The sequence below is a fragment of the Drosophila biarmipes genome, chromosome 2R (assembly GCF_025231255.1).
Source record: "Drosophila biarmipes strain raj3 chromosome 2R, RU_DBia_V1.1, whole genome shotgun sequence".
NCBI lineage: Eukaryota > Metazoa > Arthropoda > Insecta > Diptera > Drosophilidae > Drosophila > Drosophila biarmipes.
This window is the reverse complement of record NC_066615.1, coordinates 2,109,364-2,252,572: the sequence shown is the minus strand read 5'-3', so window position 1 is coordinate 2,252,572 and position 143,209 is coordinate 2,109,364. Positions and strand designations below refer to the sequence as shown.

Here is a 143,209-nt window from a genome sequence, read left to right as displayed (position 1 = left end):
GAGAGTAACGAGCCAGAAGAGAGAGAAATCCCGGATGGGCGTATGCCCACGAACCCAAGCCGCGCTACGCCCAGCCACCCAGTCAGGAGCAGTTCGCAGGACGCCGCCACCAGTAATCAGGTCACCACACCGCAACAGCCACGCAAGGAGAATCGGGCCGGAGGAACGGCACGGACAGTACGCGAAAGGGTGAGGCTAGGGTGGAACGTTCGTTTACACGAGGCGTAGAAGCGAAGTGAAAAGCGTGGCAGCTTCCTTGCATTTCGCCTTGACTGTCCGCACGATCTGAGCGCAAACCCCCGTGGGACCATCCAGGACAGAGCAAGGGACAGGCGGTCGTGTGTCGAGACGAGTGATCCTAGAGAACTCGTCAGTCTGTTCACCCTAGTCTGAGAACGGTGACAGTCACCGAGCCAAACGCGTCAGGAACAAGTAGCGGACAAGGATCTTCAGAAAGCTACAAAAGTGGAACACCGTGTCAACGAGGCGAGCGAACATCGAGACAACCCGTACCGTCGGAGGCAGCGAGACAAGCAAATTATAAAGCCGACTGCAGTTATACCCGCAATAAACCCACTACGAACCCGTGAATTCTGTGCTTTCTCACTGAACTACTGGGCGGTCACGTTTATATAAATTTGGTGGGACGAACACACACAATCTACTGAGCTAGCCACACGAATCACATAGCGAGCAGAAAGCAAAAAAATCAGTTCGTTACAATTCCTGTCCAATAATTGCCGATATCATCAATGAAAGTCTGAAAAGCGATACCATTATGCAGAGAATACACAAGTTCGTATCAACTGGTTGGCCAGAACAACGGGATGACTCCGAAATACAACCTTACTTCAGACGCATATTCGCCTTAACGATCAACAACAAACTGCTATGTCTCTATTCTGATGTCAACAGAATTATTATTTCTCGCAAGCTTCAAAGTTAAATTCTGATACTTCTTCACGACGGTCACTGGGAAACAGTTCGCGTGAAACAGACGAGATAGCACAACTTATTAAGGGTTGCAGCGATTGCAGGTTAAGCAACCCAGCCCCGGTAAAAGAGTTTCAAAGCTGGACAAAAGCTTCAAGTTATTCTCAGTTCCCGTTCATAAGCCAAATGTCGTCGACTATAACTGTAAATACTATATCACCGCTCACAGCTATATTGGCAAAACAATTGTCAATGATAATGGACCGCAAGTCACTGACGAAACCTTTAAGGAATTTTGCCTTTTTGGTTGATGCCCAAGCGCACAACTTATACGCGGACGTTACCATCGGCTCCTAGAAAGACGGAATCGATTCTACCTAATCGCCACTCATTCGAAGGAAAATTTTCGTCCTTAATGACGACCATGTCGTCGACGCAAAGATTTTCCGTGGAAAATTGCCACTTGTTGCGCTTGTGGAGCTCCTTAAGATACTCTTCCTTCCATCGAGTGCGGAATTGCTGATGTAGAGACTTTAAGTGCTGCCACCGGTTCACTGTGTACTTGGATTCTCCTTATGGATAGAAGAAGGCCGCCGACAAAGAAGTGGCCTGGTGTCAACGCTAACAAATCAGTTGGATTTGTGTGTGGAAAGCTGAAGAGCTTTGAAGAAACGTGTACATTTGTGTAGCGCTGGACTTATAAAACAAGGTCTTGAAGCTCGTGACACCAGCTTCCCAGAGGCCTCTCATATGGCGTGCCCCAGGAGGAATGAATTGCCAGTTGAGCTGCTGATAACTATACGAATCAGTCACAGACTCATTTACGGCTTGTAAAAAATTTCGGAAAAGCAGGGCGGCAGCGCCGACAAAGAGTATCCCATTGTCGGACTGAACTTGATGAGGACAACCTCTTCTGGAAACAAAACGAGCGAAAGCGGCAAGAAATTTCTCGGTCGGCAGATCGCATGTAAGCTCTAAGTGGATGGCCTTTGTAGAAAAACAGACGAAAACCAACATATATCCTTTTGCAATGAGACAAGCTCTTCCAGTGTAGTTCTGAATGTTAAAAGGGCCGGCGTAGTCCCTCCCTGTGTACGTGAATGGCCGCAAAAAATAAACTCGATCTTTCGGAAAATTTCCTATCATCGCCCTCATAAGTCCTTTCTGGTCTAGAAAGGAGTTGAAGGAGGGCATTGAACTTGACGCGGACATCGGACGCTTTTGAATCAAGCAGCGATATTCATTCGCAAAATATCTTCGCTGAGTGCCAAGGACCTAGAGCCGTTCAGCGGCGACAAGTTCTTGGGCCTCCAGACGCACTTCTGGAATCAGACTACATCGCTGGACAAAACGATGGACACACGCGAGGACCTAAAAGCTCTATCTAACTTGGAAAAGCAATCTAGGATGTCTTCTGTCGGAATGGACGCCACCTCTACGTCGGTCACCCGTAAGTCGATGCTTTGGGTAGGCCACTGATCTCGTGGCTGTTGCAACCTAGTTGGGCCATGCCACCAAAGAGTGTTATCTACCAGTTCAGATTGAACATGCGACTAATTGGCTGCCTCTGTAGACTGGGTAGTCTTTGTTACCCGATTTGCAGCGAACGTTGTCCACTGTCATGCTGGCTTAGCTAACCATGCAAGCACAATTGTAGAATCGGTCCAACAATGGAGTTTCGAGGACAGCATCGTCATATAGGAGAGAATGGATTCGGCCATCTCGGATAGCCAAAGAGCTCCCCACAGTTATAGCCTGATCGCAGCACCGTACGCCTTTTCAGAGGCGTCACAGAATCCATGATGTTCTACCTGGAATTCTGGGCGGAAGGAAACCCATCTGGGAATTCGGAATTGATCTAGGACCGAGTAACTTTGGAGAAAATCGCGCCTCTTTTCACTCAGCTCAGTGAAAGTTTATCGTCCCACCCTATCTTTAGAAGATGCTCGCTTTGGATATGAGCTAAGATTTCCTTGTGGTTGGAGTTTCATTTTCTTAATGGAAGCCCCGCGGAATCTAGGGCACTTTGTACACTCTCAAACAATGAGCTGAGCGGCCCCTGCGTAGACAGTTGCCGCCAGAACATCATCGACATACATGTAACTGCGAATGACATTGCTCGCTCTTGGATGGCTTAGCTCCACGTTTGTTGCCAGCTGTTGCAGAAATCTAATCGCCAGGAAGGGCGCACAGTTGACTCCAAACGTTATCGTCTTAAGCTCGAAATCTCGGATAACCCCTCGCAGTTGCGGAATAAAATGCGTTGGAACTGGCTTTGTTTTGGGTCTACTCAGATCTGTCGGTACATATTCTCGATATCGGCACTATAGACGTATCGGAAATAACGCCATTTTAGAATTAGATAGTTAAGTCCGACTGTAAGACTGGGCCAGCAAGAAGGATGTCATTTAGGCTGACCCCATTTTCTGAAGGGCTGGAAGCATTAAATACCACCCGAAGCTTGGTGGTTGTACATTCCGGCTTGAGCACGGCATAATGCCGCAGGTAATAGCTGGCAGCATCGTGGGTGGGATGCACCTCTCTCATATGCTTGAGATCGAGATATTCTTGTATCTCGGAGTCATACTTCGATTTCTTTTGACTATCGCTTCTTAGGCGTTGCTCATTTCTCAAAAATTGGGCTAACGCGAAGGATTTGAAATATCCAAAGGCGGACTTGACGTTTTCGGAATAACGGAACGGAACGAAGAAAATTCTCTTCACAGGTCACATCCGATGCTTTTGCCACTTTTACTGACAGATTCTCCACCTTCCAAAATTTGGTGAGATGTTTATCTAGGGAGGTGTCAGCCGCGTGGGGAAGGTGTAAATCGCCTTGACACAGGCACGGGTCCTGTTAAGATCCAGCCGAAAATGCTCTCTTGACCGAGAAGAGAAACAAAGATGTTCGGTCGGGTACCGCTTAGGAGAATGGATGGGAGTATATCGGCCCCCATCAGAAGATCTATTTGCGCGCGATCGTAAAACTTTGGATCCGCTAGTGGAAGTTCGAAAAGTTTCCGGAGAAAATTATACGGATTCGGACAGGATGGAAAATTTCGAGCTAGTTGCGGAAGAACGTAGGCAGTCGTACTTAACAGACTAGGACGATTTGGCGGACGAATGGTAAATTGACAGAGCTTTTGGATTCAGTGGATACTATCTGGTGTAAGCCTGATACCTGAGCTTAGATAACTTGATGAGGCAAGTTAATTAAGTTGAAGAGCGGCTCAGTGATAAAGGTTGCCTCAGAACCTAAAACTATCAGCGCACGAGCTTTGAAATTGGAACCTAGGTGACAAATATCGATTATGGCGGTGCCCAGTAAAACTGATCTATCGCAAAGTAATTTTGCACAATGGAGTTCGCAGCACCGGTAGCCACGGGAACATGTGTATTTAGTGTTGTTCTGGGTGACGGAGTCAGATTGGACGGCGCTGGGTGTGAGCTGCTTCGGTGCAGTTGCTTGTGATGGCGGCCGCGGCAGTTGTGAGTGCTTTCGTGGCTGATGTCCTCGTGCAAAACAGTTCAGACACAGCCTCTGTATGTAATCGGACCGCTCAACGACAGATATTTGAAGAAAATGGGGGTATGTACTCAAGTCGGGGGGTATGCTACTCTTGACTCGATGGAATTTACCCTCCGGGACACGGATTTGGAAGTCAATGCGCTGGGCTGGGACTAATTAGAGCCTGATGATCGCCAGTGACGATCAGTTAGGAACCCATTAAGCTTTTGCCAAGTAAGAATATTGGCCTTGTCGTGTAGCGACTGTTCCCATAAGCTTCGGGAGTTTAGCGGGGCACATGTAAACCAGAATACAATCTCAATTATAGATATTGATTCCGCACATTTCTAGCGCCTTGAGGCACCCTTGGATGGTGCTTTGCAATTCTCGTAAATTTGTCCCAGATTCCTGAGGACTTACTGCACATTAAACAATATTTTTAGTTGGTTGTTTACTAACAATCGTTTGTTTTCGTTTGTTTGCGCTATCATATCTGGTATCTGGGCGACGCAGCTTTCGTACGTGCTGTAACGGTAGCCGTACTTAGCCTTGAGAACTGGCAAGCTCAAAGCTGAACATTAACCGGCTGCTACAGTGCACGCGGTACATGCATCGTACTCTTTTTTGATAAGGACCCATACCTCTCGGATTTCGTTTCGGCGAATATTGAGGACGCGAAGCATAAGAGAGGCGAGCGAGCTTTCAAATTCGGACAGTCGATCAGAGACTTCAATAAATTGGCTTAGGGCGAGTCGCCGGCAGCCGTGGCAGTCATTTTGTTCTGGCTCGCGTTATTCTTTCGATGGAAGAAGGGGCCTTTTTGGGAGGCGGCGACTTTAACTTTTTAGGTGTGGGCGACCTTATCGTAATCTTCTGTATTTTTTGTGATGAAACAGGGGATAGTTTGTTAGAACTTTTCTTCGTTATACCAAACAATGTGGAACTGTTTTATTTTAGTTGAGAAAGCGCTTTGGCTTGCCAAAAAAAAAGATACCAAAAATACCGAAAAGATACCGAATCAGTTTGCTGGAGTCAAGGAGTATTTTTCTTCTCGTTGTTTGGTGTCTAGGAAAAAAAATATCACGGTATTTAATGTTCGGGCAATAAATAAAAAATGTGATGTTCACACTTAGATTAGTTAAACGAGCAAGGAGTATGGAAATGCCAATTAAATTTGGCGTTGTACGAGTATTTCCGGAATTATTGTTGACATTTAATTTTTTGGTCGAAAGGAATTTAATAGAAATCGCGGAACATGCGATATGGGACAAGAGGTTCTGTCATGCACAAAGCCCTTTTTCTATTCGGCTATGTGTATGTATGCTGGAACATACGGAAAGAAGTGCATGAGAGCTGGGATGTATGTATGTATGACTTTTGCAGTCAAAGAAAAACACTGGACACTTCGCCGTCGGTCTTGGAATCTTATTTATTATATTTTTGGGTTGACCGACGGAAAGCTTTTGGATGGGATATTTTCGCTGTTGAATTCAGAAAATATATGTACAAAATATATATATGTAGGAGAAAATATATGTATGTAATATATATGATATGTAGGAAAAATATGTTTGTAATATAAATGATATGTATGAGGCAATATATGTATGTGGCGCAGTGTGATTCTGGTAATTGGGAATCCGGGGAATTCCCTGCTTCTGCTTTACCCGTTGATACTGAGCGAAAGCACGGCAGCAGAGGCAGAGACGCTCTGCTGCTGAGTGAGGTTCGATGGTAAGATACCAAGAGTCTTGAGTAAGACAGAGATGGCTAAATACGCTCGACTTGAGTGAGTTTATGACGTGACCGCGTATGCAATAATTAATTGAGCTTGGGTATTGGAACCGATCGGAACTCGCTATGCCGCTGTGTCAAACATCAAAAGCATCAACATGGATAACATACCCTTGCCGCCGACCAACATACCCTTGGCTCCTACATCAGAAGTGGGATTGGCTCCGCCAAAAGAGGACAGCTCTAGCGTATATAGGGCAGCCTTGGAAGAGCAAAATCGCAATTTAATGGAAATAATAAAATCCATGCAGGCACCAAGAGCACCGGCAATAGACGGGAGAGCACTCCATGTCACTCTACCTAAGTTTTGCCCTGACACCGCTGGAGCAGATTCATCGGCTTGGTGTAATACAGTGGACTTAATTTTTGCGGATAATGCTCTCGAAGGCAGTGCGCTTGCATTAAGCAAAGAATTAGAAGGCAGTGCATCGCAATGGCTGTCCCAAATATGTTTCGCTGGCATCACATGGCCGCAGTTTCTTCATCCAACGTTTCGTGGGAATCGAGACAACTTCTGCCATACTGATGAACATTTTGAATGGACGTCCCAAAACTGGAGAGAGTTTTGCTGAGTACGGCAGTCGCATTGTCACCCTATTGCCCTATTAAATGGAAGGCAAAGAATTTGGAGGAGATTGCGGTATCAGTAGCGTTGGCTCACATGGCTCAAATTGATAATAATTTGTTGCGTTGGCTGTTTACAACGAATGTGACGACTCGTAATGAGCTGCAGCAGCAGCTACAGGCTTATGCTTTCAAGAAGCGCAACAACGAGGAGGACGGATATTCGACGGGTCCGGATAAGAAGAAAACAAGAATGCAGTCGCAGGTTAAGTGCCATTTTTGTGGAAAAGCTGGCCACAAATATGCAGAATGCCGCTCTCGAATGGAGAAAACATCAGCCCCAACAGAAAGGAGTTATAGCGTGAGCAGCACGGCCGGATTGAAGGATCGATCAAAAATTAAATGTTTTAAGTGCGGTGAAAACGGACATGTGGCTTCTGTATGCCCCAAAAATCGTACTGGTGGAAACAGCAAGAGCTACGAGAAGCGAGTTGACGTTTGTACAGTAGCTCCACCAAGTTCTGAGTAATATTAATATTGAACAATATTGTTTTGAAGTTTTATTACATGTAGTTATGGACAAATATTTGAAGCATGACGTGTTGATTGGCCGAGAAGTTTTAAGCCTGGGCTTTGGTGTATCAATTGATGCAGATAAATTTTGCTTTTATAAGACAAAAAGAGTAAATGTTCTGAGTCTAGTGAAGTATGAAGAAATCATAAATTCTGATACCAATTTAAACGATTCTGATAAGACGATATTAAACAATATGTTGAGATGTCACTCTGATAGGTTTATTGACGGAATTCCAATGACTCGCGTGACGACTCGCGTGACGAATTGCTTACATCAAAAATTATTCGTCCCAGCTGTTCACCATTCACTAGCCCCATGATGCTGGTTAAGAAGAAAAATGGCACAGATCGTCTTTGTGTAGATTACCGCGTTTTAAACGACAATACAATTGCCGATAAATATCCTTTGCCTCTTATTTCGGATCAAATAGCTCGTATTCGTGGTGCAAGGTACTTTTCGTGTATAGTATGGCAAGTGGATTTTACCAAATCCCTGTACACCCAGACTCAATTGAGCGAACGGCCTTCGTTACACCCGATGGACAGTACGAATTCTTAACCATGCACTTTGGTCTGAAAAACGCACCTTCTGTGTTTCAGCGTGCAATAATAAAAGCCTTGGGTCCGTTGGCATACACATTCGCATTTGTTTACATTGACGATGTTATGGTAGTAGCTAAAACAAAAGATAAAGCGTTAGAACGACTAGAGATAGTGTTGGACACCTTAAGCAAAGCCGGATTTTCATTTAATATAACGAAATGTTCGTTTCTTAAAACTAAAATCGAGTACCTTGGGTTTGAAATAACGAATGGAGAATTTCGGCCAAATGCACGAAAGATCCAGGCATTGATAGGGCTGCCACCTCCGGAAACTGTTACTCAATTACGACAGTTCATTGGTTTAGCTTCTTACTTCCAACAATTCATTCCAAAATTTTCCGAAACATTAAAACCATTGTATACGCTTACTTCATAGAACAATGCTAATTTTGTCTGGTTGTCAAAACATGAACAAATACGTTTGAAAATAATAGGTGTATTGACACAGGCCCCAGTATTAACTATATTTGATCCACAATATCCAATAGAATTGCATACAGATGCCAGCTCCATTGGTTACGGGGCGATATTGTTACATAAAATCGAAAAAAAATCCTATGTAGTGGAGTATTATAGCAAATTTACTTCTCCGGCAGAAGCAAAATACCACTCGTACGAACTAGAGACTTTAGCAGTTGTCAATGCTACGAAGTATTTTGGGCATTATTTACAAGGTCGTAAATTCGTCGATTACACTGATTGTAACTCTTTAAAGGCCAGTCGCACTAAAATGGAATTAACACCAAGAGTGCATAGATGGTGGGGGTTTTTACAGTCATTTGATTTCGATATTGAATATAGAAAAGGGGAGCGGATGGCGCATGTTGATTTCCTTTCCCGAAATCCACTTTCAGAAGGAAATAAGTGTGTGGATAAAATAATTGAGAAGCGTATTAATCTTACTGAAGTGACCGACAATTGGTTGGTGTCCGAACAGCAGCGCGATCCTGAAATAATCAATATTTCATCCAAGTTACGCAATAACGAGTTACCGGAAAATTTAAATAAAACGTTTGAATTAAGAAAGGGTATATTGCATAGGAAAATACAAAGGAATGGTAAAACAAGGTGCTTGCCAGTAATTCCAAGGGCGTTTAGGTGGGCAGTGATCAACCACGTACACGTATCTGTTATGCATTTGGGATGGGAAAAAACATTAGATAAAGCATATGGATATTACTGGTTCGAGAACATGACCAAGTATGTACGTAGATTTGTGGAAAATTGTATCACGTGTAAACTAGCAAAACCCCCAAATGGAAAGGTCCAGGCAGAATTGCATCCAATTCCTAAGATAGAGATACCATGGCGCACAGTGCACATCGATATAACGGGTAAAATGAGTGGCAAAAACGACTTGAAGGAATACGTTATTGTTCTAATAGACGCATTCACCAAGTTTGTTTATTTTTACCACACACTGAATATAGACACCGAAAGCTGTATTAAAACTGTGAAATCGGTTGTGGCGCTATTTGGATTGCCAACTAGAATAATAGCGGATCCAGGTCGTTGTTTTGCTAGCTCAGGCTTTCGCAATTTCTGTTCCGCTCAAAAGATTCAGCTGCATTTGATCGCTACCGGAGCTAGTAGGGCAAATGGACAGCTTGAACGCGTGATGAGCACCCTCAAGACAATGTTGACAGCAGTTGAAACGAGTCAAAGATCATGGCAGGAGGCATTGGCTGAAGTACAACTGGCCATGAATTGTACTGCAAATCGAGTCACCAAGTTTAGCGCTTAGAGCTATTAATAGGAAAAGAAGCTAGGCCTTTTGGTTTATTGTCAATAAACGAAGAAGACAATGATGTAGATAGAGAACAGATTAGAATTCAAGCCAAGGAAAACATGGAAAATAATGCAAGATATGACAAACAAAGATTTGACAAAAATAAGGCAAAGATTATGAAGCATAACGTCGCACCATAACAGCTGTCTCACAGGGATGAGAAGTGTTATGGCGGGGGTCAAGGTGATTGGGTGTAAGTGTGTACACCAAATTAAATTGAGAAATCAAGAGACAAATCTAAGTTTTGTAAAATCTGAATTATTGTAAAATTCTGATTAGAATTAAATGATATAAATAAGATCAAGAAGTCGAAAATGTATTATGTTAGTAAACAAATGGAAATTGTGTTTCCTAGATAAGAAAAATTGTCAGTTAATGTTTGTGGTAGCGGCTCTGTAAGTTTGTAAATTGTAAGAGAAAATAATGTTATTAAAACCAAGAGATACCATAATTAAAAAAGTCTGGTATGTGACTTGGACAAGGGTGGTGGATGTAGCACACGAGGACGTGTGATAGGTCAGGAAGGCCGTGTCGCAGTGTGATTCTGGTAATTGGGAATCCGGGGAATTCCCTGCTTCTGCTTTACCCGTTGATACTGAGCGAAAGCACGGCAGCAGAGGCAGAGACGCTCTGCTGCTGAGTGAGGTTCGATGGTAAGATACCAAGAGTCTTGAGTAAGACAGAGATGGCTGTATACGCTCGACTTGAGTGAGTTTATGACGTGAGCGCGTATGCAATAATTAATTGAGCTTGGGTATTGGAACCGATCGGAACTCGCTATGCCGCTGTGTCAAACATCAAAAGCATCAACATGGATAACATACCCTTGCCGCCGACCAACATACCCTTGGCTCCGACATATGTAATAAATTGTATGTAAAGGGTGGAACATTTATGTATAAATCTTGCCGGTAATATTTATATGTAAATGGCGCAAAATTTATGTAAAAATCTGGACGGCGGGAATGTGTTGTAATTTTCGATTTTTTATGGATTGTATTGGAAACGGAAAAGGTGTGGAAAAATATTTAAGCTAAGGAAACAGTGAAGGAATATCACTTTATGTATATCTGTAGAGGCGGATTTGGCGGATCACTTGAAACTTAAAATATGTTCAATGTGCGCTTAGAATATTTTGCACACTTTAAACTTTTCACGGAATTTTGCATTTTATTTATGCATGTTCACTTTGATAGATGTTTGTATGTCGGATGTATGAATGTAATTGGTTCTGATATACGGCCAAATGTACTGATAAAAATGTAGTGATAAAGATGGCCGCACGATCAAAGAAAATGGAAAAAATAGCCGAATTGTGTTTTAATTGCCGTTGTCGGATTAATCGTTGTAGGATTTTAGACAAATCAAACAGAAAGTCAAACGAAACGGAGTTTTCGATGGCTGACTGTTGACCGGAAATTAAAATAAATTGTTCAACAACTTCGTACTTATCTTAAGGTTGCAAATTTGTCGCTGGAAAATCCGACTCGAAGGAGCAAAATGTACGCCGGTGGGCGCTGGTAGTGATAGTGGTGGCGTCTGGTGGCGGCGGCTGGAAACGGGGGCGTCGTGGTCGGCTGTTCCGCTGTGGGAGAAACACTAATTTCGACAGTTGCCGGTGACCGACAGAAAAAACAAAACAGAAAGCTCGGGGAAGCGACCGCGGTTTTATTGGTATAAAGTACAATACCGAACTGCCTACAGCGGGAAAGCGGGAGAGCCAGGAAGCGCAAGCATCTAGAGCGGGAGAGCGAGCAATTGGAGAGAGGGGAGAACGGACCATAACGGGGGCTTCGCGGCCTAAACAAAAACTTTTTCATCACAAAGGTAATATGTGTCAAATATGTTTTCTGTTAAAATGGCTTTATTATTGGTTGTTTTATAATTTCGCCAGGAATATGGAAAATTATTAAAATTTTAGGGGTTTTTACCCAAGTGGACGTTTAATTTTCAACAATTTTTCAGATGTTATTTAAGCTGAATCATCGTGTTCGATTCTCAATACAAGGTATCTATTTTGGTTTTTTTTATCGGATTTTTCTTAACTCTTTCTACCATACCCATTTTATTGTATTTTATATTATAATTCGTGTTCCTTAATTTCCATTTGTCTCCTAATTCCAGGGTATTTATTTTTTTCTTTTTAAATTATTATTTGTAAAGTTGTTATCTCCAGCCTCTATTTGTTTCTCCAATATGTTTCTCATCTATTCTACTCAAAAACACCGAAGATATAATTTTTCAATATTATTTTGCCACTAATTTTTCGATTGTTCCTATGGGAGCTATATGATATAGTCGTCCGATTTTGATAAAATGTAATTCGAAATTCAGAACTAATTTAAAAAAATGATATCCAAGCCTAGAAAGGTATATGTTAAAAAAAGCACCAAAGATATAATTTTTTAAAATTTTTTCCCCGATAGTTCCTATGGGAGCTATAGATATAGTTGTCCGATCCGGCTGGTTTCGACTTATATACTACCTGCAATAGAAAAAAGAGTTTTGTAAAGTTTCAGCCTGATAGCTTTAAAATTAAGAGACTAGTTTGGATAGAAACGGACGGACAGACGGACATGGCTAGATCGACTCGTCTTGTGACGCTGATCAAGAATATATATACTTTATGGGGTTGGAAACGTCTCCTTCACTGCGTTGCAAACTTTTGACTGAAATTATTATGCAAGGGTATAAAAACAGGCAATCTTTATAAATTAAACAACGAATCTTTAAAAAGAAGCGGGAGCAGTTTTTGAGTCTGAGCGTAATTTGTGTATACTCGTAGAGGTAACTTTTTTATTTAAGAATTCAGTTTTAGCGACTAAAATGAGGATCCACTTGAATTTAATAACACCCTTTTGATAAATTACTTTTTGCGAATTACTGTCACTTTTTCAATTTATTAATATTTCGTATATTCTTGGTATCGTGAATTATTATTTTATAATTATCTCTTTATACATCAGTTGTCTATCAACATTCTAAATTCCATTTAGGAACCATTAAAACCATAAAAATGGATAAACAATAAGAAGTTATAGACTTTCGAATTACTCCCTCTTCCATCATTTCGTTAATTTGCTCTTCGACTTTCTCGTTGAATGTTAGATGGTTTCTTATGTATAAATTATTCCGTCATGTTTGACTTAAATAGAGTGTTTAATTGTACTTGTGAAGGTTACATTTTCATCATTTTTGTACTGAATAGCTTTATTTTCAAATTAAATTTTTTCAAAAATTGCTTTGCTGTTTCGTTTACATCCTTTAAAATATTCGCTTTCTATTAAATTAATTGTTTTCATTTACACATTATTGATTAATTCTAGTGATTTGTTTTTTGAACAGACTTTTAGTTTTTCGTCGTTAATTTTAATATCCCCACCATTTCTGTTCATTAAATTAATAAACTAACCGTTTCTACTATGGTCTTAATAAGTTTCACGTATAAAACTACTCAAACATAAGGTTAGCATATCGTTTGGAAAAATTTAAATTAAAAAGTACAATTTACACAAACGACGGCCAAGCAATGTCCACCGATTGCTATATGAGGTGTGTTCAAAAAGTAAGGTGACTTTGTATTTTCAAGAAGAACTATTAATTTATTTATCAATATTAATATTGTCCCCTTCAAAGTAATCCCCCTTAGATACCATACACTTGTGCCAACGGTTTTTCCAATCCTCAAAGCACTTCCCATAAACACTTTTCGGTATAGCCTTGAGCTCTTCCAGCGATGCAGTCTTTATCTCTTCAATCGTTGCAAATCTCCGTCCTTTCATAGGTCTCTTTAGTTTTGGGAACAAGAAAAAGTCACATGGGGACAAATCCAGTGAATATGGTGGCTGAGGCATTATAACAGTCTTATCTCTTCAATCGTTGCAAATCTCCGACCTTTCATAGGTCTCTTTAGTTTTGGGAACAAGAAAATGTCACATGGGGCCAAATCCGGTGAATATGGTGGCTGAGGCATTATTGTGGTGTTGTTTTTGGCCAAAAAATCTCTCACAAGCAATGATGAGTGAGCAGGGGCATTATCGTGATGTAAAAGCCATGAAATGTTTTTCCACAATTCTGGACGTTTCTTTCGTATTGCTTCACGCAAACGGTGCATAACTTCCAGATAATACTGTTTATTGACCGTACGACCATATGGTAAGAACTCCTGATGCACCACGCCATGGTAGTCGAAGAATACAGTGATCAAAACTTTGACATTTGATCGAACTTGGCGTGCTTTTTTCGCTGACACACGACTCATGCCAAAAACGTTTGAAAAAATTTAATGGCACGAGCCAAGCGATATACCGACATCTTCAGCAACTTCTCTGATATTGATTCGACGATTTTCCAAAACAATTTTCTTCACTGCTTGAACGTTTTCATCAGTTGTTGACGTGCTTGGGCGTCCAGAGCGAGGCTCTTCATTGGCATCTTCCCGCCATCTTGGAAGAGATTGTACCACTTGTAAACATTTTTTTTACTCAGAACAGTTTCACCGTATGCCACTGTCAACATTTCAAGTGTTTCGGAGCACTTAATTTTATTATTTACACAAAATTTGATGCAAATCCTTTGACCCATATTTTTCGATAGCATCGCTGAGCACGCAAAACAACTTGTTACCTTTACGCCTCCCACAACTAAACAAAAAAGGGGATTCAATTGAAACTTGGTACAGATGTTAGGGAAGAGTGTACCAACATAACAAAACAAAAAAATCGATAATCGAAAATATGTTGCCCGCGAAATTTGAAAAGTCACCTTACTTTTTGAACACACCTCGTATTCCCAATCCTCATCTTGTCGCGGGAGTGTCTGTACATTCGGCATTCGAGGTTATTAATATTGATATGGGATGTAGAGAAGTTAGAGGAATTATGTGAATCAGCATTGTTCTTATTAATGTCGAATTGCAATCGGTCGGAAGGAGAATTAAATAGTTCTACCACACATGAAACATCCGAAATTCGACGGCGATTACGCCGAGTTAAAAAATTGTATAAGTTTCTTTAATAGCTAATACTAAAAAATTAATTTATTTGTTATCCTGTTTAGAAAAGGAAGCGTTAGGAACAGTAAAGGCTTAAAAGATCAAAGAAACAAATTATGCGAAGGCTCATGCGGCCATGATTAGTGTAGATGATAATCAGTGCCTTATATGTATTTCTCGCTTGTATATTATATGCCTTATCAACACTTAGCAGCTGAGAAATCCACGACAGGCATAAGAGCTCCCAATCAGGGGCAGCCAAACAAGCCTAGTTCTAATCGAACAAAAACACATCTTAACGAGGTACGGGGTAGTGGTTCTGATATCGACTTTTGTGATGAGTAATGCTTGTTCTTTCGACTAAGTAAATACACTTTCTAAAATGTTCTCATTCTGCCCGCTTCGGCCTAATATTTCAAGTTCTCGCTTTTAAGAAATATTTTATTAAAGCGTGCCTTCCTAGTTTTCAAAATCTATTATAAAATGGGATTCCAATCGGTTTTGCTGTAATACTCATCTATGAAGTTGGATAGCATTACATAACATTTTTCGGTCTTTTAATAATATTATTTTTTAAAAGTTTTAGTCGAAAAGTTTATAATAAGAATTTTTTACCAAATTACTGTTGCATAGTTTTGGGCATGTAAGTGAACAATAAAATGTTTTTCATACTGAAGATAAGTGGGTTGCACTTTTTATCTTCAAAAAGTGTTATATACCAAAAGTTGAGAAATCTCAAGGGCTATAAATTTAAAATTTAAAAAGAAATCGTTCGTTTCAATTTTGATAAAATAGTCAAAGAGTGGGTTTAAAAATGAACTTTTTGTCATAACTCTAAATCTATTATATTCAGACAATTTCCATTGGAAGAGTATTTAGAAATTAAATCAGACATATGGCACGTCTTCGTACACTGATAAAAAAAATAGAATAGTAAATTTAAATATCCACCTATTGAAGCCAAAATTTCATATTTCATATTTAAATTGAATACAAAAAGCATTGTATTAAATACGAAACATATAAAATTGCTTAGTTTAATATTAAAAATATTTAAATCAACAAAGAGCATATTTATTTTAAATTTGGGTATATTTATTTTAAAAAATATTGTATTTATCGTTAATATTTTCAGAATTTAAGAAAAGAAAGTGTTTCATATTAATTTTAGGTATTCAAAATATTTTGATTTAAAGTTTTTTCATATTTAAAATAAATATTTTTGTAAATAATATGCAAAGTTAAATTGTCAGTGTTTTTCAATGTTTATATTAAATAAAAACACCTCAAAGAAAATATTTTTTATATTTATATACAAATTTATTAATTGAGATGAATTTTATTTTTATTATCACTTTTTTATATGTTTCATATTTAAATATAAGTTTCTGCCCTTTCCGTTTTTAAGTTGGGCATTATTTAAAATAAATATTTTAATTTTAAGCTGACTTTTTTCATAAAAATATTTATTTCATAAACTATATACTCATTATAAATTTTTAAAGTAAAATTGATATACATAAAAGTAATTTGACATACATAAAATAAGAATAAGAAGAATAAATAAGAAAAATGAAAATAATAATGTAAATGGGCAGAAAACAAACGAAGGCGCTTATATATTTTTTGGCGGTTTTCTTTTGTTCTATGCAACACACATTCATTCTTTCGTGTTTGCTTTGATCAATGACTCTTCTTCTTCTTTACCACTACACGACGCGTGCCACTGAAAAGTTGCAGTCGAAGAAGTTGGACGTGCCTTTAATAAAGCGAAGACGGCATACAAACATAATATTCAATGTGTGGGCAGCAACTATCAAAGCCAAAAAGCACAATTGATCGCGCTGTAAAAATCGATGTGAAGTTTCTTAAAATAAATAGCAACATTTAAATCCAAAAAGGACACATATCTCGCTGCTTTTTATTTTTCTTTGAACTGTACTCGCATGTATATACATATGTACAATTGATGCCACTTTTCAACACAGCTCGACGCTTGCGATTTCAAATTTGCAGAAAAAGTATAGTGAAAACAGCCTAAACATAAATATATACATACAAAGTTAAATTAAAATTATTAAACTAAAATTATTACGTAGATTTCGAAGAATCTAACAAATTAGTGCGCGTCGTCACACCCATACATATACATACATATGCACATAGTGGATAAAAGGAAATCTAACTAAAGTGAAGTTTGTATTAATTATTAAGTGACTTCAAGTTTTCGGTTCTTAGAAACATTGAAGAGCATCTACACACTTATACATACATATGTATATCACAGCGTGATATATACATATATATCACTACATTCCGATTTTTATTAATTTTATGTGCTCTTTTGATTTCTTTCAGATTCAAATAGATTTTAAACTTTTTTTCCCCGGTAGAGAGGACGCATTGTCCGGTAAATGGGAAAATTTTAAGGAAAAAATATCTCTTTACCATGAATCAAATATTCATAGCCCTAGCTGCAGGAAACTGCTAAAAACTTCAACCAAAGCGGAGAATATTGGTAATTTTATATTTTGCTTGAATCTTTGCTCATTAAAATGAAATCTTTAATTTTCTTTTTTATCTTATTATTTATTTCACAGATTCGTCAGATTTTATTTTCACTATTCTGTTACCGTCTGTGCTACCATCGAATACATGAGTTTCATCAAAAACATCAATGACCAGGACAAAAAATATTATCTATACAGAAATCTGTAAAATAAGTATAAGTGCAACTGTATTATATGTATCTTTCAGCAAACCATTATGAAAAATAATGTTTAAATAAAAGCAAAAAATTAAATAAAAATTTGTGTACTAATCTTTGTTAGTGTACCAAAAATATTTGAATACTTATCATATTTAATATTACAATTGACATATTAAAATTAAATATTAAATCTTAATATGACTTATATTGAATTTTAACATTTCGTTTATTCATTTCACTATTAAAATGTTAGAATTTAATATGGTTTCTGTTTATATTAATCACGTGTACTATTTATTTTAAATTTTTAAAATTTGAAATCAAATAGTCATTGTATTAAATAGAAATATGCATTGTATTTAATTTAATTATGTCTTATATTTAACTTAAATATTTAAAGTACTGAAATCTATTCCGAAAATATTTAAATTTAATATGAAAAACAAAGTTAATATGCGCATATTTAAAGTTAATAAAAACCGCAATGGATGAAAATCGAAGCGAAAAATATTTGGGTTGAATATGAAATATTTAGATTTACTACGTTTTTTTTTCAGTGTAGCATTAGTTGTTTAGAAATGAGCATTTTAAATCTACCTTTTTTCCGCTAAACAAGTTGGTTTTTTCCAAAGTCGTAGAACAAACGTTTTCTATCTCGAGCTATTTTATACACCCATAGGGTTTCCAAAACCCTAAAACTAAGATGGCACGCATACACACCCGCAAAAAAAACGGATAAACATTTTCATTTTGGGAAGGTGAAGAAAATCTTTTTTTTAATTACTTTTAAACGGAACGGAACGGAAAGTTATCTACGCACGCTCTCTTGCTCGCATAGCCACTACGTGTACTGCCGTCCACAGTGATAAAACGACATTAGCAGTATTACAACCTGCCAAGAAACCCAAATTGAAATGCCACTTTTGCAAGTCAGATTAACATTTTACTCAAAATTATACTTTCTTAGCGTATATCTCGGTAGAAGCTCGGTTCAAATTCGGAAAAACCTAGGTCTTTGTCATCTTTATCGTCTAGCAATTTATCGCCGTCGCCTTCTGACACTCAGGTAACCCAACAGTCACTTAGTGCATCACTTAGTCAACCATTACTTCAAACAATCAATCACTTCACACTCGCAATGGCTCTCGTCGATGCTCAGAGTCAGGCAGGAGATAAACTGTGCTCTGGAATTTTTTTTAGAAAAAATAAATTTTATTACGAAGGAGTTTGCAATTAAAACGATACCGCAAAGAGAATAAATTTTCTGGTATTGCAAATTCCGCGTGAACAGCTAACTTTACAGTCCAGTAGTAGAGGTAGTTTAATGCGTAGTTCTACCTTCAATATTAGGGTATAGCCCAGAAGCAGTTGCAATCGCTCCTAATTGGACTCCAAATGGTATTTTTTTCTTGTGTGAATTGTATTAGTCACTATAGTTCATTCCATTGATCCATTTGGCAGACGTCTTTAGTCAGTAGATATTCTAATTAAATTTTATACCGTTAGGTTAGGTTAACCCGGATGGTCCTCACGGGGCCCTAAGTTGTCCGCTTGATGTGAATGAACCTTGAGATTAGTTAAGAGGTTATTATGTCCACAAGATTTGATTTTCCTTGGTGTTATTATATCGTTCGGGGGGCGCTCATTGCCAGATGCTATGTCCTGAAGCGTGCTGACGTCTAAAGTGCGATTGCATAAGTGCTGTTAGGGCCTCTTTGCTGCCCTCAATCCAGTGTCCGTTGTCGCGTTTTAGCTGACTCTGTGGGTATGCTGCTTCGGAAGCAGCCTCCGGAGTCTAGCTGTTTCCGGGTAGTTCTCGATGCTGGAACATGCTTCAAAGCTTAGACACTAGATTTTCGAAGAAATACTTTAATTACTTTTTGGACCGAAATCATAACATCTTCTGCAAGGGTTTAAAAATTCGTCTGACCAGCGTTCGTGTCGACCAAACGTAATTCTTCGCTATGTCTTCTAATTCGTGCTCGAAGTACAAAACTGAAGACACAGCTTCGCGGCTTTGAGACGGTTCGTTGTGCCTCTCTTTGTCGCCGCAAGTTCCACAACACTTGCGTTGCTGTGACGGAAGATGCAACCAAATTTCTAACAACTATGTCCAATCTTATTTGGCAGTGCGACAGTTGTGTTATGAGCAATGACTCGCATTTACAACACATAAAATTGTGAAGGATCTTTGTGAACTCAAAATTCTTTATCCAACTATACACTTATAAAATTTCTGAAAGCCTTCCCGGAATACGGCAAGCTTTAAAATCAATCATTGAAAGGTGGCTAAACCACTTATTCCAGCGCCAGTTGCATCATCCTCCGATCAAGACTTATTCTAACCACGTTGTGTAAATAAGTTGCAAAGAAGTTGAACGTTTGGAAAATTTTTATTATTTGCAATTCTCTAACTAAAAAGAAGTTGCATATATATTAACAAGTTGACATTTAAAATTTCAAACTTGGAGTCCCGGAGCAGTATTACCAAATGGTTTTCAGTAATGAATTTTGGCACCAATCAGTAAAAGTAGGCCAGTTTATTCATAGGGAGAAATCTAAACCCGTTTGGACTCTACGGTTGTGCATTTCTTAGAAGAAGGACCGTTGCATATTTTGACTTTTTCTAAAGGTGAATCAAAAAACAGCCAATAGTCTATAGCCTTTTCTTGGATCCTTCTCCATGCCAATGGCTACTGATTGCCCTTCCAGCTGTTCCTTAGAGGGCAGCCTTATATATTCCTCCCTAAAGAAACTACCGCTTCCTTCAGCTCCACATTTAGTTTCAATGCGTAAACACGTATGTCCATGTAGGGACCGAAGTCCCACTGGACATGTCCCTTCTAATGGGTTTCTCGATTACCACAGTACGATTATCTCCACTATTCTGTAGATTCGGCGTGGTGCGTTATTGCTACTAGAGGTCAACTACCAAAAGAATGGGTAACATTAACTCGTCCTTTCATCTATACTGACCTCTTGAAGGCGTCTTAGACGGGGTTTTGGTGTTTTTTCATCAGTTTTAAAATTTTGGTTTCCGCACAGCTTCTGCACGAAAACATTCCTGGAGAGGTTCCACATTAAAAGTTTGCCTCAGAACCAGAAAACATGTAAAAACGATTTTTTATAAAAATTTGTTTTAATGTTTTGGGCAATTCCCCTTGCTTTAACCTATTAAATATAAAAAAAAAAACAATATAAAAATTTTTACACTTATATGAAAAACGTTAAGGGTAAGTTACCTTTTAAAACAAACGCCCTAGATTTAAGAAAATTCGCCATAGATTCAGGAAAAATCGCCCAAGAAAACGTTTCCCCTCTTTGGGTTCCCAATCGCCCTTTTAAGGCGATTAGAAATACCCTTAACAGCATAGTCCGTTCCGGGGTACGGGGTTCCTACTAAAAGACTGCAAAAATACAAAGTCCTTGGGAACAATATTCTAAAACACATAAACCAGCCAATGGTGACAGATACAGGCAGCAAACAGGTGAGTTTGAGTTTCTTGATAAAAATCTATATACCCAATAGATTTGTGAAGTTGAGCATAGCTTGAAGGCCAACCCTAAGGCGTTTTTGCGCTTTGTTAACTCTAAGAAATCACATTCGTCTATACCTTCAACAATGTCGTACGGTGATGTTGTTTGATGCACGTTTTTCCTCGAACGCTGAACCTTCCGATTATTGGTATGACCACGAAACTTTAAATTCAATTTTAGAAATTTGCACCATTGGATTCCCGGACATAACGTATGATAACATTTCTGAAGCAATTAGTTGTTTAGACGATTCCCCAAGGCTAGACTTCGGCGGAATTTCTTCATTCTTCCCTAAGATTTGTATTTACCTACCCCTCTTCTTCTTAGATTCCCAATTAGATGTAAAACTTCTAGAGTCATGTCGGTCCAAAAATTAGGAAGTCAATTTTATTTTTCTAATTATATCGTAAGGTTCAACATGCATTCATGCCTGGTCGATCTTCGAGGACCAACTTGGCTATTTTTACGAATCACTGCGTACATGCATTTGGGGATCATTCACAGATGGATACGATTTACACAGATTTTGACGAAGCTATTAACAAGGATTGTTAATCTGCTCCAAAGGCTAAACTTTCAAAACTGGGCTTTCACTTCTCCTTTCTTAAGTGGATAGCATTGTATTTGGATAACCGACGGTATCTTGTTGAAGTAGGTGGTGCACTTTCCCAATCTTATAAAGCTATATCTGGACTTTCTCAAGGTAGCTTCCATTCGCTAGTCGGGATATAGGTAACAGGCAGAAGTAAGCGTTTCCCCTAAAGTATATATATATTCTTGATCAGGATCACTAGCCCGTCTGTCCGTATGAGTGGCTTTCAGAATTGTACTTTTGAATAAGAGAGATCTTTGTTTAAGATATTTTTTTGCTAATTTAAATAATTAATTAAATAATTTTGTTTATGAATTATGAAATATTAAAAGAATGATATTTTCAAGAGTACAAGTTGATTTGTCAAAAAACACAAGAGTTCTAAAAGTTTTTAAATTAAAAAAAAAGTTGTAATTATTCCTATGCTTGGTGGTCGTCTCCTTCCCTGCGTTGCTAAACTAAAATCATCACCCTTTGCAAGAGTCACTTTAACCAGTTCAGTACAACTAGCTATATTTTTTTAAGGTAAGGGAATTTTTAATTTTTGTTAAATAGCTCTATAAAAAGCTATAAAAGTTGACGTTAGTGGGAAAAATTTTGTCCAACATTACTTCTGAATTTTGAATTAAATTTTATCAAAATCGGAAGACAATATCATATAGCTGTCATAGGAACGATCTGAAAATTGGTGGGAAAATATTTTGAAACAAATTATAGCTTTTTGACATATAACCTCCTACGCTTGGAAATAACATTTTTATATTGGTTTAGAAGTTCGAATGAAATTTTATCAAAGTCGGACGACTATATCATACAATTGCCATAGAAACGATCGGAAATTTAGTCGGAAAATATGAAAAAAATTATATCTTTCGTGTTTTTTCACATATAACCTTCTAAGCTTGGTAAAAACATTTTTTAATTATTTCTGAATTTCGAATTAATATCATATAGCTTTCATAAGAACGATCTGAAAATTGGTGGGAAAATAATATTTAACAAATTATAGCTTTGGTGCTTTTTGACATATAACCTTTTCAGCTTGGAAATAAAATTTTTAATTAGTTCTGAATTTCGAATTAAATTGCATCAAAATCGGACGACTATATCATATAGCTGTCATAGGAACAATCGGGAAATTAGTGGGAAAATAATAAAAAAAAATTATTTACTAAAGTTGATTATTTCTTATAACTGCAAGGGTATACAAACTTCGGCTTGCCGAAGTTAACTTCCTTTCTTGTTTTTTGGTTGTTATATATAGGTTTTATTTTGAACAGCTGAATCTGTAAGTGTGTAATGTTCTTTGTCAACATAGAAAAACGGTGGCATTTTTCTTTACTAAAGCATGTACATAATATTTTCCATAAGCAAAAGTTTAGCTAAATTACCAATAGCTCTGCAGTGCTTATCTGGAATTCATTCCCTATTAATTTTAGGCGAAACCGTCAAGACAAAAAATCAAAGCTTGAAAGATCATTTCCGATTAAAAGTTAATATCGTTCTATGCAAGTGTTTGATTGTGTGTGCGTGGTATACCTGGAGATACTTTCTGGGCAGGTTGAGCAACACATGTATGTAAAGGAAACCTGGCTATCAGCCACGTATACACCGAAGAGCAGATAACACATATGACGGTGTGTAATTAGCACATAAAAGAAGTCCGATAAAATAAGCTTAGAGTGGCAGGGGGCATCCGATGAATAAGCCTTCTTATCGCAGGTGCGCTCTTCAGGGGAATTTCTCTTGCCTTTCAGTTCCGCGATAACTTTTGTTTGGAGCACAACTGCGCCAAAAGCTACAGATGTACAGGGCCGGAAAGAAAAATTAAGGTAAAAAGACCAAGCACTCAAGAACCATGGGTTGGTGGAACAAAAAAAAAGAGACGGATCGTAACCAGCCCAGCCAAACACTGGTGCTGCAAGACCCACGGACCCGCGTAAGAACCACAAGTGCTAACACCAAGACGACCAACACGGCAGTGCAGAACTCTACCATCATGGACAGCAACAAACAGACTGTCACCTTCCTGTCCACCCGCCAAACGGTGACTCACACGCAGCGGGCGCTTGTCACGGAGACAACTACGCGGTGCACGCCCAGTCAGGCAGAGTTGGAAGCGCTCTTTTCCCAAATAAGATTAGGCGGCGAGGGATCCCGACCGCCCAGTCTGAACGGAGTGTCCCTTCGCTCCACTCAGCAATTCAAGGCCTCGGCCGGCAAGCGCTCCAGCACGTTGATAAAGACCGAGCAAACGACTGTCACTAAGAAGAACGGACACACTTTCAAACAACACCTGGAGACGAACTATGTGGACCTCAAGGTCAAGGGCAGTCAGACCCATAGGCCGCCGTTCACCCCCACGGCCAGCGGCGCGACCTCGCCATACGCCCAGAAGCCGAGCCTAGCCATAACATACACATCTCCACATGTTAAAACTCCAGCAATCAGTAGCAAGATTGCCAGCTCCATTACGAGCGTGTCCAGTACTCCCAAGCCAACGTCATCTAACTCCTCTTTTACAAGTTTCTTCAAGTCCGATCCGAAACCTAATAAACCGCTGACATTCACTGCAACGCCAAAACCCTACATTAGCACGGAACCATCAGCGACCAGTGCCAAGCCGAAGATTTCTGCCCAAGCATGCAGCCTCGACGCCCAAGGAACCAAGCCAATCAGCTTGACTTCCTCTAAGTTGAGCCTAAAAAAGAGCAAACTGAAACCCGCTAGGGTGTATATATTTAATCACGAGCGCTTTGATAACAAGAACGAATTCCGTACCGGCAGTGCACAGGATGTTAAGGTCTTGCGATCTACCTTCGAGCAGTTCAATTGCAAGGTGAAGATCATTAAGGACGCCACTCTGGCCACCATTAGGCTCGCCGTCCGAATGCGTATGTAGAACTAAAATCGATCCGTCAATCACTTTGTGTCGTAACAGAAATTTTTTCAGTGGAAACCAAGGATTTCGAGGACACGAGCGCTCTGGTCTTGGTGGTGTTAAGCCATGGAACGCGCCACGATAGACTTGCTGCAAAAGATGATGACTATTCCCTGGATTACGACGTCATCTTTCCCATCCTGCGCAACCGGACGCTTAAGGATAAGCCAAAGCTACTTTTCGTCCAAGCGTGTAAGGGCAACAACGAGATGGGTGGCTTTATGACGGATGCCGTTCAGCCCAATGGGTCTCCAAACGAGATTCTAAAGTGCTATAGTACCTACGAGGGATACGTCTCATATCGCACGGAGGACGGCACTCCATTTATTCAAACTTTGTGTGAGGCTCTCAATCGGACGGGCAAAATTTCAGATATCGACACAATAATGACGGATGTGAGGCGTGTGGTTAAAATGCAAACCAGGTGAGTGGATAAAGATCCTTTTCAAGGCAAATATAGCTGTTTTTTTTTTTAGAGACGGCCAAATCCCATCTGTTACCAGCACACTCACCTCTAAGTACGTTTTTGGAGATTACATCTGATAACAGTATTCAGAACAGAAGAAATGTTTGTCTGTTGAATAAACCAACTTTAACAGTATACTATATATATATATAATGAAAAACAAACAAGGAAAAACGGTATAGTAAATCGATCGACTCTTAGACCGCCATTACTCAGCTAAATTGATTGAGAGAGGGATGAAGATATGCTTGCAGCAAATAAGCACTCACACCTTGTCTTACGAGTAACGGGTATAATCACCAGATTCAGATTAGATTGTATGCATATTAAGTAATTTACCAGACAGTTTTCTTTTTATTATTATGGTAATTCATACCAGGGCTTACCCTGGTATCTCTTTCGTATTTTTTGCATAAACATGGATATTGATAACTAAAATAAAAGTGCGTTTCTTCAAAACCTTCAAGAATGATGGTTTTATGCAAGTATTAAAGTAATCGTGTGGGCGTAAAAGTGGGCGTGTCATCCTGCTGTCTCAGAACCTTAAGAATACCTTCCTTCTACCATAATACATACATAATTTCCGACGAATTCAGTAAGCCCATTTTTCTCTACCCTTGCAGGTCGTTCCCATTAAAGCTTTGTATATTCAGAGCTTTTTCGATTTAAAAATGTGTACAGAAATATTAAGATAATCCCTTCAGTTCCGTAAAATCAATGTTTGTCATCGCTTTTTTTTAAACATTTGTCCGGGTCCTCGAAATCCCTGCCAACGCTCCTGAAGAAAATATACGGGTATATGTTTAAAAAATGTATTTTACTTTTATATTTTTATACCCTTGCAGAGGGTATAATAATTTCAGTCAGAAATTTGCTACGCAGTGAAAAAGGCGTTTGCGACCCCATAAAGTATATATATTCTTGATCAGCGTCACAAAACGAATCGATCTAGCCATGTCCGTCTGTCCGTCCGCCTGTCCGTCCGTTTCTACGCAAACTAGTCTCTCAGTTTTAAAGCTATCGGGCTGAAACTTTCCCAAAAGTCTTTAAAGCTTTAAAACTGAGAAACTGGTTGCGTAGAAACGGGCGGACAGACGGACATGGCTAGATCGACTGATCTAGTGATGCTGATCCTTGCAAATGCTGACCGTTGAAAACTTCTGACTGAAGTCATAATACCCTTTGGAAGGGTATAAAAAGTTCTGAATAAACGAATATAGTTTCCCCGTCAACAACAAGCATATACACACAGACACGCAAATTAAACATTTTTAATTAAACAGTCTAGCCTTTTAAGGGAAATGTGTTAAAGTTGTTAAAGATAGGAAGTATAAAAATCCTGCTAGGCGAGTCCTTGCAAAAAAAGTAAGTGCTTATTAATTTGCTCACTAATGAATTTGGGAAAAAAATTAATTTTTTTTTATAATCACTCATTTAATATTACAAATTTATTCAGCTGCCCCATTCGGTACTAAAAAACGGACTGCTCTGCCTTGAGTTCAATGATCATTAATCAAACCTCGGTTTATGATATTTATCCCAAAAATTGATAAAGAGAATGGAAATCTTTTTGTTTATGTTAGCGGACTTCAGGGCTGGCTTTTTATTTATTTGGCTTATAGTTAACTATGGACAGATAACTCAACAACTTTACAGTTAATACACTTTTACATTTAGTGAATCGAGGTAACAGTAAATTTGAGAAGATATAGAATCAATAGAAAACTCAATAGATATACATTGATAGGCTAAATAATAATTAGAACATAAAACACGGAATTGTTCATGAAAAATTAGATCTCACAATTGGTAGACGGATAGGACGGAAGGCACGAGTGTATCTTGACGGGACTGCAATATTAATGTCTCTCAAAAGAGTAGGAGAATACACCGCACCGCAGTTTGTGTATAAATATTACGCCTTTACAAAATCTGCGGTGTTTTAAGGTGTTTAGGTCAATTACTTTTAGCCTGGACAAATAAGGTGGTAAGTGCCGATCAGGATCCAATTTAAGATTGCGCAAAGCAAATAATAAAAGTTATTTTTGAACCGATTCTATTAAGTTCTGTTGTTATACATATTGTGGATTCCATACCCCAGAACAGCATTCCATAATTGGGCGAACTAGGCTTACGTATAACGATATAGTTGTATACGGATCATTGAACTCTTTTGCCCAACGCTTAATAAAGGCTAAGACGCCGGTAGCTTTGGGGCTTCGGTGTTTACAATATCGGCTTGGTTGATTACAGCATCCGTTCGATGCGGACTGAGTGAAATTGATCTGGGTGGGAATAGTTTGGAGACGTAGTTGACAGAATAAGCTGACCACGGATTTATCTCGGGTCTGTCAGAGTTATTTGTAAAATAGCTCTCGGCTCATTGGGTAATAGCCCCCAAATAATGTGTCATATAACTTTTAAATATATAAAGAATCCGGAGCCCGACTGCAGATGGCACGGAGATGAAGGAAGTTATACAATGTGAAATATTTACGGACTTTTGCTAGCTTCAGTGATATTACAAAAAAAGTTAATTTTATTATTTCTCTGACCGTTTCTTTGACAGCTATATATTAGAGTTATCCGATTTTAACTAATTTTATTTCGAAATTCTTAAATATAAGTTTGTGTGAACATGACACTACACTTTAGATTCAATTTCTCAGATCAATTTGATCCTTGAAACTTGATGAAGAATCATGCTAAATGTAAGAACACTTTAGGATTGGGCTGATAAATAATAATAAATTATTGTACAATAAGAATTCCTTTTATTCATGTCGACTGCTCATGGTCAGTAGGAAGAGACAAAGAGAGAGCGATTAAATTCGAGAGCCAAGAATATCTCAGGTTCCTCAACATCCCGGCCCACCCTGAAACTAAGTTTCTAATGGCAATTTTAGAAATGGGCCAAACAAGCGGGTACCAGCTCCTCCTTGCCAATATAGTAAAGTGTAGTGAGGTACTCCCGATGCCGTCGTTTAACTACTTCGTGGGCAAGACCGCCCTCTGGGACTGCTGTATAAAGGCGTCCAATTACCAGGTGTGCGGGTGGCAAGTAGGAAACCTCCATGTCTGACGTAGCGAGGGTGGGCGTGAATTGACGTCGGATTTAATTTGAGCCTGAAGGGTGTGCATTTGCTCAAATGTGAGGATGGAATTCCCGATGAAACGACGCAGATGTAGCCATAAAAAACAAACGCAGCGTGTTAAAAACATGAACGTTTAGGTAAAATTATAAACGCGTCATATGCCATGACAAAGATGAGGAGAACACCGTTCTTAAACTATTGAAACCGTTGATGAAAAAATTTATGTAGGTCTGGTGCTACGATTGTCCATACTGGCAAAATTTGTTTGATGGTCGAGCTGCTGGAGTGTCCGCTTTCGACATATTAAAAATATCATATCATATTAAAATATCATTTCCACTGTTTATACATTTAAAAAAAATCACCCTAAATATTTGAAAATCGCCCTTGATTTTAAGACGCCATTGAATTAAGAAAAATTAAGAAATATTTTCTTAAATATAGAAAAAGTTTCTAAAATTTACGGAATTTCGACATAATTTTTTTTTGTAGAGAATAAGAGCTTACCCTCTTCTTCTTCTTCAAATTTTTCTTCAGCTAATGTCGATTTTTTATCGATTTTTTTCCAGAAATGGCAAACCATAAATTCAAGAAAATCGTTTACTTAAAATAAAGTCGCGTAGCCGTAGGATGAAAATCATAGGCAATTTTCTTAATTTATCGGCGAATTTCTTGAATTACTGAATTACTGAAGGCAAATATCAGTAAAATAACGAAAATTCTTTAAGTCCTAGCAATAACAGAACAAATATTAGCAAGTAAATATACGTATCTTTCAGGCGTCCAGAAAAACTAGCATGTAATTTAGTTTAAGCCCAGAGCTAATTTCCAAAGAAAAAATTTCTGTCAAGTACGCCTCCAAATTTTTCCCACCCAGATGAGCTCCGCGCAGTCCACATAAAGGATGCTGTAAGCAACCAAGCCGATATTGTAAACATCGGAGCCATGATGTCCGCTAACGTAAACAAAAACAGCCCCAGGCGAGTTCTGAAGTCCACTAATGTAAGCAAAATGATTTCTAAAGCGATCTCTAAATTTCGCTAATGTAAAGATTAAATACCGGCCGAATTTAGATTTCAAATTTAATTGGCCAATTGCATCATATTTACCAACTCGCTTGAATCATTATCTTTATCAATTTAGGTTTAGCCGAGGTTTGATTATTGATCATTGAACTTTAGGCAGGGCATTCCGTTTTCGAGAACCTAACCGAGCAGTTGAATAAATTAATTAGTTTGACCTAAGTTTGATAATAAGAAATAAAATACTTTAATTTAAAATAATACACTAGTGTTATTTTGTACACAAGCATTCCTTTTTTTATATTTTTATGTTCCCAAGTTAAGCCCGATATTTTCTTTAACTGACCCCATTTCTTCGGAAATCAACATTAAAGTTTCGGTCGAATTTTATGAATGAGCGTTTATGAATTGTTCACTAACGGGGATACGCCTTTTATACCCTGTTTGCGCTAAAGGTATTACAGAAACTAAAAGTTTTGCATACCACTTAAAATAAGCGTTGACTGACATCTCATTTGTCAAAATCGAATGCTTCTCAAAATGAAAATTTTATTTTGTATGTCAGCGCGCCTTAAAACGTTATTTCATTAAATATTACCCAAAATTACATCGTGAAAAATTTTTATTTTTCATGCTGAAGACATTTTGCTACGACATAAACGCACAGTTAAGGGAACTTGCCCGACGACAAAAAATACGAAGTCATTCAGAATTACCCTGTCCCACATGATGCGATGAGCGCTAAAAAAGGATGTCAAATTTAAATGGACAGCTGGCTGCCAAACTGCCTTCGAACATTTCAATAGGCACTAGTGAACAATACCCAAATTTTAGCAAAAAAATTTGCTAGAGGAGATGCTCAAAACAGTGGCATACGCATCAAGATCATTTGCGCATCATCAATGCAACAGAGCAAGAACTGTCAGCAATTCATTGGGAAATAAGACTTGCATTATAGGAGTATAATTTAACGGCAGACTATTTAATGGGTAAAGATAAATATGTAGCATATACGATATAATGAATAACAATCAAAGAACAAATACATAAAACCAGCAATTGGTAATCTTAAATAAATAGGTAACCAAAAATAAAACCATTGAGAGTAGCGGTTCTCACCAAATACAATATGAAAACAAGGAAGAACGCGATAGTCGAGTGCCTCGACCATCAGATACCTGTTACTCAACTTAAGGGGGCAAATGAGAAATGGAGATATAGAACCAGCAAAGCGATATTTTAGGGCGCCACCTATCGGGTAATTAAGCCCAGGAATCTGAATGCCTATTTTGGCTCTTATAGTTTCAGAGATCTCAGCGTTCATACGGACACACAGATGGACATGGTTAGATCGACTCGGCAAGAGATCCTGATCAAGAATATATATACTATATGGGGTCGGAAACGCTTTCTTCTACCTGTTACATACTTTCCAACAAATCTAGTATACCCTTTTACGCTACGAGTAACGGGTATAAATATATATGCTACATTGATTATATTTCTTAACGATCCCATACAAGGAGGTCGATAAGGCATTTACAAAAACCTTCGCATGGTCATGACCCATTACTACTGGAAGGGTATGACCCGGTTTATTACAGAGTACATGCAAAAAAATCAAACATGTCAAAAATTTGAAGTAAGAAAACAGACATCCCTATCAACGACAATGACTACAGAGTAAATGTAAACGATATTGGTTCACAACCAAAATCTGAAAATGGTAACGAATATGTCGACACTATTAAATCATTAGTTATTTTCCAATTAAAACAGCAAACACTGTCGCTATTTCTAAATCTTTTTTATTGAGGTACGGACCAATAAAGACGTTAATTTTTGACATGAAAGTGAATATAAACATTAAATTATAAACAACCTGTACTGAAAAATTAAAAAACTAAAAATATAAAATCTACAACATAGTTCATACACTCGTGTATATCGGTTTATAAACCTGATTGATGGGATAATTTTTCTGTTGTTTTAACATGACCATAGCTATAGGACACAACAATTGTCCATATGAAATAGTCTTTGGAAAAACCAACAATTTGCCAACCCTTTTTAATAACATAGATAACAAAGAAGCGTTATATAATATAGAGATTACACTAAAAAAGATATGTATAAACTAAAAGTAGCATATTTAGGAAAATAGGCAGTAAATTAACTTGGAATTGTCATTGTATTGTATGTCAAGAGCTTTGCGGTTTTTAGTAAATTAAAAATTAATTACAGAAACATTAAGATATCGTCCCATTTTAATTTATTATTTCAATGGAATCTTTCTTTTTGTCCATTTACTGAGCTTTTTTATAGAAGGGGGCAGTGTACTTGAATTCCTAGTTGGTCTTTCGTTATAAAAGTTATGGAGCTGGCATTCAACGAATTTTGGTCTGTATGGAATTGGAATTCTAACTGGAAGTCGGGGTATTGTAAAATTACTTCGTTGGAAGCAAGTTAACTTTTTAATTTTTTGAATGCGTCTATTGCTTTGGAATTAATGTTAATTAGTTTTAACCTTCTAACAATGAGGTAAATGGTTTGGTTAGCTTTGCTTATTCTTTGATAAACCGTCTATAATAACAATGCCCTCTACATTTACCGGATATGCTTCAATACCTTTATCGGAAAAAATAAACCCTAAAAATCGACTCTTTTTTTCCAATTCACATTTGTTAAGTTAGCTTTTTCTAGGGTATCGAATACTGTTGCCAGATTTTTTGCGTGGGTCTCACCATCCTAACCAAAAATAATTATATCATATATACAAATATAACAAATCTCTCCGATACAGGGTAGTAAAATGGTGGTCTTTGAAACATGGCTGGAGCTTTTTTTAGGCCAAATGGAAGACGTTTCAATTTATTTTTTTCAGTGCTAGCGGAAAACGCTGTTTTTTCTATGTGGCTTTTTTTTAGGAGGATTTAATGAAAGCCATTATTATTATATTATTATAAGCCATTATTATACATTAGAAAATTTTATTGTTTTCTAATTGGACTAAAACTTAGTTTATTAAGTTTTATTCTCTAGTACTAGGAATGTTTTTATTCAACAGCCATCCACAAGTCAAACGGGATAATTATACGGAGAACGAATTGGTAATAAGACCGTTCAATAATAATTTTACGATTTGTCTCTCAACTTCAGATTTTTCCCCTACTGGTAGAAGATAATATCGAGAGTAAACCTGAAATAAGGCGTTTTTCCGCTCAAACGTTAGTAGTGTAAGTTAGTTTTTTATCTGGGTCTGCAAAAAGGGTAGAATATTTTTTTAAATGCGTTTAAAGATAACATTTTTGTTTGTTCGTTGGATGATCATTTCTATTAAATATTGTATTTACTGGGTAAAAGATTGTTTCTCCTGTGGGTATAATTTTACCGTTTTCAATGAATATTTTTTGTTCTTTAGTGTTAATTACTGTTCCCATTTTTGTAAGGTAGTCGTTTTCTAAAATGGCGTCGAGTGCTTTTACAGTTGTTAATATAATAATTTTATGATAAGTGTTGGGAAGTTACAAAGGTTCGCCATTTTGTTATGAGTAATTTTTATGCTTTCTCCGACGGTAACAGCGTTAAAAGACTTTTCATTAAGCAAGGAACCTGAGTCTATTAAAATTTTTAAAATATGTCCCTTCCTCATTTTTATTTTTTTTTTACCCTTGCAGAAGGTATAATGATTTCAGTCAGAAATTTGCAACGCAGTGAAGGAAACGTTTCCGACCTCATATATTCTTGATCAGCGTCACTAGGCGGTTCGATCTAGCAATGTCCGTCTGTTCGCCTGTCTGTCCGATTCTACGCAAACTAGTCCCTCAGTTTTGAAAATAACGGGCTAAAACTTTCCCAAAAGCATTCTTTCTATTGCAGGTAGTATACCGGGACCAGCCGGATCGGATAACTACATCTTATAGCATAAGAACTATCGAAGAAAAGATTTAAAAAAATATATATCTTCGGTGTTTTTTAACATATAACCTTCTTAGCTTGGAAATAAATTTTTTTATTTAGTTCTGAATTTCGAATTAAATTTTATCAAAATCGGACGACTATATCGTATAGCTCTCATAGGAACAATCGGAAAATTAGTGGTAAAATAATATGAAAAAATTATATCTTCGGTGTTTTTTAACATATAACCTCCTACGCTTGGAAATAGACTTCCAGAAGTATCGCCGAAGTAACTCCTGGAAGTGTCGCCGAAGTGACTCCGAGAAGTGCCGCCGAAGTGGCACATTTCTTCCCGACGGGAGTGAGTTCCGCGATGCGAATGCGATATTGCCGAAGTGACTTCTGGAAGTTACTTAAACCGATGCTTGTAGAAGATACCAGAAGGGCCTTTCCCCATTGGAAATCTTGAATAAAAAACTTGCTTTTACATGTTCGGCAATATTTTGAATTAATTTTCTATAAGGACTTTGAGCGCTTGTAGACACGGTCCTTGGCATGTCGGAATTGCTGCTTAATAATTCTATTTATGTCCAGCTCCGTTCTCATAAGAAATTTAATAATAAACATTTCTAAAATAAACAGAAGCAACATTTTTTTTATATTTGAAAATAACAATTTTGGAGAAATTACCTTTTATAATTAGGTAGAGAATCTTTGAATGCTTATTTCACTGAAATCGACCCAGGTAATGTGAAAAAATCTTAAGGTAATCGTACAGCTTCACGAAAATTCGCACTCTTCGTTGAGTTGGACATTTTAATGTGTTATACAATTTAAAAAATTCCGAAGAATTGTATAACACATTTGACAAGTGTGGTTGAGACTGACAATACACCTAGGATTAATTTCATCCTAAAAGTATACTACATCGTATAAAAAATCGTATTTGATCCTAATTAGTCTTTTCGATTCGAATGAATGTCTTTCTATTTCCGAATTTTGAACTGCGCGTATCGTGCAAGCGTAGTTATCGATATATCATTGTGAGCTTAACATTGTATAATGAACACGAATGTCAATGTTCGATATTTCAGTATTAGTGTTCTTAAAATCAGATGAGTAGTAATATACTAATCTTATAGGAATTTATATATTTATGGTTTAATGCTATTCTAATAAGCATACATATTTTCGCAGGAATGTCTTTCATTGCTTGACATCGCTTGTAATTATACCCGTTACTTGTAGAGTAAAAGTAAAAAAAAAACAGATTTCCTACAAGAATGTGTTTAATGTATTACTTTCTGAAAGCTTTTGACTTAATGATGATTTGGTAATAAAATAATGTTTTCCCAATAAACCGAGAGCACTGTGCGAAAAAACTAAAAAGCTAGGGGCCTAAATTTGAAGCTACCCAAACTTTATGCTGATTCCGTTTTGCATTCACTGGAGATATTTTGGCTTTTACGGAAACTTGGCTGAAACCAGAGTATCTGATTGCCGTTACCTCTAGCCTAACATCCGAAAGAATTCACACTTATATTCCAAACGAAATTTCTTTGTTGAAAGTTTCCTTGCAATCCTTATCTATTTTTGTGACATGTTCTTATATTTCCCCGGGCTCTGATATAATCCTTTATGAGCACCATCTGCCTGCAATAAAATCTCTTCTTTCTAACAGAGACCTTTTTACTGTTTTGGGTGACTTTAAGTTACCTGATATTTCTTGGTCTCCTCCTACTGACTCACTTGTCGCTATCTTTTATCCGCCCATGATTCTGTAGTTTGGTGATTTTAATATATCAAACACTTATAAAAAGTATAAAAATACGGGTAAGCTTTTCGAAATATTTGGTGGATCGATCGGGTTTTGATGTTCTCAACCGACATTGCTATTCTATGTATCTAAATCAATGAAAAGTTGCTTTTTTAAATGAACCGAAACAATTTTAAAACTTTGTTAATGTTAATTTATATATATAAATCGGCATTGCCTTCATCGGTACGTCTAAGCACAATGGATGCATCGACGGATTCTGATATTGCCGATTTATTTGCTGAGTTTTTTCAAACTACTTATAGTTCGGCTGCTAGGTCAAATTCTAACTACCTGTAGTTACCGAAAGCTCCACTCAAGAGATCAAGCAGCAACAGCGGCAACTTATTCTCCCGGTCCGATGGACTTCCTGGGTATGTGCTTAAGTTTTGTTCGTCAACCATTTGTAAATTCTTAAACTTTTTGATTTGCCTATTTCTCATCAGTTTTTCCTTCTTTTATTATTCCACGTCACAAAGAAGGTGCAAAGGAGGATGCCCAGAATTATAGAGGTATTTTTAAATTGTCGACAATTTCTAATAATTTGAAATTTATTATCACTTCTCATTTGGTCCTCATTTATATCACCGTGTCAGCATGGTTTTGTTATGCTAAGATCGACTAACCTTAAATTGTCTTGAATTGTAATCTATTGTAAATAATGGATTTAAGAAAAAAATGCAGACTGGCATGCTTTGACTAAGTCAACCACTCTTTTTTTTATTCAAATTAGATCGGCATGGGTTTTCAGGTAATCTATTATCTTGGCTTTCATGTTACTTGAATGGTAGGACTCAGAGGGTTATATTTCAGAATGCTGTTTCAAAAAAGATCTACGTGACATCTGGAGTGCTTCAGGATAGTCATTTGGGCCCTTAGAATTTTACTTTGTTTATTAACAATCATACCTCTATCATAACACATTCTCATGTTGATGATGTTAAGCTTTGTTTATCATATAAAGCTATAGCGGTGGGTTTTAAATTACAGTCATATATCGATTGTTTTTATGGATCGTGTGAGTACAATTTTTGAGTGCAACGTTATTATTTTTTATAGGGGTACTCAAAATTTATCATTTAATTTGCACTTCAAATTCTATCCCGGTAATAAAAATGTATATTTTAACTCATTTGCTTCATTGTGCGTTTTATTTTCATTTGTGACCTGTGTCTTTTTGTTTTATGTATTTTACTATTATCTCATAACAGGCTCCGCGCGTAACAAGCACGAGCTTGGTGTCGGCCCACTTGTTTGTACTGCTCAAAGTGCATCAAGGGGCATCATATATATCTCCATCTCTCTCGCACTCCCCTTAGCTGTCTTTTAGTCGATGACTAATCAAAATGAGACTGATAAAATCAGAAGAATTTTAAATTCGGAAATTTCCGGGTGTCGATCCTATCTATGTATAATCTTTAGTCTGATAGTAAAGACCCTACACATATAGAGAAGAGAATCCATTCTGTTGTCTTGCTGACGGAAGCCACCAGCTCCGAGGAAATTCGTTTTTCCCAGGGAGTCCACGGACCATCCAACATCCCCGCTGTAATAAGTAAAGCAATTTACTTTGGGTGTTCGAATTTTTTATTTTTTTTTTATTTACAATTGTGCTGTTTGCGGTTAACTATTATTTTCAAACAAATCTAAATGATAGTTTGCGATTTCATTTTCAATAAAAATATTAAGATCACGAGAGTTATTCTTAATTTTATGCACGGAAGTATTAACATTGTGTTTTTTATACCGCAGTCCAACTCTAAAACGAAAAAGATAAATTCAACATTCTCTTAAAACAAGACATTAGCTTACATTCTTATAGAGGGTATATCAGGAGAGCTTCTCATTTTATCGGAAGTCTTTGCTCTTAAGTAGCGATGCTTGATATCAACACCACAATGTGCGTCCTAAAAAACAAAGGGTTTTAAGGGTTCGCAATTAATAACACTGCGAAACAATATTTTGAATTTAAAGTGAACCGCAGTTTGGACCTCAACATTTTAAAAGACTTATGAACATTTGTAAAATCATATTTGGTGTGAGCTCGCGATGGATATTATTGGATATGATAGTTACAACATTGATACTCACAGTTTATAATTGTGTGGGCTTACATTTAATACTAATGTGGACAAACAATATTGACCTTTTAAAGCAAGCTTGCCACCAAAATTAGTAAATCGCTATTGTACCTTTAGACTTTGATATCCAAACTGTAGTTTTTTCGTATTCCACTGTGTAATTGAATTTAATTACTTACATCTCTCATGTTATATGTAATAACCAAGTTGTTGACGAAGCTTTCTAAAAATTCTGGATAAGCATCGAGTACGTCCAGCAAATCGTCTCTGTGCAACTTATGGATATCGCAATATGTCAGTGCTCTTACTACTCCGTTTGATTTTCCGAGCGTTGGATATATACACGGATTTTCACCGAAAATGTCGTTTTTACCTAAAAAAAAAATAAAAAGTTAAAAAATATTTTTTGTTGGTATAAACTGAAAAAGTAACCAACCCAATACAACAATCATATTGCCAGCTTTTTGAATTTCTATGGAGCCTCTGGCTATAAAAAATAATGAGGTAAGGACATCTCCTCTATGAACTAAAATATCACCAGGCGGCGCATGGGTAGTTTTAAATTTAAGGGAGAAAGCTCTGAAAGTAAAATATAAGTTAACTTTAAGTTATAAAGTTTAACTTACTTTAAAAAATTTTAAAACTTACCTTAGGCAACCAGGACTTGCTTCCGAAAAAGCGGCACACGTTGTCAGTAATTTTCTGTTCAAATGCAGGCAAATGTCTGCTTGTAGGCACTCGGGAAAACCTTTAAGCAACGAGCTCATATCTATCCCATTTGTATCTTTAAATTAAAAAAAATGATCAATCAATAAAGAAATAAATTAAATTTATTACAGGTCCATGCGTGTTGGAAATATTCTTCTAATCTTTGCCTTAGAGGATTTGGTATCTGTAAAAAAAGAAAAGAATGAGCTAATATCTGCAATGCAATATTCCCTCTGTAAAATTAATACCTGGTGAAATCGAATAAACTCCCGAACACGTAACATTTGAGTATGATATCTTGCCGTTCCAGAATAAAGCCTGAGTATTAATAATAATAATAACAGTTTTTTATAACTAATTAATTTATCATATTAGGATAATACCTTTGAATTATTGCCGATACATTTCCAAAAATACTTGCATACATAAGAGCTTAACAAATAAATTAAAATATTATTAAATATCTAATTATTATTGCATTTAAGTTTTCACCTACATCCAACTAGCATTACACAAATAGTAAAAGCTTTTTCAGCATCAGTATTCGGTGCAACATTCCCGAACCCGACGGACGTCAGCGAGGTAAATGTAAAATATAAGGCTGTGATATACCTCGACTGCAAGAATATAATTTTTAAACCATCCTCTTTACATAATTGTAATAAAACATTACCTTTATAGAGGGTCCACCAGTTCGGTTATCAAAATAGGGTTCTTGAATATCATAGGCCAATGAATTTAGCCAACCGATGTTTTTCGCGGTTATAGATTTTTCGGCATTTCCAATTGCATACCTAATTTTATGTAAATAAATTTCATTAAGAAATAAAATTGTTATCATTTTTAATTACCATATGCATGCCAACCAATGGGCAATCAAAATAAAGGTAGCCATCAGTAAAATAAGAACTGCAGCTCCATATTCCGAATAACGATCTATTTTTCGGGCCACTCGAACTAGTCTTAAAAGACGCGCTGTTTTTAAGAGCCCTATTAATGTTGTTGTCTGGAATAACGAGCGGATCCCCAAAAAGAAAGAAAAATATACATTTAATGTCATAGGCAGAAAGGAAAAAAATGAAGTACTTATGACTTCCCAAGAAAATTACTTGCGTATGTTAAAAACAAATAACTGTGCTTCCGCTTTCAATGTTATTTGGCATGTACATGGATATTGCTAATAAAAAAAATCTAATTTAAATGGTTCCAAAAAGGTCTTATCGTTCATACGGACGAGAAGGACGTGGTATAATTCAACACCTAGACCACAAAAAGGACTCTATAATCTACTCTTTAAATTGTTCTAATTTTTCATGAAATTTAATTTTATTAATTCTGTTACTTAAAAATTATGTATATAAAATAATTTTCTTGTTTTGGAGCTACTTTAAAAAATTTCGAAATATTGAATCCGGTTTCCTAGAAGACATATGTTGAAAAGAAGTTGGTATTATATATTGCTTATTTTTAACCCAATTGCATGCTTTCGTAATTTTTTATTTAGTAGGGAAAAATAAAAAGGGGGTTTTATTTAAAAAAACAAGTAAGAGCGCTATAGTTGAGTGCGTCGTCTTTCAGATACTTGTTACTCAGCTTAAAGGAGAAAAAGGGGAAAGGAGATATACAAGCAGAAAAGCGATATTTTAGGGCTCCATCTACCGGCTATTTTAGAAGATGCTATGTGGGCGGCAGTGGGAATCGGATCCCTCCGAACTTATTTAACGTGGCGTGTTCTACACTAAAGGCATTACAACCACGGCACTCACATATGACCACTTTGGAAGAAACTATAGCTATATACATAGCAACCATCCCAGTGCGTGATTTATCTAAAATCTCTACTGTTCTTTGGGTCGCAGCACCCGAGTTGTATAAACCCAACATCCACGTCGATCCCGGAGACTCTACTCGCGATATAGGTGTCAAACACAGCCATCACGAAACTCCCACAAGGGGGCCGACCTCAATGAGCAGTCTTGGACAACTGCTCAACCCGTGGCACCGTAATTACAGGCTCGGTGGGCCTCACCCCTTCAGCTCCGATAAGCTCGGATGGGGCAACCATGTTATATTAGTCGCCTCCTACGACAAGCAATGACAGGCTGTGGCAGTATTCCTCGCCGCTACCACAAGGCAGAGATGAGGACTAAAAGTCCCTCCTCCGGTTGAAAGCCTCCTCGGCGAACGCTGTAAGCCGTCTGGTCTTCTCCTGATCCGCTAATAAGCCATCGAATCCGATCCATCTTTCGCCAACTTACTGCACACCAAGTCCATCGAGGTCTCGCAAATCTTCATAGAACATGTTGCCAGTCCTCATATGGGTCGCCACATGAGCATGAGGCAGTGCCCGACGCTCTGACACCAAACAGAAATGCGTTTAGCGATCCGTGTCCTGTAAGCAAAAATCCGGTACGCATCAAAGTTATGATCGCGATAGGCGAATTCGACATCCGGGATGAACTTGTAGGTCACCCGGCCGGACGACTCTACGCTATCCCATCTGTCTTGCCACGCGTGCAGTATGCACTGCTCAGTACGCACCTTCATCTGCCCTGGGCTAAGACTTGTAAGGTCCTCGCCATAACACAGATCGTACTCCTCCAACGGGTATCCACGCTTAAGCTTGTATTTACCTGCCACTTGCTTGGCGACCAAATCAAGCGGGGGAGCCAGCAAGAACCTGCAGTGCCACAGTAGACACTGTTCAGCAATCCGGGAGGCTTCCAAGCAGGATGAGCCTCTGGAAAGAAGTCGCTTCCTGGCCACTAATTCATGCGTCGTATCAACATACCATATCGGGGCACCAAATATCATACAGGGTACCATGAGTCCGGCATAGATGGTACGCTTGGCTCGAGGGTTGAATCCCCAGTCTGCTCGAGGCACACGCGCCAATGCTCCAACGACTCCGGTCATTCGCTGCTTGAGCGAGGTGAAGTGCTTGGAGAATTTCAAGCCTTCTTCGACCGTGATGCCCAGATACCGGCAGCTGCTTATATACGGCAAGCTTGCTCCAACAAGCTTGCTCCAGCAAGCGTCCTGCACACAACGTCCTTGGTGAAATCCGAATTGCCATCTACAGCCTTCCGGAAGAACTGCCCTCACTCTATCCACCATAATGGCCTCGAGCACCTTGCCAAAAACCGGCAGCAGGCAAATTCCGCGATATGACGACGGTTCGCACTTGTCCTTGTCGGGTCCCTTGAGCAGTGCCACAACACGTGGGCATTCCCACTCTGCGGGGAAGTACCCCGACCGGACGCAGTTTGAATACAGCGCCGTCAGATGCTGAGGTATGGCACGCCACACAGCCTTGCAAATCGTCCCGTTCATACCGTCCATGCCAGGCGAGCGCTTGCTCTTCAACCTGGCGACACAAGCATCAACTTCCGAGACATTCAAGGGCGGTGGGATTTCCTCCACGGGAGCAATCGGTGCGTCAGACTCCGCAGCTGCGAAAAAGTTGCGGAGGAGCACTCGCGCACAGTCACCCCGATTGGTGACCAGCTCGCCATTCACGCGGAGGCACCCAATCTCCGTCCGTCTCTTGCGACCTCGGCACATCTTGTACACGCGCCCCCAGGGATCGTGCGAGTTTTCTCCCACGATGCGTCTCCATTGGTCCTCACGATAAGCTTCCTGTAGTCGGCTGTGGCAAGCCTCAGCTCCACTACAGTCAGCTCGGCCACGTCATCATGCTGATGGCGTCTGGCATCCAGAAGACGGCGCCTGAGTGTCCTGACTTGGCGACGATTTGCGCAAGGTCAGCGGTCCACCAACTTACCCTCGTTCTCGGCTGTCCGGGCGTTCTCCTTCCCAACGCAAGGTCGCACACATCGTGCGGAAGTCGTCCGGAATCTCGGCCAACGTGCATTGGAGGAGTTCCAGGACGGTACCGGAGATAATCTTCCAACGGCATTCGCGGTTGAGGTGCTGGCCACAACAGAAATTACGTTGTGGTCACTCAACTACCACTCGTCCACTCTCCACTCATATGTGGCTAGCATATGTCCTGCTGAGTTGGCGAATGTCACGTCGATATCGCTGTGCGATCTTATGTTATCGAACTTGTAGCTTCGACTAGGTTGGTTCAAGATTACCGCTCCCTTCGTCAGCATCCACTCGGACAGCAGCTCACCCCGGGAGTAGTTAGTTAGTCCCTCCGGTCGAGGAGGGAGTTTACTAAGCCACATGGGGGACGCTGCGTTCGCGTCAACTCCGAAGATTGATGGAGTACTGCTGGCCAGCAGCAGGACAGAATCCAAGTACATTAGGTACGACTGGAGGTTATGGCTGTATTCATCCGGTTGCGGGTTCGGTCTACCATTTGGTCTGCTATCGAACTGACAGTATGCGGCGCAAAGGAAGATTGAGCCAAAACTTCCTTTAATGCACACACACAGGCCGTAGTTGTTGGTGAGCGGCTCCACTGGCATGCAGATGACATCATGGACGCTGACAAAGATGGCTGCCTTCCCTCGTCGATCGACGAAACGACCACTCTAGCGCCCACAGTGTTTATGATAGAAACAAAATTTTAACTGAAATGTGTTTGTCTCATCATTACCTATCGACTGACCTACAAAAAAGTGCCACGCCTACTCTAACGTCCACGAACGAATTAAACGCTCAAATCTGTCTGAGGCCCACATAACATCTACTCAAAAAAGCATGTAGGTGGCACCCTAAAATATCGCTTTGCTGCTTAGAAAAATGTGGCACCCTAGCAGAGGGTATAATGATTTCAGTCAGAATGTTGCAACGCAGTGAAGGAGACGTTTCCGATATATATTCTTGATCAGCGTCACTAGACGAGTCGATCTAGCCATGTCCGTCCGTCTGTCCGTCCGTCCGTCCGTTTCTAAGGCAAACTAGTCTCTCAGTTTTAAAGCTATCCGGCTGAAATTTTCCCAAAAGTCTTCTTTCTATTGCAAGTCGAACCGGACAACTATATCGGGGATATTATCGGGGATATTAGTGGTAAAATAATATGAAACAAGAAAGGAAGTTAGCTTCGGCAAGCCGAAGTTTGTATACCTTTGCAGCTATAAAAAATAATCAAAAATTTTATTAAATTGTATTCGAAATTCTTAAAAATATAAAAATTTATATTCCCAATATTATAAGATATGTCAACAAGCCACAAAGCTATAATTTGTTTCACATTATTTCCAACCAACTATCCGATCGTTCCTATGACAGCTATATGATATAGTTGTCCGTTCCTATGACAGCTATATGATGTAGTTTGCTGATTTTAATAAAATTTACTTCGAAATTCAGAACTAATTAAAAAATGTTATTTTTAAGCTTATAAGGTTATATGTTAAAAAGCACCAAAGCTATAATTTGTTATTTATTATAGTAGATCATCGAGTCACTCGTGTAAGACTTTTTAAATCTGTGAAATAAATTCGCTATATCACGGATTTTATCCAAATAAAACTTGTATTTCAAAGCTTTCCGAGTGGAAGCACACAATATACTCAATGAAGCCTATTCAAAAGTTAAGGGTGACATTATAGTTGTAAACTAAAACATATATCACCCTAATCGGTGGAGCGCAATCTTTCAAAAATAAAAACAAGGAACAACACTCGAGCGCCTCGACTATCAGATAGCCGTTACTCAGCTTAAAAAATCAAAAGAGAAATGGAGATATAAAAGCAGCAAAGCGATATTGTATAGCGCCACCTACCCGCTATTTCAATGTATAGTAATGTGGACGGCTGACAGATTTAAGCGCTTTTGCCATTTGTGAGCGTTAGAGTGGGCGTGGAAAACTCTTTTATGTGTCAATAGATAGATGTAGATAGGACTAATCTATTTCAGACATTTCAGTTTGTGGGAGTTAGAGTGGGCGTAGCAAAACGTTTTTGGGCTGATGGGTATTGATGAGACAAAAATATTTAAATTGAAATGTTGTTTCTAGCATTAAAGCTGTAGAGTAATATTGACACCCTGCTGAAAAGAAAAACTTGCTCTGCGCAGGAAGCCCATGAATCTACTTTTCGAGATCTCTCACGGACAGACGGACATGGCTAGATTGACTCGGCTAGTAATCCTGATTGTCGTACACGCTTCCTTCTGCCTGTTACATACTTCCCGACGAATCTAGTACACCCTTTTTAATCTAATAGTAATAGTATAAAATATTATAAAAATAAAGAAGGAAATGAACCCATTGACTATCAAATACTAGTAACTCAGTAAGGAGTGGGATGGAGTTGGCAATATGCCGCAAAGCGACATTTTCTATCTTCGTTTGGTCGAGTGCGTTGACTATCAGTACCCGTATGTCAGGTAAAGGAAGGAAAAGGGAGATGGAGTAAGCTTGTAAATCGCAAAGCGAGATTGTAAAGCGCCAACTTTAATATTAGGTTATGTGAGCGGCCGACAGATTTAGTCCTTATGAAATTTAGAATCGGGGTAAAACTTTGTTTAAGTTATTAGATCACTATGGACGTCAATACACGTAGTGACGAAGCGCACCAGGAGGGTGTGCGAAGGCGACTACTATATATACAGTTAGGAAGAATGAAAATCTTTAGTAATCGTCCGATGGTTACGAGTGATAAAATTATTTTAAATTGTCTGTTTGTTCAGTGTTAAGTGGATAGTCCACAAAAATGTTGTAAAAAGTTACTCTTTAAAATTATTAGAAAACAAAAATGGCAACATTTAATAGTTCTGAACATTTAACACTCCCTGAGCTTTGGATTATTTGCGTATTCATACTCTATTTTGGGGTCTTGAAATCATTTAAATTCTTATAAATTCCGCATAAGAAACTCGAATTCTACAAATTTCGGAAATCTATATGGATTATATGATTTATATTTTACTCCTTCTAGCGAGGTAAAAATATAGTGACTATCGCACCTTCAATGAACAAATGTTCGGATATCAACAAAAATGTATTATACAATCTACTTTCTGTGATATAATATCTTCTTTTTAACAGAAACTTTTTCACTGTTTTGGATCTCTTAAAACTACCTGATATTTCTTGATCTCCTCTTACTGACTCACTTGTCGCTATACCTTTTTCCGCCCATGACTTTGGGAATGGACTTTTAGAATTATCGTTACAGCAAGTAAGCTTTATACGAAATTCCTTAAATAGACAATTAGATATCGTGTTTGTTTCAGACCCGTTTGATGTCACGGTATGTATGAAAACTTCTGATATTAAACTAAAACAACTCTGAACTAAAACAACTCTAAAAATCTACAGTGCCGAATGTAACAAAATTAAGAAAATGTATTTATTAGGTATATCGTGTAGCAAGCAGACATATCCTTAAGCATCTGTCATACATACATTCTTCATAAAGTTAGGTCACACTTTTATTACACACAAGATATAAACATCCCTGTTACTCTTAAGAAACACTATGTTTGTCTTAATCCCTCATACTGTATACGCTGAACTCTTGTGAAATACGTTCTGTGCAATAAAGATCACTTTTGCTGCGACCGCCTAATAGGAAACATATAGAAAGTGCCATCTACAATTTCAGAAGTGGGATAACCGCAAAAAAAAAATTTTTTTCTTGCGCACTTAACTCTGTTTACGAGCAAAAGTTATTAAGTAAGTTATTTAAAATAGTTCGTAATGATGGACACCATAGCTGCGGACGGCTACACAGCATCAGAACTTCGATGTTGGCTGGAAAAACTTGGGTTGCCGAAAATCGGCACCAAGGCAACACTAGCAGCGCGGTTGAATGGTGTGCCTCCCGAGGCCCGAGGAGAATGTCCAGTACTGGACCCCAAGGAGATGACCGACATTGAAGCTGGGCTCGAGGAAAGGCCAAATACTGCTGCAAATGGCGGAGCCGATCAGGTCTATGTTGGGGCTACGTCGCTGGGTGCCCAAAACAACGACGAACCTGCATACAACAGCATGTGCGTTCCAGAAATTTCCATGCAATTGGAATTTTGAAGCGTCAATTAGAAGCGGTCCAATTGGAAAATGAGTTTCTCAAGTTGGAAGTTTCCCGGCGTCAGCCATTGAATAATGTGACCGCACCTCCTACGAGCAACAATGTGTCCACACCAAATCAAAACAATGTCACCCTATCGGATTTGGGACATCTTGTTACAGAGGCTGCCAGTCCTAGTAAAGCCATTTTTAACAACAACTCTTTGCTGACCACGGTTAAGGAAATGCTTCCACCTTTTGACGGTGCTGCTAACAGCAAACTTCCAGTAAACACTTGGTTCGCGCAGCTCAACGCGATCATAAAAATATACAAGCTAAGTGAAGATATAACTCGCATGCTGGTTATGTCAAAGTTGAAAGACCGTGTCCAAATTTGGTTGCACTCATCTGAGAACTTTCTGTCCTTGCCAGCCCAGGAACTCTTATCTCAACTCGCAGAGGCTTTTCAGTCAAAAGAGAGCAAGATAATGTCCAGACGCAAGTTCCAGGAGCGAAAGTGGCATCCAGATGAAGACTTTACTACATACTTTAATGACAAGACCCTGTTGGCTGCACACATCCGTATAGACGACGTGGAATTAATCGACAGTATCATTGAAGGAATACCGGATACACTTCAACGACAGCAGGCACACATGCACTGTTTTAATTCGTCTGCCCAGCTGTTGCAGGCATTCTCCAAAGTAACTTTGCGAAAACCAACTCTCGCAATTGGGCGCCACAAAGTTGTTTCCGGAAACCCGCCCGGATCCGCTGTAAGATGCTACAACTGTAACTCCGTGGGTCACTTCGCGGCCGACTGCCGCAAGTCCAAGCGCGCATACGGCGCTTGCTACGGCTGTGGAAGTTTGGAGCACATCGTATCCCATTGCAACGAGAAGAAGAACGCAACCAAAATCGAATATGTGAGACCGTTTAAAATTTACTTTAATTCACACCCTAATCAGTGCCTAATTGCAGAATGCCTAATCGATTCTGGGAGTCCAATTAGTTTTACGAAGTTATCCTGAGTTGAAAACATTCTAAGTAGTAATATCCAATATGGGGATATTAACGGAGGTCTTTAAACGACTGGTAGAGCGTAGGTTAGATAAGTGTGAGTTCCTTCAAAGAGTAATAAAGTATTTAGGATATGTTATATCGGGAGAGGGTATCAAACCTGATTCGAAAGGTATGCAAGCAGTAAAAGATTTTCTTGTACCGACAAAAACGCATGAGGTTCAAAGTTTTCTTGGACTGTGTTCTTATTTAACACGATTTGTCAAAGATTTTTCAACAAAAGCAAAGCCGTTGTATGATCTTGCAAGAAAGGACAGAAAATTCGAATTTGGTGCGAAAGAGTTAGAGTGTTCTGAAATATTAAAAGTAAATCTTTTGGAAGCCCCTATTCTGGCCTTCTACAATCCAAAAGATTCAACAGAGTTACATTGTGATGCTAGTGCCCTAGGTTTTGGTTCAATTTTAATGCAGAAGAAAAAAGACAGTAAATTTCACCCCGTATTCTATTTTTCGAAAGGCACGGCGGATGTGGAGGCGAAGTACCATAGTTTCAAATTAGAAACGGTCGCTGTAGTTTACTCGTTACAACGCTCTTCAAGGAATACAATTCAAAATAGTTACAGACTGTAGTGCTCTTACACTGGCGTTAAATAAAAAGGAATTATGCCCAAGAATTGCCAGGCACTTTTTCTTCAAGATTATGACTACACTCTAGAACATAGAGCCGGCAAGCGTATGCAGCATGTCGACGCACTTAGCAGGAACACACACATACTGACAATAGATTATAATTCGTTTGAAGAAAACTTATTTATATGTCAAAGTAGAGATGAGAAAATCAAAAGTATAGCTGAGAAACTGCAGCAAACAGAATTAAAGGATTATGAAATGCGAAATGGAATAATTAATAGAAAAAAGGATAAGGATGGTCTTTTATTTTATGTGCCAAGCGAAATGGAAATACACGTTCTTTTTAGTTACCACGATCAATTAGGACATGTTGGAATAGATAAGATGGTAGAAGTTATCTCAAAAAGTTACTGGTTTCCCAAAGTCCGTGAAAAATGCAAGCAGCACATTAATAATTGTTTGAAATGTATCGCCTATTCTGATAAGTCTGGTAAAGACGAAGGTTTCCTTCGCAGCATTCCCAAAGTAAGCATTCCATTTGATGTCATACACATAGATCATTATGGCCCGGTAGATAAGAGTAGAGCCAACAAACACGTACTGGTGATTATAGACGCATTTACAAAGTTTGTTTTTATCCGGCAAAAACTACAAAGTCTAGGAAAGTTATAGTAGCATTAAAGGACTATTTCAAGTCGTATAGAAGGCCGCGATGCGTGATCTCAGACCGTGGGACATGCTTTACATCTAAAGAATTTCATGACTTCTTAGAGGAAAACAAAGTAAAACACATTAAGATAGCCACTGGATCGCCGCAGGTCGAAAGAGTAAATAGAAGCATAGGACCCATGATGGCTAAATTGACTGATCCAGGTAAAGGATTGTTCTGGGATACAGTTTTAGAAACACTTAATAATACGATCTAAAGATCAGTTAGTCAGCACCCAAGCCAAGTTTTATTCGGAGTGTCTCAAAATGGAAAGGTTATAGATAGCTTAAATGAAAAATTAGAAGAGTTGAATAAAGATAGGGAATGTAGAAATTTAGAAGTAATTAGAGAAAAAGCCAGTAAGAGCATTGAGAAGTTACAAGAATATAATAAGTTACGCACAGATCTTAAGAGAAAGAATCCTAAAGAATACCAGACGGACGACTTAGTAATGATCAAAAACTTTGATTCTCATGCAGGCGTATCAAAAAACTAATTCCAAAATTCAAAGGCCCTTACAGAGTGACAAGGGTACTTCGTAATGATAGGTATGTCTTGGAGGATGTTGAAGGTTTTCAACAGTATAGGCTTCCTTATAAGGGAGTTTGGGCTATAGCAAACATACGACCTTGGATTAATAATGCAGATGGCTAAGAGATCAGGAGCTTTCTCGTCAGGATGGCCGAATTGTAGCAAGATCCCTAAGCATCTGTCATACATACATTCGACATTAAGTTAGGTCACACTTTTATTACACACAAGATATAATAATCCCTGTTACTCTTAAGAAACACTATGTTTGTCTTAATCCCTCATACTGTATATCCTGAACTCTTGTGAAATACGTTCTGTGCAATAAAGATCACTTTTGCTGCGACCGCCTAATAGGAAACATCTAGAAAGTGCCATTTACAATCGTATAATACGTTTTCGTCACAAAAGTTTACATCAGAACTTTTTTTGCTATAGGTGCGATCGTCACAAAATTTAACCTCGTTCAGAGTTGTTTTTTTTATATCAGAAGTTTTTATGATATAAATCATCTAATCAACTACTACAAAAAGTTTAACGCTCATGTAGCGTTATATCTTCTGAAATAGTATGCGTAGCCATTTTTGTTTAATAAAAATTTTAAAACATGACTTTATAAAAAAATGTATTTCATGTAAAACGTGAGGAATGTCAATGGGTATACACTTTAAGGCTTAGTCCAAAATCGTTAAAGCCGCTTTTGAAAAATTGGAAAAAATTAAAAAAAATATCACAACAAAAAAACTTTTGATCATAATTATTAAACGATAGTATTTCGACAAATCATGTTATGACAGCGAGCAAAGTATTTTAAAATAATTTCTAACTACGTATGTATAGCACAAGCCTCTAGCTTTACGGGTGCACAAAATTGAGCTATTTATAGCTGTTTTCTCGCCAAACTAGCTAGTTTTTCCCAAAGTGGTAGAAGAAAAATTTCTCTTATTAAGCCGTTTAACATCATCATCTTAAATTTCCAGGTCCTTTAAAAAGAGTTTGGGTACGCACAATAACAGCTGAAGATGCTCTGAATTGAGAATTTCGAGGGCTAGACACGTCAACGGCTATACACCTTAAAATTTTATTTTAAATCGTTAGAGCCGGTTTTGAGATATCAGAAAAAAGGGCACAAAAATCGTACTTAAACGGTGGTACTTATACAAATTTTGTTTAAAAGACGTACATAGTACTTCGAAATACCTTTCTATTGAAGTATATCAAACCTGTAGATTTAGTACTTCACAAGTTACGGGTGTAAAAAGTTTAGTTATTTATAGTTTTTTTCACGCCAAACTAGGTAGTTTTTCTATATGTCGTTTCTTATATTGAGCTGTCTAGAAATTTCAGAGCTCTAAAATAACGTTTCTAACATGAAAACTTTGTGCACCAACAGTTTGAGGGAGTAAGAGTGGGAACAATGAAATCCCAATTCGCTATCTTTGATAGTTTCGAGATATCGGGGTTTAAATTAAAGATTATTTGTGGGCGTTAGAAAGGGCATGGCAACATAAGATCTATCAACATGCTTTGACAAGAACAACGCAATTAATAAAACTGTAGAAGCCAAACTAAAGAATCTTATTCTGAATTTTAAACCTTATAGCTTCTCTAGTTTCCAATATAATAGCGTTCATACGAACTGATTGACTCTGTTAGATATTCTGATCAAAAATATATATATAATATACAAAGGAAACAACACGTGCTGCAAACTATTATAAAAAAATGTTTAGAAAGACCATCCGTAGGTCAAAATAGAACACCATAAATACCACTTTAAGACAAAATCGGATCGGTAACAAACCATCGACTTACATTCTCTTGTAGTAATAAGGTTAATTTAAGGTTAATAAGAGCTCACCTCATCAGTATCACTACCAACTAGTAGCAAGTCGAACGGAACCGCTGCCACCAGATCGATTAAAAACCAACCGCTCAAGTAGTGAACAGCTATGCGTCCAGGATGGGAAACCTATAATAAAATACGTGTATAGATTTGGTTTTTAATTGGGGGTTCTTAACAGTACCACTTCATCCTGTGCGTTGACAAAGGTGGTCCGAAAGTTAATCAAGATATCGATGATGAAAGTAACATCAACTACAAAATGGTATTAAGAACGTAATTCACCTAATATATCTATGCTTACCAATTAAATCAATTATAACAATTGGGTCAGAGTTAATGTATTTATTATTTCTTCTCTGGTAATCCTGCTCTCCAAGCAAAAATGCCGCCACATACGGGGTAAAAATTGCCGTGTACATCACCAGAATTAATATCACCCAATCCCACACAGCTTTAAAAGGCGAGTAGTGTAATAGTGTCCACTTATGATAGTAGTTGTTTTGTAATTTTTGGTCTAGAAGTATGTTTCCTCCCAGAGAAGCAATCTTTTGAAAATTTAAATTTAAATAAATTGACAACAAAATTGATTTTGTGCTTTAGATTTACCACTTCGTTTGGATCTTGCATTTTTGGTTCACTCCTCGATCCGAGCAGTGCTTCATTGTCCAGCATATCGTCATACGAACTACCTAATACTTTTGCGGCCGGCTTTTCAATTTCATTGTATTTTAAGTTCTTAAACATGCATTCGTAAGAATTTTCTTTATGCGTTTGGAAAATGCTATTATGTTTTCGTGATGGATCATACGAGCAAAGTAAATCGCAATCTTTCCTTAAAACTGTCTGATAGTTCTTAATGTATAGCTTTTTTTTATCACATTTAATGCATTTGTTTGACATTTTGCTACTATTATTCTTTTTGTGTTGGCTTGATTTGAACTCTTTTGAGATATTATTCGAATCGACTTGATTTTCCCCTTTTAAGACTCTACATTTCTTGGAACATTCTGTTGTATTTTTTATTTTTAGTGTTGGAGGTGAAAAAAAACAATCTCCAGAACTATAACTTTGTTTTTCTTTCGCCTTTAAATTAATTTTTAGTTGTGATATAACATTACTTTTTATAAGCCTAGTCTGAATGAATTTGTGATAGATAAGATTGCTGTGATCGGGTACACTTTTTGGAAATCTTATTAAACTCTCCTTTTTGTCGTCGAACATACTGGCGTTTATCAAAATATCTGAAACAAAAACCTGTTTCTTTTCTATCTTATTAAGGTTGCACATAAGTGAAAAGAGTTCCCTCTCCACAAATTGAGTGGGTTTAGCAATGCAGTTCCGTTTGAATTCTGTTAAAGATGGTTTCTTAGTTGTTTCATCTATATTATTATTGGACATGTACAGTTCGCATTGCTGCACAATTTTATCCAGTTTTCGAATTTCGCTTAGTTCCACGCAAGACTTATGCGACATTTTAAAATCTGCAAAATATAAACACAAAAATTTCGCGTAGGCATAAAATATGGAGTTGTATATGAGCATTTAACGTAGCATTTGTTTTCAAAACATACGTTTCACTTTATATGTAATGCACTTCTCAAATTAAATGTAAACAGGTATGGCTACCTAAAAAAACTAGTATTTTAGAATGTTATTTGACCTTAATATGCAATTAATTATATTTGTAATGTCCAAAAGCAAAGTTATCGATTGTATACTCAAGCCCTTTTCTGATTTTTTCAGACATGCGCATTGTTTAACTTTTTAAGCGGAATACGAAGCTAGAAAAACCGTTTCGTTGGTAAAAGTTTTATTCTTTTCATAGTTTACCCAAAATGGTCTTTCTGATTTAAAATCTGAAAAGTGGTCCACCCCTGCTCCGAAGGTCCGATTTTCATGGAACTGTTTGCTTTTCCGGTTCACAAATTTTGAGTTTTACCGAAAAAGTGGCACTTAGTCATTATTCTATTCGGAATGGTTAAATATATCTTCATGCTGTTTTCCTTAATCTAACAAGAAATTTTATGGTTTTTCATAAAAAATGTTTAATTTTTTTAATGTTCTTAATCAGCTATATAGTTTTTAGTTTAAAGCTTTTTTGCAATATCGCAAAAATGAAAACCGATTTATTACCGAATATGTTTGCTGCAACAGAAATATAACGGAAATTGTATTCCAAATTTTGAACTATTAAAATAACAATATTCTCAAGAAAAAAGTTAATATATTACTCTCTCGGTTTTAATAATATTTTATTGTTTTGATTTTATTAGAATTGAAAATAAATAAGGTTTGAAAATAGGTTAAGGTTTAGTTTAGGAATTCGCATTTGTTTTCTGTCTCCTCTTTTATTTAATTTAGTTGTTCAAAATAATTCACAAAACAAAAAAGGAAGTTAACTTTGGCAAGTTTGTATACACTTGCAGTTATAAGAAATAATCAACGTTAGTAACATCATGTGAAATTTTAAAGGATTGTTGCTAGCTTCAATATTATTAAAAAAAAAGGTATTTCATTATTTCTCTGACCGTTTCTTTGATTTTAATTCGAAATTCTTAAAAATATAAAAAATGATATTGCCAATAGTATAGGACAATATGTCAAAGACCACGAAACTAAAATTTGTTTCATATTATTTTCCCACCCACTTTCAGATCGTTCCTATGATAGCTATATGATATAGTCGTCCGATTTTGATAAAATTAAATTTGAAATTTTGAACTAATTATAAAATGTTATTTCCAAGCGTAGGAGGATATATTTTAAAAACACCAAAAATATAATTTTTATATCATTGTAGAGGGTATACAAATTTCAGTGAAGGAGACGTTTCCAACCCCATAAAGTATATATATTCTTGATCGGCATCGCTAGACGAGTCGATTTCGTCTGTCCGTCAGTTTCTTGGCAAACTAGTCCCTCGGTTTTTAAGCTATCGTGCTGAAACTTTCCCAAAAGTCTTCTTTCTATTGCAGGTAGTATATAAGTCGGAACCAGTCGGATCGTGAAACTATATCTTATAGCTACCATAGGAACTATCGTGGAAAAAATTAAAAAAATATATATTTTTGGTGTTTTTTAACATATAACCTCCTACGCTTGGAAATAACATTTTTTAATTCATTTTGAATTTAGAATTAAGTTTTATCAAAATCTGACGACTATATCATATTGCTGCTATATGAACGATCGGAAAATTAGTGGTAAAATTATATGAACAAATTATATCTTCGGTGTTTTTTAACATAAATAACATTTTTTATTTGGTTTTGAATTTCGAATTAAATTTGATCAAAATAGACATATAGCTGCTAAGAAGCGATCGGAAAATTAGTCGGAATATATGAAAAAATATATCTTTGGTGTTTTTTAACATGCAACCTTCTAAACTTGGGAAATAACATTTCTTAATTATTTCTGAATTTCGAATTAAAGTTTATCGAAATCGGAAGACTGTATCATATAGCTGTCATAGGAACGATCGAAAAAATAGGTCAAACAGAATGCATCAGGTCTTCTTCTTTTGGTTTCTTTCTGAACATAATGGAGAAATGCAAAAAAAAAAGGACCGGCCGAAGGTTGTCTCTCTGAGAGCCGCGGGCAGGCAGATTATAAGACACAGAAAGATAGGGTAATATACGAAGATCTGACTAAGATTTCCTTACCCTAAATGTATGCAATTGAATTTAAGTCTTAAAACGTTATTTTCTAATATTTTCGTGCTTTATTTCGGTCAAATAGTTTAGGTTCTTGCATTACAGGAATATTTCATTGAAGCGTGCCGAATAAGAACATTTTAGAAAGTGAATTTATTTAGTCAAATAAACAAGCATTATTCGTCACAAAAGTCGATATCACAACTGATTCTACGCAAACTAGTCTCTCAGTTTTCAAGCTTTCAGGATGAAAACTTCCCAAAAGTCGTATTTAAAAAACAGGTAGTAACTTCTACTCTTGTGAACTTTTGTTTTTATTCCTTAAGAACTTTAAATAAAAATTTTAAAAAAGTAGACGACTATATCCTACAGCTGCAATAGGAACGATCGGATAATTATTGTCAAAATAATACAAATACCGTTAAGTTTAGTTTTCGTCAAACAAATACGTGAATAAATTAAAAGGAGACGGAATCTTACTATTTATGTATTTAGTTTTCCAAAAACCTAAAACATTCGACCTACAATACTTCCATGGGCAAGAACTGCAAGGGTATGGAAACGTAGGCTGGATGAAGATAATTTCCTTCCTTGATCCCATTCGCTTTTGCTTTAATACTCATATATGAGGTTTGGTAATAGCATTACATAACATTTTTCGGGCTTTTAATAATTTATTTTGAAAAAGTCGATTAAAAGTTTATAAATGCTTCCCTTTTAATTACAAAATGTCTAACAAGAATTTTTTCTATCAAATTACCTTTGCATAGTTTTGAACATGCTTAATATTTTCCAAACAGTAATTTTTATGACAAAAATGATTATATATCAAAAGTTGAGTGATCTCAAGGGACATAAGATTTGAAATTTAAAAAGAAATAGTTCGGTTCAATTTTCGGTAAATAGTTAAAAAGTAGTTTATTTAAAAACTTTTTGTCATACCTCTAAATCTATTATATCTATCTAAATCTATTATATTCAGACAATTTCACCATAGGAAGAGTATATTAAATAGTACGTCTCCGTAGCTTTTTTTTTTATTTTCCGCAAAACGAGCGGGTTTTTACAAAAATTGTAGAACAAACGTTTTCTGTCTCGAGCTTCCTTAAAGACCCTTAGGGTTTCCAAAACTAAAACTAAAGATGTGATGCATACAAACCCACAAACAAATGGATAAACATTTTAAATTTGGGAAGAAGAAGAAAATCTTGTTTTTGGAAATACTTTTGAACGGGACATCGGATTTGAACAAATGAAGTGTCATTCGACGCATATCCTTAGTACAAATAAAACTAGGTTAAAAGCCGGGAGCATTTACCCCCACCGTATTTAGCAGATTCAATTTTCTAAATCTTCACTTTCACACTTTCACCGCCTTTTCTGCCAAACAAACTGATATTTCTAAGGTATTGGTATTCAACCTTTTTAGTTTTTGTGATATCTCTCGATTGTTGTATCACTCGTTACGATTTGACCATAATAGATGATTTTAATTCTGCAGATGTATTCTTCAATTATATATAGTAGTTGTCTTCGCCCGCTCTCTTGCGCTCTTCGCCACTACGTGTAATGCCGTCCACAGTGGTCAAACAGTGTGAGTACCATGCTTCTGCAAGCATATATCTGGAAATAAACACCTTTTGGGTGAACTCTATTTAAATGCACCTGGAAGCAACTACCTAAAAACCATCTGGGTGCACTCTTTTTAATACAATCATAATCCAGGAATGCAAAGCATTCATGAATTGGAAGCTTTCCCGACGAATGCATAAAACTAGATTTCAATTTCATAATTTTTTTTTATTTTTATTTAAACATTTATTTTGTTGCGGTGGTTTGCTGCTTCATGCTTTGGTGTTTGGTTTTTCAATAAACTGTAAATCATTTACTTCTTGTCCTTTTATCCTTAACGCAGTCCAGTCCTTTGTGTGCCCACCCATTTTTTGCGATTATGAAAGATATAAAGCAAAGTGAATATTACGTATTAAATACATGTATTGATGAAGAACATGCAATTATTTTTTTTGGCACAATAACAATAAACATTTTTTATTTAATTTTATTAATTTGTTTACGTTTGTGAGTTCAGTTTACATAAGTACAATCATACTATACTATCATACTGCGCACTTATGTACATTTTCCTTAGTGGTTTTATTATTTTCACTATATTGCTCATATTTCACTATATTAACTACGCTTAACTTACCTTTAAAAATGTGGATCTAAAATTGGTGACAGAGAAGAACAAAATTTTTGAAACATGATGCATGAACTTCACTTTCTTCGCTTCCTTGCATCTTCCCTTTTGTCTTTTTCGTTTGCTTGCGTACACCTGGATGCACTATATTGAAATACACCCTGATGGCAGCCAAAAGATTGCACCCAACAGGCATATATGCTAGTTAAATTTTGCATGCAAGCTGTTTTGCGTAAAAAAGGTATGATCCAGAATTTTTTTTACGTTCCCGAAATCCGGTTTGGGCATGCTTCTGTATGCACTATGTTAAAATACACCCAGATGGCATCCAAAAGACTGCCCCCAGCACGCACATTTGCCTTTGTAAAATTACATGCGTGCTGTTTTGCGTAAAGAACATACGATCCAGAATTATTTGTTTTGGAAAACATTTCCGAATTCCCTTTTTGTCATACTTCTGGATGCACTATTCTGTAGCATATCTAAAAGGCTCTGCAATAGAATGCACCTAGCACGCACACTTGGCCTTGGTAAATTTGCATGGGTGCGTAAAAAATATAAGACCCAGAACTATGCTTTTTTAAAACACGCACCCGAACTTACTTATATATTTGTAAGTATGTGACGGATGATTCGTTTCAATACAACAAAATTATAATTTCCCCTTCAGCCAATGCGAATAATATGCAAATAAACTGCGATAAGTTATTTGTTAAGTTTAAAATTAATAAATATCGATTAAATGTGGAAACCAAAAAAATAACCACGCACTTCCACAGTTCAGCAAAGAGAATGCACAAAAATACATTTTTTGGCTCTTTCTCTCTCGGTTGGTTCCGACTTATATACTACCTGCAATAGAAAGAAGACTTTTGGGAAAGTTTCAGCCTGATAGCTTTAGAACTGAGAGACTAGTTTGCTTAGAAAAGGACAGACAGACGGACATGGCTAGATCGACTCGTCTAGTGACGCTGATCAAGAATATATATACTTTATGGGGTCGGAAACGTCTCCTTCACTGCGTTGCAAACTTCTGACTGAAATCATTATACACTCTGCAATGGTATAATAAGAAAGAACGCAATAGTCGAGTGGCACGGCTATCAGATACCCGTTTCTCAGCTTAAGAGAGAAAAATATAAATGGAGTTATATAAGCAGCAAAGAAATATTCTAAAGCGCCACCTTCCGACTTTTTTTGGTATATGTTATGTGGGCGGCAGGCAGTTTTAGCGTTTTAGCCATTTGGGGGAGTTAGAGTGGGCGTGCAAACATTTTTTTAGGTCAATCGGTAGGTATTGTTGTGACAAATACATTTTAGCAAAAAAAATGTCTAGCATGACAATTGTGGCTACCACAGTTTTGGACAGTTTGTAAGCGTTAGAGTGGGCGTGGCACATTTTTTTGGGTTAATGGATAGGTATTGATGAGACAAATAATTTTCAGTAAAAAATGTTTTTCTATCACAAAAATAAAAAAAAAATAAAAATAATAAATAAGTTTAATTTAAATAAAGTTTATTTCTCGGAGTCACTTCGGCGACAATTTCAGAAGTATCGCCGAAGTCAATCCTGGAAGTGTCGCCGAAGAAACTTCAATAAGAGTCGCCGAAGTGACTTCCCGAAGTGTCGTCGAAGTGACTCCGAGAAGTGCCGTCGAAGTGGCACATTTCTTCCCGACGGGAGTGACTTCCGCGATCCGAATGCGATATCGCGGACGATAGTTTTCATCTTCTAGAAGTCACTTAGAAGTGTCTTCCGCGATAGAAAATGCTTGCAGGGCTATCACATATACATACATACAACAGTGCAGCCCTCTGCTGAAAGTGCACAAGTGGGCAGGCCCGCGCCAGTAACCTACGCTTTGTAATCATTTCTAGTTAAAGAAACACAATTTAAATTTAAAATCATTAGATGCCTATAAACTTAAAATTAAATTAAACAATTAAATTAAAAGTAAATTCCTATATCAGTAAAATAAGGTAAATTATACCAAATACTAGCGTAATCAACTAATTCGTTATGGAGTAGGCAATCTCACAATGAGAGAGCATGTATTTAAGCCTCTGGAAGTGTTTTCCCAACTTTATTATTAACTACAGTCAATTGAAACAAAATTACAGCCAGGTGGGTAAATGATAGCCTCCGGTCGTCATGCTACACATTTTGATTGACTGTTTAGAATAATATTCCAATGTTCTATTATAAAAAAAATAAAATAAAATATAATAAAAGAAATTCACCTACGACTAAATACTTGCAAAGTCAGTTCGCACGCAAATTTAAATAGGATATTGTGCATACATATGCGAGCAAGTAGCACTGTGAATCAAATTGGAAACTCACTTCTTTTACCGACGAAAAAAGAGCCGGAACCAAGTGGGGAACCCCCACTTGAAGCTACACCCACCATCTTTCGCTGCTGCTAGAATCATTCGTGATATTTTACATTGTTCTGCAATATTTTGCATTTATTTTTCCTAAAACGTCTTTGATAGTTTTCTAGACACGGTCCTTGGCATGTCGGAAATGCTATTTAATAATTTTATTTAGTTAACTAGAAGACATTACGATTTATAATTATGTGGGGAATCGCACTCTTTTAAAAATATTACTAAAAACAAAACCATAGAATTAAGAGAATTTTGCTTGCAGGGGAATGCTTGGGAATACTTGTGCACGTACATTGCATTGGGAAATGTTACCACTTTTTTTGCCCTAAACCAATTTTTCAAAAATGGTTTGAAATCGATTTTGACTATTACAATGGATAAAGATAACATCAATCTCCAATGTTACTAACATAAAAGTTTAACAGACTGCATCACTGTTAAGTTATCAGCTGTTAAGGTCTGTTTTTATTTCAACGAGGTTGCATCTCTAGTATATCACCAATTATTCTTAAAAGTTAAAATGGCTAATAAGTGGAAAACTAAGCAGGGGACTGCCATTTTTGAAATGCCATTTAATCAGAGGGGTTTGTAATTTGTGTATTTGACCTTGATATTGTATTTATCGATTTTGGTGCTCGTATAATCGTGTGTAAGTTCTAACCTAAAAAAAACGAAGTCCTTAAGTTAATTTTTATTTTTCAAAAAGAGCTACAAAGTGAGTTCAGCTCGCTCCACCTCTAAACCCTTTTTTATCTGGTGGAGCATTTAATTCTCATTAAGATCATTTAGTAGCACTTTCTCTAAAATTTGGCTTTTAAGACTCCTACCTAATACTGTATATTTCCCGCATTTTTGTCTGGTAAGTTTCACGTTAGCTTAAAAAAAAACAGTACACAACCTTCTTAGTTATTAAATATTAATTATTTTAAAAATATTTTACAACTTAACGTAGATATAAAGGATTTTAGTATTTTTTTAAAGAATTATAATGGTAATAAAAATAAAATTGCGATTTCTCTTAAAAAATTGGGCGAAAATACCGATATATTTTTATACCCTTGCAGAGAGTATAATGATTCCAGTCAAAAAATTGCAATGCAGTGAAGGAAACGTTTCCGACCCCATGAAGTATATATATTCTTGATCAGCGTCACTAGACGAGTCGATCTAACCATGTCCGTCTGGCCGTCTGTCCGTCCGTTTTTACGCAAACTAGTCTCCCAGTTTTAAAGCTATCGGGCTGAAACTTTCCAAGAGTCTTCTTTCTATTGCAGGTAGTATATAAGTCGGAACCAGCTGGATCGGACAACTATTCCTTATAGCTCCCATAGGAACTATCGGGGAAAAAATTAAAAAAAATTATATCTTTGGTATTTTTTAACCTTGAAAAAGCTTGAATTAAATTTTATCAAAATCGGACGACTATATCATATAGCTGTCATAGGAACGATCCGAAAATATTATTATCTTATAATATTGGGAATATACATTATTATATTTTTAAGAATTTCGAATTCAATTCAATAAAATTATTGATTTTTTTTATAACTGCAAGGGTATACAAACTTCGGCTTGCCAAAGTTAACTTTCTTGTTTTTATTTGAGGTTCGGTCTTTTAAAAAATAATGAAGAAACATTTTTTTTTATTTTAGTTACAGGAAATACTTTTTCTTTAAAAAAAGCGTGACCACAGACATATTTATTTTTTTATTTCCTTTAAATTGTACATACTTAATTAAATAAACAAAACTTTTAAATATTGCTTTGTTTTGCAGTTATTAATTAATGCCACACAGAGTGGTCAAATTTTCCGTAGTGCATTGGCTGCGTTACGCCTCTTATTATTCTAATGTCTTTGGTCATTATGACGCTTCCAACCGTGCTGATACATCAGCGAAGAATCTACAACGTTCTAAGAGGGGTCAACGTGCAACCAGCGCATCTGCGCCTCGGAGTATGCCTCCGACCACACGTAATCAAAATGGGATCACAATGTGAAGCAGTGCGTACTTACCGGGACGGCCCTTTCGCGAGATTAGGAGCAGGGAAATGACATTATTTCGGTAGAATTTTCTTCCGGGCCGCAGCAGGCATTGATTTCCACCCGAACATCACCCTCGCGTTGGATAAGGCGCAGCATGCTCTCCTTACTACCGCACACTCGGTACGGTATATTTTCAACCCATTGGAAGAATACCGCTCCAAATTCTCTATTTCAGGGAGGTGTAAGAAGGAGGAAGTCCTGTTAATCGAAGCCATAACTTATATTAAGCAAACTACAAAAAAATTTTCAGTAAGGGAAAATAGCGATTACCTTAAGTCTACCAGAAAGTAAACAAATTTGTGATAAAGAGCGTCTAAATAAATACACCTTTAAAATATGAGCATATTTTATTTTATTTTCTTGCAGAATTTTGAAACATGCTAAAAGGCATTTATTTAGTCGGATGTTTAATTATTTTTCATCAAACATCATTAATTTTTTACACATACATCATAGGGCCGGCAACTCTTCTTTCATCTTTTATATGAAGAACAAAAATAAAAAAGAATATTTTATAGAATCGTTACATATTTTATTTTACAAACTTGTGCTTACTTCAATTTTATGTTTAGGACATGGGGCTTGAAGTAGCATTACATTGCCATAATCTTACGTTTATCATTAATTATCCATTACTTTGTATTCTTCACAATTTCATCCAGACTAGGAATCGTACTTGCTTATTTACAATCATACTGTGATTTTGGAATAGTTTTTCAGTAGACTTCAGTGTAGTTCTACCTCCAATTCGAAGGGGTAGTTTCGGGAATTTAGACTCTGCCTGAAGAGTTGGGTATGCTGCCACGCCACATCGCCCTTACCACCAGTAAGCTTTGCCACAATTTGGAACCCATTTCCATTTTCTACCGAACTGCTTCCATCAATAGGTTCAACGGTTACTTCGATTTTACCGTCTCCAAATGTTTTTGTCTCAAAAACCAAGTTGTAGAACTTAACTTTTAGATTGGTCTTGCTGAAGTCGAACTTCCAAACAATTTCCCCATCTTCAGTATTCTCAAGTCTTGCCAGATAGGCCATTTTCCAATCGTGTTCAACTTTGCGAAAAATGTTTTTTGAAGAAAATTGCGCCTTTTGCCAACTTTTATAAGTGCTTAGAATTGTGACGCCTCTTTCATCTGCGGGCATGTAAGTTTACTATTCTGCCATTACGATTAGATAAAATTACCTACCTTTGACATACCGTTCGTATGTGTCTGTCGCGCAGCTGTAACGCAAATTAAGTTGACGTTTTTGCAGCTCAGTTTTATTCAGGTTAAAAACAAAAATCTGTAAAAACACATACAAGTCGTCACAAACGACCAACAGGTAATCACTTACGGGTAGGTTACTTACGTTGGTGAAAGTGTGCTCTCCCCGTGACTGTCGCCAAGATAGACTACCGGAACTCCTGCCCTTTAGCTCGTTCTCTGTTGGTTTGCTAAAAAAAAAACATTTATTAACTTGGAGCGGTGCTCTTTGGAAAGGGGATTAAAAGGTTACCGATCTACAGTCATGCCGATGACTTCGCACATGTCGCGGTAGCCGAGGAAAATTTTCCTTTCTGCGGTGCAATTGCTTCGCCGCTTGGTGCGAATTTCCTGTAGCGCTTGCACTATTTCCTTTTCAGTGCAAAGTTTTCGCCACTGTAGGATCTTTTGGTGGTCGTTCGTGTAGCGCCAAGTTACATCTTGGATGTCGTCTCGCGAATAGGCGAACACATAGTCGATGTGACGTTTCCAGCCGTGCTGATACATCAGCGGAGAATCAACAACGTTCTCGGAGGGATCAACGTGCATCCAGCGCATCTGCGCCTCGGAGTACACCTCCGACCACACGTGATCAAAATGTGAGTGCACAATGCGCACGTCGTAGTCCAGGGCTCGACAAAGGAATGTGAAGCAGTTAGCATACTCGCCGCAACGGCCCTTTCGCGAGACCAGGAGCTGGGAAATGTCATTATATCGGTAGAACTTATTCTCCTGGCCGCAGCAGAAATTGATTTCCACCCGAACATCACCCTCGCGTTGGGTGCGGCGCAGCTTGCTCTCCTCACTACCACACACTCGGCACGGTATATTGTTAACCCACTGGAAGAATTGAGTTTTAAACCAGTTGACCAGCTCCACGAGCAGCAGGTCGCGAACACATGGCTCCTTTTCCTGGCACTCGCCTAGGGCAATCCGCTCCTGCATTTCTATCAGTTTCTCGCTTGCTTTTTCAGTCAGCTCGTCAACGGGGATCAGTGAGCGGCCAGTGGCCAGCAGCAGCCTATCCTCGTATTGCATAACCGCATCGGAGAATAGTTCCAGCGACTGCAGGAAGTGGTTGGAAGTACGCTGAAACCAAGCTATCTGGTCAGAATTCAGACTAAATCAATGATATTAGATGCTCGATTACCAGCACACGGGGAAAGGCTATTCGCTGACGATACTCCACCGAGGGCTTAATGAACAACGGTGAGAGCGTGTTGCTGACGAAGCTTTGCTGGGGCGGACCTACCAAAGATCCAAATCTTAAGTTTAAGATGCCGTCACATCTTGCCCCCATAAAAAAAGCTTACTCTTCGCCACATTCCGTTTGAGCCAGGCAGAGCGCCGTTCGCTTAACGCATCCCGGTACTTCCGCACCTGCTGCAGAGACACTCCGGTGGGTAGGGTAAAGGAGTTTGAGTCTGGTGCGCGGACGAAGCCAATGGCGTCCAGCAGCCTCTCGCACCCGGGAAGCGTGAGCAGCTTCTCCTTGATCGCTTTGTTCTCCAACCGTATGGTGCGAAATTTTGAGTTATCCGGTTGCGCCAACACGTTCTCCAACAACACAATGAGAATGCGGGCAGCTTCCAAGTATGCTTCCCGCTGCTGCTTTCCCGTGGAATGGGTCTGCGGCTCTATCTGGTGCACACACTCCAAATTGATGTCCACCATGTTGATGACTAGCTACCGCTATCAAGTTGGATAATAGAGGTACAGAAACATCGATGGAAACATCGATTTTTTTCCCAATTTGTTCAAAACATTGTCTTGTTTAGACTATCGATGTTTCTCAGGTTATCACTGTTCAAAGAAGAAAAAGATCGAAAGCCTGTTAAAGGATTGCCATTTGTAATCATTTCACTTTTGCGCTTTCCAAAAAATTTTCATTTTCGTTTCAATGTGCTCTCGTTTCTGGAAAGTAATGTTTAATTTTCTCACCGTTTCTTTCTACTTACACAGTAAGAATGTATTTGGTCGGAAAATATTTAAATCCAAAATATACCAGCAATGGATACTGTGATAGTGACAAATTACTGTTAATAAACAAAATAATCTCCAATATTTTTATCAACTTAAAACGATTTAAAGTTAAAAGCCTTTTAGTTTTCATAACGCATAAAAAATGAAATCAAGAAAAGTAACTTATCTTCGGCTTGCCGATAGCTTTAAAACTAGTGATCATCTAGTGATACTGATCAAGAATAAATATACTTTATGGGGTCGGAAACGTATCCTTCATTGCGTTGCAAACATCTGACTAAGATCATAATGTGTTTTTGCGTAAACCAAAACACAAATTTTGGCGTTTTAAAAAGTAAAACCAAATAAAATGTAAAAAATAATAAAAACCGGAAGCAGGTAAACGAAATGGTATTGGTGATGTTGATAAATGTTTACACCGTAAGTAATTTATGTATTTGTATATTTTTTCTTTCCTTCTTAAATGAAAACATATTTAGTTTTATTATACAAATTTTCCTCCGTTTTTTTAATTTAAAACATAGATGTCTGCAGAAGCGGGACAGAGTGAGAAACAAGTCAGGCTAAAACAAAGAGTACACGATTTCTTTAACTGATGAAAGGCGATCATAAAGAACCAACAAGTAGTACTTTAAAACCGTTTTCTACTAGTTAAACATTTTTAATATGTTCATTGTGAAGAAGTTCTTGAGTTTTCGGTCAATCAGTTTTTTGCTGACTCACTTTGTGCGAGCTCTTCTCGTTCCGCTCTTCACGCACTGCTCATTAAGCGACCGAAATAAAAAGGTCTCAACGAAAAGCGCTCAACAGAAAACAGATTTGAAGACAGCAAAAGTCTCTTGCTCAGAGCGAGAGAGTATGAACTTTTTCGGTTGTGCTCGCAATGAGAGCGCAAGAAAAAAAAAGGTCGACAGTTATTTACAAACTCTGTGAAGAACTGATTTTGTAATATGGAAACACACAGCTTAGTTTTGTTTTCAAAAGCATTCTAACTTAAATTTGTGATGATAATATTATAATAATTATATATATTTTTTTTTTAAGTTAATTTCGACATATATGTAGCCAAATGGCCCAACTTTTCGAGTTAACTCTTAATTTGCAGCAATGCATTTTCATAAATTTCAAGGTTGTTAAGTTGATAAAAATTAATTCTGTCAGCTTTTTTATTTAAGTGCCATAACAACATCACAAAAAGTCAGAGGTATTACACTAAAGTTATATTTATGTTCACAGCACAGTACACACATTGACAAAAACCGCGAGCTAGCCAAGGGAGTCAGGTCTCTTTTTTTCAGCTTGGTACTCAAATGAGCTAAGGAACTACCGGAAAAAATACCAGATTTAGCAAGTAAATTTCGATGACAGACGTAAGCCACGGCTCGAAAAATAAGAAATGTTATTTTTGGCTGTGTTCGTGCTGAAACGTTCTGGAAATCAAAAATTAAACATGGGCGGAAAAACACAAAAAACCCTCGAAAAACAACTTCAAAAAATCACTGCAGGTGAAAGAAGGCGGCGTATCCAATGTTTTCCTTTATAGTGGGACTTTACCACCGGAAAAAGTACCGCTACCTTAAGGCCCATGTTGACATATTGAGGTGAAGCAACCGCGGCACTAGCGGGAACCCTTAAATTCCATTTATGTTGATTTGTCGTCAAATTTAAAATGCTCCAATTTTTGGAGGCTTGTATTGTGGGTGAACTTTCAAATATTTAGTCACACTTTAAAAATTAAATTTTTTCTGATAGTAAAACTCTTAGCGGATCTGAGAACCTGGCTTTCACAAGGAAGTCATAACCTTTTCCGATAGAGTCCATCCGTTAAAAACGCTTAGTACTTTGTGAATATAAAAAAAAAGTGAAACTTCGATTCCCTCTCATCCACCATCTAATATCCTTTACCAGCTGATCTGAAGATCTGTTTGCTTTTGCGCCTCCCGTTTTTTTATGTGAAATTCCTATTTCCTCAGAGCACACCTATCATCCATCTTCTGATAACAGCTGAATTGTCTAATCTAACCAAACATTGTTTCCTTTCATTATTACGTTTTTGTTGTTAATGTTTCACTTTTCAACCGAAAAAAGTGCGATTTCAGATAAGCTAAGAAAAGACCAGAGAAAAATTCAGATTTTGTGAATGAATTCTAATGAAGTCCGTAGCCGCCCAGCAAGAAATAAGAAAAAATAATTTTAGCTTTCGGTATGTTCTTGGTAAAGAAATAGAATGAAAACCACAAAAACCCCTGCAGGAGGTCACTGCAAAAGAAAAAGGTCGCCTAATCCAATTGTGAAGGTGCTTTACATGGAATTAGGTTGATACAAATGTATAAAATACTTCAATGAGCGTTCATTAGGGAATCACTGCACTCCAGCATTACCACCCACTTGGCAGCTAATTCGGAGCTGAAGTTCACGCTGTCTGCTATAGGGAGAAGGAAAAAAAGACCCGAGGTAAGAAAAACTCTAAATCTTATCTTAAAATTAATAGATTTCACTTTGTTTTTCATTCATTGCAGGTTTCTTAAATGTTAAATTTTTAAATATTATATTTAATAATTATAATAATTTAATTAAAAGTATATATTAATATTATCAAATCTAGTATTTTTGACTCGATTTAAAGTCATAATAATTAATAAAATTATTATAATAACTATTATAATAATTTTACGAAAAGTTACGTTATTGTGCTTAATTTTTGTACTTATTTTATTTTAAATTTACAATATATTTTTTCAGTGTAGGTTTTAAGCCACAGATGTGGTAGCCACAGCGTGCTGACCGGCCAACATTTTTTTTTTAATCAGCAGGCACCACTTATTTTTTGAATTTTTAACACTCAACCTGTTTAGAGAATACCGCTTTCGTTCCTTCCGTAATGGAATTACAGTATTTTCTAAAATTAATTAAATACCACACATATCCCGACGCTGATGGTCCCACTACCTTTTAACCACCAAAAAAGTAGGCGTCGGTCAATTCTATCTTTGTGCGTCTGTCATTGTGCAAAGTGTGCGGAGCGGATAACTAAAACCAGCTCGTCTTACATATTTCCATAAAAGGTAAGCTTCCTGCCCGACTGCGCTATGCTATTTTCGTTTGCATGTGTTTTGGGTAGAAGAATGGAGTGGAGTTGATGTTGGTCCTTTGGTTTTGTGGCCCTAGTGGAATTCTTTTGCGGCAGAAACCGCTGTCCAGTCTTCTTGTTTCGAGTGTACATGTCCGGCGTTGTTTTCTATTTCAGATAATAATCTATCTACAGCAAAATGTGTGACGAAGAGGTTGCAGCTTTGGTGGTCGACAACGGATCTGGAATGTGCAAAGCCGGCTTTGCCGGTGATGACGCGCCTCGTGCTGTCTTCCCCTCGATTGTGGGCCGTCCACGTCATCAGGGCGTGATGGTTGGGATGGGCCAAAAGGACTCTTATGTGGGCGATGAGGCGCAGAGCAAGCGTGGTATCCTCACTCTGAAGTACCCTATCGAGCACGGAATCGTGACCAACTGGGACGACATGGAGAAGATCTGGCATCACACTTTCTACAACGAGTTGCGTGTCGCTCCAGAAGAACACCCAGTCCTGCTGACTGAGGCTCCTTTGAACCCAAAAGCCAACCGTGAGAAGATGACCCAGATCATGTTCGAGACCTTCAACACCCCTGCCATGTATGTGGCCATCCAGGCGGTGCTGTCTCTCTACGCCTCCGGACGTACTACCGGCATTGTGCTAGACTCTGGTGACGGTGTCTCCCACACGGTGCCCATTTATGAGGGTTATGCCCTTCCTCACGCCATTCTACGTCTGGATCTGGCCGGCCGTGATTTGACCGACTATCTGATGAAAATCCTTACCGAGCGCGGTTACAGCTTCACCACCACCGCCGAACGCGAAATCGTGCGCGACATCAAGGAAAAGCTCTGCTACGTGGCCCTGGATTTCGAGCAGGAGATGGCAACAGCTGCATCCAGCTCTTCCCTAGAGAAATCGTACGAGTTGCCTGACGGTCAGGTCATCACCATTGGAAACGAGCGCTTCCGCTGCCCCGAGTCGCTCTTCCAGCCCTCTTTCCTAGGCATGGAGGCCTGTGGAATACACGAGACCACCTACAACTCGATCATGAAGTGCGATGTGGACATTCGCAAGGATCTTTACGCCAACACCGTACTGTCCGGTGGCACTACCATGTATCCGGGAATTGCTGACCGCATGCAGAAGGAGATTACTGCGCTGGCTCCTTCCACCATGAAGATTAAGATTGTCGCCCCGCCGGAACGCAAGTACTCCGTCTGGATAGGAGGCTCTATCCTGGCCTCGCTGTCTACTTTCCAGCAAATGTGGATTTCAAAGCAGGAATACGATGAGTCCGGCCCCTCAATCGTCCATCGCAAATGCTTCTAAGTTAGAACCGGGACGGGCGTGGCCGAAAAAAACATTAATACTGAGAGAGCGCACAACATTGTCTTCTTCCGCAAGAATGCATTCCATCTTCTTTTATACAACATTTCGCACGTACGCATCAGCTATCCATACTGTGTTTTATTCCAAATTTAAGTTTATAACAATTCATAAATGTTATTTTCCTTACTTCATGCATTCCTACATGTATTAAAATAAAACATACCATACCACTAAATAAAAAAATACTAATAAAGCGAGAGAAACAACTGAGAACTTCTTGGTAGCAATATTTTTGGATTTCACCCCGCTAGCATTTTTCTAATACATGACTAGAGGGTCTATGCCAGTGTTATTCCATTGGCATGTATTGGCGAGGACGTCGGATGCAATAAAATGCTTACTTATAAACACAAATTATAAGCCAACATCGGTTTGCAGGAAGTATCTTGATAACAATCAGTTCCGGCCGCGATTTCGTCAGAAACGCATTTTTGTGCATGAGTGTGATTCAGCTTAGGCTCGTTCCACTTATCGCACGACCCCGCCCAGAAATACTTTTATTTTACGCGGATTGATTGCCAGTTAAACTTCAAAAACAGCTGCAGCAGCGTTACCTTATAAGGAAATAGTGAATTGAAATCGAACGCGCACTCGCTACTCCAAGCGAAAACATAGCCCCATTATTGACTCACTCGTACATTTTTGTAGTAGTTTTGCTGTTTGCCTGGGTACGTTTATGGGCGGAGTCAAACCCCTGTCCTGTAATGAAACGTAGAGAAACGGAACTCTGACCAATTTGCTGGAAATCTGTCCGAATTATGTCAACATAATTTGCTGTATGTCAGAAGAACATACACTCTATCTCATAAAACACTTTTAAAAAAATATTTGTTTTATTTATAGAAAAGTGTAGTTAAGCCGAAAAACGCCTCAAATATTGCATTTGAAGTCATGTAAAAAGTTTACAATAGCTGTAGACGATTTCTGTTATTATGCCCACAATGTATTTAAAAGGTTGATAAAAAAAATAAAAGACCTATTTAACTTATGTGTATTTCAGCACCGCTAGAGGAAAGAATTATGGAAAAACAAGTCAGTTCTTGGTACTTTGTGTCTTTTCTTTTTGCGCCTTCTGAAAGTTTCCATAATTCGCACATCTACTTGTTAGGGTATTGTGACGAAAATTTGTAGGGTATGAAGATTTAATTTTTATTCGGTACATGTGTACATTTTTCGTTTTAATTTTAGTTCAGTTCGTCTGCTAACCCTAAAACTTTTAAAAGTGAAAAATATTGGTTTTTACCATAAGCTGCGGTATTTAATACGCTGGAATCTAACCATCGAGCTTTTACAGGAATATGCACAGAAGATGTCGGCCACTTTCTGACTACAAGCTTTTTAAAATAATTATTTTTGGAATATGACATTCAAAAATCGAAGTGTTTGTCGCTACACTCTAGACTTTCTTGCATATCTTCTCAATCAGGGTTAGCAAATTTTCTAAGTTTGTAGACTACTTTAATTGGAGATTTCAGCACGCAGTTACCGGCTTTGTTAAATATATGTTTAAATCAATCGTTATATGTATGAGGTTAATGTAAAGTGTTATATTGAATAACCATGTCTACACTATTCATGCAATCTCTAAACTTTAAATTACCTTGCCAATGATACCAAAAGTTAAACGAAGTAAGTTCAAGTTCGAGTACATTTCACTTTTATTTTGTCAAAATACCATCCTTGTTTTTACGTTATGAAGGCTCTCCAAGTGCACTCTTTCTTCCGATAACAATATCCCGGAAATTCACTTTAAAGAATCGGATTCGATTTTATTATTATAAGTTATGAAGAAATGTATTTTCTTTTTTTAAATGTAATATTTAAATTTGATAATTACAAATTAAAATTAAATTCTAAAAAATTAATCGTAAGGATTTAGCTTTGCGCAGGGCAAAGAAACGTAAAGCTAGCACTTATTAATTGGCGTTTGTGTTGCTTTTTACTTTTCCTATTTGTGATAAAACATATAATGTTGTTGATAATGATGAGTGAGAGTTTCTAATTGTATGATGTCAATATCGTACTCAGATGAATCTATAAACTAGCGAAAAAATAGGGTATTTGAATATAAAGAGGACATACATTTGACTATATATAAGTGTGTATGCGGGTATGTATATACTATATGCGTTAAACAAATAATAATACGTTTGATATATAAGTCAAAAATACCACAAGGATGCCAAAAGATATTAATTCGACCAAGTATACGTATATTGGTCATAATAAACAACATAAAGAATGTCCCGATGGAAAGTCCTTTGAAATTGCATTCAACGTTTGCAACTATTTTTTTTAGCTTAAACGCTAATAACATGAATCATATCGCATGGAGTTACCTAAAGAAGCACACCAACGTCTAGGGCGTACTGCAGTAGAAAATCTATAAAAAACTGAAGTAAATAACTTAGTAAAAATTGTCCGTTTTGGGATGCCCGTCAATTATTTTCAGATGTCTTGCTTATCGTCACGGCTGCTGGCCGCTTCCGAAAGCATTTATCAGTAAGCCTGCGCCTCCTTATAGTCGCTCTGATCGGATGTATAAAAGTCTTCCAGCTTCCACTGCAGCGTCTCAAACGTGGGTCTGCGCATTGGGTCCTTGTGCCAACACTCCAGCATAATCTCGTAAAGTCGCGGTTCGCAATTAGGAGGTTGCGGCATACGGTAGCCGTGCTCCACTTGCGTTAGAACCTCGGCGTTGGTCATGCCTGACAAAACGAAATTTGGTTGATTAAATTGTTCTGTTATTGTATATTTCGGAGGCAGTCTTGTGACTCACCTGGATACGGTATACGTCCGTATGTGACCAACTCTGTTAGAAGAATACCAAAGCTCCAAACATCAGATTTGATTGAGAATTTGCTGTAGTTTGCAGCCTCGGGAGCCGTCCATTTTATTGGGAAGCGGGCGCCCACTCGGGCCTCGTACTCGTCCTCTTTGATTAGCCTAAACAATGAATATGTAAATTATTATGAAATTATTTTTTACGCCCTAAGTGCTGCCTTTACCTGGCTAAGCCAAAGTCTGCAATCTTGACGATGTTGCCATCACCAACAAGCACATTGCGTGCCGCCAAATCTCGATGGATATAATTTTGGGACTCCAGGTAGGCCATTCCAGCAGCTATTTGCGCTGCCATATCAATCAGTGTTTGCATTTTGAGGCTTCGTCCCTTGCCTGCAATGGCTAAAAGATATTAAAAACAAAAATAAGCAATTGACTTGTCATGATAAGCGATCGGTATGTAGGTTGCGTAGCATAAAAGAATGAGAAGAAGTTTGGCAAGTTTTGGTTAATGCAAACAGCCAAAATATTGGGATAAACTCAACCCTTAAGTTTTAAGATTGGGATACCTTGAAGATATTCCAGCAGGGAACCGTGCTTCATCAGCTCTGTGATTATGTAAATGGGCTCCTCCACAGTGCATACCGCATACAACTGAATGAGCTTAGTATGGCGCAATTTCTTCATGATCTGAGCCTCCGCTAGGAAGTCCTTGGGATCCATTGTGCCTAGAAGGAGCGTAAAAATGAACACACCGTACTGCAGGCTATTGTTCGGCAGCAGATTTACCAGATTTCAGAGTTTTAATAGCAACAGGTGTCGTGTTGTTCCATAGTCCCTCCCAGACATCGCCAAACTGCCCCGAGCCCAGCTTCCTCACAAATTTCAGGGATGTTCTGTCAATCTCCCACTGATCACGAGTGCGATGCGAAAGTCCTTCTGTAACAGGCTTCTCGATCTGCGATGTGTGGAAAGAAAGATAAATTAGTAAATTTATTTTTTGCACATTTATAGACACAGCAGTGTTAAGCTTGAATAAATGAGTGCCAATTTAGAAGTGAATCTTTGGCGAACATGTTGGCCTTATTTACAAATAACAAGTTCCCATTACATGGCTCGGATATGAGTAGAGTGGAGGGTATTAGTTCGGGGTAAAGACAAGCAGTCAGAGTGCAAAATATTAGTTTTAACCTGTATATATCGCTGTTAAGTGCACAAAAATCGGTTGAAATTTGATCACTGACTTCTTGCTTTGCAACTAAGTTGATTGTGGAATACGATCGGGTTATGTAATTTAATGTGAGGGTGTTGATTGGCGGTGACAGAATGGACTTTGGTTTTAGGTTCTTTTGTGTTAATGGGAAATAAACACAGACACAGCATAAAGTCTTAGGTAGATATCCTACCTCAAGAACACCCGAAAAAGAAATTGTCTTTTAAAATTATTAAATTCGAGTTGGTTTTGTCGTTTTGTGTTGAATTATTTTACAGACATAATTTGGTGTTAGTTAAAGAAACGTGAAAAAATACAAGGAAAATATAAAAAGTTCTTTAGTATACACATGTTAAACATTTTTAAATGGACAAACAAAGGTATCACAATGTCAAATGTTATCCCACCCATCCATACATCAAACGGCAAGTCGGATATATGTATAATGCAAACAATGTCTACAGCGACCATATTCGCTTCTGGGCTTACCTGTACACACGGTTTGCAGAGATTGACGCAGAGGCCATCCGAGTCCTTGGAATAGTGCTCCACCAACTCCTGGAGGGTTCTGTTTGGAACCAATGTGTTAGTGCTGCTTTTCACTGAGGCTCAGATTCCGCATACCATCAGCTGATGGGAACTCACCTAAATGTTGTGCGCCTGGCAATGAAAAACCCGCCTTCGTCCAACTGTCTGATGCGATAATGCTTAACCGTATCGCCATCGCGCACTGCAAAAAGCATTCGTACGCGGTCAGATTAATACACCTTAAATAAAGCACAATAACGCTAATTAAATGCGTAGTTCAGCACGCACCTGATAGTGAATAGTCGTTATGACGGCTCTCGGAATCTCGAATTAAAAATGCACCGTGTTCGTTTTCCGGCAATAGAAGTTTTTTCTCAGCCTCAATACGTTTGATTTTGCGGAAATACCAGCTGCAATTAAATCGAAATACGGCGAAAAGAAATATTAGTATAGCAGATAAATGGATTTAAAAGGAAAAAGCAAATAAGTTGACTTCATTAGGGTAGCCGCGTGGCTCTATCAAGATTACACAGTTTTAAAGAGAAGCGGTGAAAGAGAAGCCTATAGATACACCTAAAAACATATTGCAGTCTCAATTTTATAGGTGAAGCTTAAAATGACACTACAATTACAATCACATGTTTTGATCAATTTGATCCAAAAACGTATCATAAGTAAACAAAAGTGGGGTAAGGATAGAGGCATAAAGGGGGACACTACAAATTAAAGCTTAAAACGCTATCAGCTAAAGTTCTGAAGTAATTTCTGTCAATTTGATAATATTTTTATTCTGTTCCTGACTTTTTTGGACAATAGTCGCTTACGAATTTTTGTATTGTTTATACCCTTGCAGAGGGTATAATGATTTCAGTTTGAAGTTTGCAATGCAGTAAAGGAGACGTTTTCGACCTCATAAAGTATATATATTTTTGATCAGCGTCACTAGACGAGTCGATCCAGCCTTTTTATCTGTCCGTTTCTACGTTCCTATGACAGCTATATGATATAGTCCTCCGAATTTGATAAAATTTAATTTAAAATTAAGAACTAATTAAAAAATGTTATTTCCAAGCTTAGAAGTTTATATTTTAAAAAAGACCGAAAATATATTGTTTTTTACATTTTTTTCCCCGACAGTTTCTATGGGAGCTATAAGATATAGTTGTCCGCTCCGGCTGTTTCCGATTTATATACTACCTGCAATAGAAAGAAGTTTTGGGAAAGATTCAGCACGATAGCTTTAAAACTGAGAGACTAGTTTGCGTAGAAACGGACAGACAGACGGACGGACAGAAGGACATGGCTAGATCGACCATAAAGGGACTGTCAGGTGTTTGGCCTTTAAAGAGGCTGTCATTTGAACCTTTTCATATATACTCTTCTGGCCTGGTCAAGTTAGCCCGGTGTGCTCCAACCATTTATGTGCATGCATGACTTTCATAAATATGCAACACGATTTAATTACAAACAAGACAAGTCGACGACTGTAATGAGCATCCCGTCGAAGCCCGTTCGAGCCGGATGAGAGGCGTAAAAACATGATACCTCCTCTTGGTGCATCATCGTCCACAACGAATACCGACTGCTCTTTTCAAATACAATAAGCAACCAAAAATCGGAAATGCCTGGAGTCAATTTACTATAAGAACAATTTCAACATTAAATTTAATAATTTACATTACTAGTTATAATTTAAAGTTAATTGAACAACACTTTTTTATATTTACAAACTGACTACGACATACCAAAGATCTAACCAAGCACACCATGCCAATACCAAAACTATGAGACTAACCCAAGCGCATGTGCAGCTTCCATAAAATAGAGCTCTTGTCGTTGTTTTGTTGCTTCCATTTGTTGGCTTGTTTTGCAGCAATTGGAAGCTATTTTTAAACTTGGCATGCCCATGTTTATCGATTTTGTCTAAAAATATGCGAAACAACATTTGAGACGTGTTTAATCATTTTAACATGGCTTTGGGCTTTTTTGACCATGGTTAAGAGAACGGCGATGGAAAGATGCATTCAAGATCTTAGTCGAAACATATTTGTCTCGTTGTAGCAGGTAACTTAGTCGAACTGAGCCTGGGCAAAGTTTAACTGCCGAATCGATCGGCCAACTGTGTTGGTCCGTCTTCAGAGCGTGCTCCAATTAATTATATATTAAGTTGGCCAATAGACGATGGACACATCTTTGCCTTAGAGCCTTTGTCTGGGCCAAAAACTCGAGGCTGTTGGGCAAGACAGTGAACGTTGGCAGTTCGAATTGATTCAAGAACCGTTTTGGCCCCGTCAACTGCTGTCGTAATCGCTCTTCTTGCCGATTCTAGTAATGGCATTAAAAAAAAATCCATTGAAGCAGGTCATAGCGGTATCTGCCAACATTGTTTGAGCATTCTGTTAGCAGACACCTACGAAACGGGTTGGTGCGGTTCGGTTTAGTTCTCAACGCGACACAAGTATGAGTGTGCGTTGGTGTGTACTATAATCTTCACTTTCATCAGCTTTAATAGGGCTAGTCGAATACATCGATTCTGCTTAAGAATATATGTATACTTTATAGGGCCGAAAACGCTTTCTCCAAGTCATACTAAAATTTCCCCGTATGAACGCTGAGATCGTGGAAAATATAAAAGCTATCCCGATCCGTAGAAAATTTGTTTGGCAAATGCAGCTTTTAGAGTCTTGCGCCGCGGAGGCTTATTTCACGTTCTCTTGGTACCCATTACATAGCGAACCATCTTAAAAATAAATACAATACTGTTAAAATTTCTTTTACTTTACAACCACTATGATCAGGCTGTAAGCAGGCTTTAAACCGTTACCTAAGAACTAATGTTCCAAATCTAACCATTTTCCTGGTGCATGTATGTATTGACAAGCGGAATAAAATAAAATGTATTTAAATTTTAAAATGTGGGCGCTAAGCTATGTGACCGTTACAGTGGGCGTGGCACCCTGCTGAAATATACCTGCGATGCGCAAGAATATCTAAAATCTGCATGCTTGATCCTATTTTTATAGCTTTTATAGTTTTTTGGGTCAATTAATTGGTATTGACAAGAATACTACATTTTAATACAATTTATTGTATCATTATAACTATAGGAGCCACAAATCATTTTTAATGATAACGATATAAATAAAATTGTGTTTTATTCCGCTAAATACCGAAAACTGTTGAAATCGGAGAATTACGTAATAAGTAATCTCTCACGAGTACGTGGGCGTGGCACTTTGCTAAAAGAAATATGTGCTGCGCAGGAATGTCAGCTTCGGAATTTGCGATTTCTCTGCGTTCATACGAACAGACGAACATGACTAGATCGACTCGTCTAGTGGTTCTAATCAAGAATATCACTGTGGATGGCAGTCCACGTAGTGACGAAGCGCAGCAGGAAAAAGGAATTGCAAAAACTAAAAGGATAGCAGACTTTAAAAAATGAATTGGTTTGAGAGAGAATGGAGTATAGAAGAGAAAGTTTGATCTGTTGAGGTCGGTGATTGTATTCTCACTTAACATTCGCGTTGAATGATTTTTTAAGATCCTAAGAAAATGTTCTAAAAAGTCCCGTTTGAAAGTTATTAAAAACAAGAAAGAAAGTTAACTTTGGCAAGCCGAAATTTGTGTACCCTTGCAGTTATAAGAAATAATCAACTTTAGTAAATATGATATAGTCGTCCGATCTGACTAAAACTTAATTCGAAATTCAAAACTAATGTTATTTCCAAAGCTATAATTTGTTAAAAAATCTTATTTCCAAGCGTAGGAGGTTATATGTTAGAGAACACCGAAGATAAAAATTTTTCATATTATTTTACCACTAATTTTCCTCTCGTTCATATGGCAGCTTATATAGTCGTCCGATTTTGATAAAATTTAATTCGAAATTCAGAACTAATTAAAAAATATTATTTCCTAGCTTAGAAGGTAATATGTTAAAAAACTCCGATTATATAATATTGTTTTAATTTTTTCCCCGTTAATTCCGGTGGGATCTTTAAGATACAGTTGTCCGATGCGGCTGGTTCCGACTTATATACTACCTGCAATAGAAAGAAGACTTTTGGGAAAGTTTCAGCCCATTAGCTTTAAAACTGAGAGACTAGTTTGCGTAGAAACGGACGGACGGACATGGCTAGATCGACTCGTCTAGTGACGCTGATCAAGAATATAAAAATCATTATTCCCTCTGCAAGGGTATACAAATTGTTTTAAATTTACCACTAAACTCCGTCGAATGGGTCCTGCAAATTTCACATGATGTTAAACAGCCCAATATTTGAAACAATAGTTCTAAAATTTTTGGATAAAAAACAGCTATAAATAGCTTTAATTTGTACACCCATAACTTGTGAACTACAGGATTCTGCTATATATCGTTTGAAAGTTATTCCAAAATATCATTTACCTCTTTCAAACTTGATTTGTCTAAAGCCGTTTAAAAATTATAAGCAACAGCTTTTAGTTATTCCGATTTGTTTAAGCTTATTTTCTGATTGCTCAAAAACGGCTCTATAGTTCTCAATTCTTTAACTTTTGACTTACGAAACATTGTTGTAAAAAGTCCCGTTTAAACGTTAATAAACAAAAAGTGGCCACTTTTAGTTTAAAACACTCGCTTAAGGGAAAAAATGTACACCAAAGGTATAATTTTTAAACATTTTTGGAAAAAAAAGTTACAGCCCGATAGTTTTTAAACTGAGAAACTAGTTTACGTAGAAACGGACGGACAGACGGACATGCCTAGATCGCCTCGTCTTGTGATGGCGATCAAAAATATGTATACTTTATGGGTTTGGAAACGTCTCCTTCACTGCGTTTTTGATGCCACACTCGACAAATAACTGTTATGAACCACAACTGACTGACTGAGCAACTGTCTATTACTAAAATCAAACCAAGCCAAGCCAATTAAACTTAAAGCGTTTGGAGTGACTTCAAATTGTTGGATGGTGCCAATTTCACTGGGACATGATGATCAAAAAAGCACACATCGTCATGAATTGAAGAATGATTGATAAATAACAATGTTGCAGTTTTCTTCTTGGACGTGAGACTGTGGCCTGGGAAGGGTGCCTACACAGCATACATTACAGAAACACTTGTTGCACAATTTCCGAATTCCTGCAGACAACGAATAGCTAGCAACGCAACCAGTTCGATGCATCTAAATATAAATATAGCCATGCTGCCTTGGCTTGGCGTTGTCAGGTCCGGATGGGGTTTTCATGAATAAATAATTGTTTAATACTAGGTTTGGAATCGTGGTAAACTGCCTTCGCTGATAATTTATCTGGAATCGTTTATACCGGACCACCATTTCTTAAGGCGATACGATTAAATACAGGAAAGTTATCAAGTTCCGAATACGTGTTATCAAAGAAAAAAACGTCTTAACGAGGTAAAAATAGAGTGACGAGCCCATCTTCAACAAACAAAAGTTTTGATATCAACTCTTTTGAGGAAGATGTATTCTATACAGCTGCGGTCAAAATAATAGTAGTGCCCACACAGGCTTTTTAGTAACCCCAAAAAATAAGTCTATAAATGATTATCCATTTTTTTTTTTTAATTTTCACTGAAATACATCAAATAAGCATAGTAAATAAGATTTTTCAAAAAAAAAAAAAATTAAAAATGTTTTTTTTTTTACCAAAAAATGGTCGGTCAAAATAATAGTAGTGAAATGTTTCAAAATTTTTTAAAGCAAAGAGAAAATGTTTTTAGGTTGTATTATTAATGTATTAAATTGATCTATATTTCAGTTTCATTTTAGTAGTTTGTTCCATATCCTTTGTTTGCTTTCACAGATTCACAGTCCTTATGCATGGAATAAGCCAAGAATTGGCATCTCTATACAGGAAAAGAGCTTAAAGTCTTTTGTAAAGCTTCCAAAAGTTGATAGTTATAGCTTGGTTTTATTTCTGAGATTGATATATTGAGATCACACCACAAATTCTCAACAGGATTGAGATTGGGTTAATGTGGCGGCCTTTCCATTACATTTACTTGGTTGGACGAAAACAAATCCTTAGCATTCATACTTGAATGTTTTGGATCGTTATCCTGCTGGAACGTCCAAGAAAGAGGCATTTCCTCGGGGGCATATGGGAGAATAACGTCGGTTAAAGTATTGACGTATTCGTAAAGGTCCATGATGGTTTTGACCCAATAAGTTTGCCTTACTTCATAGTACGAAAAACTCGCCGAAATGATAATTGATGAACCACCATGCCTTACCATTTTTAACGTATATTTTGGGGTAAAAGCACATGGGATGGTCGTCTAACAAACTGCCGAGAGCCTTGGTCTCCAAACAAAACAATTTTGTTACAAAATGTCCCTTCACTTATCTAAAGGCCAATGCAAGTGCTGTCTTGCGAATTTAAACATTAAAAAATAAACATTTGGCGGCATATTTTTTTGGGGTAGGGGAATTTTTCTTGGACTTCTTAAAATTAGGTTAATATCTCTAAGCCATCTTTTTACCGTTTCCAAACTTACATCTGAGTCACATTATTTTTGTTGAACTTTTGTTATTCGGCAATATTCATTTAAATCAAACAACTATGAAAAGGCATATTGAATTGCAGCATGCCGAATGTATAAAATGTAGAAAGTAGTTCACAAACAAAACAAGAAATGAAGTTAACTTCGGCAAGCCGAAGATAATCAACTTTAGTAACACCCTGGTAAATTTTTAAGAATTGTTCCTGTCTTTAGTGAAATAAAAAAAATTATTTCATTTTTTTATCGGACCATTTTTTTTTACATCTATATGTTAGAGTAATCCGATTTTTATTTAATTGAATTCTTAAAAATATAAAAAATTATATTCCCAATATTATAATATAATATGTCAAAAAGCCCCAAAGCTATAATTTGTTTCATATTATTTTTCCACCAATTTTCCGATCGTTCCTATGACAGCTATTCGATATAGTCGTCCGATTTCGAAAAAATAGAATTTGAAATTCAAAACTAATTAAAAAATGTTATTTCCAAGCTTAGAAAATAATAGTTAAAAAACCCCGAAGATATAATTTTTTATATTTTCCGACTAATTTTCCAATCGTTTATATGGCAGCTATGATATAGTCGTCCGATTTTGATAAAAAGTAATTTAATTAAAAACCAAATAAAAAAATATTATTTCCAAGCGTAAGAGGTTATGTGTTAAAAAACACCGAAGATATAATGTTTACCACTAATTTTCCGATTGTTCGTATGAATTTTTTTTTTTAATTCAAAACCAATTAAAAATGTTATTTCCAAGCGTAGGAGCTTGTATGTTAAAAAACCCCAAAGATATAATTTTTTTTTAATATTTGTTCCCGATTGTTCCTATGGGAGCTATAAAATATAGTTTTCCGATCCGGCTGGTTCCGACTTATTACTACCTACAATAGAAAGAAGACTTTTGGGAAAGTTTCAGTCCGATAGCTTCAAAACTGAAAAAATAGTTTGCGTAGAAACGGACAGACAGATGGAAATGGCTAGATCGACTCGTCTAGTGATGCTGATCAAGAATATGTATATATGGTTGCAAACTTCTGACTGAAATCATTATACCCTCTACAAGGGTATAAAAATGGAGATATATAAGCAGGAAAGATATATTCTAAAGCGCCACCTACCGGCTATTTTGGTATATGTTATGTGGGTGGCAGTCAGTTTAAGGCGTTTTAGCCGTTTGGGGGCGTTAGAGTGGGCGTGGCAAATATTTTATTTAGGTCAATCGAAAGGTTTTAATGAGACAAATACATTTTGGCAAAAAAAAATTTCTAACTGTAGTCGCTACAGATTTTCGCGGATTGTGGGCGTTAAAGTGGGCGTGGAAACAAACTTGCGATGCGAAGAAACCCCAGGAATCTGATTTCCAATTCTGACAGTTCTACCATTTATGGGGTCGGAAACGTTTCCTTCTACCTGATACATACTTTCCGACGAATCTAGTATACCCATTTACTCTATGACTAACGGGTATAAAAATGGCTTTAAAAGTAGCTAAAATTGAAAATAAAGTTAATTTTCCAATTTTTATGGAAATTTATATGAGGAATTTATATAAAGGTATAAAGTTTGTGTTTTTTGACATGCTATTTTATACTCTTGGGAGTATTATTTTATTTTTAATTTTGAAAACTTGGAATACAATTTTGAAAATTCGGAAGGCATTCAAAATAACACAAAGACCGTTATATTTCGTTTTCGGCAAGCAGCTAAATGCTTGGTGGTAGATTTAAATGTATCATATTTCTACAAATCTACTACTACAATGCTCAACGGGAACGATATGCAAAAATATAGAAACTTCGGATTCATATAGCTTCCTTTCTTGTTTCTTATTTTTTTTTTAACTTATGAGTTTGAGTATATGAAAAGTACATTGTACATAAACTTAAATAAGGCCAATAAAGTAAAAAAAACGAGTCAAAGCGGAGAATATGTTTTTAATTGGACCCACTGAAAAACAATTTTATTATTCGTTGTTTTAAAAAACCCCAAAAAATGAGTCAAAGTGGAGAATATGTTATCCTGTTTATTATCCTACTTTGGACAACCTTCAAATTCAAATTTTACACACTCACCGCTTTAACCAACCGCTTTAAATTTGGAAAGTATGCAATATGCATTGAGTAATTTTTTGCACCTTTCGATTAATATATCGCCAGTAATGATCGGACTATCACAGTTGAGTTTTAATTATATGGCTACATTTTCGCACCTTTTTTTGAAAAAGTTAACTAACAATACATTTCAGTCATACAAAGATATGATGATAAAGATGTTAAATGTTGAAGTAATAAAAAAATATTTTATTTACTTCAATGTAATGAATCCATTTTTTTTTTGCGGCAAATGTATGTATGCTAAATTATATTATTATTATTTATAAATTAAAAATAATTCTTTATTTTTTAAATCAACTTAATACCCTTTAAAGTTATACTCTTCCGATTAAATACACTTATGTCAAGGTTTTCCCAACCCTCGAAACATGGAAAAAGTTTCTTTTCGTTATAGCCATCAGCTCAATATTCGATTTCTATTGATGAAATGTAAAAATAGCTATTAATTTGGTCAATTTGACCAAGTTGTTTTTTTGTGTATAGTCGCTAGATATGCAGATTCCAATTCCTGTTTTAGGTTTTTTAAAATGAATGTCAAATGTTATTTTATTTTTTTTAGTACCTATAAACAAACATGTTTAATTGGTAAAATTAATCAATGCAGATATTTTAGCATTTAAAAGAATTGTATTTACTATTACAAACTTTTATTATTTAAAAGTTAAAATAGTTAACTGTATATTTTGTTATTAAAATAATAAAAAAAAATATGAATTATGAATAATAGTTTTCCTAACGTAAAATTTTTCGCACACAAGTGTGCAACAATAACATTACAAATTATTTCCAATGTGTTCATAATTCTCAACTGGGTATCCAAGGCAAACTATGAAAAGTGAAGTCTCCACTTAGGGTATATTCCGGATAATTTTGTCGAAAAAATCTAATATTTTTGAGTGTGACCCTAAAATTTTAAAAGCAAATTCAAAATACTCAATCCTCCAACTAGTTTACAAGTATCCGAAAAACTCTGCCGTGCGACATCTTGGTTTATCGATTTTGAGATTTTAACTATTTGGCGCCAGCCTGCCGAATCAAACTTCCGCTGTGCAGGATGCCTGCATACCATATATATATATATATATATATATATATATATATATATATATATATATATATATATATATATATATATATATATATATATATGTGCTTCAGGATTTAGAGGCTAAAAAATACTTATTTTTTGCATAAATGTGTACCCAAACTATCCAGGAATGTGGATATCCGGAAATATATATATGATTTACCTGTTCAAAATTGTTTAATCCTATAGTACATTACTTTTATATTCAGGAATTTAGCAACTGCTTCAAGTCATTAGCTTTGTCTGGCAGTCTTTCTCAAACTAAACTGCTAGTATGCTGGGTTGTCCCCAGTTTCCCAATACCTGATACCACAGATTTTTTCTACGAAAAATAAATTAACAACGAAGGTGACTAATGCTAAAGCTACTGACAATAATAATAATAATAATAAGGTAATCGTAAAATCGATGAGATGAGAGAGAACTTCCAAACATTTTTTCAGTCATTAAACTATAAACGAGCATTGTCAATAACATTACTGAATGTTTGGTGGGCGGATTCAATGATGGACAGGGAAAGGGCGTCGAACGTTTGTATGTCGTGGCTTTTGCTTTTGGCCCCTGCGGGTGCTTCACTTAACACGTGTAGAGGAGTTTGCTCAGACATTTTTTTGTGCTCGCATTGATATGCAAATTCCAAACGATGAACCAACCTGAATTGTTATGGCCTTGAAGTGGCGTTTGTTTCACGAATTAGTGTTGCAGTGGAAAATTTTGGTTTGAGAAATATACAAGTTTTTTAAACTTAAATTGGAACTTTTAAGCAAAACGAAAAATATTTAAGGAAATCGTGGTTAATGTAAAACATATATTTTTAAGGTTTTTTGCGATCACCAGTCCGGACTCCCACCATTTACTTTTTAAATCCCTCTCCTTGCCTTTTATATCTATATCAACAGCTGACTCATCCATTACTTTATTTAAATGGAAGCACGAAAATATAATGAAATAATTTCCGATAATTTACAGTTTTTGTAGATGGTCTAAACTTACGATTTTTCATTTAAAAATTCGCCGTGCGTGAATTCTGAAAGTCGACGCGATTTGCCTTTCTTGGCTAATGTCGTCGATGTTTTTTCGAAGGACTTTGTTGTGGTCGTGCTCTGATCGATTACACTTGAGTTTGCAATCGTATGAAAGGGGTGACAGGAGCAGGCGGTGGACAGCGAGAGGTATTTCTCATTGGCGGGTATCAAATGTTCCTCGGCAGCGTGCTGACAGGTACACTTCAAGGGAGTTGGGTTTGAGCAACGACGAATAGGGCAGTTATCCAGCGAGTGTTTTTTGGCCAAAGCTATTTGCTGACGCTGGTGTAAGCAGCGGTGCTGCTTAAGGCTGCGACGGGGAAGCGGCGGAGAACACGCAGGCCCATGCAAAATGGGCACCGACAGGGAAATGGCGTCCAGCGAGCTGGATTTGGTCAATGCGTGGCGGGGCCACAGATTTGCCTCGCTGCTACTATCCGCCTGTAGGTCCTGGACACGGTCTTTTTCAAGCATTCGTTGTTGGGCGATAATGCGTGTATACAGTTCCTTAGAATCCAGTGGTAGCAGGAGGTTGGTGACCCCGATCCGCCTCTTGGTCTGGAAGGGTTTCTGTTTGGCCTCCTGCCTGGCGGCCGCATTCTGCGGACCTTCCCCAGCATTTCGACTGTTGCAAAGGATGTCAGACAGCCGCCGTATTTTGTGTGGCTTGCTGGGCTTTGCAACACACCGATTCAGGGCACTAGACTCCAGCTGTTCCATCGGTGGCGTTTGGACCGTCTCCTCTACCTGGCTAACCACGAAGCGAGTTGGTTTGCCCAATACTGGCTTGGGATCCGCCTTACTATTGCCATGACACGCATCAAGTTTTCCGCTCTGTAGGATGTCGTAGATCGTTCCATACTTGTAGGTACTGGACTTGGATACCGCGGTCGACTCTAGGCATTCCAAAGTCCGCTGTTTCTGGACGATGTCGTAGATAATGCCCCCAGGGGATCGACGGCCTTCTAATGGGGAGCTGAGGCTCTTGCGCTGCCACCGTTCGCCGTATTGTGAGGACTTCCGGTGCAGGATCTCATAGATGGTGCCGTAGGTCATATACCTATCGTAGTTTTGGTAAATATCATTCTTGCGCTGGATAATATCATATATAGTGCCGTACACCAACTTATCGTAGATTTTAAAATTGCGCCTATAATGGGTCCCCGAACCTTCAATGTTGTTGCCCCTTTGAGGCGGCAGTTTGCTGCTGACCACCAACTGTTTATCGTGCGGCGACACATTTAAATCCCGGGAAAGGTTATCATTGTCTGTCGTTTGTTCCTTTATCGAGTGTCGGCGCGGCAGAAAGTAGCTGGCGAAGCTTTTACGTTGCCGCGGGTTCTGGCGCTTTCTGAATGCGGCCATAGCCTCTATGGCAAGTGGTGGTGCGTCTTGGCATTCCAGCGGGTCGATTTCGTTAACCAGACGTTTAAATTCCTCGTACGAAGTGCGACGCTTTTGTGCCTTTGCTCGTTCCTTAGCCGCAAATTGGTGATCGAGAATTTGCGATAGAAAATCGGAATTTTTTCTCATCGCCTCTGTCGTGGTGTTTCTGACTAAAGGTTTTGATGTTGCGGTTTTTTTTGCTGTTAGATGACCATCATCAGAAGAACCTTTTTCTCCATCGCAGTCACCGTCGCCGGTATCCATTTCATCTGCACTGCCGTGAAACTCGTTTACGCAATCCGGTTTGCCTCTCACACCCCGACTGCTTGAGGTTTCTTGTTCTGAAATAGAAGAAAGTGGCATCACAACGTTGGTGGCAGTTGTTGCGCCTTCCGCTTCTGCCCCCAGCGGGGGCATAGATGCCGAAATAGTTGCTTCAGCGGGATCAACAAACATGGCTTTGAACTCCTCGTACGATTTTCGGCGGTTTCGCGACTGCGTAAGACACTCCTTATAGTTGCGTCTCTCCATTTTCTCTCCGCATGACGACAATGTTGTTGCTTCTTCTGAGGGCACTGGTGCCGCCGCTGCTGCTGCCAAAGCATCAAATTTGTTCTGCATCTCCATGAATCCAGAGTCCATAGAGCTGAGGGTGCTCGTCGAATCAAAGCTTGTCTTGCGGCTCGAGTTGTTGCTTTCAGGGAAACTGGGCTTTAGCGTAGTGGCTGGTGGGGTATTCAGCAGGGCCAACAAAGTGTCCTCCTCATTCGGGGCGCACAGCAGGTCTATAGCAGTTTCATCCTGTCCTACAGCCCCCACCTCAGCATCCACCTGCGTTTGGTTATCGTCAAAGCTGATCAGATCGTACCCGACTGCGGTATGTGACGGCGGCTCCTCGGGCACTACGGATAGCATGGTCGGTGCGGATTTCTCAGTCTTGTCATCACTCGGAAATTCACGATTTTTGTTTACCACAGCGTATAGGGGCAGATTTGTTAGTGGCAGTTCTGCCAATGTTTTTGTCACCGATGTAGATCGCGCCGCTGTCTGTAGCAAACTAAATGCTTCACGACCAACACTTGATATAATCGCTTTGGTGAGGTTGGAATTCGATCTCGGACTCGGATTCAAACTCGGAATTATTGACTCCGCGCTGCTCACAAGGCACTCAGCCGGCCCAGCGATTGCTGATTGTGTAGTATTTGGCATATAAGTGCTACGATAATGAAAGATTTTAACACTGTGCATTGGTAATTTCTGATGACGATGGGTGCGATTACGTGCAATGCCCATAGAGACGGTACCATGTTGCCTGTGTCGCTGCTGTCGACGGGCGTACTTGCTGGCAATGCTGCTGACAGGATCCACTTGTAGCTGCCTTATAGCTGGGACGTTGACCATCTCGTAGTCGTTGCTTATGCTACTGGCACTGCCACTGCTGCAGGTCCTCAAAAAACGCTGCAAGCGCCGCCCAGTGCAAGTGGGTCCGGTTCGCTGCGCGTGCAAGCACTTCGCGCAGCATAGAAACTCGTAGAGAACTGACGCTCCAGCTTTAGCTACTGCTGCATTGCCTTCCGCATCGCCGTTAATTTCGAGCGTTGGCATATATTTGGGCTCCAGAAGGAACTCTAATTGGGCGGCAGCAGCTGCAATCGCCTGTCCTGATCCTCCTCCGTCTCCAGTCAATGTACCTTCTCCTTGTCTGCATCCTTCCGCCCTGCTCACAGGCATAAGGATATATGTGTTTTTAGAACTCGTAGGCTGAGTCAGTAAATTAAGGTTGCTGGGACTAATCGAGCTGCAGGACTTTTGCTCCACGATTGAGCTTTCGATGCTAAGACCGCTGTCTAAAAGAGTGAAGGTGCCGTCCGAGGGCAGGATGAGACGGCCTTCGGCAGCTGCGTTTACCAGCTGACGGAGAGCGTGGACCTGCTTCTCAGTTACATTCCCCTGTAGCTGAATTCCGTGCAAGGCGAAGGCCGTGGGCTTGTTGCTCACAGAATTAGGATCAGAGCACCAAACTACGGGCATGGCCGTCATAATGTCACTTCGTATTGGTCAGCGTATTTAGCAGCTGTGGGAAGAGAAAACGTTTCAGTACTGGAAAAATGGGAAAGATTTGGTTGCCTTTGAGATTTCTCTACTGTTTGTATGCTCCGCTGATTCCCTAATCGGAGAGACCATTGGCCGATCTCGTTTACAAACAAGCCTAAGTTCCTATAGCCTAGCAGATGGTTCCTGCATTGAGGCCAAGAGCTCTGCGATTTTAACAAAAGCCAAAATGAAGTTCAGAAATATTAAGACAACGTCCCATTTTAATCTACTATTGTTTCATTTTATCATTTAATTTTATATTATTTTGTCAATGTCGATCGTTCCTATGTCAGGATTTAAAGAATGGATAAATGCTTCCAGGAAATCCATTTTTCCCTATAACGCCACCTACCGCATTCTTGTTTCGCTTATCGACACTTAGTCTATAACACAAGCTTGTGTTGCCTCTAGCCGCATGATGGCGTATGAGTGAAAGTAGCTGATTTGCTGCATATGGATGCAATCTCAATTGACAAGGATACAAAAAAATAGAAAGAGAAAAATAGAAAGAGAAGTAGAAAATAGAAAAATGTATGATATGATATTAATGATATCAGAAGTTTTTATACCCTTGCAGAGGGTATAATGGTTTTAGTCAGAAGTTTGGAACGCAGAGAAGGAGACGTTTCCGACCCCATAAAGTATATATATTCTTGATCAGCGTCACTAGATGAGTCGACGAGTCTGTCTGTCCGTTTCTACTGTCGGGCTGAAACTTTTCAAAAAGTCTTCGTTCTATTGCACGTAGTATATAAGTCGGAACCAGCCGGATCGGTCAACTATATTTTATAGCTCCCATAGGACCTGTCGGGGAAAAATTTAAAAAAAAAATTATATCTTTCGTGTTTTTTAACATATACCATTCTAAGCTTGGACATAACATTTTTAAATTAGTTCTGAATTTCGAATTATATTTTATCAAAATCGGACGACTATATCATATAGCTCCCATAGGAACAATCGGAAAATTAGTGGTAAAATAATATTGAACAAAAAATGAAATTAACTTCGGCAACCCGAAATTTGTATACCCTTGCAGTTATAAAAAATAATCAATAATTTTATTTAATTGAATTCGAAATTTTTAAATGTAAAAATTTATAATCCCAATATTATAAGATAATATGTCAAAAAGCGCCATAGCTATAATTTGTTTCATATTATTTCCCACCAATTATCCGATCGTTCCTATGACAGCTATATGATATAGTTTTTATATTTTTAAGAATTTAAAATTTAATTTAATAATAATCGGACTACTCTAACATATAGATGTCAATAAAAATGGTCTGAAAAAAGAATGAAATTATTTTTTTTAATATCACTGAAGACAGCAACAATCCTTAAACATTTCACTACTACTACTACTAAAGTTAAGTTTTTCTTATAACTGCAAGGGTATACAAACTTCGACTTGATTAAGTTAACTTCCTTTTTTCGCACTACCTCCTGGTAGACTGCAGTAATATGAAATCCTATTAATATCCTTGAAAAGTAGTTTTTTGGTTTTTAAACCACTCTTCGGTTGTTATTTTATTCAATATAAACGTTAATAGTGTCAAATTTATTTGCTCAATGCCGCATTAACATATTATACTATTATATTAAAACCATCAATTTGTGTCTAAGATCAAAGAAGACCACTTACCAAATCGGTAAGAAAAATTGTCCCGACATATTCCTAGTGAAAGAGTTTAAAACTATATATAAAAAACTATTAACATTTTAACAATAAATAAGTAGCAAGGTCTAAATAGACGTTTGAAAATCCGACCTCCCTTTTTGTCCTCAGCAGCGAATGCGGGTCCTTTCATGATAACCCTAAAACCAACAAAAAATAGCTAGCTTCGGCAAGCCTAAATTTCTATACCGTATCAATTGTTAGAAAACTAAAAACTCATTACAGAAATATTAAGACAAGGTTTTTTTTATTTATTACCGTAATTTTTTGCCGAAAACGAAATATAAACATTAGTTGGCCGATCGTTTATATGGCAGCTGAATCGTGTATCCTTCCGATTATTTAAAAATTGTTTACGAAGTTCTTAAAATATAAAAAGGAGTATTAATAGTATTACAAAGCTAACTTCGGCAGGCCGAAGTGGCAATTTTTTTATAACTTTCAAACAGGACTTTTTGCAACATTGTTTCGTACGTCAACAGTTGAGGAAGCTAAAGAACTATACAGCTTTAAAAGTAATTTGAAATCGTTAGAACCTTTTTAAGCAATTTTTAAGCAAAAAAAAACAACACAAAATCGGAACAAAAAAAAAAGCTGACTATCATTTTAAAAAACATGTTCAATGATGCCAAAGATTACAAATTATTAGGTTTAAATTATAAGTATATTTAACTTTGTTTCTTCAAAATACTTATGCCGACAAGTGTATTATTATTGCAACAAAAAGTGGAAAAATTTCGACTTTTAGTTGGCCCTTAGGCCCCTATGAAATTGAGTAATCATTACATCATTAAACCCTTGCAGAGAGTATTATAATTTTGATCTTTCCGATTCCGTAAAGTATATATATTCTTGACCAGCATCACTAGACTAGTCGATCGACGAGTCCGTCCGTCCGTTTGTACGCAAACTAGTCTCTCATTTTTAAAGCTGACGGGCTGAACCTTTCCCAAAAGTTTTCTTTCTTTTGCAGGCCGGAATCAACTTTAAAAAAATCAATAAATCGTAGATTTTCAAAACAGTTCATCAATGAACTTCAATTTTTGTATGGTCATGAAGCACCATCCTATTGCAGAAACAGGCTGAATAAATTTAATTGCTGACTCTCGCTCAGAGACAAAGGTCGTCCTAAAAGAGTTGTACTGCCAGAGAACATTAATGCCGTGGGCAAAAATTTATAACGCAAGATCGACATGTGACATACCGTAAGATAGAGGCATCCTTAAACATTTCTTCTTCAGAACTAATAAAAAATTTTATTTTCAAGCTTATAAGGTTATATGTTAAAAAACACCAAAGATATAATTTTCATTTCATGTTTTCCTACTTATTGTCCTATCGTTCCTATGGCAGCTATATGATATAGTCGTCCGATTTTGATAAAATTTATTTCGAATTTCAAAACCAAATAAAAAATGTTATTTCCAAGCGTAGGAGGTTATAAGTTAAAAAACACCGAAGATATAATTTTTTTTAATATTATTTTACCACTAATTTTCCGATTGTTCCTATGGGGGCTATATGATATAGTCGTCCGATTTTGATAAAATTTAATTCGAAATTCAGAACTAATTTAAAAATGTTATATCCAAGCTTAGAAATGTATATGTTAAAAAACACCAAAGATATATTTTTTTTTTAAATTTTGTCCCCGATAGTTCCTATGGGAGCTATAAGATATAGTTGTCCGATCCGGCTGGTTCCGACTTATACACTTCCTTTAATAGAAAGAAGAATAGCTTTAAAACTGAGAGACTAGTTTCCGTAGAAACGGACGGACAGACGGACATACCTAGATCGACTCGTCTTGTGACGCTGATCAAGAATATATATACTTTATGGGGTCGGAAACGTCTTCTTAACTGCGTTGCAAACTTCTGACTGAAATCATTATAGCCTTTGCAAGGGTATAAATCTAAAAGGCAAGATATTCTAAAATAGTTACAATCGGGTTATTATATGAACGAAAATGGATCCAAAAAAATTTGTTAGTTTTTAGTAAATTTTGAAAATGTTCAGTTTGCTTCTACAATTGGCTTCTAGAAACGTATTGTACGAATATAACAATAAAACAGAATGTAAAGTTGGAGTATTGAACAGTACTGCTTTTCAGTTTTTATTCCTTGGTTTATTTTGTGTGATACCAATTGAATAACGCAGCTTAAAAGGCTTTAGAGGTAAATCGAAAAACCCCAATTTGTTCAGAAGAGACGGCTTCAAGGCAATAGTCTTGCCAAAAGTAATGCACTTTTTTTCATTGAAAGTATTTCATAAAAATTATTTGTGTTTCTTATAGCATTACTTTTTGAAGTTTTTTTTTTATTATATTTCTTTATTATTCCGTTTTTCAAGGTAATGAATTGATTTTTCATTGGCATTACATTTTCAAAAACAAATAAATCTATTTTTTATTCTCAAAAATTTTCCAAATTATTTTCAAAGTAAAGATAATGCTGCCGAGCACACAAAAAATACATTTAAATCGGTGTGATATTACAGACAAGGCCACTTTTAATATTGCCATCTCATAAATTCTCTTGCACTTGCCCTAAATACGGTCAGCATTAACTAATGTCACTGTCAACAGAAAACTCCAAATTAATTAACAAAAACTAGAATTTTTAATGTTGATAAAATATACATATTTTATGACTGTTTGTCCGTCATTACGAACGCTGAGATCTCGGAAACTAAAAAAGCTTGAAGAGTCACCCCTGGCGTGCAGATTTCTGGGCTTCCTGCGCAGTTCAAGTTTGTTTTAGCAGGGTGCCATGCCCACTTTAACGCACACAATTTGCGAAAGACAGTATCACCTAGAGCTTTTATGCTAGAAACAAAAATTTTAACTGAAACCTCTCGATACCAATCGTTTGAGCCCAAAAACATCTTGCCACGCCCACTTTTACTCCCACAAGCCGCCTAAAACTGCGAAACTTGAAATGGATTAATATCAATACCTATCGATTGACTTACCATATATTGAAATAGCTGGTGGGTGGCGTTTTAGAATATCGATTTGCTGCTTGAATTTCTCCATTTTCCTTTTGCTCTCTTATGCCAAGTAACGGATATCTGATAGTCGAGGCACTCGACTATAATGTTCTTATTTCTTTTTGTATATAAAAACTAAAACAAATTATTATACCCTTGCAGAGGGTATAATGATTTCAGTCAGAAGTTTGCAACGCAGTGAAGGAGACGTTTCCGACTCCATAAAGTATATATATTCTTGATCAGCGTCACAAGACGAGTCGATCTAGGCATGTCCGTCTGTCCGTCCGTTTCTACGCAAACTAGTCTCTCAATTTTATTCTTCTTTCTATTGCAAAAGTATATAAGTCGGAACCAGCCGAATCGGACAACTATATCTTATAGCTCCCATAGGAACTATCGGAAAAAATTTAAAAAAAAAAAATAACATCTTCGGTGTTTTTTAACATATAACCTTCTAAGCTTGGAAATAAAAATTTTTATATAGTTCTGAATTTCGAATTAAACTTTGTCAAAATCGGACGACTATACAATATAGCTGCCATATGAACGATAGAAAAATTAGTGGTAAAATAATATTTAAAAATTATATCTTCGGTGTTTTTGAACTTACAACCTCCTACGCTTGGAAATAACATTTTCTATTTGCTTTTGAATTTCGAATTAAATTTTATCAAAATCGGACGACTACATCATATAACTGCCATAGGAACGATCGGAAAATTAGTCGGAAAACAGGCTATAAAAATTATATCTTTGGTGTTTTTTAACATATAACCTTATAAGCTTAAAAATAACATTTTTTTATTGGTTTTTTAATTTCGAATTAAATTTTATTCAAATCGGACGACTTTATCATATAGCTGTCATAGGAACGATCGGATAATTGGTGGAAAATAATGTGAAACAAATTATAGTTTTGAGGCTTTTTGACATATTATCTTATAATATTGGGAATATACATTTATATATAAGAATTTCGAATTCAATAAAATTAATTAAGCAGTAAAAACAAGTATTTTTTGATTTGCAAAAATCAAATCTCGAGGTTGCCGACCCGAAATGACTCTACAGTTCTTGCAATATATCAAGCAGGATTCAGCTAAGATTAGGGGTCAACACTATGTACTTTAGTTATACCCGTTACCCGTATAGTAAATGGGTATACTAGATTCTTTGAAAAGCGTTTCCGACCCCATTAAGTAAATATATTCTTGATCAAAATCACTAGCCGAGTCGCTCTAGCCATGTCCGTTTGTCCGTCGTGTATGAACGCTGAGATCTCGAAATCGATAAAAGCTAGAAGATTTGGACTTGGCATTCAGATTCCTGGGCTTCCTGTTTCAGCGGGGTGCCACGCCTACTCTAACGCCTCCAATCCGCAAAAATCTACAGCGCCTTTATTTTTTATGATAGAAAATTTCAATTTTAACCCCTATAGAAGACCTAAACTGAAAAAACGCTTAAATCTGTCTGCAAATATTGAAAGAGCGGTTAGGTGGAGCTTTGCAAAATGGCATTGCTGATTTCCATTTCCCTTTGTCGAGGCACTCGATTCCAGCGTTCTTCCTTGTTCTAAAATGTTAAATCATTCCTGTGCAATCCAGATAATTTGTTTTTAATGTCATTAGAATTTTCGTAAACCATAATTCATTTCATATTTTTGCCATAATCACCCCGAACTTCTTTACTTTGCTTGCAAAAGATGTTTTTGAATCTAAAACTACTACAGAACCAAAAATATATTTTTTTAAGATATAGATTGTTTTTAATTACTAAGAGTTCAATAAAACATGTGCTTTAATTATTAACACCAACCATAATAAGAACAACTTCGGACGAAACCCGTTGACCATGTAATGATGCTTCTAGAATTTTTGTAAAGATATTATAAGGGTGATATTGTAATAAGCTGTTTTTTCATCCTCCGAATGCCAATTACTAGCGCTCTCATGTTCAAATAACCCTTTTGACACACTGTTATGTTGCTAAACAAAGTGTTCCAGATCTAAGCCGATAAACATACGCTTCATATCCGCAGAAGTAGAGATCGCTTAAGTGAAATAAATACGATCAGGAACAAAAAACCAACCAAAAAACAACCTTTTATTTTGCAAATAGAAAATAGTTATTTTAGACCCGACCTGACTGACTTATGTTATACGATTCAAAACATAGTCATTACAAAATAGCGCTCGGATTGTTTTCTTTTATAGGTGAAGGAGTTGGTTTTTTCGATGGCAGCGCGTGCCAAGAAAACTGAATCAACATAGCAACGGAAAAATGAGCAGCAGAGCGAGTGGAATCGAGTGCGATTGCCTATACTGGTACTTTTGTTGTTACTACAAAGGTAACAAAAGCACTCAGTAGTACTACGACCCAATTTTAACCGGTTTTTCTTACATTATTTTTATACCCTTGAAGAGGGTATTATGATTTCGTTCAAGAGTTTGCAAAGCAGTGAAGGAGTCGTTTTCGACCCCATAAAGTATATGTATTCTTGATCAGAATCACTATACGAGTCGGTGTAATCATGTCCGTCCGTTTCTCCTCAAACCTTCTTTGCTAAAACTTTCCAAAAAATCGGAACTAGTCGGATTCGACAACTATATCTTATAGCTTCAACAATCCTTAATAATTTAACGCGGTGCTACTAACATTAATTACTTCTTATAACTGCAAGGGTATACAAACATCAGCTTGCTGAAGTTTACTTCCATTCTTGTTTTACTTGTAGTTCTTACTTGTAGTCTAACAATCAAACAAATTTAAAAGTAAAAAAAATATAGCTGAAAATGGTGTATTTTTTTTTCGCTGAATCAAATGTTGCTAATACCTCTGAGTTACGTCTAATACGGCTGCTCTGAAAGTTATAAACTTAGGCAGATAAAGATGTCGTTTACCGACCACCTATTGGAGCGCTCACAAAAATATGTACTTAATTTGTAGAGTTGAAGAGAGGAGGTTATTGATGTCCACAAATTTATAGGTTTAGACTGTACATTTCCTGAGAATGCAAAAAGTGAATCCCAAAGCCAGCCTAATGCTGTCCGTTAAAGTGAAAAAGAAACTGATGTCTAAGAAAGGTAGTTAACTTCGGCAAGCCGAAGTTTGTATACCCTTGCAGTTATAAAAAATAATCAATAATTTTATTAAATTGAATTCGAAATTCTTAAAAATATAAAAATTTATATTCCCAATATTATAGGATAATATGTCAAAAAGCCACAAAACTATAATTTGTTTATCCTATTAGTTCCCACCAATTATCCGATCGTTCCTATGACAGCTATATGATATAGTCGTTCGATTTTGACAAAATTTAATTCGAAATTCAGAACTAATTAAAAAATGTTATTTCCTAGCTTAGAAGGTGATATGTTAAAAAACACCGATTATATAATATTGTTTTAATTTTTTCCCCGTTAATTCCGGTGGGAGCTTTAAGATACAGTTGTCCGATCCGGCTGGTTCCGACTTATATACTACCTGGAAAAGAAAGACGACTTTTGGGAAAGTTTCAGCCCGATAGCTTTTAAACTGAGAGACTAGTTGGCGTAGAAACGGACGGACAGACGGACATGGCTAGATCGACTCGTCTTGTGACGCTGATATATATACTTTATGGGGTCGGAAACGTTTCCTTCACTGCGTTGCAAAATTCTGACTGAAATCATTATACCCTCTGCAAGGGTATAAAAATTACAAGACCATTTGGTCATTACGCAATTCAACCACTACCATTCAATAAATTAAGTATCTGACCTTCCATTTTACTGAAATCTAAATCCACTTCCACAATATCCATGTCTGTCTAAAGTGGATCTAAAATGTCATAGATAAATGAATTTAGTCTGTTAAAAATTGTATAGGACACTCTGTAAAATCATTTGACCCCAAAAGTCTTTGTCCTTCTGACTTTCCCACTATGTAATAGATAATATATATATATATACATATATATGGCACTGGTAGAGAAACAATGTGACTGTAAATGCTTCAGCACTTATGGTAGAATGTCAGCGACGACAATATGGAACGTCAGCAAAGGCTCCTGCTCGCATTGCAAACAAAAATGAGCGGAGCATAAGCCAGCCATTATAAACAATGAGCTTTTTCGCCTCTCATTTATTCTTCTGGCGCCATACACTCAATACCGTCACAAGCCATTTTCAGGTGCTTTCATCTGAATAATTTTTATCTGTATTTTTTCGTTTTTTCTTTTGCCAATGCTGTTGTTAACCGACTCCGACTGGCTGGCATGAGTCATGGCTCAGGAAATTTACGACCACGATATTCTACCCCAGAAGAGAAGGAAAAAACGGAAGCGAAAAAGCTTGAACCCACATTTAAGGCTTAGCTCGAAGGCAGAAAATAAGTTCGAAATTGTTCAGTTTGTCCAAGTCACGTAAGTCCAAATTGATATGGTTGCTGCGGCCTGGCATGGTAGCTGGAAAAATCGCCGACGTAGTGAACCGCAGTCGGTGCATGTGCATGTGCATGTGCACGGAACTCTGTGCACCCGTATTCACACAAATGTATCACCTGTTTGGTAAGTCAGTTGTGCATTTCAGCACATAGCGAACGATAAAGTTTGCAAAAAGTTGGGGACAACTTTGTTGGCAGGTAGGCATTGCATAACCCCACCGATCCAACAATAGTGTTCCGACTCCCAGGAATCCACTTACTAATTGCGATCGACTTTTTATTTCGCACGGAAGGCGCTACACTAATTCCAGGGCGACCAGCAAAGCACACTTGAAACAGTAAAGAAAAAAGAAAGTTCTGCTCCCGTCTTTTTCGGTTTCAGCATCCACATTTGGGATGTTCCCCACATTGCAGCTCGCTCTGGGTTTTTACCTTTTCCGTTTTGCTGCCACTGTTGTTGTCGTTAACACTTTTCCACATCAAAGTAGAGCCTTTCTTGAGGCACTTTTCAACAAAGGAAAAACTGGGTGTTACAAAAATGCCACCAGCACAAACACGTCTCGGAAGCGACGCAAAGTTCAGCGGGTTAAAGGATATTCAGTCGACGCGTGAACCAAAAAACTTGTAAGCGCGGTCAGCGAGCTTTGGTAGAGTTTGATTTAGGCTTTAGATTTGAATTCGATTTCCCATTACCTGCGTGTACAGGCGATACTATAAAATCCGAACCGTGGGACGTCTTCCGTTTACACGTCTGTTTTGCACATCGCTTCGCAAACAACTGATACGTTTATGAAATTTTTATAGAAAGGTTTTAACCGCTTGCCAACGCACTCGCGTTCGGGGTCTTCGCTTTATGTGTATGGCATTTGAGCCCAGCTCACTGTCCAGGTGAGACGCTTTTGCTTCCGCTCTTTGGCTCTCTGACCCGCCTTTTTGTGTTTAGTCTCTTTTAACTTGACAGAGATCTCCAACAGCTGATTAAAGAGAAGCCTCTTTCTCTCACTTTGGCCTCAAGTATTTTACTCTTACATTTAACGCTCTTAGATTGAATGCAAAGTTTAGCAATTGAGAAAACAAAGTGCGTTGATTGCAATGATTAATTCGAGTTAAAAGCAATTTTCTCCTCATTGTTACTAACAAATGTGATGCTAAATTAATTTGTTCACGTAATCAAAATAACATTGCGGTGCGTCACTGGAAATCAAATTATGCGTTTCTAAATGTCTCCGCTTAAGTTCTTCTGAACGCCATTGAACTCGCTTTTAACAAAGAATGATAGTTAACACCGCTGAAATGTGAGTAGAAACACTAAATTGATGAACCCGATTAAGAAGGAACTCAACTAGTACTGGCCTCTTGTCAAAAATTAATATTCACTTACGAATGCCTGGGGCATTTTGGGAAAATTCTCAAGAGCCCGTTTCTACAAACATACTGTTTATAGTTGATTAGCTCCAGCACTTGACAAAATGTACTTCTTGAGACGACTTGTGTAAATAGGAATCAGTATTCACACATAAACACAGGTGTTTGCCTTGATAGCTCAAATTACCTGTTCCAAGGTGAGCATTTAAACAATTTTTCACTGTCCAAAATTGTCTGTACAATAAGATATCGGGACTTACCTAAAAATAAGAAAAAGAAAACAAACATAGAAAGAGTTAATGCAGGAAAACGTTATTTTATCGAGGACCATGCTGTAAAGTTATTAAAATAAATGTTTTTGAAACATATCATATCGTATCAAACAGACAAGATCGTCTAACTACCAATCCGAAAGATCCTTTCATTTCCCTAACCTGACTGAAATTGCGCATTACCTGTAAATATTTTAACTAATTAATTGTCAATTAATGCACGTCTAATAAATTAACTGTTAAATTCCTGTGCCATTCTTGGCACACCAAAAATTATTTTAAATGAAGAAACTCACTGTTAATTGCAAAGTTTTCATCGCATGTGACAGTTAAACATTGCACAAATCATTTCTACTTTTCCTTTATAATTGGTTTCGCCTGTAAAAGTAAAAGGCTTTTGCTACCTAAAATCTTTTTTAGTTTAGTGGAAAAGGTGTAGAAACATTGATGCCAACATCGTTGACATTACCGGCGCAACAACTATGATTTTCCATCTCTAAGACACAAACACACAGAAAAAAATGCGTCTAGATAAATTTGATATGCGCAAGGTAAGTTAGTGTTTTTTCGAAAAATATCATTTTTACTATGAAATAATTTCGTTAATAACGAGAGTGAAAGCGAAATAGACCTATTCGAAATTCGACTTGGTTTACTTCAAACATGTTTTCTCGCTTGCACTAACATGGTTTTCATGGCTTTTGAACTTTACGCCTGCGGAAAACGATGTGCGATAGACCAGCTGGTAAGGTGTCTGTCTCTGACGCTGAAGGTCCCAAGTTCAAGTACGCCCCAAAGGCAGAGTATGCTTTAAGTATTTAAGAATAATATCTAAAATGTCCTTATAATTGTTATAACAAAGATGAATTTAAATGAATTCAGATTTAAATAAAAAAAATTTGTTACCGAAGGTCTCGAACCACTAACCCTCAGGCCTGTATATCAAAAACGAAGCGCTAGCCCTCTGAGCCCTCTGAGCTTGATTCTGACAAAAAAGCTTTGTCAAAAACATGGCTAGATCGACTCGGCTAGTGATCCTGATCAAGACCTGATCTAGCTGTTACATACTTTTCGACGAACCTAATATACCCTTTTACCCTACGAGTAATGGGTATAATAAGCTATTAGAAGTTTGTCATCAACTAAAACGTCTTGTAATAAACAATTTTCAAACGTCCACAATGCCTCCTGAATGACTTTTAGAGTATTACAACAATAAATTCTGATATCGTAGCGATCTTGCACCGTCAACACATATGTTTTGTTTACAACAGTTTTGATATCGACTTTGGTGACAAATAATGCTTGTAAATTCCACTAAATATATACAATAAAAATGTTTTCATCTGCCTCAATTAGCAAAATATTTAAGTTTCTCGCATCAAAGGTATATTTTAATGCAGTGTCAAATGAAAACAAATTAAGAAGTGTATTCATTTATTTTATAATTGCCACACGAACGATCGGATAATTACGATTTTGAAAAACGGTAGTAAATTGAAATGGCACGTTACCTTAAAAAAAAGGATCTGCAAGCTATAGAAACTTCGGTTCGCCGACACTAGATTTCTTGTTTTCTATTATTTTTTTGATCATTCATATGTGAGTTATAGGGTATACCAAAAATTCAATTGAGTTGACATCTTCTGACTTTAATGTAGCGTATAAAGACCGTCTTAGTGTATAAAGACCGTCGAACTATAGTACAGGCAGCTTTAAAATAATTGAGTAACTATCACCAAAATCAATGAAACATTTAAAACCTGCAAGTGGCTTAGCTTTGCATTTTAATTGCTACGCCTGATGATTGCTTAATGCTACAAACAAAAACAAAACAAGGAAGAACGCTATAGTCGAGTGCCTCGACTATAAAATACCCGTTACTTAGTTTAGGGAAGCACAAGGATAATGGGGATACATAGCAGCAAAGTGATATTTTATGGCGCCATCTAAAGATTTATGGCGCAGACAGATTTAAGCGTTTTGTGGGCGTTAGAGTAGTCGTGGCACCTTTTTTTGGTGAGTTGATAGGTATTGATACGACAAATACATTCCCGTTAAAATTTTGTTTCTATCATAAAAACTGTAGGCGCGGTTTGTGGGCGTGGCACCCCGCTGAAACAAACTTGCACTGCGTAGGAAGTCCAGAAATCTGCATGCCAACTATGAATATTCTACCTCTTACAGTTTCCGAGATCTCAGCGTTCATACGGACGAACGGACAGACTTCCGTCTATATATATATACTTTATGCGGTCGGAAACGATTCCTTCTACTTGTTACATACTTTCCGACGTGTTTAGTATATCCTTTTACTCTACGAGTACCGGGTATAAATATATTATTATTTCCGGATTCGGTTCGTTTTTTTTTGTGTAATTTACGATATGTAACGATAAATATTTTTGAACTTTTTTATTGATTTAGGTATGTTTGACTGTGATCTAGACATTCAAATTTTTTGTATTGAGCTGGAAAATATAAAATGTGCACAGATTCGCACTGTAAAAATTCCACGTTCCGGGTCAACGAGCTAGAAGAAGCTTCCAACTGGACTTAATTGCTCCTGGTATAAACAAGTTATATATTTTGAGTCTATTGGCTCATTGGCAGTCAATTTATATCGCTTGGCAATGACCAATAGGGAATTTGCAGCTTAAACTTTTAGCACTTTGACAAATAATTTGTTTCATTCGTGTTTTTGCCATTAACGGAAGTAAAGTCAAGAAAGACGAGCATAAATACTAGAACATCTGTCGCAGTGCAGGAATTTTTCCAAGAAATTTAATAAAAACAAGAAAGGAAGTTGAAGTTTGTATACCCTTGTAGTTATAAAAAATAATCAATAATTTTATTAAATTGAATTCGAAATTCTTAAAAATATAAAAATGAATATTCCCAATATTATAAGATAATATGTCAAAAAGCCCCAAAGCTATAATTTGTTTCATATTATTTTCCACCAATTATCCGACCGTTCCTTTGACTGCTATATAATAAAGTCGTCCGATTTTAATAAAATTTAATTCGAAATTCAGAACTAATTAAAAAATGTTATTTCCAAGCTTATAAAGTTAAATGTTAAAAAACACAAAAGATATAATTTTTATTTTGGTTTTTCTACTAATTTTCCGATTATTCCAATGGCAACTATATGATAAGTCAATTCAAAAACCATTAAAAATTGTAGGAGGGTATATGTTAAAAAACACCGAAGATATAATTTTTTCATATTATTTTACCACTAATTTTCCGAACTTTCATGTGACAGCTATATGATATAGTCGTTCGATTTTGATAAAATTTAATTCGAAATTCAAAACCAATAATTAAATGTTACTTCCAAGCCTAGAAGGTTATATGTCAAAAAACACCGACGATATAATTTTTTTTTAATTTTTCTTCCCATAGTTCCTATGGAAGCTGGAAGATCCGGCGGGTTCCGACTTTTATACTACCTGCAATAGAAAGACGACTTTTAGAAAAGTTTCAGCCCGATAGCTTTAAAACTGAGAGACGGACAAACGGACATGGCTACATCGACTCGTCTAGTGACGCTGATCAAGAATATATATACTTTATGGGGTCGGAGGAGTCTCCTTCACTGCGTTGCAAACTTCAAGGGTATAAAAATTAAGTCAAGACGCCGTCTCGTCTTTAGCTATTGTGCGAATCCGCTTAGCAATCATCAATGTTCGTTGGCGTCACTGAACTTCTACCACATTAATATCACAATTTTAAACATCTTATCTCTCTTTGACCTAGATTCCGAGTTTCAGAGAAATTGACTGGAGCAGGTTGCTTAGTGCTACCCGACTGAAAATCTGTGAGGCACTAAGAACGTGATGCAATAGGTGAGATTTCATTAAAACAAAAACATATAAATATTAATTATGCTTAAGAAAGTTTTTTTTTGTGAAGGAGATGAAAACAATATTGTCAGTGCCTCGACTACCAGATACCCGTTACTCAGCTTAAGGGAACAAAAGGGAGCTGGAGATATAAAAGCAGCAAAGCGAGATTCTAAAACGCCACCTACCAGCTATTTCAAAATATGGTAATCTGGGCGGCAGATTTAAGCATTTAACCGTTTGTGGGCGTTAAGTGGGCGGGGCAAAACTATTTTTCGGTCAAATGATAGGTTTTAACAACACTTTTACATTTCAGTTAACAATTTTTTCTGGCATAAAAACTTTAGGCTGTTTGTGGTATTGGGACCCTGCTGAACAAAACTCGCCCTGCGCATGAAGTATGAAGGAATCTTCATGCCAAGTCCCAAATGTCTAGCTTTTGTAGTTTCCGAGATGTTAACGATTATAAAGACGGTCATGGCTAGATCGACTGGCTAGTGATCGAGATTATAAGAATTTTTTCCTCGTTTACAGTGATCTTGTCATGGTGTGGGGTCTGAGTTCGCATTTTTTTTACCTTGCGGAGGGTATAGTCAGTCAGAAGTTTGCAACGTCTCAAGGAGACGTTTCCGTCTCCATAAAACTTATATATTCTTGATCAGCATCACAAGGCGAGTCGATCCAGCCCTTAGCATCAATGGACTTTTCTTAACCCATTCAGTACTTATTGAAAATTCCGAATTTGTGTGAAAATTTACTTTTTAAACTTATTTCCTTTTTTAATTCAAAAAGTTTGTCCAAACAAAAGAAAATGGTGGCTGCAAAAACAAATTTTTAAAAAACAATTTTTTGTTTCAAAAAGTTTTTCCAAACAAAAAAAAAGTAGTAACTGAAAACAAAAATTTTTTAAAATCATTTTCATAGTATTTTTTATGTTAAAAAAAAATCATTTTTGGTGACTTTGCAGTTGTATTGTGGTAGTTAATAGGTATCGGGTTTTTTTTTTTAGAGGTATAGAACTTTAAGTTGGCATCACTGTTCAAGATGGCGACCGATTTAACGGCTGTCAAGTGATTTATTCTCAGTTTGGTTTGGCAGTTCATCATGAATAGACTCACGCCTGAACAACGCTTGCAAATAGTGCAATTTTATTTCGAAAGTAATGGTTCAGTGCGGAATACGTATCGCGCACTACGTCCATTTTATCGTCGACAAAATCGTCCATCAGAGCAGTTAATTCGATTAACCATAGAACGTTTTCGCACCACGTTTACTCTTATTGATAACTCGCATCCCCAGAGACGCCGTACGGTGCGTACAGAAGAAGCTATTGCTATTGTAGAGCGTAGCATTGAGAAAGACCCGAATGAGTCCATCCGCCATCGAGGATCTGTGTCCATCCACCATATGGAAGATTTTGTGAAAGGATCTTGGCTTGCGTGCTTCCAAAATCCAAAAATGGGCCCAAAACGAGATTGTCGTTGTTTAGCGATTAAGCGCACTTCTGGTTGAATGGCTACGTCAACAAACAAAAATGCCGCATTTGGAGTGAAGCTTATCCTGAAGTGTATGTCGAAACACCGTTACATCATCCGTACTTCTTCAAAAACGATGATGGCCAGAACGTTACAGCCAATGGTGATCGGTATAGAGCCATGATTACTAACTTTTTCATTCCTGAATTGAACAGCCATGATGTCCAGGAGCTCTGGTTCCAACAAGACGGCGCAACATGTCACACAGCTCGTGCCACAATCGATTTATTGAAAGACACGTTTGCTGACCGCCTAATTTCACGTTTTGGACCTGTAAATTGGCCTCCAAGATCTTGTGATTTAACACCGCTAAACTACTTTCTGTGGGGTTATGTAAAGTCATTGGTCTATGCGGATAAGCCACAAACGCTTGACCATTTGGAAGACAACATTCGCCGTGTTATTGCCGATATACGACCGCAAATGTTGGGGAAAGTCATCGAAAATTGGACGTCCAGATTGGACTACACCGAGCCAGCCGTGGCGATCATATGCCAGAAATCATATATAAAATGTAATGCCACAAGATTATCTTTCGAATAAAAAAAAATTCATATCAATCGAATAATCCATCGTTGTTTTATTGCAACTTCAAGTTCTATACCTCTAAAAAAAAAAAACCCGTTATATGGTAGTTTCAGAGAAAATAATGTTTTCCGAATGCCCAAGAGCAGCTTCTCGGTTTTATTAAAGCAACGCCATATTGGCTAATTTAATTTAATATACTTCAGTTGACACAAATTCTTTCCTCACAATTTGAACCTTAGTAAGTTGTAATAATTTATCACAGTAGTAGAACAGAATAAGTTTCATCGTCAGGAACATCGGTTAAGTAAAAGAGCTGGTAGTCCCATTCCCGCTTTACACCAGAAAGCTAAAAAAACTTAAAATGATTCCAAAGGTTTCCTGCGGCAAGTATATTATAGGTATTGGTCGCATTTTCAAAGAATACTTACCCATCTCCAAAAACTATTATTGATTTTTACAAAACCAAAAGTCATTCTGAGTTCTGAAAATTTTACTTAGTATTTGATAAAATATTCAAGAATATTCTCATCTATAAATAATTGGAGACCTTTTAACTTCCAACACATAGTATTTAAAGTGAAATTAATAAAAGGCGTTTAAGGTCAAAATGTTTAATTTACGGAAAGGGAGGAAAAAGCATGAAGCGTAAGTCCTCCAATCCGAAAAGCAGCTATTTCTCAAAACTGAAAGGTTATAGAACTTCGGTTTGCCGAAGTGCACTTCTTTTTTTTTTGTTTTCAGGGTGTCGTCCCGTGTTGAAGCCGTTTTTCTAAGTGTTTTTTTGGGGGATTTTTTTAAAGATACAACTTAACATTTTTACCGTTTATTTCGGTTATGTAAATTCATAAATTCTTTTTTTAATAAAAAAAAATTATTCGCGGTCTATAAGGGTTCCGGCTGAACGTGTAATCTGTATTAAAAAATTAAAAAGGATTTTAATCTGTGCGTCCGTGGCTATGACCAGTATTAAAAAGTTTAAAAAAAATTAAAAAAAAATTTTAAACACGACTTTAAATTTAAAATTAAAAAAAAATAGTTTTTTGGTCTATTTATTTGTGTATAAAAAAACGTCGTGGCTTTTACAATTTATTAAGTAACGTGTCCTGAACTTACCCATTATTCCAATTGTCAATAACATAAGTCCAGAACCTACCATTGTAGTTATTCGAAATAATCCGACATAAACATTTAATCCCTCAGACACAAATCTTTCCCAAGCCTTCGATCGACTGCACCAGACGACGGCAGACATAATCAATATTTGAACATTTAAGCAAAGGGTCCAGCCTGAGAACCCAGCTTTGGCCAATCCGAATTAATTAGATAAAAGATGCAGCTTAGAAACCGTTTCATCGGGCCACAGATTTACCAATAAAGAATTCTTAATCAAAGTCCATTTTCGATGCTAGCGTCGCTGTCACCGTTAAGAGCCATAGTTATAAGAATAATTCATTTTGTAAAGTCACTTAAACATTGGAAATCTAACTGGAAAGAACTTAACCAATAAAAACTCCGCTATATATTAAAAACAAATCGCTTTATTTAAAAATACATCCTGAAACAAAAAATAATTCGCATGGTAAATTTGTGTTTTTGCGACACATCTTTTTTACATGTCAAATTGGTACCAAACAAGAAAGGAAGTTAACTTTGGCAAGCCAAAATTTTGTATACCCTTGCAGTTAAAGAAATAATCAACTTTAGTAACATAATGCCAAATTTTCAAGGATTGTTGCTGACTTGAGAGATATAAAAAAAAATTATTTTATTTTTTTTTAGACCAATTTTATACCAGTTACTCTAGAGTAAAAGGGTATACTAGATTCGTCGGAAAGTATGTAACAGGTAGAAGGAGGCGTTTCCGACCACATAAAGTATATATATTCCTGCACAGGATCACTAGCAGAGTCGTTTTCTATTATTAATTTATTATTTTTATAATTATTATTATTTTTAATTTTTTTTTTATTATTTTTATTGTTATTATTATTATTATTATTTTTATTATTTTTTTATTATTATTTTTATTATTATTTTTATTATTATTTTTTTTATTATTATTATTATTTCTATTATTTTTACTATTATTATTTTTATTATTATTATTATTTTTATTATTATTATTATTATTTTTATTATTATTATAATTATTTTTATTATTATTATAATTTTTTTATTATTATTATAATTATAATTATTTTTATTATTATTATTATTTTTATTATTATTTTTATTATTATTTTTATTATTATTTTTATTATTATTAATCTAACCTTGCAGAGAGTATACTGATTTCAGTCACACATAAAGTATATATGTATATTCTTGATCAGCGTCACAAGAAGAGTCGATCTAGCCATGTCCGTCTGTCCGTCCGTCTGTCTGTCCGTTTCGACGCAAACTAGTCTCTCAGTTTTAAAGCTATTCTTCTTTCTATTGCAGGTAGTACATAAGTCGGAACCAGCCGAATCGGAGAACTATATCTTATAGCTCCCATAGGAACTATCGGGGAAAAAATTTAAAAAAATTATATTTTCGGTGTTTTTTTTAAATATAACCTTCTAAGCTTGGAAATAACATTTTTTAATTAGTTTAGAATTTTGAATTAAATTTTATCAAAATCGGACGACTATATCATATAGATGCCATATGAACAATCGGAAAAGTAGTGGTAAAATAATACGAAAAAACTATATCTTTGGTGTTTTTTAACACATAGCTTTCAGAGCTTGGATTTAACATTTTTAAATTAGTACTGAATTTCGAATTAAATTTAAATTTAAATTTAAATATTATTACTTTAAAAAAATTTTAGTTTTTACTTAATTTTATTTTATTTATTCATATTTTTATTTTAATTGTAGTTCTTACTTTCTCTCTAAATTTAAATTCCAATACTCTAAATTGTGTAGTTTATAGTCAGTTAGTGCCCTTAAATAGTCTTCCAGTGCGTTTTTAAATTGAGTTTCGTTACTGATTGCCTTGCAATGTTTGATTAAACGTAAAACATAGATTATTTGCGGTTTTTACATACTCAATAGGAGCCTTTTTTTATGGTTAATTTTTGAAATACATCGGTAGCTGTCCCTTTTTTACTACAACAAGACATTTACACTTTTTTGGGTTTAAGCCAAGCCCATTGACTTTCGTCCAGTGGCTAACAATTTGCAGTTCAGTTTGACAAACAATAGACGAATAGGACGACTTACATACATTTGAACATCATTAGCATACATGTGTATTTTAAAGTTCGACATATTACTAGGTAAATCATTTAATTACACTGACAACAGTAATGTGCATATGATTCAGCTGTCTGATTCTGATAAAATGAAATTCGAAATTCAGAGTTAATTAAAAAATGTTATTTGCAAGCGGTTGATGGTATATGTTTAAACAAACCAAAGATATAATTTAAAAACATTTTTTTCCGTATTTCCACTTTTTCGTATATACTACCTCTAAAAGAAAGAGACTTTTGGGAAAGTTTCAGCATGATGTCTTTAAAACTGAGAGACTAGTTTGCTTAGAAACTGACTGACAGACGGACATGACTAGATCGATTTGTCTAGTGGATATAAGCGTTTTGGCGATTTGTGGACGTGGCTGCTTTTTTTTTGGGGAGTCGATAGGTATTGATGAGACAATTACATTTCAGTTAACATTTTGTTTGGATTGTGGACGTTAGAGTGGGAGTGGCACCCGCTGAAACGAACTTGCGCTGCATAGGAAGCCCAGGAATCTGCATGCCAAGTATGAATATACTAGCTCTTATAGTTTCCGAGATCTCAGCGTTTAAACGGACGGACGGACAGACGGGCTAGAATGCCGCGGCTGTGATCCTTATCAAGAATATATATACGTTTTGGGGTCGGAAACGCTTTCTTTAACCGGTTGCATACTTTCTGAGCTATATGATATAGTAGTCCGATTTTGATCAAATTTAATTTGAAATTCAAAACCAATTAAAAAAAGCTATTTCCCAGTGTATGAGTTTTTATGTTAAAAAACACCGAACAAGAATTTTCCAATCGTTTCTGTGGCAGCTATATAATCACATATAATATAATAGGAACGATCGGAAAGTTGGTGGGAAAATAATATGAAACAAATTATAGCTTTGGGTCTTTTTGACATAATATCTTACCATATTGGGAATATATTTTTATTTTTTTAAGAATTTCGAATTCAATTTAATAAAAATGGGACTACTCTAACATAAAGATGTAAAAAAAATGATATTAAAAAAAGCATGAAATAATTTTTTTTTTAATATCACTGAAGCCAGCAACAATCCTTAAAAATATCACATGCTGTTTACTAAATCAGCTTGCTCAGTTATCCACTGGCTTCTTAGTTCGCTTACTCGTTCCTTCTACTTATTGCCCACTAGTCATGTGAAAATTATTTTATGATAGACCCTGATTAAACAACTAAGATACTTACTTGACTTACGAAGAGAAAAAAAAGTGTGCAGCATTTAACAACCGAACGATTTAACAAGTGAGTGAGTTCATTCGATTTCTTAAGAGTGAAAAACGTATCTTGTTCATAACTTAAACAGTGTTTAACAACACTAGTCGTTAGAAGATTTGGCCTATCTAGGATTTTATAATGCATACGTTTTTAACACTTTTTGATGTTTTACATCAAATTATTTACGTGCGATGCTGAACCTTTAAAGTTGTCCGAAACAAACCAGTGTTTTAGTTCTATTGCTTTCCGCAATCGAATTTCCACTTCATTAATGCAATTATACAATTATCGTACTTACGGTTCTGCTTCGATTGATTTCAATTTAGCCACATAATTAGAAGGAATATAGCCCTCCGAACGCGTCTTCTTGCTGCGTGCTAGCCACCAGTCGCCCTGTTGGTATAGTTAAAAATTAATGCGATGAGGGTGACGTAAATATGAATGTTTTTTTATAATAATTTAACCGGTTTACATTTTTGTCATTCGAAACGTTTCATCAAAATCCTTTATCTTTTTTTTTAAGAAAAATATTTTTTTGGTGAAAATAAATGCCTCTAATAGTTTCTTTTTATTTTTGTTAAAACCCAATGCTATTCAAAACCCAAATGGTTAGTGTATTAAAATAAAATAAAATAGATTTAATACTGATACTAACAATCGGCCGATTACATAATAGATGCCTTCGCATACCCACTTTGTACGGTTCGTGACTACATGTATATTTTTAAGACTCCCAGAATAAGACATTGGATTGACATTGAATGAGTGACGGAATGAAAACGTTGGCACAACTGAAAAAATTCGTTATCCTAGTAATCTGAATTTTAACATTCCTTTTTTCTTTTTGTTGTTTTCTTGTTAGAAGTGAATGGACGGAATAGAAGCGAAGGATTTTGTATGTACAATGCCGGTCTTGACTGTTGGCAAACATAGCACCTTGAACTTCAAGTTTGGATAGGAAGAATTTTTACAAGGATATTAACCCAATAGCTTTCAGAAAAGTCCTGCAAAGGGCAAAGTAAAAGATTTGGGCAGCTAAAAAAAGCTATTGATTTGTAAGATAAACTTACCGAATCCTTAAACTAGTGAAAATGATTATTCTATTTCTTAATAACATAAGATTAATTTTCCGAATCCTTTAGTCAATAAAAGGGACGTAACACCCCGCTGAAATAAACTTGCGCTGCACAGGGAGCTCAAGAATCTGCATACCACGTCCGAATCTTCTAGCTTTTATAGATTCCGAGATCTTAGCATTCATACGAACGGACAGACTGACGGACAGACGGAAATGGCTAGAGCGACTCGGCTGGTGATCCTGATCAAGAATATATATACACTTTATGGAGTCGGAAACGTTCCATCTTTTCAGGATAAAATATATCTTTTATTTTCAAATCTAAGTTCACTTTGTGAGGCGTTTGTTAAATTAAAATTGGTTATTTTTCTATTCGCTGCATCGACTTAACTAAATGAGAACACAAGTTCGCGCCTTGAATTTTCTATTAAGGACGGACATTGTACAGCTCCAAAAAAAAAGCACCACCTACTCCAGCAGTGTTTGAATAGTCACCGTATCTATATTTTTAGCCATATCAATAAATGCAATACAATTTTGGAATCGAATTGCAATAAACAGAATGTAAAAGTTTTTTGTGTTTAAATTATTAAAAAACTATATCGAAACTTATAAAACAAAACGAAAACAAGAAAGAACGCTACGGCCGAGTGCCACGACTATCAGATACCCTTTACTCAGCGTAAGGGAGCAAAAGGTAAATGGGGATACATAAGCAACAAAGCTATATTTTAAGGCGCCACCTAACGGATATTTCAGTAGATGTTATGTGGACGGCAGACACACAATGCTTTTATAGTTTCCGAGACCTCAGCGCTTATACGGACAGATGGTCAGACGGACAGACAAACATGGCTAGATCGACTCGGCAAGTCATCCTGATCAAGAATATATACGAGTATACTTTATGGGGTTGGAAACGCTTCCTTCTACATATTACATACGTTCCGACTGATCTAATATACCATTTTACTCTACGAGTAATGGGTATAATAAGCTATTAAAAGTTTGTCATTAACTAAAACGTCTTGTAATAAACAATTTTCAAACGTCCACAATGCCTTGTGAATGACTATTAGAGTATTACAACAATAACTTCTGATATCGTGGCGATCTTGCATCATCAACATATAAGTTTTGTTTACGATAGTTTTGATATCGACTTTGGAGACAAATAATGCTTGTAAATTCGACTAAATATACACACTTAAAATGTTTTTATCTGCCCCCCAAAATATTTAAGTTTCTCGCATCAAAGGTATATTTTATTACAAGTGTCGAATGAAAACATATTAAAAAAAGAAAGGAAGTTAACTTCGGCAAGACGAAGTTTTTATACCCTTGCAGTTATAAAAAATTATCAATAATTTTATTAAATTGAATTCGAAACTTTTAAAAATATAAAAATTTATAATCCCAATATTATAAGATAATATGTCAAAAAGCCCCAAAGCTATAATTTGTTTCATATTATTTCCCACCAATTATCCGATCGTTCCTATGACAGCTATATGATATAGTCTTCCGATTTTAATAAAATTTAATTCGAAATTCAACACCAAATAAAAAATGTTATTTCCAAGCGTAGGAGGTTATAAGTTAAAAACACCGAACATATAAATTTTCAATATTAATTTACCACTAGTTTTCCGATTGTTCCTATGGGGGCTATATGATATAGTCGTCCGATTTTGGTAAAATTTAATTCGAAATTCAGTACTAATTTAAAAATGTTAAATCAAAGCTAAGAAAGGTATATGTTAAAAAACACCACAGATATAGTTTTTTTAAATTTTTTCCCAGATAGTGCCTATGGGAGCTATAAGATATAGTTGTCCGATCCGGCTGGTTCCGACTTATATACTACCTACCCGAAATCATCATACCCTCGGATAATTAATGTAATAATACAATACCGTTTTATTTCGTTTTTGATATACTCGTTTATATTATAGTATACGTTTATAATTGAAATGGCACGTTATCTTAATCCTAATGCTCTGTACGCACAATGCTTAAACTAAACGATCTGCAAGGCTATAGAAACTTCGGTTTGCCGAAACTAGATTTCTTGGTTTCTTCTGACTTTAATGCAATCTTCTGACTTTAATGCAATCTTCTGACTTTAATGTAGCAAGTGTATAAAGACCGTCGACCTATAGTACAGGCAGCTTTAAAATAATTGAGTAACTATCACCAAAATCAATGAAACATTTAAAACCTGCAAGTGGATTAGCTTTGCATTTCAATTGCTACGCCTGATGATTGCTTAATGATATAAACGAAAACAAAACAAGGAATAACGCTATAGTCGAGTGCCTCGACTATAAGATACCCGTTACTCACTTTAGGGGAGCAAAAGGATAATGAGAATATATAGCAGCAAAGCGATATTTTAGGGCGCCATCTAATGGCTTTATCAGTAGATTTGTGGGCGTTAAAGAAGGCGTGGCACCTTTTTTTTGGTGTGTTGATGGGTATTGATGAGACAAATACATTCCAGTTTGTGGGCGTTAGAGTGGGCGTGGAAACCCGCTGAAACAAACTGGCGCTGCGTATGAAGCCCAGGAATCTGCATGTTAACTATGAATATTCTACCTCTTACAGTTTCCGAGATCTCAGCGTTCATACGGACGGACGGACAGACTTGCGTCTATATATATACTTTATGCGGTCGGAAACGATTCCTTCTACTTGTTACATATTTTCCGACGTGTTTAGTATACCCTTTTACTCTACGAGTAACGGGTATATATATATTATTTTTTCCGAATTCGGTTCGTTTCTTTTTTATATATTTTACGATATGTAATGATTAATATTTTTGAAATTTTTTATGGAATTAGGTATGTTTGACTGTGATCTTGACATTCATATTTTTTGTATTGAGCTGGAAAATATAAAAAATGCACAGATTCGCACTTTAAAAGTTCCGGAACCAGCCGGATCGGACAACTATATCTTAAAGCTCCCATAAGAATATTCAGAAAAAAAATTTCAAATCTTTGGTGTTTTTTATGGAAATAACATTTTTAACAAGTTCGAATTTATTTTTATTAATTTGGTAAGAAAATAATATGAAACAAGGAAGAACGCTTTATTCGAATGCCTCGACTATCAGATACCCGTTACTCAGCTAAAGGGGGAAAAATATTTTAAGGCGCATTGATGCGACAAACACATTTCAGAAAAAATGAAAATATGAAAAATTAGCACCTACAGTTTTGGGCGGATGGTTTGGTTTGGGCAGTCGATAAGTATTGATGAGACAAATACATTTAGTTACAATTTTTTTTCTATAATAAAAAGGCGATTTTCGTATTGTGGGCTTTTGAGTAAGCGTGAAAAGTCTGTTTGTATGTAAGTATGTTTGATAGTCTCCGATATCATTCAGAATTCTTATGGAAAGACAAACAGACGGATAGACGGACATGGACTCGACTCAGTGGCGTAACTACCGGTGTTCCATGTGTTCCAAAAACACAGGACCTGCAAGGCTGGGGCCTGGGAAATTTAGAAAGCTGAAAAAAAATGCGTCAAGATCAATTTGATATGCGCATGGTAAGTTTGACAAATATCAATTTTACCATGAAATAGTGTCAAAATATGTAATTTTGTCGAATTCTCTCTTTTCGAATATTTCTTGACATCGAAAAAGGGAGGATAGAGCAATATGGAGGCGTTTATTACGTGAGTGAAAGCGAAATAGACCTATTCGAAATTCGACTTGGTTTACTTCAAACATGTTTTCTCGCTTGCACTAACATGGTTTTCATGGCTTTTGAACTTTACGCCTGCGGAAAACGATGTGCGATAGACCAGCTGGTAAGGTGTCTGTCTCTGATGCTAAAGGTCCCAGGTTCAAATACGCCCCAAGGCAGAGTATGCTTTAAGTGTTTAAGAATAATATCTAAAATGTTCTTATAATTTTTGTAACAAAGTTGCATTTAAATAATTTCAGATTTCAATAAAAAAAATAAAAATAAATTTGTCACGGGGAGGACTCGAACCACTAACCCTCTGAGCCAAGGCTGGATTGTGACAAAAAAGCGTTGTCAAAGCTCTTTTCTAGAAAAAAGTGATACCGCTAATGTAAAAATTATATTACCGAAATATCGTTTCTCACATATTAGGGCCAAATTGATGATTTCATCAAATTAATCATCATATCATAACAATTTTTTTTTCTGTGTACCAATTACATACTTTCTGACGAATCTAGTATACTCTTTTTCTCTACGAGTATAGCTATCCTTTTATTGCTATTAAACGGTAGTGAAAAACCTTATTGCAGTAGGGAAAAACACGTATAATTTCTGCCTGTTTTTAACAGCCAAAAAATATTCTTACATATTCATTTACCCTATTTTGCTTTGTGTGTCCCTCGTGTATTTCTCAAGCAGAAGTGTAAAAATGTTAGGATTTAAGGTGTTTTTTTAAAGAAAGGATGACATTTTCTTACTGTTATTTTCGCAGCGAATGAAAGGTTTACCACTACAACTAGCACAAATAAGAAAATAGCAACACTTGTGATTAAGGCGTGAGCGTGAACGTAGTAACACTCACCTGTGTGTCATTCAGGATCTCCAGATGCTCCCCCTTTCGAAAGCTTAAATCCTCGTCGGTACGCGCGTCGTAGTCGTAGAGGGCGACAAATATTTTGGCATTGGTGCCCGCAGTGTCGCTCTCGGGGATCTGGGGTACGGGACGGATTTGCTCTGCTGGCTGTCCAGCGTGTGAAGGCATAGGAATCTGGGGTACGCCCACTCCCACGCCGATGGTGGGTGGGTCGTCCAGCTTAATGCGATCGGCTGGTTTATCCGGCTCGCCCTTTTGGGTGGTGAGGCAATTGCCCATTGTTTGATAAGTAGTAGAAGTCTGCTCGAAGTCCGATAGCTAAATACAATCAATAGAAGCCAAGTTGCAGCGAACGCGTTTCACTGCTTGGTAATTGTTTATCGCTGCAAGATCAGCGCTTGGGTGTTGGCACTAATTGAAGCTCTCACTGTATCCACTTAACCTTAACGCTTACAATTTGTGCAAGTTTTTGTGGCGGTTTCGCTTAAATCTCTGATTTACAGAGCAAAAACTAAATTAAATGCTTGTCCACGACCAAGCCTGTGCTATTGTGTGCGTGTGTGAGTGTTTTCTCACATTTATCTACATTCGCTAGTGTGTGTGAGTGCGCTGTTTGAGAGTGTGGGATGTATTGCTGGCAACAAAATAATCGAAATAAATTCGACGTGAGGACACAGATTTAAATTTCAGACGAAATGGGTAACTGTCGCGTGCACTATTTTACATCATTTCTTTCAATCGCGTTTACATACATATTTTACTTAGCTATCGCCCTCTTTTTCTGTCGTGTTACACGGAGACTGTGTGACCGTGCCCAAGACAAGAAAAAATACCTATTTATTTAAAAAGATATTAGAGTACTGTCATTTAGGATTGTGAATCTGCATTAAGCCTAATACTCACATAAACGTTCAGAGCGCGATTACCAAAGGAAATAAGGCGGTTTACGCTTTTTGTCGGAGCCCTTTTTCACCGTGGTACTTAAATGACCTAGAAAGCTATCCAATTTGACAACTGTATTCCGATGGACGCCGTGAGCCGAGGCGCAAAGAATAAAAAGTTTGATCATGGGCTGTGTTTGTGTTTTCGATATGGCCACGAACATTTAAGAAATTAAGAAACAGTTCCAAAACCCACAAAAATCGCCTGCAGGTGTTCCATTTAGAAGTATGGTGGGGCACGACCCACATGTAGCATTTCCTTAGTACTCAGATCCAAAAACAAAAATCTCGTTCTTTGAGGTGTGACCGAAATTTTTTTAGAGTTCACCATCAATGCGTTTATTATATAACGTACAGTTAGGCAGCTGGCATGGGTAACAAACAAAAAACAACTCCAGATCTTCTGTCCTCCAGATCTTCTGTAGGTGCAGCCCAGCGATTCACAAATGGAGGGCTCATCGGGGAACGCATTACTAGTGGTTCTGATTTGTATGTTTTTAGGAAAACAATATTTACAAAACTACCTTTTTGGAATCAGTTGGTTTATGTTGATCAGCTGTTTTTGCTGCAGCGATTTTCTATGAATACAAAAAAACTGGTCGAAACAGCAAAAGCCATGAACAATTCAATTGACATTATTTTTAAGGTATTTGTTGTTGGTGCATGACCAAGGAGCCTTCCAATGGATCGGAACTTGGCAATTCATCTCATCTCGAAAAGATTTATTGCTATGCCATTTCGTTTAGGAAATGACTAACCTTTAGCGGATTTCTTACTTGGCACGTCCTAAGAATTGTCTAGGTATTAAGTATTAAGCTAAAGGCTTTTTATGCGCCATCCACCTTTAAAATGGTTGCTTAAAAAGATATGTTAAAAACCCGTATGCAAGGAAGGTGTTATCAATTTTTTAAATAGCGTCTTCCTACAGAGATCCATCTACGTTCAAAATTTCCAGTTAGTTCCTCATTCAGATTTGTGCAGTAGTTACGCGATGTTTACCGGTGCAACACCGTAAAAATTTAAACATTCACTACAAAAACGTAAACAATGATGACAGTGAACAGGTTTGTTTAGATTAGCCAGATCAGCTCTTATCTTATGCTTGACGGTGGATGTCTGCTCTGTAGGAATCGGAGTTCCCCATTTGAAAAGGCTGGTATAGAAGTGGCAGGTTTGGTTTCAAAAGACACAGATCTTCAGGTTAGCTGCTGTCGGATGGTAGATGGCAGATGTGCCCTGTGGAAATCAAAGTTTCACATATCGAAAAGTGGTATTTTAATTGACTAGCTCCTATAGGATTATCTCCAATTTTTGTCATATTGCGTATACCTTCATACACTTTAAATATGCATTACGTTGCCTTTTCCACACATATGAAAATAAATTCGACGAGTTGCCGCTCAATTTGCATAAACTGCAATTTGGCGTCATTTTTATTTTTTTCATATAAAAATCTGGCTCCTCGCTCATCTTGCTTTTGCAACATCGGCTCAGTTGGACCAACTGGGAAAAATCAAAAAAGTATTTTTAAAAATTTCGATACTCGATATATTAAGTAAAAAATATATTACGATATAAATATTCATTTATATTCATAAAACATCGATATATTTATATTTGAATGAATTTTTCACATACCTAGTGCGGTCACGCTTTTTGGTGTGTTCATTCTAAGTTGATACGGCAATTCAATATATTTAAGAATATGGATATTAAGTCATTTCTTTATGAATTTTGCGCGAAGTCGCGTATTGAACCCAAGTTTGACGTTCGTCAAACGGGTGAGTGAATAGAATCTTTCCATTGATTGGAATTTTTTCAATTATATATTTATGTGTATATGCATGCTTTTCACTTTTTTGCAGGTCCCAAAAACCGTCAGCGTTTTCTGTGTGAGGTACGGGTGGACCAGAACAACTACATTGGTGTGGGAAATTCCACTAATAAGAAGGATGCTGAGAAAAATGCGTGCCGCGACTTTGTTAACTATTTGGTGCGGGTCGGCAAGTTGAATGCCCATGATGTGCCGGCGGATGTAGGTACTTCGGCGGGAACTGGGCCCAGATCAGGTCCTCAGGGCAAGGGCGCATCTATGGGGGGACAGCAGAAGCGCGTGTTTGGTGGCCAGTCCGGCCCGCACGATCTGGGTGAGGCCTATCGCCCTCTGAATCACGAGAGCGGTGGCGAAGGGAGCCGGTTTAACATTATCGATCATGTCCAAGAGCAAAAAGACATGAACGAAGCTGAGTCCATCGATGTTAACGCCGCTATCCATGGCAACTGGACCATAGAGAATGCCAAAGAACGTTTGAACATGTACAAACAGGCAAACAACATCCGCGACGATTACAAGTATACCCCTGTGGGCCCGGACCATGCTAGGTATGTGCTTTCTATATTTTTTTTGCATTCCGGATTTGGCCAAATTTGTTCTACGGCCAACTCTGGAATGCAGTCTGAAATCCTTGGGAAGACTGTGAACGATCCGTGGAGTCCTTGAGGTAGCAGAGTGACGTAGTACGACACACTAAACTACAAAAACCACGTACCACTACCTTGTATGGGATCTGTAAGCAAAACGGATGCCCGTGCACGGCAGTGTAGATGGCAATCACACAAGGGCTGGCTTACCAGCTGCGTCTTTAACAATAGTACCACATCGCTCTGCCAGCTTGACCCCTCTCCACGGTCGCACACAATAGCCTGCACATATGGTAAGTTCCGAACCTAGACTGCATGCTTCTCCGAAACTTTCTCTAAAATCTTTGTCATTCTAGGAGTTTTATGGCGGAGTTGTCTATTTACGTGCCGGCGCTTAAGCGCAAAGTGACGGCCCGCGAGACGGGTTCAAACAAGAAGTCGGCCAGCAAGTCATGCGCACTGTCCCTGGTGCGCCAACTGTTCCACTTAAAGGTGATCGAACCCTTTAGCGGTACCCTAAAAAAGAAAAAGGACGAAGAACTAAAACCATATCCAGTGAAGTTGGCGCCCGAGCTAGTCAATAATATAGACGAGGTGATCCATTTACTAGACCTTCCTGTCGTAAACCCACGTAATATAAAAATAGAGTCGGACGGAACTCCTATTCCACTGATTGTAAGTGATACAATACTAGTTATGTAAATATACTTTTTTATGTATGTATTAACCCAACAACCGCACCAATAATACCAACATCGTTTATACATATATTTATGCGCGCTGGTCTGTTCACTGCGGCTCAAAGAATTAGACTAGAAAACAAGAATATATGAGACTCAAAGAATAGTCTTATTGAGAGTCATTATGGAGGTGCAGGTTCCCACAGGTTCGACAAGGATACGTTTTCGACTCCATAGAGTATATATATTCTTGATCAGGATCACTAACTGGGTCGATCTAGTTATGTCGGTTTCTCCGTATTAACGAAGAGATATCGGAAACTACAAGAGGTACCCATTTGGGAGTTGTCATGTACATAGATTGCTGTTTTTTTTTAGCATGATGCCACGCCGAAAACTATGCCGAAATTGTTATCTAGAAAACAAATTTTAACTGAAACGTATGGGGCTCGTCAATACCTATCGTTTGATCAAAAAAAATGTTCTACGCCCTATTAATTGACTTAAAAAAGTTTACAATTTATCATACAATTTATCAGCCGCCGAAATTGTTAAAAATACAAAGATCATATTCCCAAGAGATAAGATAATATATGAGACAAGAAAAGAAGTTAGCTTCGGCAAGCCGAAGTTTGTATACCCTTGCAGTTATAAGAAATAATAATAAGAACTGTTGCTAGAATCAGTGATGTTGAAAATAAATTATTATTTTATTATTTCTCTGAGCGTGTTTTTGTTATGAGTCGTCCGATTTTTATTACATTTAATTCGAAACTCTAAAAAATTTAAAAAGATATATTACATTATGCCAAAAAACATGGAAGCTATAATATCCCATTAGTATTCCGATCGTTCCTATGGCAGCTATATGATATAGTCCTCCGATTTTGATAAAATTTAATTCAAAATTCAGAACTAATGAAAAAATTATATTTCCAAGCTAGAAGGTTATATGTTAAAAAACACCGAAGATATATATATTTTTTTAATTTTTACCCCGATAGTTCCCATGGGAGCTATAAGATATAGTTTTTCGATCCGGCTAGTTTCGACTTATGTACTACCTGCAAAAGAAAGAAGACTTTTGTGAAAGTTTCAGCCCGATAGCTTTAAAACTGAGAGACTAGTTTGGGTAGAAACGATCAGACAGACGGACGTACAGACGGACATAGCTAGATCGACTCGTCTTGTGACGCTGATATATATACTTTATGGGGTCGAAAACGTCTCCTTCACTGCGATCGAAACTTCTAAAAAAAACACTAAATATAAAGCATTTTTAGTTTTTTTTTCGATTATTCTTATGGGAGCTAAAAGATAAAGTTGTCCGATACCGCTGTTTTTAAGAAAGCTTCAGCCCGATAGCTTTACAACTGAGAGACTAGTTTGCGTAGGTCCAAGACTATATATGATTTATGGTTTCGAAAACGTCTCCTTCACTGCGTTGCAAACTTCTGACTGAAATCTTAATACCCTCTGCAGAGTTTGAACACCTACGAATAAAATTCTTTGCTTATTCAGCGTTAGTTGTACTTTCAAACGTGAACGTGAATTTTTGAGAAAAGTTGACAATAAGAAACTCAAAATAATTTGTTTTACTGTTCACTGTACACACAAAAGAATTTGGTGATAAAATCAATTGCAGTTTAGTAACCATAAAAATTGTATTTTACAATTAAGAAGAAAGGAAGTTAACTTCGACAAGCCGAAGTTGGTATACCCTTGCAGTTATAAAAAATAAACTTAAGTAACACCATGTGAAATTTTTAAGGATTCTTGCTGAATAATAATTTATTTTAATTCCTTATTTAGACCATTTTTTGTGACATATATCTGTTAGAGTAGTCCGGTTTTTATTAAATTGAATTCGAAATTCTTAAAAATATAAAAATTTATAATCCAAATGTCTTAAGATAATATGTCAAGAAGCCCCAAAGCTATAATTTGTTTCATATTATTTTCCTACCAATTTTCCGATCATTCCTATGACAGCTATATGATATAGATGTCCGATTTGGATAACATTTAATTCAAAATTCAGAACTAACTAAAAATGTTTTTTCCAAGCTGAGAATGTTATATGTTAAAAAACACCAAAAATATCATTATTATTCATGTTTTCCGACTAACCGATCGTTCCTATGGGAGCTGTATGATAAAATTTAATTCGAAATTCAGAACTAATTTAAAAATGTTATATCCAAGCTTAGAAAGGTATATGTTAAAAAACACCAAAGATATAATTTTTTTAAAATTTTTCCCCGACAGGTCCTATGGGAGCTATAAGATATAGTTGTCCGATCCGGATGGTTCCGACTTTTATACCACCTGTAGTAGAAAGAAGACTTTTGGGAGAGTTTCAGCCCGATAGCTTTAAAACTGAGAGACTAGAAACGGACGGACAGACGGACATGGCTAGATCGACTCGCCTAGTGACGCTGTCAAGAATATATATACTTTATGGGGTCGGAAACATCTCCTTTACTGTGTTGCAAACTTCTGACTGATATCATTATAACCTCTGCAAGGGTATAAAAATGATAGTATACATATGTATTTGTTTTTGCGTTTTTTTTATTATTTAATTTTTTAGCCACAATTAAAATAGTAGAGTTTACGTTATGTGTATTTTTTTATTGCAATAGTAAATTGTTAAAAAACTATCACAAGAGCTGGGGGTGAAAACGTGGTCGAAAACGCTTTTTTTCACCCGTTACATATTTTCCGACGAATCTAATATACATTTTTACTCTAAAAGGGACGGGTTTCACGCTTCGCTTATTTTAGGCGGACTGCCTCATACTCTTAGACAAAATAGTTTTAATGTACCGAAAAATATTTTAAAGAAAAAGAAGCCAAGTTGATTATAGTTACATAATTCCTGCATTAGTCGATTATACCAATAATTTGTATTTTGTGTATATCGAAAATAAACTATTGTAGTCCCCTCTAATTAACGACTGTATTTTACATAGGTCAACGTAAACCGCATTGACTCTATTCAACCAGATGGGGAGAAACGTCAAGAAAGCTCGGTAATTCCGTGGGCCCCTCCTCAGCCAAATTGGAACACCTGGCATGCGTGCAACATCGACGAAGGAGAACTAGCAAGCGTTTCTATAGATGATCTTTCAATGGACTTCGAACGCTCGTTGCGAGATCGCCGCCAGAACGATGTTGAGTATCGAAAATTCCTAGAGTTTCGCGACAAGCTGCCCATCGCAGCGATGCGTTCCGAGATTTTAAGCGCCATTAATGACAATCCAGTGGTAATCATTCGCGGAAACACAGGATGCGGCAAGACAACCCAGATAGCCCAGTACATCCTCGACGACTACATCTCTTCCGGTCAAGGCGGCTATGCCAATATTTACGTAACCCAGCCACGCCGCATTTCGGCTATTTCAGTAGCGGAGCGCGTAGCCCGTGAGCGGTGCGAGCAGTTGGGCGACACTGTCGGCTATTCTGTGCGATTTGAGTCCGTTTTTCCAAGGCCCTACGGTGCAATCCTTTTCTGCACTGTGGGTGTGTTGCTGCGCAAGCTGGAGGCTGGCTTACGCGGAGTCTCGCACATCATAGTTGATGAAATTCATGAGCGAGATGTGAACAGCGACTTCCTACTGGTGATACTTCGCGACATGGTCGACACCTATCCGGATCTGCACGGTAAACTCAAATATTTATGTTGCGACTTATTTTTCAGGCGGTAAAGTTTCAATAATAATAGTTTACAAATATCTATAATCTTAAACCCACATTCCTGGTGCGCTTCGTCACTACGTGGACTGCCGTCCACAGAAATGTAAGATAAAATAATTATGTTGTTTGTTTCATAAAGTTTAATACTTTATCGTGCTGAAAATATTTTATTCATAGAATACATACAAGTTCGAGTGACTTGACTTTTTTTTCTAACTGTGCTTGAAGCCTTAGACTTAGAGAAATTTGAGGTATAGTTTCCGAGATCCCAAGTTCTTAAGAAGAGACTGACATGGCTAAATTGACTTGGCTAGTGTTCCTAGTCGAGAATATATGTACTTCATAGGGACGGAAACGCTTCTGTCTAGCTGTTACGTACTTTCCAACGAATATATGTATCCATTTATGCAGTATTCGTGTCTAGTCTCGACTATCAGATTGACAAATTAATTCGCATAAAACTCTTTAGGAACTCGGGTATCTTCATACGAGAGTTTGTTGTTAGGATAAGGGGGGAGGTTTTTGAAACAATTAAACAACTGTAAATATATATATATTCGTTTAGTTATTACTTTAAATGGTAAATTAGTTTAAGTAGTATAAGTTATTTGTTTGAAATATTTTATTTTTTGTAGGTAAATTACCTTGTTTAAGTATTTGATATAAAACATAAATTTGGTCACAAGATAAAAGTGTTTTAAAATCAATTCTAAGCTCAAGCGCTTATAAGTTCATGGTTTTCCCAGAGTCTGGTTACCAGACCCAAAAAATAAAGATGAAAAGAACACATCGACTCACATGCAGTCCAAATCTCCAAGCATCTGAAACAGAGATTCAACTGCAATACAATGACTCTTATAAATTGTTCACAGCAAACGCCTAAATCCAAATTAAAAACACTGCTATCTATCTATCTATTCAAATTTGAAATTGAGTTGATAGTTAGGCACTCGACCGTTCTCTTCTTTTTTTTTTGTACAGACTGATATGCAATGCCACTAAAATGAAATTCTTATTTGTTTGCAGTTATTCTCATGTCGGCCACTATTGACACGACGCTCTTCTCCAAGTATTTTGGAGGATGCCCCGTTCTGGAAGTTCCGGGTAGAGCCTTTCCCGTACAGCAGTTCTTTTTAGAGGACATTCTTCAAATGACTGACTTTGTTCCTTCGGTGGAGTCACGCCGGAAACGAAAGGAGGCAGAGGACGAAGAACAACTTCAGCTCTCAGAAAACAAGGAAGAGATAGAGACAAATTTTAACAAGGTGTGTGAAGACAAGTATTCACAAAAAACGCGCAACGCGATGGCCATGCTTTCCGAATCGGACGTTAGCTTTGAACTCCTAGAGGCATTGCTGGTGCACATTAAGTCAAAAAACATTCCCGGTGCCATCCTAGTGTTTCTGCCCGGCTGGAACCTGATCTTTGCGCTTATGAAGTTTTTGCAAAATACGAACACCTTTGGTAACTCGACCCAATATCGCATACTGCCGTGCCACTCGCAGATCCCGCGAGACGACCAACGCAAAGTTTTTGAACCAGTGCCAGAAGGCGTTACTAAAATCATTCTCTCCACCAACATTGCGGAGACGTCAATTACAATCGACGACATTGTTTTTGTAGTTGACATTTGTAAGGCGCGCATGAAACTCTTTACTTCACACAACAATCTTACCAGCTACGCCACCGTATGGGCCAGCAAGACCAATCTAGAACAGCGCAAGGGTCGAGCTGGACGAGTCCGTCCAGGCTTCTGCTTCACGCTCTGTTCTCGTGCACGCTTCGAAGTACTTGAGGATACCCTCACTCCTGAGATGTTTCGGACGCCGCTGCATGAGATGGCTCTCACTATTAAATTGCTCCGCCTTGGCGCCATTCATCACTTCTTGTCTAAGGCGTTGGAGCCACCGCCTGTGGACGCGGTCATTGAAGCTGAGGTGTTGTTACGGGAGATGCGATGTCTTGACATTAACGACGAACTTACGCCATTGGGCCGCCTTCTGGCACGCCTTCCAATCGAGCCGAGACTGGGAAAGATGATGGTGCTCGGGACGGTTTTCGGCTGTGCCGATCTGGTAGCCAGCATGGCCTCCTACTCCAGCACTTTTTCAGAAGTGTTTAGCCTGGACATCGGCCAACGCCGCCTGGCAAATCATCAAAAAGCTTTAAGTGGAAGCAAGTGTTCCGATCATGTGGCCATGATCGTGGCCTCACAAATGTGGCAGCGCGCAAAACAACGAGGTGACCCTGAGGAGTCCCGCTTCTGCGACTGGAAAGGACTGCAAATGAGTACTATGAATGTTATATGGGATGCAAAGCAGCAGTTGCTGGATCTGCTTCAACAGGCCGGATTCCCAGAAGAGTGCATGATACCGCACTATGTAGACTCAGAGACTAATGGCGATGACCCGGTACTGGACATGTCTTTGGCTTTGCTATGCATGGGTCTCTACCCTAACATTTGCGTGCATAAGGAAAAGCGTAAGGTGCTAACTACAGAGTCCAAGGCGGCTTTGCTGCACAAAACTTCAGTAAACTGTAGCAACTTGGCTGTTACCTTTCCGTATCCGTTTTTCGTTTTCGGAGAGAAGATACGCACGCGCGCCGTTTCCTGCAAGCAACTATCTATGGTTTCGCCTTTGCAGGTACTGTTGTTCGGATCGCGTAAAATAGATTTGGCCGCCAACAACATAGTGCGCGTTGACAACTGGGTTAACTTTGAAATGGATCCTGAACTCGCTGCCAAGATCGGGGCTCTAAAGCCGGCACTAGAGGATCTTATAACGGTTGCTTGTGACAATCCAGCCCAAGTTCTGCAGCTAGAGGAACCATATGCCAAACTGGTTAAGGTGGTTAAGGACCTCTGTGGTAAGGGCGCAGGCGATTTTGAACTACAGCGTGACTCGGGAATTTTGCCGCACCACACACGTCAGTTCAGTTCCGGAAGTGGACCGGCCAAACGAGGTCGTTTCGATGGGGGCGGCGGCAGTGGTGGAGGACGCTTTGCTAACAGAGGTTTTGGCGGTTATGGCAACCGAGGAAACAGTAGCTGCGGTAGTGTAAGAGGCGGTGGATATGGAGGCAACGGTGGAGGTTATGGAAACTATCGAGGCTTTGGAAATAAGGGAGACGGCTTTGAAAGCAATAGACGATCAGGAGGCGGCTTTGGAAACTCTGAAGGAAACTTTGGAGGATACAACGGCGGTGGAAACCAAACTGGCAGTTGGGGACGCTTTTAACTTTTAATATCATATTAAGTCTTAATAATATATGAAGATATGTAAGTGTACACGAGATTGCGGGTCATTTGGATATCTGCTACGTGGTATATGAATAAAAGACATTTAATCGCATGCCCAAGATTTTAAAGGGTATATGTGCGCCAGATGGCAATCAATACTGCAAAAGAAGGTCGCGCTTTGTTTGAAAATTTCGTCACAGGTCTTCCTATGTATGCGGACGATTTGGTTGCGCTGTGACTACAAGTTTCGGATTTCAATGTTATAGACCGACTTGGTGGAGGCTATGTCGAATGTCAGAAACTTTTAGCATTTCTAACGCCTTTCTATGTGGATATTTTGCTTTCAATGTAGGTATTAAAGGCTTTGTTTTTGGGACTAGTCATCGACATATTTCAGGGAGGGGAAAAATAGCTTTCGAACTTTGACAACGGTTATTTTAAGACGGATTACGAATATACTAGTATGATAATAGTATATGGATGACGATTGGATCACATTCCTTGGGGTCCCACGAATGATAGAGTGGATCCTGGATCATCTGCGCACAAAAATCACTATTTCATCCAAACCCTCCAGTTGTAGTCTTTATTTGCCCGAATTTATTTCGTTAACACATCACACAACACACAAAACATCTCCTAAATTGTAACTTTGGATTTGCATTTACTTAATATTTAATAAAAATCTTTATCCATTCTTGGAATGAGTGGCAAATTTTCTTTGTCAAAATGCACATAATTTAAAATAATGGAAAATGATGGAATGAAAACGATTAATTTAATTTGCTTACAATGCTTTAGAATCCACTTTCCAATTCGTTCCATACGACACACGGCAGCTCCCTTTCGTCGTTTGAGTGGGAGGAGTGGCCGTGAAAAAAAGTAAGTGTTCCTTTTTCTGGTTTCTTATCCATGTTTATTCCCTACGAAATATTCTCTAAATAGATTACTGGAAATAAACTTGATTTTAAATTCTTCTGCAATTTGTCTACCAAAAATCACTCAAATTTTAGCAAATTTAAATCTACGTTACTTTTCGGATTACGGTAAATTAACAGTTCCATAATTAGACTTCTTTGTTCGACTCTCTGCACTCACGAGTATTCGGTAGTCAGCTATCGGAGTTGTGCCTCTCTGGTTAGCTGGGCTAAAGTACACAACTTAATGTGTAGTTATTTGGCAAACAGTTTCGATGCTCGTATCGGAAAAGGAGCGGTGGATGTACGTTTAAGTTTTGTTGTATTGCTCATAGTCGAACACCATCCACAGCCCAGAGATTGCTGCTAAATGAGGTGAGTGTATTTTTCTGACTAGGCACCATTGCTGAATTTATTTTGCGTTCAAGTCGACTTTTGTTTGTGTTCTTTTACATTCTCCCCTTTAAGTTGTCGGCGGTTTGATCTGTCAGCTCCAAGAAGAGTATTCAACTTGCGCGCCAGTAAGTAATTACCATTTGCTAACGATTTCCGATTAGTGATCATCGTATCGCATATGACCATCCTGGATATTCACTTGACTTCCTGCTACCACGGACTGGAGACTATGAGACCGCCGATACTTTTCTAAAAAGTCAAGGTACAGTTATTGAATTTGTCTATCTGTTTGAGCGTCTTTTCTCATCCTTGATGATGGATGTCGGCCACGATGTTGTTCTCCTTTTCGATGCTCAATGTTAGTCAAATGCTTGTAATGTAACTGAGCACCGCGCCCGTTTACAGCTTGGATGTCATCTGCTATTGCAGGTAACTTACAAAAGGACGGAATATTTCGACGATTTTACCTGCTGAATGAATTCAGTCACAAGTTGGCAACGCATAAATTATATGTATTCTTGATCAGCATCACTAGACAAGCCCATTTAGCCATGATCGTCTGTCCGTCCGTTTCTACGCACACTAGTTTTCTCAGTTTCATATCTATCTGGCTGGGACTTCCCCTTAACTGCTTGCACCAAATTCTGACGTTCCCCAACACGGAAAATTTATATTGGACATGGGTGTATACAAAATATCAAACAAAAACACCTAGCCCCTACAAGCAAAAAGGCGATAATTCTATCGCCTATCTTCCAGAAGTCACTTCTAAGTCACTTCTGGAAGATAGAAAGAAGATAGTACACATTTTACAAAAACAAAATATACATATATCGCGTAGAAGTAACATCTAAGTCACTTCTGAAAGATAGAAAGACGATAGCACACATTTCGATCGCAAAGAAGAAACTTCTGAGACACTTCTGGACGATAAATAGACGATAGCACACATTTTACAAAAACAAAAAGAGTAGCGGTCGCGAAGAAGTATCTTCTGAGACCCTTCTGGACGATAGATTGACGATAACACACATTTTACAAAAACAAAAAGGGTTGCGATCGCGAAGAAGTATCTTCTGAGACCCTTCTGGACGATAGCCCACATTTTACAAAAACAAAAAGGTTCGCGATATCGAAAAAGTATCTTCTGAGACACTTCTGGACGATAGATGATACAAAACAAAGTTACGTTACCCTTTATTTCTGAAAATTCTTCTCCCTTTTTACCTATGCTATTGTATTTCGTCCGAGCGACAGTTTATTTTGCGATTTGCTCGTGGTCAGTCCAATATGTATGTTGCTTTGTTTTTCGGAAGTCACTTCGGCGACTCTTCTTGAAGTGTCTTCGGCGACACTTCCAGGAGTGACTTCGGCGATACTTTTGAAAGTGTCGCCGAAGTGACTCCGAGAAGTGCCGCCGAAGTTGCACATTTCTTCCCGACGGAAGTGACTTCCGCGATGCGAGTGCGATATCGCCAAAGTCACTTCTGGAAATTACTTAGGAGTGACTTAACAGACGCTTGTAGAAGGTACCAGAAGGGCCTTTCCCCATTGGAAATCTTGGAAATCTTGAGTAAAAAACTTGTTTTTACATGTTAGGCAATATTTTGAATTTATTTTCTATGAGGTCTTTGAGCGCTTGTAGATACGGTCCTTGGCTTATCGGAAATGCTGCTTGATAATTTTATTTTTGTCCAGTTCCGTTCACATGAGAAATTCAATAATAACCATTTCGAAAATAAACAGGAGCAAAATTTAGGTAAAAAGGGAGAGGAACTTTCAGAAATAAAGGGTAACGGCAATTATCGTGACTTTTTTTTCCCAGTAACCTTGTTTTTGTAAAATGTGTGCTATCGTCTAACTATCGTCCAGAAGGGTCTCAGAAGATACTTCTTCGCGATCACGACCCTTTTTGGTTTTGTAAAATGTGTGCTATCGTCTATCTATCGTCCAGAAGTGTCTCAGAAGTTACTTCCGTGCGTTCGAAATGTGTGCTATCGCTTTTCTATCGCTCAGAAGTGACTTAGAAGTTACTTCACCGCGATATTTATATATTTTGTTTTTGTAAAATGCGTACTATCGTCTTTCTATCTTCCAGAAGTGTCTTAGAAGTGACTTCTGGACGATTGGCGATAGAATTATCGTGCTTGCAGGGAAATGTTGCATTTTGAGTTTTGATGTTTACGACCCGTACGAGTTCATCCGAGCCGAGATGTAGCTGAATGATCCGCCCTAACTTCCATTGAGCAGGCGTAGTCCCGTCATCCTTTAGAATTACTATTGAGTTTCAGACATTCTGTGACTTCACACCTTTTTGGCCGTTTCTGCAAATGGCAAAGTCAATCCTGAGTCCATTTCTTCCAGAATCCGCGGATCATCCTTCGGTCGTTGGGAAAGGTTTCTTTAAACTTAGTTAATGGGGCTCTAAATTCTAGTGGTGCGAGCATGGCATCGCCTACTAGAAAATGTCCTGCAGTGAGTTAGCTTAGACCTTCGGGGTCTGCGGTAGGGGGGCACAGTGGCCGCGAATTCAGACATGCTTGCGTGTGGGTTTGAGTGAGCATGGATATATGCCTCCTTGTTCGCCATGAATGTTTTCCAACGGTTTGGATCCCCGTTAATCTAATGTAAGACGTGTAAGGATGTTTCTAGGCTGGGGTAGGATTCAGTCTCCCAGGATCACTCACAAAAATATTTCTAGTTCTAGGCCAAAAGGGGAAAGGAGAGATAAAACTCCCGACCAACACACCGAAGGCGATAACAACGAACGGTTTCACTGCTCGGGATGTACCCTGTTTAAGACCGCCGTTGTCACCTGTTCCCTTTTTTGGTGGAAATATGAAGAGGTGGGATTGGGATGCGCTGTAAAAAAATGTTTCCCCGCCGCCCCATCATGTAGCACAGAAAAATATGATTCAAAAATATAAAGTCTAAATTTTATTGGCTTCAGTCTATATATACACACGGGTCGCTGTGCCAAACACGTTTTTCCCCCGGGTCCCGTTTCCGGGTTTTGGCTTACGTGCTCCTCTGTCTGGGCGGGAATCCTGGTGCGTACAAGTATATCTGAAAATATCATAAAGTTACCAGCCGTGTCCTGGTCTTGTTGAGATTTACATTCACTTCCACTTTCCGCGATCGGTCTTCACTGCTGCACTCAAAAACTTAAACCTCTCCCGCCCCTGTGACCGAATTTCGCATTTTTAAGTGCGTATGGCTGCAGTCGACGTCGGCAGCATTTGGCGCTGGCCGAGCTTTAGTCTTATGCGACTGCGATCGGATTCTCTCGAGCCGCTTAGTTGCGTCCGATGGCATGGCTCGCTTTCGGTCGTTCGGGTGACGTTGGCTGCAGCAGAGCCCTCTGCCCGTTGGTGCGATGCTTGGCTTTGGCCGCTCTCTGTTGCGTCCGATGGTATGGCCTGCTATCGGACGTTCGGGTGACGTGTAAATTGCGGCCCGACTTGTAAATTGCGTCCCGTTGCCGCAAATGAACGTTTTCGGTGGTCCTATAAAGTCAGCACTCAGGGTTGAGAACGGTCCATCGGATTTCCTGGTCAGCATCTTTCCTGCCTGTTTGAGTTGACTTATCTTGAACCCTGACAGGTCGGGCATTGGCGGACATATCGAGCTGTGTCGCGGAACAACGCGGACCAATAGTACTGTTGTCAGATCCGGGTGGTCGTCTTCCGAATCCCCATGTGCCCTGCTGTGGGGTGATCATGACATTCTTCTAGAATCCTACGTCGATGGCTGCTAGAGGGGTTTCTCAGGTTCCTGTATAGTTACCCGTTCTTCTGGGCGTAGTCCGGAATCTCTTCGGGATCCTCCTTTATCTGTTTGAGCTTCGTGGTGATCCATTTGCAGTTCTCCGGGGTTTCGCTTACCAGTTGCACGGTTACTAGCGGTGGTCGGGACAGTGCGTCTGCTATGACGTTCTGTTTTCCGCGTCTGTAGGTAATGTCGAACTGGAATTGCTGCAGTTCCAAGGCCCAGGAGCCGATGCAGTCGGTCGGGTTGCCGATGGAGTTTAGTTACTTAAGGACGAGATAGCACCTCATCTTCCTAATTGCTCAAACGATCGCGACGCATTCCTTCCCCGTGGCAGAGTAGTTCTCCTCTGTCTTTAGCTACCTCCTACTGGCGTAGGCGATTACCCGTTCGGTCCCTTCGTTTTGTTGAGTTAGTATTGCTTCAAGGCCAAAGTCACTCTCGTCTGTTTGGAGTTGAAACTTGAGGTTGAAGTCAGGGCAGGACTCAAAGGCCTGTTGTTGCGCGCCACTCCAGGTCCATTTCTTTCCCTTCTTATGGAGGGTTGACATTGACTGCACTATAGTTGCGAATTTCTCAACAAAACGACGGTACCAAAACGCTATTCCAAGGCATCGTCGGAGTTCCCTGCAGTTGGTGGGAGGTTGTAGTTCCCGGACGGCCTGTCTGTCTGTCTGTCTGTATATCTGCTTCACTGATGACGCGTCCAAAATACGCGATACTTCGCTGGAAAAACTTACATTTTGTCAGCTTAAGCATCAGGTTAGCACTTTGAAGCTTTTGGATGACTTCCCAAAGATTGGTAACGTGTTCTTCCAACGATGTCCCGATGACTATGACATGTGTGGTCCAATTTCTTTACAGTGGAAGAGCCTTCGGCCTGTACGGTGAAAGCAGTACATTCACGGCTGTCTACAGCCATGGGGATCTGCCAGTAGCCGCTTTTGAGGTCCAATGTTGAGATAAACTTCGCATTCCGGAGCCGTTCCAAGATATGGCCGATCTGGGGTAATGGATTAGCACCCGGAACCGAGTGAGCGTTGACTTGCTCGTTGATGATCTTCTGCATGGCTGGATTCTTAGGAAAGTACCTCTGCTTGATAGGCTTATCATCCCTCATGACGAACTTGTGTTTCGCGATGTGGGAGCGGACATGCTGTTAAATGGTGCTTTGTGATCCGGGGTTCAAGGGGGTCTTCGGTGGTGACGGTTGCTAGGTTGGCTGATAGTTCTTTGACTTGGTTCGGCTGGCTGTGCTGGGGGTCCTGGCGTCTTGGTTCCGTTCGAAAAGGGTTCCCTTTCCGGGCTATGGCGGCATCAGCCAAAGGCTCCAGGCGAATGGGGTTATCCACGGCAGGCGCCGGTCGTACACGTTTCTGTTGCTTCAAGAGATGCTGCCGCGCCCACCGCGTTCGATTCGCTGTTTCTCGCTGGTGGTTCATACGTGTCCGTTGTTCCGAAAGAATCTGCCGCGCACACCGGAGCGCCGTTCCTCGCCGGTGAACAGGCGTTGAACCCGTGATTTCGGTCAGCCGGATCTGCGATGTTTCTGATGACAGCTTGGGGATTGTTGGTAGTCAGCAGCATATGCTAGAGCCAATCGGGCTCTTTCACATTGGATGAAGGTCTGTATTCCGCAAAGAAAGTCGATGCAGAGTATGATCTCATCCAGGATGTTTGGTATTATCAACATTGTGGTCGTAGCCGTTTCCGTTCCCAAAGCTATGCGGGTACCCAGGGCGCGGGTAATATCGGCAGTGGACCCATCTGCAAGAGAAATTCGCGTTCGAACGTCCCTTCGGTTGGTAGTGCTCCCAATGTCCTGTGCGATCCCCTCACTGATGAAACTCCTCGAAGCCCCGGTGTCTAGGGTAGCGTGGATAACCTTCCCCTTTATGGTGACCGCGGCTGCGATGCGTCCTTCCTCAAACCGTAGAGGTGGGCGAGGACCCTGTCCGTTTTCCGAAGTCGTTGGCCGGCAGCAGTCGAGGGTGCGTACGCCCCTTCTTCCGCACTCCCAGCAGAAGAGCGCCCGTTGATTGCGACATTGTCGAGTGAAGTGTCCCAATCCTCCACAGCGGTGACAGGCGTTCCTTACGTCAATTGGTCCTACAGATACTTTAGGCACCGTTCGGTTGGTTGCGAGGGTGACCGGGGGATCGGCGGGTTGAGTATTGTTTCTTGGGTTTCCGTTTCCTGAGTGCGCGGTTCCTGAGGTTTGCAGTGGTACTTGGTTATTTCTTTGAGATCTGCGCGACCCGTTGCCAGACAGCGTTGGATGCAAGGCCTGATCGCGGTCACGGGCGGTCTCGTATGCCAAAGCCCGTTGGATCAGCATGGCTAGATCTTCGAACTTGTGTCGCCGAACGAATAGTTGGTATCCTGGCATGAGATTGTTGTAGAGTCGCTCGAGCTCTTGAGCGGAAGAGAACTTTGCCCTTTGCATCAAGAGTCTCAGTTCCACCACGTACTCCTTGCAAGCTTCCCCTTGCCGTTGGTACCGGTTCCTTATAGTATCTTTAAGTAGTTGAAAATAGAGGGGAGGTAGGAACCAATCTAAAAACTCCTTCCTTGAGAACTCGGTTCCCAAGGCAACGTTGTCCTTGGTTTTTCCTTTGCGCTGTTCCAGATCTCCTGGTGGGGCTGCAGACTGTCCACGAATGTCCCTCGGCGTTGGTGCCTCCGGATATATCGTGGCTAGTTCTCGGATCCTGTCCTGCTCTGTTTGCTCGTGGTTACCTCGGGTGAAGAACGCTATAAGCCGGGTGCGCAGTTCCTCAACCGTTCCCGTTGGTTGCAACCCAAACTCCGCCGCGAGGGCTTGCAGCTCGTTGTTGGGGCGATCCGTTACTCATCTTACGCCCATAGCGTAGTATTTGCGCGATGTAGACTGTACGGATTCAATCTAAAGGCCGCTGAGAATCCTTGTAGTTGCGTGCGGGTTTGCGTGGGTTTTACGAATTAAATATACAGGTCTCCGAGGATCCTTGTAGTTGCGCGAGGATATACTTACACGGTTTACCTAACAAGGCCGCTGTGGGTCCTGGTCGGTACGCGAGAAGGTGCCAAGAATTTAATTGTTAGCTCGGATTCGTCGAGTTATTGAATAATATTTGTAAAATTATTTAATAATTATTAAAACCACGGGAGGTCTTTGTAGGTGCGCGAGGATGTACGATGAATACTAATTAAATTATTAAAATACTGGAGGTCCTTGTGGGTTTTCTTGAGAATTTTTTTTAGCTGGGTCCACTGTTGAGGTTGTATTCGCGATGACGACCAGTGATCGACTGTCCCTTAGCCAGCAGGCGCACCTGGTTTTATAGCTGCCGGGTCTACGTGTTTCTGCGACGCGGGCAGAAGACGCGCGACCTTGGAAAGCTTTCGGGCGCTGGCGTCGGTTTGGCTAGCGAACCGCGGGGTTGAGGAAAGGCAGAGGACACACGATCGTGGAAAATTTCCAAATTTTTACACGAAGGGCCACGTGTGTGGTGTCGCGGCGACGCACGCAGCCGAAAACCCAAATCAGAGAACCGGCATGGCAAACATGTGTTGGGAAAATGCTATATATATATATATACAAATTCATTCTTTTATTATTTTATTATTTATCTATATTAGATTTATTGTAATCCTAGCGTGGGTGGTTTGATGTCGTGGAGCCAAATGTGTGTGGTGGGAAATTTTTATTGTATTTCGATATGCATTTGTACATCTAAAATGTTATTCCCTAGGTATTTACATTTTGTTCCTGGCGCTTTGTGGGGTGTTTTGAACACCTGTTTAAACGACAGGTTCCACTGCTCGGGATGCTCCCTGTTTACGCCCGCCGCTGTCACCTGTTCCCGTGATTGGTAGAAATATGAAGGGGAGGGAATGGGATGCGCTGAAAAAAATGTTTTCCCCGCCACCCCAACATGAAACACAAGAAAACAGAAAGGGGGGCACAGAAAAATGCTGGGCCATCTTTGTTTCAAACACTTTTTTTCCCCCGGGTCCTGTTTCTGGGTTTTGGATTACGTGCTCCTTCGTCTGGGCGGGGATCCTGGTGCGCATATCCGTCGTTCTTCAATGTAGTTCGTGGTTTTCTCTCAGAAAGTAAACAGTCGTGCCCTGGGCTTGTTGAGATGTCCACTCACTTCCACTCAGAAATGTAATCCTCTCCCGCTCTTGCGACCAAATTTCGCATTTTTAAGTGGACGTTAGCAGCATTTGGCGGTGGCAGAGCTTTATTCTTATGCGGCTGCGATCGGATTCTCTCGAGCCGCTTAGTTGGCTCGCTTTCGGGCGTTCGGATGACGTTGGCTGAAGCAGAGCCCTCTGCCGGTTGGTGAGATGCTTGACTTTGGCCGCTCTCTGTTGCGGGTGATGTTGGCCGCAGCAGAGCCCTTTGCCCGTGGGATGCAGGAGTTCCTTTCCAGGCTGCGGCGCTGCGTTGGCGAGGCCTGTCTTAGCGATGGTGGGTTTTAAGCTTCTTATATATATTCTTCTATATATTGGCCTTCGTGGCTGGGGTTTAGCGGGCTAATATTTACATTATCTTACGTGTCTACAAATATGTGTCTTACATGGCTACAAATATGTTTAATGTGGGACTTGTGAGAGCCGTTTTACGACTCTTCACAGACGATCGTTGCATCCATCCAGTAAAATACTGGGATGGGCTCGTTCGTCCATATATTGTTTTCCAATACTCATCGTGCCAGCTTAACGGTGTGAACTGCTCCGCTTAATTCGGTTCTTGGAATGGTTAAGGGTTTTTGAGGAGAAAATTTGCTTTTGGCTGTAAGTAGGGAAACATAATATGAGTTAGTGTGCTGTACGCGTAAATAGACTGCTGCTGCGTAAACTACGGATGAGCCGTCACAAAAGGCATGAATTTGATAGCCTTCACCAGAGTCGGAGGAAAGTCCGATCCAGCGTGATATAGTGATGGTGTCGGTGTCATCTAAGAAACTGAAAAAATGGCGTCCAGCGTGCCACGATATGCGAAGAAACTGCGTCTTCCCATTGCAATCCAGTGATGGTTCCATCGCACTGGGTGATCGTTGCAACATTATTTATTTTAATAAAATTCTAGCCGATATGATGATCGGGGTAATCAGTCCGAGCGGGTCGAATAATCGTGAGATATTAGATGGGATTAGTCTTTTCGTTTCGGAGGTTGAACAAGGATTTTGTATTCGAACACATCTGAAGTTCGTACCCAGTACATTCCCAATGTCTTGACCGGGTCCTCATTGTCCCATTGTAGCAGAGTTTTACCGCATCTGTGCTCGACGGGAATTTCTGGCAACAATGATGGACTGTTGCTCGGCCACTTCCTTAACCCCATGCATGCCTTTTGAAGTGCCCCAGATACTTGCTCCATTTTGTCCTTTGCAGCCTCAACTGTACAGTCCTCGGTAAGCTTATCATCGACGTAAATCTCGTGCTTCAGGACATGTTTCGCCCTCGGATATCTGCCAATTTCGTCTTCGCCAATTTTATATAGCACTCGAATTGCTGTAAACGGAGCGGATGCTGTGCCGAAAGTTACCCTTGTGAGACAAAATTCGTTGATTTCGCCGTCGGCTGCCCTCCAAAGGATCCGTTGGTACTGATGGTCGTCGTGATGTACGTTTATGCATCGATACATATTTTGGATGTTTGCTGTGAATACATGTGAATATTTTCTCCAATTCAGAATAACTGTAGCCAGGTAATTTTGCAATGCTCGTCCGACACACAGAATGTCGTTTAGCGACCGACCATTGGGAGTCTTGGCGGATGCGTCAAACGCTATCCTATGTTTGGCGGACAGGCTTTCTTCCTTGATAACCGCGTGATGTGGAAGAACACAAGAGGATATCGATATGTTGCTAGCGCTTACTTGGTGTTCTGTCGCTCGGTACTCTTCGCTTGCGTTATCTGGCTGGGATCTAACGGATCCATTCATCTGGTGATCATTTAAGGTGGCGTTCCAGGTTTAATCGTCCGATGGTCATTTCTGGTCGCAAAGTGCTTTAAGCGGCAAAACATAACGTGGAATTTTTAAGTGCCGGTTGGTTTCTTTAAAGAATTCTTCGCACCAAGACTCTTTAGCGGAGAGAGGATGGGGTTCCGGAACTGCTTCTGTTTCGCAAAACTATTTTAATATATGTTCTGTGTTTATTGCGGTGTGAGTTGCTGGTTGAGCTCGGCAGATATATGTATAATAATATATGAAGATATGTAAGTGTACACGAGATTGCGGGTCATTTGGATATCTGCTACGTGGTATATAAATAAAAGACATTTAATCGCATGCCCAAGATTTTAAAGGGTATATGTGCGCCAGATGGCAATCAATACTGCAAAAGAAGGTCGCGCTTTGTTTGAAAATTTCGTCACAGGTCTTCCTATGTATGCGGACGATTTGGTTACGCTGTGACTACAAGTTTCGGATTTCAATGTTATAGACCGACTTGGTGGAGGCTAAGTCGAATGTCAGAAACTTTTAGCATTTCTAACGCCTTTCTATGTGGATATTTTGCTTTCAATGTAGGTATTAAAGGCTTTGTTTTTGGGACTAGTCATCGACATATTTCAGGGAGGGGAAAAATAGCTTTCGAACTTTGACAACGGTTATTTTAAGACGGATTACGAATATACTAGTATGATAATAGTATATGGATGACGATTGGATCACATTCCTTGGGGTCCCACGAATGATAGAGTGGATCCTGGATCATCTGCGGTCAAAAATCACTATTTCATCCAAACCCTCCAGTTGCAGTCTTTATTTGCCCGAATTCATTTCGTTAACACATCACACAACACACAAAACATCTCCTAAATTGTAACTTTGGATTTGCATTTACTTAATATTTAATAAAAATCTTTATCCATTCTTGGAATGAGTGGCAAATTTTCTTTGTCAAAATGCACATAATTTAAAATAATGGAAAATGATGGAATGAAAACGATTAATTTAATTTGCTTACAATGCTTTAGAATCCACTTTCCAATTCGTTCCATACGACACACGGCAGCTCCCTTTCGTCGTTTGAGTGGGAGGAGTGGCCGTGAAAAAAAGTAAGTGTTCCTCTTTCTGGTTTCTTATCCATGTTTATTCCCTACGAAATATTCTCTAAATAGATTACTGGAAATAAACTTGATTTTAAATTCTTCTGCAATTTGTCTACCAAAAATCACTCAAATTTTAGCAAATTTAAATCTACGTTACTTTTCGGATTACGGTAAATTAACAGTTCCATAATTAGACTTCTTTGTTCGACTCTCTGCACTCACGAGTATTCGGTAGTCAGCTATCGGAGTTGTGCCTCTCTGGTTAGCTGGGCTAAAGTACACAACTTAATGTGTAGTTATTTGGCAAACAGTTTCGATGCTCGTATCGGAAAAGGAGCGGTGGATGTACGTTTAAGTTTTGTTGTATTGCTCATAGTCGAACACCATCCACAGCCCAGAGATTGCTGCTAAATGAGGTGAGTGTATTTTTCTGACTAGGCACCATTGCTGAATTTATTTTGCGTTCAAGTCGACTTTTGTTTGTGTTCTTTTACATTCTCCCCTTTAAGTTGTCGGCGGTTTGATCTGTCAGCTCCAAGAAGAGTATTCAACTTGCGCGCCAGTAAGTAATTACCATTTGCTAACGATTTCCGATTAGTGATCATCGTATCGCATATGACCATCCTGGATATTCACTTGACTTCCTGCTACCACGGACTGGAGACTATGAGACCGCCGATACTTTTCTAAAAAGTCAAGGTACAGTTATTGAATTTGTCTATCTGTTTGAGCGTCTTTTCTCATCCTTGATGATGGATGTCGGCCACGATGTTGTTCTCCTTTTCGATGCTCAATGTTAGTCAAATGCTTGTAATGTAACTGAGCACCGCGCCCGTTTACAGCTTGGATGTCATCTGCTATTGCAGGTAACTTACAAAAGGACGGAATATTTCGACGATTTTACCTGCTGAATGAATTCAGTCACAAGTTGGCAACGCATAAATTATATGTATTCTTGATCAGCATCACTAGACAAGCCCATTTAGCCATGATCGTCTGTCCGTCCGTTTCTACGCACACTAGTTTTCTCAGTTTCATATCTATCTGGCTGGGACTTCCCCTTAACTGCTTGCACCAAATTCTGACGTTCCCCAACACGGAAAATTTATATTGGACATGGGTGTATACAAAATATCAAACAAAAACACCTAGCCCCTACAAGCAAAAAGGCGATAATTCTATCGCCTATCTTCCAGAAGTCACTTCTAAGTCACTTCTGGAAGATAGAAAGAAGATAGTACACATTTTACAAAAACAAAATATACATATATCGCGTAGAAGTAACATCTAAGTCACTTCTGAAAGATAGAAAGACGATAGCACACATTTCGATCGCAAAGAAGAAACTTCTGAGACACTTCTGGACGATAAATAGACGATAGCACACATTTTACAAAAACAAAAAGAGTAGCGGTCGCGAAGAAGTATCTTCTGAGACCCTTCTGGACGATAGATTGACGATAACACACATTTTACAAAAACAAAAAGGGTTGCGATCGCGAAGAAGTATCTTCTGAGACCCTTCTGGACGATAGCCCACATTTTACAAAAACAAAAAGGTTCGCGATATCGAAAAAGTATCTTCTGAGACACTTCTGGACGATAGATGATACAAAACAAAGTTACGTTACCCTTTATTTCTGAAAATTCTTCTCCCTTTTTACCTATGCTATTGTATTTCGTCCGAGCGACAGTTTATTTTGCGATTTGCTCGTGGTCAGTCCAATATGTATGTTGCTTTGTTTTTCGGAAGTCACTTCGGCGACTCTTCTTGAAGTGTCTTCGGCGACACTTCCAGGAGTGACTTCGGCGATACTTTTGAAAGTGTCGCCGAAGTGACTCCGAGAAGTGCCGCCGAAGTTGCACATTTCTTCCCGACGGAAGTGACTTCCGCGATGCGAGTGCGATATCGCCAAAGTCACTTCTGGAAATTACTTAGGAGTGACTTAACAGACGCTTGTAGAAGGTACCAGAAGGGCCTTTCCCCATTGGAAATCTTGGAAATCTTGAGTAAAAAACTTGTTTTTACATGTTAGGCAATATTTTGAATTTATTTTCTATGAGGTCTTTGAGCGCTTGTAGATACGGTCCTTGGCTTATCGGAAATGCTGCTTGATAATTTTATTTTTGTCCAGTTCCGTTCACATGAGAAATTCAATAATAACCATTTCGAAAATAAACAGGAGCAAAATTTAGGTAAAAAGGGAGAGGAACTTTCAGAAATAAAGGGTAACGGCAATTATCGTGACTTTTTTTTCCCAGTAACCTTGTTTTTGTAAAATGTGTGCTATCGTCTAACTATCGTCCAGAAGGGTCTCAGAAGATACTTCTTCGCGATCACGACCCTTTTTGGTTTTGTAAAATGTGTGCTATCGTCTATCTATCGTCCAGAAGTGTCTCAGAAGTTACTTCCGTGCGTTCGAAATGTGTGCTATCGCTTTTCTATCGCTCAGAAGTGACTTAGAAGTTACTTCACCGCGATATTTATATATTTTGTTTTTGTAAAATGCGTACTATCGTCTTTCTATCTTCCAGAAGTGTCTTAGAAGTGACTTCTGGACGATTGGCGATAGAATTATCGTGCTTGCAGGGAAATGTTGCATTTTGAGTTTTGATGTTTACGACCCGTACGAGTTCATCCGAGCCGAGATGTAGCTGAATGATCCGCCCTAACTTCCATTGAGCAGGCGTAGTCCCGTCATCCTTTAGAATTACTATTGAGTTTCAGACATTCTGTGACTTCACACCTTTTTGGCCGTTTCTGCAAATGGCAAAGTCAATCCTGAGTCCATTTCTTCCAGAATCCGCGGATCATCCTTCGGTCGTTGGGAAAGGTTTCTTTAAACTTAGTTAATGGGGCTCTAAATTCTAGTGGTGCGAGCATGGCATCGCCTACTAGAAAATGTCCTGCAGTGAGTTAGCTTAGACCTTCGGGGTCTGCGGTAGGGGGGCACAGTGGCCGCGAATTCAGACATGCTTGCGTGTGGGTTTGAGTGAGCATGGATATATGCCTCCTTGTTCGCCATGAATGTTTTCCAACGGTTTGGATCCCCGTTAATCTAATGTAAGACGTGTAAGGATGTTTCTAGGCTGGGGTAGGATTCAGTCTCCCAGGATCACTCACAAAAATATTTCTAGTTCTAGGCCAAAAGGGGAAAGGAGAGATAAAACTCCCGACCAACACACCGAAGGCGATAACAACGAACGGTTTCACTGCTCGGGATGTACCCTGTTTAAGACCGCCGTTGTCACCTGTTCCCTTTTTTGGTGGAAATATGAAGAGGTGGGATTGGGATGCGCTGTAAAAAAATGTTTCCCCGCCGCCCCATCATGTAGCACAGAAAAATATGATTCAAAAATATAAAGTCTAAATTTTATTGGCTTCAGTCTATATATACACACGGGTCGCTGTGCCAAACACGTTTTTCCCCCGGGTCCCGTTTCCGGGTTTTGGCTTACGTGCTCCTCTGTCTGGGCGGGAATCCTGGTGCGTACAAGTATATCTGAAAATATCATAAAGTTACCAGCCGTGTCCTGGTCTTGTTGAGATTTACATTCACTTCCACTTTCCGCGATCGGTCTTCACTGCTGCACTCAAAAACTTAAACCTCTCCCGCCCCTGTGACCGAATTTCGCATTTTTAAGTGCGTATGGCTGCAGTCGACGTCGGCAGCATTTGGCGCTGGCCGAGCTTTAGTCTTATGCGACTGCGATCGGATTCTCTCGAGCCGCTTAGTTGCGTCCGATGGCATGGCTCGCTTTCGGTCGTTCGGGTGACGTTGGCTGCAGCAGAGCCCTCTGCCCGTTGGTGCGATGCTTGGCTTTGGCCGCTCTCTGTTGCGTCCGATGGTATGGCCTGCTATCGGACGTTCGGGTGACGTTGGCCACAGCAGAGCCCTCTGCCCGTGGGATGCAGGTGTTCATTTCCAGGCTGCGGCGCTGCGTTGGCGAAGCCTGTCTTAGCGATGGTAGGTTTTATACTTCTTTCAAATATTTTGGCCTTCGTGGCTGGGGTTTATAGGTGTAATATTTACATTGTCTTACGTGGCTACAAATATGTGTCTTACATGGCTACAAATATGTGTCTTACATGGCTACAAATATGTGTATTAGATGGCTACAAATATGTTTAATATGGGCCTTGTAAAGCCGTTTTACGACTCTTCACAATGTCCTTTGGTCCTCATTGATCATGTGAGATCATGGTTTTAATTGTCCGTTTTGCTCGTTCCATAAATTTTTGGGTGAGGTGAGTATGAGGCCGCATGCTGTACCTGGATTCCCGCAGTTTTGCAGGAAGTCTTGAAGGCCCGACTTGTAAATTGCGTCCCGTTGCCGCAAATGAACGTTTTCGGTGGTCCTATAAAGTCAGCACTCAGGGTTGAGAACGGTCCATCGGATTTCCTGGTCAGCATCTTTCCTGCCTGTTTGAGTTGACTTATCTTGAACCCTGACAGGTCGGGCATTGGCGGACATATCGAGCTGTGTCGCGGAACAACGCGGACCAATAGTACTGTTGTCAGATCCGGGTGGTCGTCTTCCGAATCCCCATGTGGCCTGCTGTGGGGTGATCATGACATTCTTCTAGAATCCTACGTCGATGGCTGCTAGAGGGGTTTCTCAGGTTCCTGTATAGTTACCCGTTCTTCTGGGCGTAGTCCGGAATCTCTTCGGGATCCTCCTTTATCTGTTTGAGCTTCGTGGTGATCCATTTGCAGTTCTCCGGGGTTTCGCTTACCAGTTGCACGGTTACTAGCGGTGGTCGGGACAGTGCGTCTGCTATGACGTTCTGTTTTCCGCGTCTGTAGGTAATGTCGAACTGGAATTGCTGCAGTTCCAAGGCCCAGGAGCCGATGCAGTCGGTCGGGTTGCCGATGGAGTTTAGTTACTTAAGGACGAGATAGCACCTCATCTTCCTAATTGCTCAAACGATCGCGAGGCATTCCTTCCCCGTGGCAGAGTAGTTCTCCTCTGTCTTTAGCTACCTCCTACTGGCGTAGGCGATTACCCGTTCGGTCCCTTCGTTTTGTTGAGTTAGTATTGCTCCAAGGCCAAAGTCACTCTCGTCTGTTTGGAGTTGAAACTTGAGGTTGAAGTCAGGGCAGGACTCAAAGGCCTGTTGTTGCGCGCCACTCCAGGTCCATTTCTTTCCCTTCTTATGGAGGGTTGACATTGACTGCACTATAGTTGCGAATTTCTCAACAAAACGACGGTACCAAAACGCTATTCCAAGGCATCGTCGGAGTTCCCTGCAGTTGGTGGGAGGTTGTAGTTCCCGGACGGCCTGTCTGTCTGTCTGTCTGTATATCTGCTTCACTGATGACGCGTCCAAAATACGCGATACTTCGCTGGAAAAACTTACATTTTGTCAGCTTAAGCATCAGGTTAGCACTTTGAAGCTTTTGGATGACTTCCCAAAGATTGGTAACGTGTTCTTCCAACGATGTCCCGATGACTATGACATGTGTGGTCCAATTTCTTTACAGTGGAAGAGCCTTCGGCCTGTACGGTGAAAGCAGTACATACACGGCTGTCTACAGCCATGGGGATCTGCCAGTAGCCGCTTTTGAGGTCCAATGTTGAGATAAACTTCGCATTCCGGAGCCGTTCCAAGATATGGCCGATCTGGGGTAATGGATTAGCACCCGGAACCGAGTGAGCGTTGACTTGCTCGTTGATGATCTTCTGCATGGCTGGATTCTTAGGAAAGTACCTCTGCTTGATAGGCTTATCATCCCTCATGACGAACTTGTGTTTCGCGATGTGGGAGCGGACATGCTGTTAAATGGTGCTTTGTGATCCGGGGTTCAAGGGGGTCTTCGGTGGTGACGGTTGCTAGGTTGGCTGATAGTTCTTTGACTTGGTTCGGCTGGCTGTGCTGGGGGTCCTGGCGTCTTGGTTCCGTTCGAAAAGGGTTCCCTTTCCGGGCTATGGCGGCATCAGCCAAAGGCTCCAGGCGAATGGGGTTATCCACGGCAGGCGCCGGTCGTACACGTTTCTGTTGCTTCAAGAGATGCTGCCGCGCCCACCGCGTTCGATTCGCTGTTTCTCGCTGGTGGTTCATACGTGTCCGTTGTTCCGAAAGAATCTGCCGCGCACACCGGAGCGCCGTTCCTCGCCGGTGAACAGGCGTTGAACCCGTGATTTCGGTCAGCCGGATCTGCGATGTTTCTGATGACAGCTTGGGGATTGTTGGTAGTCAGCAGCATATGCTAGAGCCAATCGGGCTCTTTCACATTGGATGAAGGTCTGTATTCCGCAAAGAAAGTCGATGCAGAGTATGATCTCA

General features: G+C 38.3%; 7 protein-coding genes, 2 long non-coding RNA genes and 1 pseudogene across 18 annotated transcripts; 5 read left to right on the top strand and 5 right to left on the bottom strand.

The window, feature by feature from the left end:
• LOC122817905 (uncharacterized) overlaps positions 1-4,932 on the bottom strand; it is a 5,379-nt pseudogene extending 447 nt beyond the window's left edge.
• An 18,413-nt stretch (positions 4,933-23,345) lies between these two features.
• On the top strand, positions 23,346-25,647 carry LOC108024274 (caspase-7). 2 transcript variants are annotated; one of them, XM_017094167.2, is made up of 3 exons: positions 23,346-24,492; positions 24,540-24,963; positions 25,016-25,647. In XM_017094167.2, exons 1-3 carry the CDS (start codon positions 23,457-23,459, stop codon positions 25,080-25,082), a joined length of 1,527 nt encoding a protein of 508 aa, XP_016949656.1. In that variant the 5' UTR covers positions 23,346-23,456; the 3' UTR covers positions 25,083-25,647. The 2 variants fall into 2 exon arrangements, with proteins under 2 accessions (XP_016949656.1, XP_016949657.1); XM_017094168.2 differs by having other exon boundaries at positions 23,348-24,492; positions 24,552-24,963; positions 25,016-25,492.
• A 10,768-nt stretch (positions 25,648-36,415) lies between these two features.
• LOC108024271 (potassium voltage-gated channel subfamily H member 2) lies at positions 36,416-51,993 on the bottom strand. Of its 3 annotated transcripts, XM_017094162.3 has the most exons (16): positions 51,862-51,993; positions 50,897-51,771; positions 50,592-50,835; positions 50,472-50,542; positions 50,306-50,416; positions 38,479-38,633; positions 38,301-38,421; positions 38,124-38,244; positions 38,011-38,059; positions 37,876-37,945; positions 37,757-37,811; positions 37,568-37,703; positions 37,356-37,498; positions 37,099-37,292; positions 36,651-36,745; positions 36,416-36,597 (listed from the first exon to the last, which is right to left on the bottom strand). In XM_017094162.3, exons 2-16 carry the CDS (start codon positions 51,761-51,763, stop codon positions 36,462-36,464), a joined length of 2,568 nt encoding a protein of 855 aa, XP_016949651.1. In that variant the 5' UTR covers positions 51,764-51,771; positions 51,862-51,993; the 3' UTR covers positions 36,416-36,461. The 3 variants fall into 3 exon arrangements, with proteins under 3 accessions (XP_016949651.1, XP_050743874.1, XP_016949653.1); XM_050887917.1 differs by lacking the exons at positions 38,479-38,633; positions 50,472-50,542; positions 50,592-50,835; positions 50,897-51,771; positions 51,862-51,993 and having other exon boundaries at positions 50,306-50,406; XM_017094164.3 differs by lacking the exons at positions 36,416-36,597; positions 36,651-36,745; positions 37,099-37,292; ... (4 more) ...; positions 38,011-38,059; positions 38,479-38,633 and having other exon boundaries at positions 51,862-51,987.
• Positions 51,994-55,317: 3,324 nt separating this feature from the next.
• On the top strand, positions 55,318-60,926 carry LOC108024273 (uncharacterized). Of its 2 annotated transcripts, XR_007764065.1 has the most exons (4): positions 55,318-55,352; positions 55,448-55,540; positions 60,313-60,701; positions 60,757-60,926. It is a non-coding gene; the product is annotated as an uncharacterized LOC108024273 (long non-coding RNA). The 2 variants fall into 2 exon arrangements; XR_001768142.2 differs by lacking the exon at positions 55,318-55,352 and having other exon boundaries at positions 55,391-55,540.
• Positions 60,917-63,571, bottom strand: LOC108024272 (peptide-N(4)-(N-acetyl-beta-glucosaminyl)asparagine amidase). 2 transcript variants are annotated; one of them, XR_007764048.1, is made up of 7 exons: positions 63,142-63,565; positions 62,979-63,076; positions 62,082-62,917; positions 61,935-62,019; positions 61,772-61,868; positions 61,137-61,717; positions 60,917-61,058 (listed from the first exon to the last, which is right to left on the bottom strand). XR_007764048.1 is itself a non-coding variant. In XM_017094165.3 (6 exons), the coding sequence occupies exons 1-6, from the start codon at positions 63,500-63,502 to the stop codon at positions 61,308-61,310; spliced, it is 1,887 nt and encodes a 628-aa protein (XP_016949654.1). In that variant the 5' UTR covers positions 63,503-63,571; the 3' UTR covers positions 61,092-61,307. The 2 variants fall into 2 exon arrangements, 1 of the variants encoding a protein (XP_016949654.1); XM_017094165.3 differs by lacking the exon at positions 60,917-61,058 and having other exon boundaries at positions 61,092-61,717; positions 63,142-63,571.
• A 3,141-nt stretch (positions 63,572-66,712) lies between these two features.
• On the top strand, positions 66,713-68,484 carry LOC108024269 (actin-42A). Its single transcript, XM_017094159.2, has 2 exons — positions 66,713-66,876; positions 67,059-68,484. The coding sequence occupies exon 2, from the start codon at positions 67,081-67,083 to the stop codon at positions 68,209-68,211; it is 1,131 nt and encodes a 376-aa protein (XP_016949648.1). The 5' UTR covers positions 66,713-66,876; positions 67,059-67,080; the 3' UTR covers positions 68,212-68,484.
• A 1,421-nt stretch (positions 68,485-69,905) lies between these two features.
• Positions 69,906-114,611, bottom strand: LOC108024268 (tyrosine-protein kinase Src42A). Of its 4 annotated transcripts, none has more exons than XM_017094158.3 (10): positions 113,796-114,611; positions 108,450-108,544; positions 73,085-73,206; positions 72,914-72,998; positions 72,758-72,836; positions 71,845-72,013; positions 71,625-71,783; positions 71,280-71,448; positions 71,051-71,217; positions 69,906-70,979 (listed from the first exon to the last, which is right to left on the bottom strand). In XM_017094158.3, the coding sequence occupies exons 1-10, from the start codon at positions 114,084-114,086 to the stop codon at positions 70,771-70,773; spliced, it is 1,545 nt and encodes a 514-aa protein (XP_016949647.1). In that variant the 5' UTR covers positions 114,087-114,611; the 3' UTR covers positions 69,906-70,770. The 4 variants fall into 4 exon arrangements, with proteins under 4 accessions (XP_016949647.1, XP_016949645.1, XP_050743866.1 ...); XM_017094156.3 differs by having other exon boundaries at positions 71,280-71,457; positions 113,796-114,610; XM_050887909.1 differs by lacking the exons at positions 108,450-108,544; positions 113,796-114,611 and adding exons at positions 83,513-87,004; positions 96,557-97,636.
• Positions 96,036-102,401, top strand: LOC127011036 (uncharacterized). The gene is made up of 3 exons (XM_050887944.1): positions 96,036-96,248; positions 101,173-101,385; positions 101,527-102,401. The coding sequence occupies exons 1-3, from the start codon at positions 96,121-96,123 to the stop codon at positions 101,579-101,581; spliced, it is 396 nt and encodes a 131-aa protein (XP_050743901.1). The 5' UTR covers positions 96,036-96,120; the 3' UTR covers positions 101,582-102,401.
• Positions 114,612-115,104: 493 nt separating the features above from the next.
• Positions 115,105-116,233, bottom strand: LOC127011043 (uncharacterized). Its single transcript, XR_007764067.1, has 3 exons — positions 116,078-116,233; positions 115,273-115,984; positions 115,105-115,221 (listed from the first exon to the last, which is right to left on the bottom strand). It is a non-coding gene; the product is annotated as an uncharacterized LOC127011043 (long non-coding RNA).
• A 161-nt stretch (positions 116,234-116,394) lies between these two features.
• Positions 116,395-124,910, top strand: LOC108024270 (dosage compensation regulator). Of its 2 annotated transcripts, XM_017094160.3 has the most exons (5): positions 116,395-116,529; positions 116,614-117,130; positions 117,526-117,844; positions 120,825-121,515; positions 122,575-124,910. In XM_017094160.3, exons 1-5 carry the CDS (start codon positions 116,454-116,456, stop codon positions 124,785-124,787), a joined length of 3,816 nt encoding a protein of 1,271 aa, XP_016949649.1. In that variant the 5' UTR covers positions 116,395-116,453; the 3' UTR covers positions 124,788-124,910. The 2 variants fall into 2 exon arrangements, with proteins under 2 accessions (XP_016949649.1, XP_016949650.1); XM_017094161.3 differs by lacking the exons at positions 116,395-116,529; positions 116,614-117,130 and adding an exon at positions 117,264-117,462.
• The last annotated feature ends 18,299 nt before the right edge of the window (positions 124,911-143,209 follow it).

What these genes read in the sequence shown, in the direction of transcription:
- LOC108024274 (XM_017094167.2), top strand. Translation starts at nt 23,457, where the DNA reads ATGGGTTGGTGGAACAAAAAAAAAGAGACGGATCGTAACCAGCCCAGC. An exon ending in TAGGCTCGCCGTCCGAATGC is followed by an intron (nt 24,493 to 24,539) that starts GTATGTAGAACT and finishes GTGTCGTAACAG; the next exon opens with AAATTTTTTCAGTGGAAACC. An exon ending in GTGGTTAAAATGCAAACCAG is followed by an intron (nt 24,964 to 25,015) that starts GTGAGTGGATAA and finishes TTTTTTTTTTAG; the next exon opens with AGACGGCCAAATCCCATCTG.
- LOC108024270 (XM_017094160.3), top strand. Translation starts at nt 116,454, where the DNA reads ATGGATATTAAGTCATTTCTTTATGAATTTTGCGCGAAGTCGCGTATT. An exon ending in GTTTGACGTTCGTCAAACGG is followed by an intron (nt 116,530 to 116,613) that starts GTGAGTGAATAG and finishes ACTTTTTTGCAG; the next exon opens with GTCCCAAAAACCGTCAGCGT. An exon ending in GTGGGCCCGGACCATGCTAG is followed by an intron (nt 117,131 to 117,525) that starts GTATGTGCTTTC and finishes TTGTCATTCTAG; the next exon opens with GAGTTTTATGGCGGAGTTGT.
- LOC127011036 (XM_050887944.1), top strand. Translation starts at nt 96,121, where the DNA reads ATGGTTGCTGCGGCCTGGCATGGTAGCTGGAAAAATCGCCGACGTAGT. An exon ending in ACAAATGTATCACCTGTTTG is followed by an intron (nt 96,249 to 101,172) that starts GTAAGTCAGTTG and finishes TTCTTCCCATAG; the next exon opens with TTCCTATGGAAGCTGGAAGA. An exon ending in CTGCGTTGCAAACTTCAAGG is followed by an intron (nt 101,386 to 101,526) that starts GTATAAAAATTA and finishes TCTTTGACCTAG; the next exon opens with ATTCCGAGTTTCAGAGAAAT.
- LOC108024268 (XM_017094154.3), bottom strand. Translation starts at nt 86,970, where the DNA reads ATGACGGCCATGCCCGTAGTTTGGTGCTCTGATCCTAATTCTGTGAGC. An exon ending in GAATTTTTAAATGAAAAATC is followed by an intron (nt 73,207 to 83,512) that starts GTAAGTTTAGAC and finishes ATTTAATTGCAG; the next exon opens with CTGGTATTTCCGCAAAATCA. An exon ending in CGGACGTATACCGTATCCAG is followed by an intron (nt 70,980 to 71,050) that starts GTGAGTCACAAG and finishes TCGTTTTGTCAG; the next exon opens with GCATGACCAACGCCGAGGTT.
- LOC108024272 (XM_017094165.3), bottom strand. Translation starts at nt 63,502, where the DNA reads ATGGTGGACATCAATTTGGAGTGTGTGCACCAGATAGAGCCGCAGACC. An exon ending in TAGCCTTTCCCCGTGTGCTG is followed by an intron (nt 62,918 to 62,978) that starts GTAATCGAGCAT and finishes GCTTGGTTTCAG; the next exon opens with CGTACTTCCAACCACTTCCT. An exon ending in GAGAGCACACTTTCACCAAC is followed by an intron (nt 61,869 to 61,934) that starts GTAAGTAACCTA and finishes GTGTTTTTACAG; the next exon opens with ATTTTTGTTTTTAACCTGAA.
- LOC108024269 (XM_017094159.2), top strand. Translation starts at nt 67,081, where the DNA reads ATGTGTGACGAAGAGGTTGCAGCTTTGGTGGTCGACAACGGATCTGGA.
- LOC108024271 (XM_017094162.3), bottom strand. Translation starts at nt 51,763, where the DNA reads ATGTCGCATAAGTCTTGCGTGGAACTAAGCGAAATTCGAAAACTGGAT. An exon ending in TTGTGTAATGCTAGTTGGAT is followed by an intron (nt 38,060 to 38,123) that starts GTAGGTGAAAAC and finishes TTATTTGTTAAG; the next exon opens with CTCTTATGTATGCAAGTATT. An exon ending in TTACATATAACATGAGAGAT is followed by an intron (nt 36,746 to 37,098) that starts GTAAGTAATTAA and finishes TTTGTTTTTTAG; the next exon opens with GACGCACATTGTGGTGTTGA.